Genomic DNA, 144,179 nt, shown 5'->3' on the forward strand with positions numbered 1-144,179 from the left:
CCAAAAACGTGTGGACATATCTTTGTTAAATGTGACCGGCTACCATGGCCAATACTTCCTGTACTCCTGCGGTATTACTGGTATGCAGGGCAGAAATGTATAATACTCCATGCAGTGATTTTCATTTATTAGGTCTACTGATGGTCAACCACAGACCTACCAGCTATTAAAGGGAGTCCTGTTTAATGGCCAGAGTGGTGGGCAACTGGTTCTGTTACTGACATTTATTTTATCTTCCTGTAATAAAATAAATTATCATTGGCAAAAAGTGACTCTGTGAAAGCATGGCACCCTGCCAGCATGCTTTATGGCCATTATGTCAATTTAGCTCAGTTTAACAGTATTTAATCGACCTTTGAGTTGAAAGCTGTGAATTTGCCTCATGTTCGGTTGTGTTCAGTGGATGGTATGACAGAGCATATCATATAGCATGTTTTTAGGTATCAGTCCCATCTTTATAACATGGTCGAGATGCACTATTATTTACCATGGTGACGAAAGTGAAGCAGCATCTATAATATGAAAAAAGAAAACAAAGAAACTTTGTAGACACCTTATTTATTACAATTGTGGTTAAATAAATGTAAACCAGGAGTTCTCGACTGATAGTTATGATACACACTGCAAGAGGGGCTGTGCTGGGCTAAAAACAAGCAAAAGCGAAAGGAAAAATCAACAGGTTGCACACCTGCTCTTTAAAAAGGGATGGTGGGTTTGCAAAGCTGGAATACCACAGTGTGCAAGTAATTTTTTGTATTTTCTTTTGTCTTAATTGTGAGGCTAGTCTTACTCTCATACTAGTGCACATGGATACATTTTAGCACACCAGGTACTAGGGCCCGGGCATTTTTGCCCAGGCGGCCCATCATGATTAAAAACAACAAAGAAAGAAATTATGTACAGATTTGATTTTTGTTTGATTATAGATATTGAAGTAGGTTTTAAACAGGTTGGTACAGTTGTTGTGGGTTATTCTTAGTTGCACTGCAACATGTGACAACAATTAAAAGCGACACTTTAACTATTAGCAATGGCTTTCATTTTACCTGAATGTCCTTGAATCACTCTCTCTTCCGAATTACGTCCCTGCAGCTATTTTCTTACGTTAATTTCATCTTCCTCCCTTCTCTACAGCTGGTGCTAGCAGCAGGAGCCTCCTGCGACTATGAGGCCTGGTTACTAGTTGTTGCTGGTACTACTGCTCACGGTGCCGCGGCTAACAGCAGCTAACATGTTGGTTGACTTGACACATTTTGTTGGATCTATTTTTAGCTTCTTAGGTTTTCATCTCCACCTTTTCACAACTTCCTCCGCACTAAACCTATCTACAAGTTAGGGGAGGGGCCAGTTGCATTAAGAGACTTGATTGGGCAGTCAAGTCTCAGTAATTAAAATAAGCCAATGGGCTGCTGTCAGTGTTATTATGGGCGGTCCATCGGCCCAGAAGTGCGTCAGCCAACCGGGAAAATGCCTGGTATTCCAGATTATCAGTCCAGCCCTGCTGGATTCCTTTGACTGTATTTTTCAGCATACAGGACTGATGTTGCGTATTCAATATATTTCAACCTAAACCATGATTTTTTTTAAAAAACCATAATCTGTGGTGCTTAAACGTACTCAAACAATAAACTACATCCTCTAAGTTCAGTGTCTTGTGATTTATGCCACTGATTTATGCCACTCAAATATTATTGTGGCTGCTATAAAAACTGAAAAATAGACAGGCCTGTCTATTTTTCAGTTTTTATAGCAGCCACAATAATATTTGTTGACACAAAACACCATATTTATGGATCGTTTAAAAAGTTTGAATAACATCCTTGGAAACTTTAAAACACCCATCTAGATAATGTTCATATATTGGCTTACAAGCAATTAGTAAACATGTGATTCATGCTTTCAGTTTGAAAGGATGTCTCATTTTGACTAGTGGGGAACACCATGGTAACCTAAGCTTTGTGGCTATCAGACTGGGGAATAATTAACCAGCTGAAGTCTGAGTCTTTTCATTCAAAAGGGAAGATAATTAATCTCACTGGAGATACTGTGTGGAGTACAGGCCATTAAATAAAGTTCAGACAGTGTAAATCTGGATTTTTACAAATTAATTCTCTGTACAGAATCTGCAGCTTTCATCTGAAATATAATGGCATCTTTGTCCCGAGAGAAGTACACAAAGATTGGCATGTACATTGTTTTTTATACTTACTTTTACACCTCGAAGTACTTTTTAAATATTCCGTTAGCCACGCAGATGACGTCCACATCAAAGAAGATGCCCTATACATGCAAAGTACTACAAGTAAAATCTGGGTTGCAAGAGTGGCACAGGCAAAGAGGAAGGACCCTAACATAAAAAAAGAAAGGAGAACAAAAGGGGTGTCATGTAATTATCTCCATCACTGCATTTATTTCAGTTTGTCACTCATATTTACATATTTGCTTTCTACAGCTTTTACTTTTATCTGTTATTATAAATTCATACAGATCAGTGAGGAAGTATTTTACGCTGTGCTCATTTTTGTGTGTCATATTTACATATTTACAAATAAGGTGCCATTAGAAGAAAAATAGAGATTGCAAACCTGCAAAATGTAATTATTATTTTAGTCTCCATTTTTGGCATCTTAAAATTCTAACCAGAGATAATGTCTGCAAAACCTGTTTAGATACGAATCTTACACATAATGCTTCAATTTTATTTCACTTAATGTAATTTGGTGCAGTTTTTGATAAGTAATAAAAATAGTAGAAAAAAATATATAAAGCAATACAAATCAAAACTAGAACATTTTAACTGTATAAAAGTAGTGAGAAATAGACCTAAAGAGAGGAACTTTGAAACAGGGCTATGAAGTATGGTCCAGTAAATAGAGGACTGAATGTTTGCCATAGATGCCTCTGGTTGTGCGTACTCTTTCACATAAGGAAAGAAATAATAAGAAAAAAATATACTGTACAAATTACATACAAAAAAAATTATTAATTTACATGTTGAAAGGGAGTGGGAAGAAGTAAACACTTATTTAATCCCACCCCTTTGCCATAAATTATCAGTTAATATTTAGTCAGCTTCCTTACTGATATAATTTGTAATAAAAACAGTGAACAGATTTCTGATATACTATATACTATAATATCAAATCATGAGTTGTTTGTTTTTTTGTTTTTTTTTTCTAAATAGAGACATTCACTTAATTTAAATATTTTCCTTTTCTTTATAGTTCGAGAAGATCATATTTTTATAACTCTTTTTGAACAGTTTTATGTTTGGACATTGCTTTAATTCCATATTCAGACTGTTCCATTGTTTCACTCCATGAACAGAAACACAAAAGCCTTTTCTTGTAGTACGTACCTTCATTGTTTTGAAGTTACAAAAACCCCTTAAATTATAACTTCCTTCTTTCAAAAAAAACATACTCTGAATATTACCTGGCAGTTCTTTATTTTTTGCTTTGAATGGAATTTGTGCTGTTTGGAATTTCACTAGATCGTCAATTTTCAATATTTCAGACTGTAAAAATAGTGAGTTTGTATGTTCCCTATAACCTGCATTGTGGATGATTCGAATTGCTTTTTTTTGAAGAGTAAAAAGTGAATGTAATGTGGTTTTATAGTTATTGCCCCAGACCTCTGCACAATAGCTTAAGTATGGTGAAACCAGTGAACAGTATAGAATATGAAGTGATGTTCTGTCGAATACCTGTTTTGCCTTGTTTAGTACTGCAATGTACGTGATACTTTGGAATGAATATATCTTAAGTGAACTCTCCAGTTAAGTTTTTCATCTATTATTACCCCCAGAAATTTATTTTCACTGACTCTTTCAATATCAACACCATTTATTTGAATCTTTGCATTCGTATTTAAACTACTATTTCCAAATAACATAAGTTTAGATTTATTCAAATTTAATGATAATTTATTTTTATCAAGCCAGAACTTCACTTTACTTATTTCATTAGTCATATCCTCCAATAAATTCTGCAGATCATCACCAGAGCAAAAAATGTTTGTATCGTCAGCAAAGAGAACCATTTTTAATACTTTGGACACTTTACAGATGTCGTTAATGTACAAGTTGAAGAATTTTGGACCCAAAACTGACCCTTGGGGTACACCACAAGCAATGTCCATACATAAGGAACAACCACCATTTATTTTCACAAACTGCTTTCTGTCACTTAAATAACTCCAGACCCAATCTAAAACTACCCCTCTGACACCATAACGTTCCAGTTTTCTTATTAATATATCATGATCAATAGTGTCAAATGCCTTTGTCAAGTCTATGAATAACCCAGCCACATATTGCTTTTTGTCTATGGAATTTGTGATGTATTCTATTGAGTCTAATAGTGCCAATGATGTTGATCTGCTTGATCTGAATCCGTACTGACTCTCAGTGAGTAGTTTATGTTTATCTGTAAATTTTTCCAGTCGGTTTTTAAACAGTTTTTCAAGAACTTTTGAGAATTGAGGTGGTCAAGAGACAGGCCTGTAGTTTGTGAAATGGTGTTTGTTTCCAGATTTGTATAGAGGTATAACTTTTGCTATTTTCATACATAGATGTATAAAGTATGTATAAAAGCAAATGCAGGCAGTGAAACACAAATGCAGCATAATATTCAGAGACTTTGTTGGTGGAAATGGTAGCTCCCCCGCAACTTTTCATTTAACCAGTAAGTGGTCCTTTCTAGTCCTCCTCTTATCTCTGGATAAAGTGAATCAGTAGGGCTGGCTGAGCGGTCAAAGCAGAGAGGCAGGAAAGCACCTGGCCTTACTCGGCTATCTGATTAGAAGAGGTTGCAGGCCAAGCTGAACCAGACCAGGCCAGTCACTGGCAGCAGCAGGGCAGATATGGAGTAAAATAAACTAAAGCAGGCTCATTCTATTGCACCATGGCCTCCCTTAGAGGGAGCAGGCTCAAATCAAAGCAATGCCACAGCACAGACCAACCTTATCAAGCCAAGAGACAAGAATGAAGGCTGCAGTAGAGAAACTACAGCTTCACTGGGTCAGAGCACTTGATTGGTGTTCTCTGAAGCATGCGTTTAATGATTAAGAAGTTATTATCTACGGTGTCCCCAAGCTCCCAAATTGGCTTACGAATAAGAGTCCTCTGACAGAAGTATTTTAACTTAAAGTGGCGTGAATGCTGAGAGTGAGAGCAGAGGCATAGGAGAGAGACTTTTGTATGCACACAAACACAACAAGACTTTAGACTGTGTAATGCTTTTATTTACATTGATAAAAAATGAAAGAAGATTAAAAACGAAGATTACAGATTTTACATCACTGCAGCCCATGTCATGCGCCTGAAATTTCATAATAAAGCATAATACAAAAGCATAATACAAATCTAATTCTTGTGTTCAGTTGAAGCAATGCATAACTGTTACCGCCCCAGGCTTTTTGTGGGGTTTGGTGTGTGTGTGCTTTGTTTTTCAGGAGTGGCCTGTATGATGCAAGAGACTTTTGGAAATGAAGGACACCAGGCAAGTGTTCTGCATTTCTATTTCAACCACACCTTCTGAGGCCTTTTTCCTGTGACCATTTCTGCACCACCTCAATGCCACAGCACCCCCATTTGGTCTGTTTCATTTGAGGTTATTATTAGAGACAGACTGATCAAAATATCGTATAGTACCGATACAAATGCATGATCAATAATAGCGCAATAGGATACTTTGTTTGTAGCCTTGAACTTTAGGATGCAGCCCACCGAACTGTGTTAAATGAAAAAAATATACCTCCAATATGCACTATGAAAAACGTGAACGTTTTTGTAATGACTGTAACATCTATTTTCTTTACAGCCTTCAGCACATTTAAATATCAGAACGTGACCCACTGTGCTTTAGAGACAGTTTAGATTCCAAGTCTATGAAAACACAACAAAATCCAGTTTAAAATACATGAAAAGCCTAAAGATTTATTTTTCCACTATTGGTATGCCACTAACTTCCACTAACTATCATATCCCACATATTTGCCAACTCATCCATGCACCGCTTTACACCACTGACACGGTCTTACACACATCACGATCATCATAATAAACCCTTAGTAATCCTTATTCAATTAGTGGCGTGACTCTGTCCTTTGTTGTGGCCTACAAGTTAACAATGACACATATGCTACATGCAGACATTGTGCACATTTGGAGGCAGCATCTTAACATTACTGCGGATTAATTATTATTTAAATGATCAACAGTGTAATCACTACAAATGGAAAAACACGAAGAGACACATCCTGCAAGCCATCACTTCTAAAGAAAGCACCAGGCTAATTCATGATCTGGTGTTGGATCCATGATGCTCATTAGTTATTTATAGTAAGGAACACTGCTCTTCACTGGCAATCAAATCAGTACAGAAAGGCCTCAAAACAGAGGCATGTTGTACAGACAGAAAGTGTTTGTTTTTACAGTCTTAATGCAGTCCTGAATGCAAGCATGTTCATGACACCCATGAGTCCCATTAACCCATTTCTGTTCCTATTTGGGAATAAAAATGCCCCGTTAACCTGGCTGTTTGAAAATATGTGCTATAACAAAAACAAAAGTAAAGTAAATCCATAGGTCCTGTTGTGAGGAGCTCAACAGAGTCCAAAGAGTAAAAGGTTATTTGGGCCATACAGCTGTCAGATATGACCTCTGAATTGGGACACAAAAAAGGAAAGAGGGAATAAATCTTACTTTTGTTGGTTGTATTTATTATCAAAACACTTTTTAAAATTTAAAAAGCCAGACTAATAATTACTAAATACAGTAGATTATAGAATTCTACAAAGGATCTTGGCGTGATTAAAAAAAGATAACAAATGGGACACAACAGTTTTGCTCTTAAAGAGTTAAAGCTGACAGATGTGTTTTGTGTATTTACACTGGCAAGGACTTTGCACAGCCATCTCTAAGTGAAACATAAATTGAACATGTTACTTAACTCTTTCATCACCTGTTGACACGTTTATCTGCCTTGTCTTATTTGCCACCTGTATGGCACGCTCACGAGGCCACACCCTGTTACACAACCTCTGACTGGCAGTGTGGTGCATAAATAATTTGGTGGGACTTGTGAATGAACTAGTGCTTTGGAGTAAACAAACGTTGTTTTGTTTTTTTTTACCTTCACATCACGTGTCAATGAAAGAATTGTACAACTGTACTGTAAATACAGAGGTGAAAACCTCAGGAATTCATATATTCCTTTGGGGTCATGTTTAAAATGCTGCTTCTGAACAATACCAGCTGCATCTTATGAGCTCCTGAAGTTACATGCTGCTGTTTTTTTAAAAAATTTGACTAGCCACTTCTTAGACACGCCTGTCTTTTGATGATTCATAATTTCCGGAGGTCCTTGTTGTGGCTGATTTAATAACAACTGCTTTGAATGTGGCTAAAGCTAGGCTATTCCAAGTGTGATGCGTGAAGTGCAACAGATTATGAAATACAAAGGTCAGCTGTAAAAAGAAAAAAAAAGCATAGAAAAACGACAAGGTATAAAGCCCCCTTTCAAATCATTCACCTCACTGTATCTCTCTCTCTGCTAAACGTGCACAGACAGATGTTAAAAGGTGTTGATGGATGTCCTCAGAGCAGCAGTCATTCATCTTCATAGATCCCTTTCTTTTGAAGGACTGGTGTCAGAACGCTAGCTCCTAATGGATGACTTGTTCAGACATGTCCATGCTGGTGTCTCTCACCCTGTTTTCTATCTATAACTGTTTGCAGTCGCTTGTAAATCTGGCCGACTCCACCTTCGAAAAATGTGCCTATAGTTTGAGCATATAACATGTCTGGAAATGCATAAATCTTAGCTTAAGTGGTGGTTTGTAGCAAACACACTGGATTTGTATATTGATAACAGCTGTTGTCTGAAAATAAGTCTAATGTTTTTCGGTTGTATTATATTGTGAATGGTGTTAATAACCTCTGAATAGCTCCTCTTAAACAGTACAGATAACATAAAGGTGTAACAATGTCCAATAATCCAAGAGACAGGCTATTAAGGGAGGGGGAAATACACAAAATAATGCATTTCAAAGAATTAGCAATGGCTGATTTGGAGGAGGGCATTTAACCGCATTAATACTATAAATGTTTCTCTAGATCCAGTCTGCATCAACCACACACTATCTGCAGCACAGTAGTGACAAAGATATGCTGTTTAAAGCAATAACGTCTAAGTGTTGTATCAAGGATCAAGGATATACTGTATGTGAGCTGGAACAACATAAAACAGTGGTGTCTGTGTAGCAACCATAAATGTCCCTTGTTAGAAAAGCATTTAGGTAAAGGTAAATGCCCACTATTTGTCACACAACGGTGGCTCTGTTGTAGTTATTTTCTAATATTGCAGAAATGGTGCTTGAGAGAATCATGGAAATCTAAGGGAGATGCAGCAGTCAGCCACATAAAAGTACTACGTGCAAGTGCATATAAGAATTTTAAATTTTATTATATGAAATTGCAGTTTATTTAACATGTTTCCTTATATTGCATTTTTATTCATTTACTTATTTTTCCACCATGATCCAAAAGCACCAGGATTTTCATTCTGGGTAATAATATATGCCTCCCGCCCCATGTTTCTATATTGCTGTTGAACAGACACACCACATGGTTGATGCTGAACTGTCAATCATTGCATGTCAGAAAGTGTCAGTGGTAATTTCCACGTGTGTTATTAGGCATTTTGCACTGACTGTTTATATTTGAAATAAATTTGTTGATATCATTCATCACATTTCCAACACAGGTGCTTGATAAATTAATAAAAAAATCTACATGAAGAGTCAAATTAAGGTGTGGGAGCGATTGTATAAATTTCAAGCTTAAATTATACAGTGACCAGGGATGGATCTACAGGTGGGCAAGGGGGGCAGTTGCCCTCTTGCCTCAGACCCCCCCACATGTAAAATTTTCTAGATCCGCAGCTGTCAGTGACCCATTGTGGGGCCTAGATGGAAAAGAGATGACACCCCATCAGGATAGATTTTCTTTATTAAAGGATAAATGTGTCCACACAGAACAGCTTTCTAATTGTTTGCAGTGTCTGTGTCAGTGGCAGCTGAATGTCCCCTGCATTATAACTAAACCACTGAATCCTTTCACTGTCTACTGTTTCACTGAAAGGCACTGTAATGTACACAGACTGCGGCAATATACATAATTCTTGTATAGCTAATGTTTTTCTTTCTTTTATTTATATATCTATTTATTTATTTTCTTTTCGTGGCTCAAGAGTTGGGAGTTCGCCTTGTAATCGGAAGGTTGCCGGTTCGAGCCCCGGCTCGGACAGTCTCGGTCGTTGTGTCCTTGGGCAAGACACTTCACCTACCGCCTACTGGTGTTGGCCAGAAGGGCCGATGGCGCGATATGGCAGCCTCGCTTCTGTCAGTCTGCCCCAGGGCAGCTGTGGCTACAACTGTAGCTTGCCTCCACCAGTGTGTGAATGTGAGAGTGAATGGGTGGATGACTGGACGTGTAAAGCGCTTTGGGGTCCCTAGGCGGGACTAATAAAAGCGCTATACAAATACAGGCCATTTACCATTTATTGTTAATGCTTGTATTTGTTTGCACACTATGGGCCGGGTGAACAATGTTTTTCTGTATATGTCCTGTACATATGGCAGAAATAACAATAAAGCTGACTTTAACTTTTTGTATTGGTTCTGTGTATGATATGTCACAATATCACAGAAACAGATTAGATAGTGAAATCCCTCGTTTCTTTATGTGTTGCTAGCCTTATACTGCCTTTTATTAACATATGTATGGAAACACACATGGAAATATGTAGGTCAAGAAAAGAGTTTGTACTGTTTACTTGAAAGTAAATATTTGGTATGACCACTTTTATCTTCAACACAGCGTGAACCCTCTTAGGCAAGCGTTCTTGTAATTTCTTCAAGTAGTCGTCAGTCATAGTTCTCCAATCTCCTTGAAGGACATTCTCCTCCGCTGTGTGTTACAGATGGCTGTAGCCACTCACTTGTATACCTCTCTTCTGACTTCCTCAGATTTGAACCAAACATTTCAAATGTGGATTCATCACTCCATGAGGCCTGTGGCCCCTGACTTTCGGGCCAGTTCTTGTGTAATTTGGCATACCTCAGCCTTTTCTCGTCATTTCTCTTCCTCAGAAATTGGCTTCTTGAAAGCCACACTTTGATTGAGACCTTCTTGATGAGGCTTTGGAAAACTAAAGAGCCTTGTGTCAGGTCTTTGCTGGATTTATTTTTCTATTTCTAAGTTGTCTGTTATATGTAGACACAACCCTGAATCTCCCTTGAATTAGTCGCCTTTTTCATGCTCGAATAATTTACAGCGGAGTATTGGGTGGCTTACAAATAAACATTCCTCTGAAATGGCCAGGTACAACTACTAGACTGAAACTGGAAATCCCAAAAAAAGACTGCACAAAACCTCCAGAAAGCCTGAAGAGCTATTGCGCAATACCACATTAAAAATTACAAGAAAGTCTGGCTCCTTGGGAGAAATGAAGAAATGACAGGTGGCTCAAGACTTTTGCACAGCACTGTAAAGACTATACAGCCGCAAACCATTTTTGCCTTTTAAGATTACCTGTTGAATATCATTTAGGCTTAAGCATGACATGCCTGAGGTCTGAAACTGTGTGACAAGTGGGTTGCGAAACTGTGAAATCGGATTTTCCTCGCGTCCCTGAAGGCGTCAGCTCCCCTCTGCTGGGATGTTTAGTGCCCTCCCTGTCCCCGCTGCTGCTGCCTGCTGCCCAGGCTGGCTGCTGGGCTCGGGATGACGCCACCTCTCGCTCCGCCCCGGCGCAAACTCGCTCCCTGCGTTCATTTCATTCCTCTTCTCATTCCGAGCATTCTTCGCATCTCTGTCAGTGCGCGAAGCGATTCACCTACACCTTCCTGGCTGGCCCAGAAACATCAGAATAACTTGACATAGTATTCAAAATACCCAGTAACATTACATTACCAAAAGAAAGGGGCATTTTTATATGAGATATCAATTACGAGGTAAGTTTCAATGGTAGTTACAGGCATTCAAAGTGGGTTGTAGACTTCAGTTCATTTGGGGAGGAGGGGGGTGGGTTAGTTTACGTATTTCTTTCTCTTTTTTGGAAATGCTGCACAGTGTATTAAAAATGTTGGCTTTATTTAGTTGTTTAATATTTATCCCACAGCGTGAAGTAACGTTAGGTCGCTTGTTTCCTTCGCGGAGATAGATGGCCGCTGTTGCAACAGGGTGCTCACTTTGAACACTCACTGTTGTAGCCTATGGCTTTGACACAGCAGCGAAAATCTTTGACATTTTTCACATTTTTTGAAAAGAAGCCTGGTCATACGCCCCTATAAAAGCCTCGGAAGCCGTTTGCCCCCGTGTCAGATTGTCAGAAACTCGCAGTGGGATTCGGGATGAACTAAAAACACATTGCACGAATAACAGTTTTTGGACAAGATGACGGTTGAAAACGTTGCTGTTTTCCTCTCCGTAGTTGGCTCAGCCGGGAGTTGTTGGAGATTTCACCGGAGCATTTTCGGACCACCTCGAAGAAGAAAACACTGTGGCGAGACTTGTTGCTTCAACGCGTTTGACGGTGCTTTTTCGAATCGTCATCTAAGTTTTGTGTAAGTATTTTTATGTTATTTTTTATTTTTATTTTTAAAGGTTTGTTGGTGTGGTGCTCTCCATGTTGTCACTTTATCCGAGGAAACCGATTGCTGAACCGGAGGGGAAAGATTAACCCAAACTCCTTTTATTGTTTCATTTTGAGGGCTTCATTAAAGCTCCTCTGGAGAGCCCCAGGGCTAACTTATGCCTCCAAAACTACCAAGCTGAAAATAATCTGTAATAATATGTAGTTTTTTTGGTCACTTGAGCGCTTTTCTGTGGTTTAAAATAGCCTTAAAAGGTCGCTTTTAATAATGAAAATTGTCTTTAAAAAGGATCTTGAATTAGCAGCTGGAGTTTGTGTACATTTATGGGGTTTCCTTTATTGTTGTCCCTTCCCTTCCTTTAATTTGGGAAATGCCTGCTCAGCTAAAACTGCAGGCCAGCTGGAGGAGTTTTACTCCTTACAATGATTTCATCCACTTAACTTTTTCTGGACTTCCCTTGATGGAAACATGGCCCTTATACAGAGAGAGCGATGAGAATTAGATCAAAGCTTTCATTATCTTAGGTTCAAGTTGCACTAAAATACTTTGATTTGTTTCCACTTTGTTGTCTACTCAGTATTTGCTGCTTCAGATGGTTGGCTTTGCTTTGCACAAACGGGTCGTCAGACCACAGTTGACACAACTCTGATAGTGTTGACACGAGTCAGTGAAGGTGCTTCTACTGTAATAATTTTGCAGAAATTTCTAATTTATTCTCTCGTGAGATCTCCAGCCCTTTTTGTGTCTCACTTCTCTTGACATCACTTGGCTTCAGTAGTATTTTATAACCAGCTTTAGGAAAATAACAAAGCAATTGCCTCCTGAAAAAGCTAATTTCGTCAAAGTAGCTGATTTGTATTATTGTAAGCTTTGCAGGAGAGGTGACAACTGAGAAAATGGGTGAAAAAAACTTGCCAAAGCTTTAAAAATAGCTTGTTGAACAAAATCCACTTTCCATCACTACTGCTACTACTACTACTACTACAAGTTTCTGGCTGAAGCACTTACAGCCTCCCACCTCTTTCCACCTTTTCCACTATTTAATGTGAAAGCAGCTGGTTATAGCACATGCACTCTGCTTTTCGCAATGTAAAACAAGCATTTTCTCACAGCAAACTCGGTGTAACTTTTTGCAAATAAAGCGCCGAAAACATACGGAAAAAAGAGACGGTTATTTATTAAATTCATCTGAAAGGGCTGCTATAATTTAATGGAAACAGTTTAAATGCAGTGAGGTGTAACACACACACACACACACACACACGTCACAGTATAAATCTGCTTGCTTAGAAGAAAGAAAAAAAAATCTGGGATTGAAAAAGATGCTTTGTTTTCAGCTTATGCAACCAGTGGACCTGTTGGACGGAAGCCTGCATAACATTTGTGCAAGAATAGGATGTTGTCTTTGTTTGACCCAACGAAGCTTTACATCTGAAACTGGCAGGTTTTAAACTCCCTTTTTGCTTTGAACCACCACAGTGCTGAGAAAGCAGTACCTGTTGATCGCTAGACTGCAGCACACAGCCAGGTTTTTCAGTGCATCAGCATCAGTCTATACTTTTAAACATTTGGAGTTAGCCCAGGAAGCATGTAAGGATTGTGTGGCTCATATTAAGGTGAAATTTAAGCAGATGCGGATAATTATCCTAATGAGAGTAGTGTTGTTTGGCTATACTGTCTTTGTTCCTCTCCGCTGCCTTATTGAGGTCAGAGGGTAGGACTGGAGAGAGTGTGGTCTATTTGCTGTGAAGTGAGGACAGAATAATGTGCTTTTGTCAAGCACAGTGGACAGGGTTACTTCTGGAGCAAAGTGAGTCTCTTCTTTTCTTCTGTTGACCTTCAGAGAGCTGAATTTTGGCTGAGCACTTGTCACATCATCAGTCTACAAGAAACTATGACGTATATATGAATTCAAAAATTTAATTTTTCCTGTTGCTGATGAATGGTCTAGCTGAGCCTGGTGTCATGCATATACACAGTCTCCCATGAAGCCTTGATAGTGACAGAATATGACCGTAATTACTCATGACACTTGTACTTCAGCTATAACTGCAGTTACCTGTGGTGATCCAGCCTGCAAGGTTACGAGAGTGATGCCTAACAGAAAGGCCCTCATCGCTAAAGAAGAAGCACCGGGTCTGCCTTTACTCACTGATACTACAATAATCAGTTCAGTTTGAGAATAATCTCAAATGCTTCCTGACTGTTTGGATTAATAGCACATTAAACGATACAGTCACTGCTAATTGACTGCTGGAGAGAAGTTCCTGTGTACTCTGAGCCACAGAGCATCATTGTTTTTAGCTTCCTTGGATGCCATCTGATTTATAAATAGCTTTTATTAGAGTCCTAATGCAAACAGAGCTATAATCATACATTAGGTTACAAATGATCACGGATAGAGGTGGAAGATTGTATCGATGCAGTTTAGAAAAAGATTTACAAAAAGAGAGAGAGAGAGAGCTTGCATGTGAGTCATGTGTGGGAAAAAGCGCCATGTCCGCAAGTTTGATGTCGGCATTTTGCAATGGCTTATTTTGATAAAGAAAAGGCTTTGGAATTGATAAGCTCGAAGGCTGGGGGATTCTGAAGGATGGACAGTTTGGAACCAGTTCACTGTTTCGGCACTCCCACATGTAGTCACGTAGTCCCAACCTGAATTCATAGTGATAGTTATTTGGTACCTCAGTGGCATTGACACAGTGTAATAACAATAAGCATTTTTTTTTTGTTATTTTTTGCAAAAAAATGGACTACGGCTTCCAGCAGTTGTTGTTTACTAGTGTGTGCGTTTGTGTGTGTGTGTGTGTGTTGTTGAGATAAAGGGTCATGTTTTGGAAATCCAAAGGAAAAAAAAAAAAGATTATCCATAGACATAAATTTTGTCTTTTACATGATCTCGTTCATGCTTGGGTGTGTTGTGTTTTTTTTTTTGTTTTGTATGTTTGTTTTTCCATTCGTATAAAGTGCAGATGAAAAAGAGATACATGTAGAAACAACAGTGCAACGAGGCACGTTTTCTATTTGTGGCTGTGCAGATGCTCATGGGAATGCGATCACATTATGTGTCCCGTATTTTTAATTGAAATGCTAATACACACTATTATTATTATTTTTTTTGTTATGAAAATTCTAGGCTTGAAAAAGATCTCTGATCTGTAATTGAATCTAGACACGGAGATATTAATTGTGTAATTAGATGTGATGTGTGGCAGGAGTTGAATTGCATCAAAACATCAGCGTTTTCCATGGTCAAAACACCCTTTAAAAAGAGGATACTCCTGCAGGCTTCCAGACTGTGTGTGCCCTGAGGTAAACCCTGGTCTAGAAAGGGAATTTTAGAGTATGCGCTGCTGCTCAGCAGTTTGAGCAGGGCCCACTGAGGCCAGCGGAGAGTGCCACCAAAAAGGAAAAGCTGGCTCAAAGCCACTGACGTCATCTAAGTAAATCTGCTTCAGTACTGCAGCCATAAAATGACTGCCAGCTACCGAACGCACTTTGGCCCTGTCAGCCACCTTAGTGCAACACAGTCCCCCCCCGTTCCTTACTTATGGAAGGCTGTGTTTAAGTTTACTTACATTTTGCCAGAGTAGTAGCAGATGTCTGTTCATTCAAAAAGAACAAGGCAAGTCTGAGGCTTTGTAGTTTTAAATAAAGCACCGAATGATTGAGCTTCTCTCACCCTTTGAAGTCGTACCACTTTAATATTGCAGTCTTGTAATGCTTACCATATGGCAATCTCAATTATTAGTTCTGGAAAAAAGCATTTAGAATTCACGGTGTCATAACCGCTCGTTATTGATGTGTTTCTTAGACACTTGGACTTTGTCTGCAGTTCTTATATGAAAGCAGGAAAAAAAAAAGACATATGAGCTCTGCTTCATGGTAAAACACAGACAAAAAGCAATATGTACTCTGAATCATTTCATGAGTCAGTTTCTGAAACCACTATAAACATTTTTTGCTCTTAACCGCAATGAAAGCAGGAAATCTCGGCTTCAACAACTTCCTTTCTCAGTGCTGACCATAGTAGTGGCAGTGGCGTTCGGCTTCTCCGCTAGTTGAAGGAAATCCATGGAACAAAGGCGCACTGTCACTTCATTTACTGAAATTGTGTATAATTTGTGGCATGTATTCAAATGTGGGTTATTTTGTTCGTACTGCCCAGGCACGTCTTGTAATAAATTCTCACAAGACCTTTTGTCGATGGTCGCTGTAGTAGTGTCGTGACTGACACAGATCAGCCAGGCTTTTTCTGCCCTCGAGGTGCCCTGGATTCAGAGAAGGCACACGTAGATTGGAAGGCAAGCTCCCAACATTAATATGCGGGCTGTACCCGGTAAATTAGTTTGGAATCTAAGCCAGGATGCTGCAGTGGAGAGCAGTGCGGTCCAAACTTTTTGTGTGTGTGTGTCTGTTTAGTCTTTTGAATTGGCCCAAATAGTGGACATTTTCAACTAGGAGGTGTTTAATTGTAATTACATCATTAACACATGGAAGCGGGTTTGTTAGCGAACAATACAGCTTTCAGTAATCCACGAGAATGTATGTAGTGACAGTATTTTTAAACATAAATAAAGACGAGGGTAAACCCACACTGTGTTAGTTCATGCCCTCACACCAAACCAAAGTAAATTTTTGTCTTGCATTACTCACATAAATGCAGCTGCATTAGAAACTCCCACCCCTGAGTAGTACAACAAATAGCTGGAATCAAATTACAGATATATATATTCATATCTTACCGTAAAGTCCTCTGTTTTGACTCACTTTTCTCCAAGCTCTCTCCTTTTTTTTCCTACTACTGTTTGAAAGTGAAGCTAAACCAAACAGCTCCATTTGCCCTCAAACACCATCAGTAAAATTGTCCTCCACTGCTAATTGTTGGCGGCGTCAGTTCAATCCCAGTTGTTGGAAATTTTTTCCTTGCCTTACAAAAACGCATCACAAAAACGCTGATTTGCCTGTATTCACATTGCATGGCAACAACTGCAAGATTTTTCTGACTTCGCACACTAGCCTGTTCTTGTTTTCTGGTGTACAAATATGGAAGACTGCATCTTACTGTAGTGTTTTCCTTGTAATAAGCAATGAAAGAAGTATATATTTCTAAATGGTTTAGTCCAAGTGCATTAATCCTAAACATTTGTAGAGAACAAGAAAAATGTAACTTTTTAAAAAGAACATTTTAGGATGTAGATAAATAAGAAAGTTAAGAAAACCTGACAAATTCCCACTGATGCAAAAACATAGCATCAAATAAAAAAAACCTTTTACCTGTTGAATACAACCTCTGTATGGATAGGGTTAATCTATCCATCCATTCAGTATCGTCGAGGAGATCGCCCATCCCGGCCGTCACAGGACAAAAGACTGTTGTAAAATTGAAAGACAGAACATTTGAGTTACATTTTGCTTGGCTTGTCAACACTTTCTGTACCTTTTTGGACACCTTCATTGATGGGGAGAGTCCAGTGTGGTATGCAAGAGTTGTCAAGGAGAAAAAAAAAGGGGAGGAGGAAAAGATGACAACAGAGAAAAAGGAGAAACGTATATAAGGGGACAAATGAATCCTGGAGATGCAGAAGAAAAGAGATGAAAGTCGGTGTGAATTGGCAGCGCCAAATGCAAATGGTGGCCTTCATGCTCATCACTGTGATTTGTTTTTTCATGCCCGTCCGCACGCGTCCTGGATGAGCCAGCAGCCAGCCCTCTGCCTGCTCTGCTCTCATAACTGTCAGGAGATCCTTTATCTGACGAACCTTTATTTACAGCTTTAATTTCCTGAGCTTTATGTGTTCCTCTCGCACTCCACACCACTCTGACATGGGTGTATGCCGTCTGGTATGCACTGCAAATTTTTGATAGGCAAATGTCCCCTGAGCTTTCATTACGTTTCGTGTCTGAATGGTAAATTGTGTTTTCTTTTTCCTTTTTGTTTATATGTAATGTTTTTGATATTACTGGCAGAGCAGGGATGTGTCCTCAGAAGGAGAGATTTTTGTCTCTGAGATTTACAGTCAATTTTCCCTCTGCTGTGCAAGTGGAAGACCTTTAGCGTTGCCTCTTTTCTCGGCTGACGACGCATCTGATGTTGTCCAGATCATGTTGTTGTTTTTACCTGTTTCACAGTCTGAGGCAGGTAGAGAGGGCTGCTCTGACAGAACCTGTAAATCAATCTCAAACAAAGATTGATCCCACAGTGGCCTGATGGTTGCTGGGTAGTGGGATGAAGACCTCAGATTTGAGAGAGATGATAGCAGACAGATTTACAGCACTTAAGCTTGGAAGTTCAAAGAGGCATGAAATAAACACTGGGTCTTTGCCAATAACAGAGGGAGCATAAGAAAGCTTTGGAAATTGATATTGGAAGCCTTAATTATTCTTTTTAAAAATGTTTTTGGAGACTTATCAATTAAACTTGAATGAAAACCCCACTCGGATTCTTTAATTATTTCGTAAGGTTGCCTTTAAATATTTTGATTCCTCCCTTTTTTCCACTTAGAGTTTGGACTTGGGTTGTAACCCTTTAGTTGATTTGAAAGAACTTTGAACAGTCAGTGCATGCATCCACTTCACTTCGAGCTGGTTAGTTTTTATTTTAGTGTGTTTTGTATCTCAAGGTTCTCAAAGGCCTGCTGTGAAAGACTTCATTCCACAAACATGCCTTCTTCGAGGTAATTAATTTGTTTTTAATGACTGAATGTGGAATTTCAATAATGTCTGTCTTTGTAAATGTTCATAGTTAGTTGCGTGTTGCCTGGAATATTTTTAACATTGCTGTAATAATTACGCAGGGGCCAGAATATGTCTTCACAGCATGCTAAAAATGTTTTGAAATCACATGGTAATTATAGTTTTACACACTGTGGCCTTAGCTACTGTGGGCCATTATGGGGTGCACAAAAGTCATTCAGAGAATTATTATTGCACCCTCTGAGATAACGGCACAAAAGAACTCCACATGGAAAATTACATTTGAGACCTCTCATCTGCTATTTCATTACCTTGCTCTGTCTGATGGGTGAAATGGGTTCTCTTAATTTAAGGAGCTGAATTCCAGCTTGGTGAGTGGTTTATGTAATCTTGCAGTAAGTGTAATTTCCCATAATTCCATGTCACACCTACTACTCTGCTTAGCTACCACATTCACTTATTGCATTGCAGGCCATCTTTACCCTGCATCTCACAAATAAGACCATTTCTATGGTGTACACCCTGCAAAGACAGAAGTATGCAATTATCTGTAAGCCAAAAGTGTTTCTACGGGTGACATTCATACCCTCTTTTGTCAGGCGTAATTAGTCTTCAAATTCTAAGGCACTAAGAGACCGTCTTCATTGACAACTGCCAGGTTATTCACATTTTTCACACAGCAAAACTATCTAGTCCTTTGCATGCAGTTTAGCCAGGTAATTTGAGCTGCAGCACATCGGTGTATTTGTTCAGAATTGACTGTTTTCAAACAATTTTGCTAACATGTCAGACTGCACATCAGCAGTTTATGGTACATTTAATCATAATAAAAGCATTCATTTACACTGAAAGATCTTGGCCGCACACTGCTGATAAGGGCATTAGCTTTATTTGTGTTTTGTCACATTCGAGCGTCATGTAGCTTCACATAACCTGTTTGAAACCTCATGGGTCCAAACATGTCGATTTGGCCTAAAGACCACGGACAACCTATCCTATAAGCGTATCTTTTCTTCATTTATGGACTACAGTTCTGCCTGCAGGTTTAGTTTGAATGTATGTGATCATACGATTAATCATCTGTGTGGTAGCTTGAAGAAAAAAAAATGCGGTCATTTCATCTCAGGGCTAGAGAGCCAGCTCAAAAATCTCTTAATGCATCCTGTTTTCACTCTGATTTCATTTTTGATTCCATCTTCAGAGCTTTGATGTTTCTTTCATGCTGGTCACCATGCTGTCGTTCATTCAGTTTTTGTCAAAAGACTTGTTATGCTTTTCCTGACCACCTCTCTCCTTGTGTCACAACCAATAACACTTTTGCTTAGTTGATTTTAAAAGCATCCTGTTTACCTCCACACTGTGATATAAAACAGTCAGATAACCCACCCTTCATATAAACTTCCATGTGACCGTTCGGGGCCATATATGACCTCAGCCATATATTTATGGGTCATTCTGATATTTTTAATTCTAAAAAGTGTTTCCTACCCTGAAGTTTTCAGTCTGCTTCTATGATCTTTTATTGTTTTTACAAAAACTGACCCATCGATGTGGCAAGATAAATGGGAAAATTGAGTGGGGTCATTTATCACCTTGGAAATGCATGTATGCTTTTTAACATTACATCATTACATGGTCAAGTGTTTCTGTGGCCCGTGGCTAAGAGGCCGATGCTTTAACAGCCAAAGTGATCATGAAAACAATCAGGCTGATTCATTCATTGTTGGATAAAAATGATGGAAAATGTTGACTGCTTATTGTTTAGAAAGTTTTAGAAGAGCTGCTACATTAAAGGACATGCTGTTATGATGACAACGTTTTATGTGAAATGGATAGCGTATAAAATATTATGGGGTCATGAATTACCCCACTCAATCAGTATAGTTACTATAGCTTGTTTGCTGGAGGGTTAACAAGTAATGTTTAACTTATCAAATTATATGTTAGTTTAGGTGAAATTCAATTTTATTGTCATTAAAAAGTACATTACTCAAACAATGAAATGACGAAATGCAAACAACGTGCACATGCATATAGAATACATTTACAATATGTACAAGAATTCACAGCATTTCTATGCAGTGTGTGTATGTGGTGTTCATGTAAATGTGCATATGGATATTTTTAGCATTGGCGAACCTGAATGATCTCTTTATCTAGTCGCCATACATCTGTCATTTTCAGCCGCCAAGTTCAAGTTAAGGGAAGTTTCTAAGAAGAGTGATGGCATTAATAATGCTTTGCAGTTTACTAGGCATGTTTAAGAAAGCATTGGAATAAAAATTTGTACAGATTTGCAAGAAAAGCAAGAGCAAGAAATGACTCAGATTATTCTGTTCGAAACAGGTGAACAAAGATAAAATTGCTCGTGCCGCCGGAAAAAGTGACAAGAAGGTAAAAGCCAGTTTGGGATTGTTTTTTTTTTTTTTTTTTCTCTCTTTCAGATCCTTTTAAAGTTGTTGTAAATCCATCTAGATAGTGTTGTGTGCCAGCAGCCTGTGCCAGTAGTTTTGGATGGATGACCTGAAGGAAGATGCAGATTATCAACACTCAGCTACATAGTTTCTGGCCAAAAGTGATGGTTTTAGAGCCTCTGTGTGCCCTTTAGACACTCTTCCCTCTCTTTTGAGAGTGGGCTTGAAGTTTAAACTCATTTTATTCTTTGTTGCCAGGTTCAGCGTGTTGTTTGTGCTGCTTGACTTGCTTTGTTTTCCCTCAGCTAATCATCAGCATCCAGAAGACACATTTGCTCTCATATTATGAAAAAGCCCTGTGGAGAAACATTGTTAGTGGAGTAATTTCTGCAGAAAAGAAGCATTAATGCTTGTCTGCAGAGTGAGACATGCTCAGCAATTTCAGCAGCTTCAAGATATTTAAAAAAAAAAAAAAAGTTTTCCTCTCTAAATGCATTTAAATATGTCTCAAAGTATGGGCGGGGCAAATGAATCCAGCTGTTATTTTGTTTCTCTGTTAATAAGAGCTAAGTCTGGAATTTTTAATAATCAAAAGGTTAATGGAGATATACATTTTACTTATGGTTTTATTCCAAGGTGAGATGTAGAATAGGCTCTTCTTCCACAGGTTTGAACTCTGACACATTGATGCTTTTAATAAGGCAGTTCATGTTCAGGTTTAATGAGTTTGTTTTCTTCTCCCTCAGTTCGCTGATATTGTGAACATCACAGGAAAAGTGCTGATAAATGATTGTGAGCTGGTCTGATTTTCTACCCATTTGTTGTCAGATGTATTCAGATGGTGCTTTTATTTAAAAAAAGTTAAAGAGAAAGTTATTTTAATTAAATTATTCATGCGTTAGTGTCTAAGATGAGTGTATTGCTGTATTAGAAAGCACCAAGAAGTGAGATTAAGTAGTAAGAATAGAGAGTAGCAGTTATTTGAAATATCATAAACAAATTTTATAATATTGGAAATATTGTTCACTACAAAACTGTGGTAACAGAAGCCTTAATAGACACTTGCTTTGGTTGACTCAGAAGTTGGTTTGAGAATAAATCACCCATGTTGTCAGCACTCACTGTCCTAGCAGTTAAATACCACACTAACTTTAATTATCCCCATTCCAGATGTGTCCTCGGTTGTTAGTAATTTGGTGAATTTCAATAGATTCTCATCCAGATGCATATTTCTTTTTTTAATTCTCATGTTGACGATGACAGATGTTACAAGATATTACAAAGCCCTTATGTGCTCATTGTAAACGCATTATAGGCTTTCATGAAGCTCATATTTATACATTTTAAGCCCAACATTTTCCATCAGGCATCGCTAATATGATGTTATTATAGCTCTTCAAACGTTTTTGGTCTTTGCAATGTTTCGAGGAAGGCGCATGCACAGGATGGGAAGCATGATGGAGAAAACCACACTGTCTCTAAAGACTGATTAAAGTATCACTTTACCAACCATAGCATACCACAACAGAGAACCAATGTTCCTACAAAACATAACAGAAGACACAAAACATGCATGTCAGCTTATTGATGAAAGAGGATTAGATTTTAAAGTTGAGGTATATTTATTTTTACTTGGATTCGATTTGTTGCAGTTGTGCTTTTACAAATCTGGAAAGAATGTTTCATTAGACTAGATACGAGGAGACTGGGCGCTTGCTGCTCGAGCTTCACGAGGACACGGGCGAGCGTTTTTCTTCAGAAAGATATTTTGCAATAAAAATGTAAGCTGGATTCGATTATGAGCACAGATAATCACTTGGTTGGGTTAAGAGGAGCACATCCAGAAAGAGGTTCAGCCCTTTAGTGGTTGAAATGGGAACGTTTCCCCTCCCTCATCAGTTTGTGAGTTGGTTCTGCAGCGTCAGCAGTCAGCACACAAAAACGGAATTCAGTAAAAGCTCTCTCTCCCTCTGCTCTCTGGGAGTTTTTTTCCCCAACAGCTTGCTCCCATCCCCCCTTTCCCCCTCATGAACTGACATGCTGGAAGAAACATATGCTACTATTCCCACTTCCTGACAGCTTGTGCTGCTTGAATAGGATCTTGCTCAGGGAGGAAGCAGTTGTCTGGAAAGTGTGGAGGGATTAGGGCCATAGAGAAACCTCAGTCAGTTGTTAGCATATAATGTCAAATGTGAAATTACTTTTGATTGTGAATTAAGCATACACTCTGATTTTTCAAAGCGTTTTTTAAGAGAGGCATGAAGAAGAAAGAAAATTGCTCACTGCCGAATTTGCTTACTTTTACAACAGATGTGTGGGGATGACACACTTTTTACTCAATGAGTATAAACACTGGATTTGTGATTCACAGTACTGTATTGCTTTATTGAGCCCATAGCCCAATATCCAGTTATCGAATTAGTATGTTTTAGTGAAGTCTAAACAAAGCACTTTACACAGGCTGACTGAAGCAGAAGCACAGTGTAGACGACCGCATTGATCTGGATCCAAAAGGCTGAAGTAAGTCTGGTTTATGCAGCCTATCAGGGTCATTCCTCGTCACCTATCCGTCATACGAGACCTATACAAACTCATCAGTGGTTTAACTATTTGTTATCTGCAAAGTATACCTTTCAAGGAATTGGCTATATACAGTGGGGCAAAAAAGTATTTAGTCAGCCACCGATTGTGCAAGTTCCCCCACTTAAAAAGATGACAGGGGTCAGTAATTTGCACCAGAGGTACACTTCAACTGTGAGAGACAGAATGTGAAAAAAAAAATCCATGAATTCACATGGTAGGATTTGTAAAGAATTTATTTGTAAATCAGGGTGGAAAATAAGTATTTGGTCAATAACAAAAATACAACTCAATACTTTGTAACATAACCTTTGTTGGCAATAACAGAGGTCAAACGTTTACTATAGGTCTTTACCAGGTTTGCACACACAGTAGCTGGTATTTTGGCCCATTCCTCCATGCAGATCTTCTCAAGAGCAGTGATGTTTTGGGGCTGTCGCCGAGCAACACGGACTTTCAACTCCCGCCACAGATTTTCTATGGGGTTGAGGTCTGGAGACTGGCTAGGCCACTCCAGGACTTTCAAATGCTTCTTACAGAGCCACTCCTTTGTTGCCCGGGCGGTGTGTTTTGGATCATTGTCATGTTGGAAGACCCAGCCTCGTTTCATCTTCAAAGTTCTCACTGATGGAAGGAGGTGTTGGCTCAAAATCTCACGATACTTGGCCCCATTCATTCTGTCCTTAACACGGATCAGTCGTCCTGTCCCCTTGGCAGAAAAACAGCCCCATAGCATGATGTTTCCACCCCCATGCTTCACAGTAGGTATGGTGTTCTTGGGATGCAACTCAGTATTCTTCTTCCTCCAAACACGACGAGTTGAGTTTATACCAAAAAGTTCTACTTTGGTTTCATCTGACCACATGACATTCTCCCAATCCTCTGCTGTATCATCCATGTGCTCTCTGGCAAACTTCAGACGGGCCTGGACATGCACTGGCTTCAGCAGCGGAACACGTCTGGCACTGCGGGATTTGATTCCCTGCCGTTGTAGTGTGTTACTGATGGTGACCTTTGTTACTTTGGTCCCAGCTCTCTGCAGGTCATTCACCAGGTCCCCCCGTGTGGTTCTGGGATCTTTGCTCACCGTTCTCATGATCATTTTGACCCCACGGGATGAGATCTTGCGTGGAGCCCCAGATCGAGGGAGATTATCAGTGGTCTTGTATGTCTTCCATTTTCTGATGATTGCTCCCACAGTTGATTTTTTCACACCAAGCTGCTTGCCTATTGTAGATTCACTCTTCCCAGTCTGGTGCAGGTCTACAATTCTTTTCCTGGTGTCCTTCGAAAGCTCTTTGGTCTTGGCCATGGCGGAGTTTGGAGTCTGACTGGTTGAGGCTGTGGACAGGTGTCTTTTATACAGATGATGAGGTCAAACAGGTGCCATTCATACAGGTAACGAGTGGGGGACAGAAAAGCTTCTTACAGAAGACGTTACAGGTCTGTGAGAGCCAGGGATTTTCCTTGTTTGAGGTGACCAAATACTTATTTTCCACCCTGATTTACGAATAAATTCTTTACAAATCCTACCATGTGAATTCATGGATTTTTTTTTCACATTCTGTCTCTCACAGTTGAAGTGTACCTCTGGTGCAAATTACTGACCTCTGTCATCATTTTAAGTGGGGGAACTTGCACAATCGGTGGCTGACTAAATACTTTTTTGCCCCACTGTAGCTTGCCTTTCAGGATGTCTTATTCTTCCATGCATGCTGTCTAACCTGTTTGCCTGAGCTGTGTTTGACTTCCTAGCTGTGATGCTGTCAATGATTTAGCACATCTGGAAAATACTAAATTCTAAGAGGACATTAGCAATCTTCTAATGTTTTAAGATGATAAACATACCCTAACTCTATATTTTGGAGAAAGGCCAAATGGACTAGTTTTTAAAATGTGTTTCAGGATTATTATTTATCTCCATTCTGATTGTTAAAACTTGGGAAAAACGTTTAATAAAAACCCCCAAAAAAGACTTTTAAATTGCCTAAGGTTAGCATTAAGGTTAAGGTCTGTCTTTGTTCCCTCTTAAAGTCTACATTTACAGTTTTGTGTTCTTGCTCTTTATTAGCTTGTTAAACATCATACTTTCTTATACATACCAAGTATAAATTCATCCTTTACATATTGAATGATCTGCGAGGAACCTGTAGACTCACTGCCCACGCTCAATACAGAACAAATGGGTATTTGAATTCTGATATTTCTTTAGGTTATTTAACCACCTCATCAAACGTCCCTTGGAGTCCTTGATCAGACCCTGGCTCTTGATGTCACTTTGTGCTGAGTGTTTTCAGAAGAAGACAAAACGTTTCATACTGACCACAGTGCTGGATCTTATTACGCTTTAAAATACCAGGCAGAACATTCATAAATGTTGTAATGTGTATATACTATATAGAATAGTTTGTGTTACAGGTTTCACGTTACTTGATATTACTGTCTTGGCACAATGACAGGCGCCTCTTTATTAGCTGCATGTTCACCAGGAGCTTGTTGGTCTTGTCAGTAGCCACTGGTGAGATGAGACTTTCTCCAGCTGTGTGAGCAGCTTGGCTCCAGCTCCTATGTGTTGCTCAAATGTCTGATTCCCTTATGCCACTATAGTTGCTGCGGCTGACTGGAGATGTTAGCGCTACGGATTAGTAGTCACAATGTTTTGTTTTTTTTCTTTGTCTTTCATTTATTTTTGTTTTCATATAAATGTTTCTCTTCACAGTCACTGGTATACAAATTTACACCTTCAAGCTGCCAGCTACAACCACAGTCTTCCTGTTGTCCACTAAAGACTTTGAGACTGGGCGCTTTAGCTCAGCGCCGGTGGTAATGAGGCATGTCGATGCTTTTTCCCTAGAGGTATCAAACTAGCAACTTTGCTGACAACATTGACTTTGTACTTGTTACAGCTCATAGGAATATATAGAGCTAAGAGCAGTTGCACAGGTGCTGAATAAAGGGGAAAAAATAAATTTCCCAGACCTTTACACTGTGCATTGCCATTTAATTAGCAGGAAGTCCATGAGAGAAAATGTTCAGCTGTTTAAACCCATAACATCCATTGTAAATCAATTCAACAACTTTCTTGGTGATGTCCAAGCTTCTTTAGCTGCTTCCACTCCATATTGTGCTCTTTGCTAACTGTATGCATTCTGTTTTTGAAGATGGTTCCCTGCTTTTCTTTTGCAGTAGTCATGATTTGTGGTTGGTTTTTTTTTTGTGATTTTTTTTGGGAATTCCAGGTCTCTCCCTAGTCTGCTCCAAGCTTCAGCTTGGAGAGCTCAACCGCCACAATTGATCCCAGTAGCTGGAGCGGCAGCGAGAGCCCTGCCGAGGACATGGAGAGGATGAGCGACTCGGCAGACAAGCCTGTGGACAATGATGCAGAGGGGGTGTGGAGCCCTGACATTGAACAGAGCTTCCAGGAGGCCCTGGCCATCTATCCTCCTTGTGGGCGCAGGAAAATCATCCTCTCTGATGAGGGAAAGATGTATGGTGAGTAAAAGTTGTTGCATGTGTAAGTGTGAGTTTTCACATTCATTATCTCTGCTGCTTTTATTTTAAGAACTAAGAAGCTTTTGGAGGTTTTGAGGACTATTTAAATATATATATATAGATAGATAGATAGAGATATAGATAGATATATATCTATATATATATATATCTCTTATATCTAAATACAAAGCTAGTATCAGCAGCTAATCACCATAGGGAAACATCTACCTGAAATTAAATGTAATTAAGGCGACAAGTTGTGTTTTTACAGGCATTTTGTGGGAAGTGATTCAGACTTGCTCGTAAACCTTATCAAGACCAGCCTGTTGAGTGTTTGTATGGATCAGTTGTGAGTAAGGGTATTTTCCAAAGTGCTGCTCCTTTAAAAAGGCAAGACATGCTTCAGTTATGGCTGTGCCGAACGACATAAGACTGATGGTGACTATGACCATGGAGCCGTCACTCTGGTTCACAGAAGTGCAAGTTTATAAGTAAAGCAGCATGAACTATTAGTCAGTAGCAGATGGTACTACGGCTGCCACCAGCTGTGCCCCCTCTCCTCCCCCCACCCCCCTGTTCCTGGCTGGCCTGGGTGATGTCATGGAAAGAGGGAATATTTTCTCTCTGCGGTGTTGGACCGTCTCACAGCCTGTCAGTGTCAAGTGAAAGCAGAAAGCTCCTCTGAGCATTGGGTTGCAGCTGTCATGTGACCCCTCCGGCCAAACAAAATGTAAATTCTAGGAGTTGCAGCGAATCCCCTCAGTTGCCACTACAAAGATGTGGGCTCAAACAACAGGATCCTCCCCACTGTCTCTCCCTCCAAATCCCTGGTCCCCACACAGAGCGAGGCTGCCAGAGAAGCTGCCCCTCTGCTGTGGATTAAAGCATGAAAAATTATTTTTCTAGAGTTATAAATGAGCAATGCTAAGTGTAAGCCTCTTTTCGATTCAGTTGACATTCTCAGTATTATAAAAATATTTTTCTGAAATGTCTTCAGATTGTGGTATTTTTGATTTCTTCTTTATGACAAGTTTTAATTTTTAATTTTCATTTCCTGTGGCAAATGCTTAATTACAAAATCTTATATGTAAGTTGTGCCAATTAACAAAATTATTCTCACTGGTATGGATTTACCACAAACCGTCGCAAAACGCCGCTGCCCATAGCATGTTTTCTTTTTACATTTCCCAACAAGGCTATTGTCTAAGATAGATTACGAAACCCCAGCAACAAACCCAAACAAATGTTTTGCTATTGTGGTGTTGAACCCACCTTAAAATCTGCTGAAGAGGCGACTGCAGGGTTGAATAGCGGTTGGGCCTGCCAGATGTGCTCCATATCTGGTTACAGATGGCTCGTCAGTAGCTGAGTGTTTGGGCTGTGCCCTGGTCTAACTGAATGAGAACTGTTTGTCACAGAAGTAAAATGATTTTCATGTGTAGATGCTGAAAAGGTTTGGCAGGGACGGCTACTACTGCATAATAATGTTGCAGAATTGTAGCAAAAAAGGAGCTAAATGCTTCTGTTCAGTTTTGGGGGGAAAATGTTTTAATTTTTTTAATAATTGAAGATGCAGTACCTGAAAAATATGATGTTGGTGATATCTTTCAGCCGATTTCACTGGGGAGCACACTGCTGCTGGTCTTTTGTACTGGTGCTTTCTCAAGTAGCAATGCTTGTTCTTCAGCCCTTCAATGTGTTGCTGCTTTTTAATGCCAATGTGACACTTTCCTAAAACCACTGTGGGTTTCACTTAAAGACAAAAAAGAAAATAGTTTTAATTTGAATAGGTTGCAGGAGTTCATCACTTTCATAGCAATCTTTAGTGTTTCCCACAGACTTCGATTTGCAGCGTGGGCGCGCGTGCACGAGCAAGTGCGGGTGAACCAGCTGGTGGTTAAAGCATGAAACATGAGGCTAGCAGGTTAGCGAGGCTTGAAGTTTTAAAATGACAGTAACAGATTGTCCACTATTATGTCGATCATGGGTGGAGATATTTTGACAGATGAACATGAAATGTTAAAAAAAAGTTAACAGTTATTCTTGTTTGTCTGTTAATATGGATTCCTTGTGGGCCACCCAAGAAAGAATCTATGTATAGGAAAGGCTATTGTTGACTTTTTCAAATCAATCAAGGAACAATAACGGTTATATAGTAATGCCTGTCACAATAATTGTCTTTATTTACCAGTCATTCATTTTCTTGCCCGCTTATCCAATTCACGGCTGTCCTAGCTGTCATGGGGTGTGACAGGTAGGGTACACCCTGATCAAGTCTACTGCAGGGGAAACACAGACAACAGTTCATCCTCAAATGTACACAGTGCCATGAAAAGCGTTTGCCATTCTGATTTTTTGCATATTAGCCATACATTTCTGATCATCAAACAAAATGTAATATTGGACAAAATGAAGTTTTCAATGATTAATTATTATTTTTTAGACAAAAAAGAGAGAAAAAAAAGAGAGAAATCTACCTGGTCCTATGTTGGGGGGGGGGGGGGGGGGGGGGGGGGGGCGAAGAGTAATTGCCCCCCATGTTAAATCATAAATTATCTTTGATAAATGCTAGGCCAGATGAATCAAGAAATCACTTAAATAGAACCTTTCAGACAAAGTGAAGTAGGCTGAAAGATCAATTATGTAAAACCTAAGACAACAAATACTTTTAACAGCACTGTACTTACCCACTTGTGAAAGGAAGCCGGAGTACCTGTAAGAAATAAAAACACGATGACACAGGCAGAACATGTGGACTCTACACAAAAAAGCCCAGACTGGCCAGTAGTTTCGAACGGAGGATTGTTTTCTTCTTAAGCTAATCGCTAACCTCTGTACAGACTTATTACAGACCTATTTATTGTACCCTGTATGGACATGGCTGTAATGTTTTCCTTTGTGTTTACAAGCATGTTTATTTAGATAAGAATGTCATGAGTAATTCAGGCAACAAATATTTTACCCACCGTAGCAGGTTTTGGGTGTAGTGAGCCTAAGCCAAATGAACTCTCTCATACATGCATAGAAGAGAAAGAACACACACAGTGACAGTAGTCCAGGTGAAGTGATTGGTAATATATTATTCGAGGTTAATGGGCATTTTTCACAATGACTGTATAATTACGGTCGGGAAGTTTTGAAGACTAGGCCTGAGTACACTTGGTCCCACTATAGAGCTCTCTGAGAAGCATTCTGGGTGAAAGCTTAATGAAAAAGAAGAGCTCATTAAGGGCTATGAGGTAATGTTTCTGTTTGCTGTGTGGCTTTTTTTTTTTTTTTTTTTTTTAGCACGATTGTGCAAAAACTGCCAGAATGATTTTCATGGATCTTGTTGGTGAGGTGGCAAATGGGGAAAGGAAGAACCAAAAATTTGATATGGATCGAGGCATGGATTCGTGCAACACATGTCCAGTTTTATAAATGAACTGATGTTAGCAATGCTCAAAACCTTTTGGATGTAGGTAACTAAACAGTCATTTCTACCACTAGCTGTACAGCTAACCAACAATGGATAGTGCAGCTTGTTGCCAAATCAACAGGTCAGGTGTCACCCATGCCCTGTTTGTTTTGCAATTCATCGTTTAATGATAGAACTGTGAAACTATTATTAACTCTGAAGGAACCCAACCATGGTAGCTCTGTGTGGACTGCTACCACTTCTGGTTTCAATTATGTCATTATTCCCCAGGACCTTATCAAGTCCTGCGATCCACACTTTTACCCGTGGCAGAATCAGTACACACTGTACACCTGTCCTGCTCACTGTGGCGTAGAGGTGTATGGCATGTGCTGTTGTTTGGGGAAAAAAATGTTTTTTGTATCTAGAGAAGTCAACTGAGAGGAAGCAATCAAAATCCAAACTGCTGAGTTTGGATGTTATACCTTTGAATGTAATTTTTGTGCAGAATTCGTCAGATTTTCCATTTATAGTCTTTGCTAACAGTACGCCCTTTTGGAATACCATCAAAGACAAGTGACCAATGAAGTGGTCCTCTGTGCTGCTGCTAGGGATTGATTCGTGTTAAACATCCAGTGATTTGTCTTTTAAGAGGGGAGAGGCTAATATGATGCTGTCGAAGATGAAGAGAAAAACAGACAGGCTCTACACAAATGCTCTCATGGCATCTTGGATGAAAGCTGGCTACAAGGAGACAGGTATTTTGTAGTTGAGAATCCCTGGGGATGGCATAGTGTTCCATGCACAGAGCTCATCACAAGAGGAGCTGCCCCGAGTGCCCTTAAGCCCTTTGTTATCTTGGGGTAGAGTGCAGTTAATTAGCAACAGTCTCTATAGCAACTGTGTTGCGGTACAAAACAATTTCTAATTTCTGCTTCCTAGCTTATTGTGATGTTTACCTGAAGTGTTTCGAATGTGCTGAGACTAGTGTTGGCTGGCCCTGTGCCTGTTCTCAGCGGCTAATTGTGGCAGCAACAGGAGATGCTACATCTGCATAGGCTGCATCGCCGGCATTTGCCATGTCTTCAGACTTTGGCAAATATTTTTAACAACAAAGGGAAATGGAGGGCATTGGCCCCTACCCAAAGGCTTACGACTCTATACTTGTGTAATTCACCTGCTGTGCTAGGCTGCATTCATTTACCCCAGAAATAGAGTTGATAAATGAAACAACACGCTTCACTCAAATTGTATGTTTATTCATTGAGTTATGCATTTGCACTACCCAGCAAGCTAAATGACAATGGTGAATTTTTCTCAGTCACTGTTTGGGGGGGGAAAAAAATGAAGACCTGAATTTTATTCTACCTCCTGACAAATAAATATGCAAAAAAAAATATATATATATATATCTATATCTATATATATCTATATCTATATCTATATATATATCTATATATCTATATATATAGATATATATATATATATATATCTATATATATGTATATGTATGTATATCTGTGTATATGTATGTATATCTGTGTATATGTATGTATATCTGTGTACATGTATGTATGTATATCTGTGTATATGTGTATATGTATGTGTATATATGTATGTGTATATGTATATGTATGTATATGTGTATATATGCATATATATATATATATATATATATATATATATATATATATATATATATATATATATATATATATATATATATATATATATATATATATATATATATATGTATATATGTATATATGTATATATATATATATGTATATATGTATATATGTATATATGTATATATGTATATATATATATATATATATATATATGTATATATGTATGTGTGTATGTATGTGTGTGTGTGTATGTGTGTATGTATGTGTGTGTGTGTGTGTGTATATGTATATGTATGTGTGTGTGTGTGTATATGTATATGTATGTGTGTGTGTGTGTATATGTATATGTATGTGCGTGTGTGTGTATATGTATATGTGTGTGCGTGTGTGTATATATGTATATGTGTGTGCGTGTGTGTGTATATATGTGTGTGTATATGTGTATATATATGTATATATATATATATATATATATGTGTGTGTGTGTGTATATATAAATAATTAATTACGGCTTTTTGATGGAGACTTAATCACTTACCTTGGAGATTTGGACTACTCCCTATGCTTGTATTATTGCGTCTTGCTGGTTTTGATAAACAGTAGCAGCAATAATACCATTATTTATTTTTCTAAAAATAGTAAACACAGTCTGTAAATGACCAAAAACCATACGTTGTAATGTTCTCACTGTAGGTGGGCTGCAGGACACGGTGCCTCCATCTGCATGTGTTACTTGATGTAAAGCTTTTCCTATTACCATTCTGCTGTTTGCACTGACATCTCGTCAGTGATCCAGCCCAGACCCCTCCTGTGGGAACTAAGTGGCACTTGGTTTGCAGGGATGCCAAGGATGAGTTAGATATAATGAGCAGACCTGGCTTGCCCTCGATGGCCCAGCGCTGTGCTCCTCTGGGGCTCGTCTCATCGGGCCGAGCATGCTCTGAGACAGAGCGAGCGGACCTGATCCTCCCTGCTGGGCGGATAATGAGGAATTCTGGGATCAGCTCAGGCTCCCTGAGTCACCTGCATTCACTCAGAATGGAGTGTGAGGAACTTCATCGCAGGAGAGGCATCACACACCTCCAGAATAATCCCTCATTTGTTCCCTTGCCATTGTCAGTGTAAGACTACTGTGTTTTCACACACATGACAGTGAAAAAGTCCAATTTTTTATGTCTCTCTCAAAAGGAGGAACTATTGAAAGTGTAAATAGTATTGATGCAGGTATGATGATGGAAGGAAGAAGTCATTTTGAGTTTCAAGAAGATTTAAGGGTTTTTTTTAACGTCAGATTTTTATAAACTGGTTATTTATTCATCATGGTTCACTAAGTAGTCATATATTTTAGACTGACCCAGTAAAAGGAGGAAAACCTAACATGAAGCAGCTCGATTTGTCAAAGAAGGAGAACACTCTTCCACTCAGCAGTTTTTTCTGAGCTTACAGTCAGAAACAATCGTTTCTATTGATAATTCAGCTAATCTAAAAGAAGAAACGAGTGGCTAGGAGTCACTTGTCAGGAGTCACTAGGAGCAGGTGTATGTGAGAATCCAAATGTGTGACAAAGTCAGGTCAGGCATTAAATGGCCTTATCCTACCAGCTCCATAGCAAAAAGCGCAGATGATATCTGATTGTGCTGATTCGTGCCTAAACCGGACAGAGTATAAATCTGGAACTGATGTGAACTGTCTCATGCTGAGTGCTTCATGTGATAGGGAACAACTTGTGATATTGCCCTGTGCTGATTCTCCTGCCTTTTTCTCAAGGTCATGTGTGACAACAGCTGAAGAATAAAGAAACAAAGAGAACATGTGAGAGAAACTCATGAGTAGTGTGAATCTCCAAAATGTTGCCGTTTAGTTGTGGTGTGTAACAAGCTGTCATTAAGAGACTAGCCTGTGAAAGCAGTTTTATATGATTGATCTGTATGGGTTGTTGGCTTTTCTGGTACCAAAAGGATCATATTTGGGGTATGAAAGGTCTGCCTCTTTAGTTTGGACACATGCATTATTTATTTCTTAATGACACACACAGCAGTTGTCTTTTGTAATTCAAGCCATTTTTCTGTTGTCTCTTTCAGTAAGCCTTTTGGTGATTGCACATGTTGTTTTGCACTCTGAACAGGATGGGTCTATTGTGAACAGCCGACTAAGTCAAACAAGTGTATGGACGAGAGCCAGCATGAACATCCAGATAACTGACGATTCTGATTATTTCACTGAAAATTTTAGATTTTCCTACACGTCTTTATCGCATGTATGCATGTTTCGGTGACTCCGAGAATGCAGTTAATGAGAATCGGGCTACAATTGGGCCCACATCTAGAGCTACTCTGTTGCTGAGCAGCAAAATTGATTTTGAAGTGGAATTTTTTTTTTTGTAAGTTTTTTTTCCGGAGGGTAGATATCAGCTCACAGTCGTGTCCATGTTGCGGTGACCGAGCATAACGTGTTGTGACTTGCGTGAGATTACCGTCTCCTGCTCACAGCCTCCTGTGGTTGGGGGGTTCGTGCCTCACAGGGGTGCTTAGCCCACGCTGAGGTAAATAAGAAAATGTAGGTATAAGCAGCGCTGATGCCGAGGAGACTGTGAGGAGATGTTACTGAGAAGGTTTTTGTGTAGAAGAGCGGGCTTTCAAAGCCAGAGAGTGCATTTTTTTAAAGTTAGTTTTTGGCCTATTTGATATATTCATGTATGCAATGAACAATTGCAAGGCATGCAAGCACGGAAAAAGAAACACTTTGGAAGGCATTTTTGTGCACCTCACTCCAATGCTTTAATGATCAAAGTGTATTTTATCACCTTAAACAAAAACCCCAAACATTTCAGATTTGTGCACATTCATGTTGGCCCATATCTGCATCAGAAAGAGACTTAACCAGATTCAGATTCATGAGGCTGTTTTTAATTTTCCCTATGTTTGGAAGTGTTTGCACTGAATGGTTAGATTAGGCTGTGGCTCAGTGCCTGCCTGAATCAGGAGTACATGGGGTGTGTCCCTGCTCTGAGGTCTGTGTGAGGCCCTCTGAGCCAGGCTTCTGGTTTCAGGTTGCATGTTCCCAATTGGCTGCCTTTGTTTGACTAAAACACAGCGAGACTCTGGGCTTCTTAAAGATGCAGTGTCACTTTTTTGGTGTGCTCCTAAAGAAGAAAAAAAAGTTTCGTGCTGACTACATCTCATCCCATTGATGAAACACTTTTATTCTGATGAGATCATCTCATACTGATAGGACCATTTTGTGTAATCAACATATGAATGGAATCTGAATGCCACTGTTATGCTCTCATCCAGCGCGCAGGGACTACACTCCAGTGCTAACACAGACTGTCATCTCTTTCTTTGCTGTTAGTGAAATGGAGAAAGGTCTCTCAACACTGAGCAGCATCCCTGGAAACAAAAGAAGACAGCAGCTATATCCATGAAATTATCACACTTAATGATGTTATGTTGCGACCTGACTCTAATATCATATATGGATAAACCTTGTAATGTGACATAAGAGCATACTTATCAGCCGGTGCCTCTCTGTGTTATTTTCAGTACCTATTTTGTATTTAAACCATCTCACTTTAAACCTCGGATAAATTATAACTTTGAGTCAAAATTCTCTCAGCTTGTCTTCATGATTACAAAGAAGGTGAGATATAAGAGCCCATCATGACCACAAAGTTTGACTTTTCATTTATACATATTGGCCACAGCCAACATGTCTTCCTTTGTGCTCAGATGCTGAATTGATCCTGAGAGATTGAAAATATTGATTTGACTCAGCGTCTTACTTTGTTGTGGAGAAGGGGGGCAGTATACCTTCCTGACTGTTAGCACCGTGTTCACACATTGGACTTGCCACACAGCCAGTTCCTCGGGAGACTCATAATTACAGCCGTCCTCTCAGATTAGTCCAGCAGCCTATCCAACTGTGGCTTTACTCCCTGGTCATTTATTTCATCCCTTTCCCTCTCCCGAGAGGCAGACCTCAACACAATGACCAGGCCAGCCTCTACAATAATGTATGTGATGATAAACACAGTGGATCCTAATTGATAGAGTGATTCAGACAAGGGCTAGCTGTGCAAATTGGTCCCCTGTGAGTATATTGCACAGAGTTGGGACTAGCAGGTTTCAGCTCTGGCCTTGTTTGAAAGGCGCAGAGCAAGGAGAGAGGAAATAGAATGGGCTGGACCTGCTGAGTGATAAAGAGGCTGTCTTTTCCTCTGAATGCAGGCACAGTTCAGCAGAGGTTGGCTGCTGTAATCCCCTCAGTGTCTCCAGGAAGGCTCAGGTTAGTGACCTGCTGCTTTGTGATGTCTTGTAAGATTTTGAGAGAACACCTCACCTTTAATCCCCCACTGCTCAGCTAACACATTAGCTCAACTACTCCTGACCCAGCCCCTGCAATAAAGCCTTTTATCTAGCTCAATAAGGTCATTTGAAGTTAAGTATTGATTTCTTTTGGTGTCCAGAGAAAAATGGATTTTTAAAGAGCTGTTAATTACAGTTGAACACTGCATTATAGTGAGAACTTAATTTTCGTGACTGGATTTTTAAACCTCGGTCGGGTCAGTTTGAAATTCAGGAAATAACCTGAATCCAAATTACTTGAAATTTCACATAAAGATTTTACGCTTGGCTAGTGTGAGAAAAGTACCAATGAGAATAAGGTGCAGTGGAAACAGACTCAAATTAATTTTGATGTACAGAAAGGTGACAGATCAAAGGGGGGAAAAAAAGAAAACGGTGAGGTCACCCCCAGAGCATCGATTCTACAAGTCTCTGGTGATCTGCTGAAGCAACTGAGCGCCGTTCTTCAAATAGATATTCAGTCAGTTGTTGGCTGAGACAGCTAACATGTTAGCCCCAAACCTCCTGTAGATCTTCAGTTGCTCTCAATTCTGAAAACTAGAACACCGTAGCGTGGGGATACTGATTCATATCATTTTTGTACCCTTCAAACCAACACTCCTAACTTGTGTGTGTCGGGGGTGGCACTGGTGCTTCGACAGACATATACCCCTACAATACCAACAGAAGAGGTAGTTAACAGGAAGCACATCTTTCAAACACAATGGTGCCCTTTTCTACAGAGTTGAAGTCTCATCCATACCAGTCTCTAGGAATCTTATGTTCCCTCACTGATGCAGTGTAAATGTGTCAAAAGAGACAAAACTGCCACAGGTTTGTACTTTCAGTCATTCTAGTTTTCATGTGTTACACAGTAGGTTACAGAAATTGGGATGTGCGTGAGAAGCAGTAGTAACTCTTTTTGCATGACAACAACAGTGAGCATAACCTAACATAACTAAGCCTTTGGTAGGGATCAAGGGCTCTGTTTTTTCCCCTTTGTCATCACTGGTGCTCAGCCAGTCGATCATACCGATTCCCAATTGATTGCATGAAGTGTAGTCAAGATGCAATAAAAGAAAAAAGGTTTGTCAGCTGCACTTTAAATAAAACTTTAAGTTGCTTAAGAAACAACATACGGCCGATCAGCTTTGACTTTGTGGGCAAAGGTGAGCTGCTGGCTGGTTATTACCCAGGACATCTTATTAACATGAGACTTGCTGTCAATAATCACCCCAGTGTCAAACTAGAAGCGTGAACAGCTGCCTGTGATTGACAAGAGCGCTTACTAAGTGACTAAACACAAATATGGCAAAAGTTGAATATGAATATTGTATTTTAGTTCAGGCTGGGAGGAGGATTTTTGTTGTTGTTTATTGGCAATTGAAATCACTCTATTCCATCTACAGTTTGAGTGTGGTTCTGCTGAAGAAGGGCAGTATGCAACTTTTAAAACCAAGATGCTGTTTTTCAAGCTAAGAAACTCTTTACAGACTTCTTTAGTTATCAATGTAAAATTCCACAGTCATGATGGATGGTGCAAAGATAAGATCATCTAATCCTTCAGATCAGGAATCTGCAGGAAAGGTCTGTGTGATGGCAAAGCAGAGGGGAATTTTTACATTTATTGAATTTGTGGTTTTTCTAAAAGCCAAACAAACATACAGAGTACATAGAGCTACAGGACTTCCAGATACACCTCACTCACCAGCTCAGTAGGAAAAAAACACAAATGCAGTGAAGGTCCACTAATATAATAGTATGACCTGCTCGACTTTCCTCACACACGGGCAGAACTTGATCAGCTTCAGACCAATAGTTTAGTCTATACTCCTAATATTCTCACACAGCAACAATGTTGAAAAGAAATTACACATTAGCTCCATTTTATTTTTCCAACTTTATGAAAAATTTGCACTGCAAGATTTGGTGAAAGAATTTACAGTTATGTGAATATATATATATATATATTACATTACTTTCTTAACCAGTCAAGACGTCATTCACCTTTTCTGTAAATTAGCACACACATTTAAGAACTAAGACTCTCAGCAGTTCCTCAGTGTGTAACAAATGGTCATGTCAAACTAAATAAAGTCACAAAAAATAGAAAACCCACTCAGTGTTTTGCCTCTCTGTCAGTTTAGAAATTGTCAGGCTTTGAAGTAAATGAATTGCTCTTAATTGTAGGCTTTCTTATTTTACATCCCTGCTTTTCTTGTCTAAATGCAGACTGAATTGAGTTGTTTCCTGTGAATATGGGTGGAACACCCGTGTTCATGTGAGGCCAGCACTGAAAAAGCCTGTGAGAGTTTTATGAGAGAATTTAGAGACTGCTATGTGTAAATTATAGTATGTTAAGAGACTGCCATAATAATCGCCTTCCACTGGATCAAGAAAGTGTTAATTTCAAACAAGTTCAAATCCAGAGCATAACAAAAATACATTGCGTATACTACAACAATAAAACCTTTTATTTGTGTGCAGTGTACTTCCTGTTACATAATTAGTGGGTAAATAAAACGCATACATGGAGTGTCAGTTTATGAGAAGATGAAGCTTAAAGCTTTCCATTTTCGCCCACAGGCACTGGGATGGTTTGTGAGACAGTGCGAGTGTGTAGGAGGAGGAGAGATTTCTATTGTGTCACAGAGAATGGCAGTAGTGTTTGCGATCATTGTGGCGTCACGCATGCAGTGTCTGGCCTTGAAGTCTTTCTTATGGACTCGCACTGCCAGTCTGAGAGCCTAACAATGCAGGGAGGGAAAGCACTTGTACAAGCAGCTGGTGGACTGGAGTCAGATGTTATGATGAGCTGATATTATCTTCTGTCTTCTACAAGAGATTTCATAGCTGAAAAGGCTCGACTGCAGCAGAGCTGTGACCTGGATTGTTATCAAATGGACAGGAATAAACTTGTAAATGTTGGTGCAACACTTTCCTCAGGAAACACCTGCCAGGTCTGGCCAGCTGCAGGCATTTTATATTTAGTTGTAATTGTTTAAGCTTACATAACTGACGTATTGTGTTCTCGCCATATCAGTTGCGTGTGATTTTTGTTCCTTTGAGATTATTCATCGCAGAGGTTGTGTGCCTAGTCTTTGACCTCTTGCTAAGGGCTAACATAATGCTAAACTGATAGCATGCTGTTTCCCCTGCAAAAAGGCCACTGTCAATTATTCTTTGAAGTCTCAGGTTCTCCTTCAGTTGGCAAGCTGTGGTTTCCCATTGATATTTCAAGTAAAAGGCTTCCTGCCCCTGCCTACTATTCCCAAAACCTGGGACGAATGCCTTCATATTGTTGGTTTAGTCTATTATGATGCTAATGTCTGCCTGAGACCCTTGAGTCATCTATCACGGATGACAGGAAAGCTGGGGCCTTTGTGTTGGCTCACGACACAGGCACACACACGTGCACATAAGGAAACAAACACAACTGCGTAGAAGTCTAAATAACTAACTAATCCAAAAAGCTAATGGAAAGACTTATAGCTTGTCAGTAATAAGAGGTGCATTGAATGATGCAATTAGTGCAGCTAATTATTTTCATTCATTAATCATTTGGTCAAATATGCCCAAGCCTTTTTCACAAAAGGTACAAGATGATGTCACCAGATGTCTTATTTCACCAACCGCAATGTAAACAGTAATTATGAGACAATTAAAAGCTGTCAACAGATGCTATTGATTAGTAATTCTGTGTTCGGTTTATTGCTAATCAACTAGTTGTTCTTGCGCTAAGTCTACTTTTCAAAAGCTGTGAAGCATCTTAAATAATTGTCCAACAAGAAAAAGTGTGTACAGATCCACTGAGAGATGATTTCAGTGTTATTAATATGGCCACTGATAATTTACAGCCTTAATCTATGGTTATTAATGTAGCTTCGTAATGTGCTGGTCAGTACTGTGTGTTGCCTTCTGTTCTGTGGGGCTGCCCGGTCAAGGCCTAGCTAAACACAGACAGTCGAGTGGTAGAAGTCACACACATGCGGGCAGTCTGCCGACTCCTTCTCTGCCAAGCCCGCCGCTGTTTCATGGCAAAGTGCTGGGCCAGATGTGACTGTGGTTGTGCCTGCATGAGAGAGGGGGGGAAAAGTGCTGTTACAGGAAATGAAAGCTTTTAAAAAGAGGAAGGGGAAAAAACTCACAAAGAGCTGTAAACTATTGTTCTTGCTCCTCGGGAGGTTGCAATTGAGCCAGGTAAAAATGTTTAATATGCCATTACTAAAATTAGCTTGGTATTTTTGTTACACAGGTTAATAAAGGTTATGGTAATATATTCAATGACAAACCTTCATGTTTATTTGCCAGTGAAGATTCAGCACTGCTGTACTTATGATTGCCACTGAACATTTATCACGTGGATTTCTACTATGTTTTAGACATAAGGATTTTTTTTTTTGGTTTGATAGGATAGGTTAAAGACAAATGTTAGTCAAAAAATGAATTTTAGCTGACGATCTGTCTTACTCCTTAAATTAGGTCTGCATTAAGCTGATCTCATTCTGCATTGCATTTATATCATTAATCCTAATTCCTTTAACCTTACGATTTGGAGAAATATTTGAAATATTCTTCAAACAATTGGTCAGTTCACCACTCCAGTCACTTGACAGGAAATTAACTTGCCACTGTTTTGGTAAATTAATTATGCATTTATAGTCAGAAGGAAAGCTCAGCTTGAGCAGTTTGGAGGCAAAGTAAGAGATAAGGTTGAGATACTTTGGACATGTGCAGATGTCACTTAAGTGTTGGTGATCCACCAGTATCCAGCTCTCTGAAGCAGCAAGACCGGTTTTTATTGTCTGTTCCTTTAGAACTCAAGCTTTTCTATAGACTTTCATTTTTAAATATGATGTTTGGATTTCAAGTGTTGTGAATGACATTCTAGAAGTGTCTGTAAATACTGCTTTGTTCAGTGGGATAAAAGAATGCAAAGCCTGAAATGTGCATATACAAATTCATTCATGTTCTTCTATGAGGCACTTTGTATCAAAGGCTGAAGGAGGGAATCGATTTTTTTTTTTTTTAATGAAATAATGTAACAAAAAGCCACATAGTGCCTCTTCCAGCTCTTACATTTGATCTGACTAATGCTCGAAATCTGTTATTCTCAATTTTACACATACACATTATTTATTAATATATATATATATATATATATATATATATATATATATATATATATATATACACACACACACACACACACACACACACACACACACACACACACACACACACACACACACACACAGAAGCACAACTTTATTAGTACAGGACATAACTGCTTTTGGCTAGAGTTAGTAGTGAAGATAACAAGACGTTATTGGCCAGAATCTTAATGTTTGTGTCTTTGATGGTCGTGCTCGTTGTGGACCTTTTTTTAAATGTCAAGACACTGGTTTCATTAACCCCACAGATATCAACCTCAGATAATGCCATATCAATATGTTTGCCCGTGTCAAAGCTCACTCTTTCTAAAGCTAATCAGAGCTAATCGAGTGAGACACAGAGGACAGTGCTTTATGAAGTGTGTTCAGTTTCTTAAACTGCTATATTCGTCATGTGATTGGTTTTAACATTCCACCATACAACAGTTTAAATAATTATTTAAAATATTAAATGTAAGGGAATTTGATTATATGATTTCTTCTACTGAAAAATAGTAAATTTCATATCTTTTTGGCCAGAACTGTAACTGGTATGCAACTGAGTTAAACATTTTCACAAATAAAAAAAATAAAAACTTTACAGAAAACTGAAAAATTAATACATTAAATGAAAGACAAACAACAATATATCAGGGCAGAATTTAAGTTCTAGTTTCACAAATATTTCTGGGCTCATTCATTTTAACCACAATTACTGTTTTACGGTTGTAAAGTTTAAGTCTTTAAATGTTGATTTAAAAAGTGACAGTTTCATTGCTTTTTCTGAGGTTGGTTCGTAGTGGACTGTGATAATGCACCCCATTGTTATTCACAAAAGAGGGAGTCTATCTGAAGGTTCTTGGAGAAAGGTTGCTGAGCGCCAAATTGGATTTCTGACGGAACGAGGAATCAGCTACTTGGGGACGATCCAGAGAAAGTTGAGCCGCCATCTCTTTGTGGGGCTTCTGCTGGAGTGCCATTCAGATGTGTCAGATCCTCCAGAGTCATTCAGATTCAGAGGGAAGGTTCACTCTGACCAGTTTTAGGGCTCCAGCTGCTGAACAGAACAAATCTGCTCAGGGGTAACACTATAAATATTTAATCCTTTTGCCATTTTGCTTTTTTACTTTAATTGACAGGAACACCCCATAAAGAGTTAATTTCCTTAGCCCTCTCGCAGCTTTGCTACAAGGCCTTTACTTAAGCTTTAGAGGCTCACTCTCAAAACTCATAATACTAAGAACAAAAAGACAGGAATCCATACAGACAAAAAGATCTCCACCTCTGGGTATTTCCAGAGTCCTATCAATAATATTTGTAAACTCATTAGGCTGATTTAAAAACTAAAAAAAAGAAAACCCTACACAATAACTACAAGGTTCATATCTTAAATAAAATTAATTGTTTATCTTCAAATCTGGCATAAAAGAAATGTAAGCAGATGTTTTAAGTATTACATTTTCTAACCTGTGTATGTAAATTGCCAGTGCCCATTGGAGATGGGCGCTTGAAAGCAGAAGAATCAAGAGGGAGTCTTTATTGCCTTTACTTCCCTTAATGCATGTGAACTCAGTGCAAATTAAATTAACATAACAGGACTTCAGTTAAACAGTTTATTAGCTTTGTAAAGTGGATTTACCAAATCAATGTTAGTGCTGTAAATTATTGGATCAGCATATCCTCAACCTAAAAACCCCACAAATTTTAATTTGCTTCAAACATTAGTCTTTTTTTTTTCCTGTGGAAAGCATTTTTTCTTTATTTTGTGGAAAATATTGCACCTGGTGAAATTCAGGCATGAAAGCAGAGCTGCATCCAAAATGTTTTTAGTCATAAATGTGGACGGGTCACTTTTTTTTTTAACAATTGTTTTGCAGCACAAACACAAGCAAGAAAAAAAAGAACGCAGGCTAGCCAGGGCCCACTGAGCTTTTTTTCCAGCCTGGTGAAAAGAATGAATAATTCAACAGTAAGCAAGCTTTCAGCTGGTCATTTGTGTGCTTTGATCTGGGAATCAGGAGTTTGCATGAATGCCTGTATTGTCATGTTGTGCTGCCACAGTGCGTGAATTATTGAAAATAGTGCAGGTCCCTGCTTTATCTGGTAAAGTTTACACGGCAGGCACACTGGATAGACACGATGGATGTGTAAATCCCTAGATGTTGTTAATGTGTCGAGTGAGGTCACACAGCAAGGGCTATTTGGGCCTCTGCTGCAAAAGTGTTCAGTGTGAAAAGAACTTCAGGGTCAAGCAACAAACTACAGGTTGACATCACAAGCTTCTCTTTGCACCAAAATGTGAAGGTGTGGCACAGAGATGGGTATTTTAAAGTGTTAAAGAGCTCTGGTTGCTGAATAGTATGTTTTTCTTTCTATTTAAACTTACAAAGCTGGGTCTTTTACTGTAATATTCAAGAGGCTATACAATGCTATATGATAAGCCAGTTTTAGTCATTCATTTCAACTTCCGATTAATTCATTTATAAACTTTTTGTTTAAAAAGGTATGATTGATAATAATTGATAACTAAATGGTGGAGCTAAAACATTAGTGATTCGTTTATTATTTCATATTAAACTATAGCAAAAGCAGTTGTTAAATTATTAAATTTGTTTTCTTTTTAGCCAAAATGGTTTTTAAAAAAATCACAAAATATTTTATCTAAAAAGTTTTTAATCAAGTAGAATCAGACTACTTAATTATTCTCATAGAAAATCACATCGTCACAGTTGCTCCGTGACATCAAGAATGATAGCAAACAAGTTAAAGCACCATATTAAATATTAAGACATGACATGGAAATGAAATGGCAAATACAAGACAACAGAACAAAACTTTTAAATTAGTTGTGTGAAGTTGTGATTTTAAAAAAAAGATCTTATGTATCAAGCCTAAATTAATTAATTTGTAAAACCAGTTAGTCATTCTTAGTCTTGTAATTCAAACTATCCAAATGAATTAATTGTTATTATTGTTACTTAATTGTTGATGCCTTTCAAAATAAGACTTTCGCTTTGTCATTACAGACAGGTAGAAAAATATCTTTCACTAACCTTCACGATGTGGCTTTGTCTCAAGTTTAAACCTCTAAGATTGACACTTGTGCGCCTTCACATTTTGAAGCCTCCTGTGCGTTGCTCTTAACAAATTGGCTTCCCTCCCTAACTCGCAAAGATACGGCTGATTAGCACATCTGCAGAATGCTGCGGTCTATTGTGTCATAACAAAAGTAAGACCTTTAATTGATAATGGAAGAAAGGTAGAAAAATGTTTCATTATATTGAGGGTTTGTTGAATTTCATAGAGAACTACAGCAAATCCATGGCGTTGGTTAGTTACAGCTGGACACATAATTAGAGTGCCTCCTTACCTATAATTTGTGTAATAGTTTTGGTTGGCGGCATGTTATTACCATATGAAAGGGCTAAGCAGGGGTCATGTGCATTGCGACAGCAATTAGAGCAGAGCTGAGGGCAGAAGAATGTTTGGGGCTGTTGTTAATTGGAAATCTCTACAAAGCTATGCTTCAATTATAATTTAGTCAGAGCAGCACTGTTTTAAGCCCAATGTATTCAGTTGCCATTATTTTCTGTAATAGTATGAACAGCCAGGCCTGTTTCCTTTCAAAGCATGAGGCTTTGAAGAGAATGAGATTGAATTAGATTAATTTTAAAGGCCTCGGTGCTGCCGCTGTGAGTTTTCTTTATTCATGCTAATGTCATACGATGTTGCCATAGAAAAACTGATTCGGGTTTGTTTAGGAGGTACACATACTCTTATATTTAGAGTTACAACCATAAGTTATTTTATTCTTATCTATGAATTTAGGTATACATCCATCAGATTGACATTTTCATAAATCTTTCTATTTTCAGAAGTACAATACCGTGGTTTTTAAGAGCATTAGCTGCATTTATTAAACAGTGGCACGTATTCTTCAGTAATTATGCAGATACAGAGGATAGATTTGAACAACTGTGTGAAGTACAGAAATCTCCAATCCACCCCACTATAAAAAAATAAATTAATTAAAGAAAGCCCCGGGGAAGTGTGTGTTTCCTAAAGAGGTAGTTTTAATTATAAACTGCTACTTTTTTTTATGCTTGTGATTGATCTGAGTGTTTGGTTTTTGTCAAAACCTAAATTCAAATCTATTTTTTAATAAGCATGCTTGTGTTTGATTGTTAAAAAACTAAAATCAGAAGCAACCAAAGTCTACAGATAAGTGTTCAGACTGCAGAAATTTATACTTCTTGTTGGTTTTTATCTACATTGCTCTTCATTTTCTGGTTTCTCCAGGTCGAAATGAGCTGATAGCGAGATACATCAAGCTCCGGACCGGCAAGACGAGGACGAGAAAGCAGGTTAGACGAGACGTCTCTGTTACATAAGTGTGTTTGAGGGCTGTCAAATCTGAATGTGTGCACACTGCTGCCTTTGTTTTAGAGGAACAAAGTAAGACAGAGAATAAGACTATGCTAACTGTCAATAAGATTTCTAGGACTGACAAAGATCCTCTGTCTCCCTGTCACTGCTGTGTTGCAAGAAGAGATTATCACGTTTTCACACTATGCATTTAAACGTAGGCAAATATATAAATAATATATAGGTTTTCTACACTGCTTATGGGTTGTGGAAGCAGGTATTATCTGAGCTGTCACAGGAGGAGAGGCAGGGGTACACCCTGGAGGAGTTGCCAGTTTATCATAGAGACAGACAACCACACACTTTCAGATCCATAAAGTCAATTCAAGATCACCAATTAACTCACCATGCATGGCTCTGGGCTGTGGGAGCAAGCTGGAATAATCATCAGAAACCAACCACAATCCAAACTGAACCATTTTTATGCGATTGTCTACTAACTATTTCACCACTGTGCTTCTTATTTTTTGGTTATTGGGTTAACACATTTGCTTGGCAATTGAAAATGTAGTAGTTCTGTCAAATTGCCTTTGAGGTTTCATCAGAGCGTCTGTTGTAAAAACTCTGCCCAGTCAAATAAGCAGACTTAACCACTGTGGTGAGCACTTGTGCTAAAAGTAACTTAGTAGTAGTACTAGTGGTCTTATTTCTACCAATCTCTACACGATATTGAATAGTTTTAATGGTGCTTTAGTGACTCTACGAAGCCCCTGATCTTTCCTCTAAACAGGAACTTCCCTGCATGACTACTGACTTGAATGACAGTGATAAACAAGTCAGTGTTTACAGTGACATTCGATCACTGTGTGTGAATTGATCAGTCTGGACCAGAAAGGTGTGGTTTGTCTCCTGTGTCTCATCTTCTTGGCACAGAATTGGACAAAAAGAGGGTTGTTTGCGCTGAGCAATACCAATAAACACGTATGATGTTACTTTAAATATCACGTACAGCATGAAAGTAATTGATTTAGTTATTAACATGGCACCAACAGCAACATTGATCATTTTTCTCACCAGCTCCAGTTTGTTTTATTGCAACTAAATTGAATATCTATGGACTAATTGATGTGAATGTAATTCTTCCATCGAAGGAACTAAAACCCCTGAAGGTTTAGCTCTTTTGCTTCAGAAATTATAAAAAATGAGTGATGACTGTGATCAACTGATTGACTAACAGTTACAGCTCCAGTTTAAGCACCAACTCATGTAAAAGATTGTGAATAATGTAAAGACTTATCAGCTAACCAAACACTTTCCTGTTAAATCACTCCCTTGTTGGGGTACTCACCTTGGGTTTCATTTGCATGAAAAGTGCCAGAGGAGAATGCAAATCTAGCTCTCAAACCTGTCATCAGCTCACATTAGGTCTCTTTCAGACGGCTACAGATGAATGTTTCATTTGAGAGTATAAAATCATTTTGAACTGTATAGACATCGTAGATAAACTTGGCTGGTGAAATGCCTTTTGCAGCTCCCACAAGGATACTAGACTAGCCGATTTTCATTCAGCACACAGCAGATCACATCTGTGTGCTCTTAATGTGTGCTAAAGGGGCCTGCATCCTCCTTAATCAGTTCACTTAAGTGACGACGACACAGCATAACGCTTTATTGGCTGTTAGCTTGGTGTGTGGTTTGAAGATGCTTCTGTTATACACCTTATCTCCTTGAAGTGTTTTTAAACAAAGACATGTGTGATCCACTTTGTACTTTTTTGGGTTTTCCTGTTTTTTTATTTTCCTTTTTCTCTTTTTTTTAAATGGAGGTGTCTAGTCACATACAGGTCTTAGCAAGAAAGAAAGTTCGAGAAATCCAAGCTGCCATTAAGGTACGTCTGGCTTTGCCCAGTTGCAGGGGGCTTTTCATTGCCATGGTTACAGGCTCTTCCTTTGTTTTCCTCCCCTCCCCTACTCCGCAGGTGTCTAGTCACATTCAGGTTCTTGCCAGAAGGAAATCTCGTGAGTTTCAGTCCAAGCTAAAGGTATGCGCTTTTCTGCTTTTGGGCTTGTTTGGTTGCTGTGCATCTTAACTTTCTGTTTCCTGTAGAGACAGAGTGAATGCTTGATCCTCTGATTCCCCCCATAACCCAAATCCTCTGCTTTTCTGTTCAGCCCTTCTAATCTCACTTGCTCACTTTCTTGACCATCTCTCACTCGTTCTAACCCAAACATGCTGTCACTGTCCCGTCTGCTTGGTTTCAATGACATTAATTCTTTCATCACCGGCCTTTGCTTTGAGAGCAGCTGCACAAAATAACCGTGATCTTGTATAAATATATAAAGACGTGCTTTTGCGATTTAAATTAACAAAAAATAGTCCGATATGTGGATCCTACATGTTTAATCTTTTATTAGTCATGAGCCTGACCAGAACTGGATTTTTCTAGGTAATTTTGCTGAAATTGAAAAAGTTTTTAAAAATAAATAAATAAAATTAATTAAAACTACATTTCTTAGCCAGTACATACAAAGCATAAAATACACAAAGAAATACAGACTTGTCTCCAAACACTCGTAAGTACTTTACAGTTTCACTGTTGTGAAACACTAGAGATGGACATCAACCGGATAACGAAGATTTGCCTTTAAAGTAAAGAGTGGCACCATTCTGCTGCAACTAATACATTTAAACAATCACAACTTTTAAAATTAAGGCGAACTTTCTTCATGTCTAGTCTGCATCGCACTTGTTACAGTTTCACTATGACTTGGGGAGTGGGTGGCAAGCATTTATAGAAAAGTTGACCATACAGCCTACAGGTGACTGCAGCAATGCCTTCTAGCAATCAAAGCAATCACAAGGAGATTTTTGGTGCAACACTATATAGCTATTTGCAGCCAATTTGTACTAGCTGCCAGCAACTTCCATCAACCACTTGCTAGCAGTTGAGGAATATACATGTTTTCTTAGTGACTAGTGTCTAGGCCTGTGTGACTAGAGCCTAGCTTTGAGCTAAAAGCTAACAAACAAACAGTGGAAATGTTCACAGTCTGGAATTTCAAACCGTAAATTTCAAACTCGTCGCCGCATTTTTGAAGTCGGGGTAATCATTAACATATGTACCAAATTTGATTACATTTGAGTGATTTTGGATGTAAATGAAAATGTAGAAGTGGTGAAATGAAAAGGATTCGAAATCTGCAGCGCAGTCTATAGAAAACTACATAAAATCTGTGGAAATCCATCCTGGATCAACGTTTGTAGATTGATTAATATTTTGTTCAAAGAGCCGATGTGTTACTGTGTCTTTATGTAATGACAAATTCTCTAGTAGTGCAACAACACATACTCAGTACTAGGTCATAATAACAATGGTCTGCCCATTTTTGTTTTGTTTTTTTTGATTGGGGGCTGGTCAGGCTCAAATTTTCCTCTATTAAAGTCTAAATCAAAGTGTGTGCATGTTGGGAAGCATGCTGGCATTGGCTGTTTTGGTGAGTGGCTGGAAGCTGAAGGTGCGGGGAAATGGGTCTGCTTACATCTCTTACTAAGCAGACTTTATTTTTAAAAAAAAAGGCAGCATGGCAAAGGGGGCGGGAGTCCCGTGTTTAAAAAATGAAGAGGAGATTACACCTCTGCTTCCTTTGACAATGTAACCCAACTTTTCCTCACCGTCAAAGACTCAGTGGTGCACATTCAGAGCAGAGAATGGCAGTGAAGCTGGCTGTTTCTGAAATCCCCCCCCTGCTTTCTTGTTCTCCCTTCAATCTGTTGATAACTCCAGGCTCTCACAATGCCATGGCTGTCAGTCGCTTTCCTTCCTCCCAGTTCAGATGTCGTCATTTCAGAACGTTCTCGTCAGTTATTTCAGAAATAGTGAAATCTGTTAAAATCGCTGAAGAAAGCTTTTCAGAATGGCACATTAAAATGGGAGAAGAGCATTGTGAAAGAAGTAATCTTGAATAATACTGACCTGTAATTTAAGGTATTTTATGAAGTAATGCTTGTATATCAAAGGACACTCCACCCATGTGCCATTTTCTTCTTTTCTTAGGGAGCCGACTATACGTTTTGACTTTCACACTTTGCTCCACTCCCAGTATTCAACACGAATTAATGACCCCTCATTAATCTGTGTGTGTGTGTGTGTGTGTGTGTGTGTGTGCGCGCGCGTGCGTGCGTGCGTGCGCGTGTGTGCGTTTACACTGAGAGACAGAGTCAGACAGGCAGCTAGCCACATGAATGCCTGTTCTTTCAGGGGCACAGGCGGCTGTCTGAAGAAAAACAGACAGCTTTTGTATGAATCCCTGTCTTTTCTCATTTAAAGCAAATTAGAGTTCATTGGTGAAGAGAAATACAAGTGTGCCCTTCATTCTGGGGGGCATCAAAACCTGCTGCTTCTCGTCCTGTCTGTGGCATTTTAGTATAATTACAGTCATTACGTTAGTGTTCCCTTGTTTTGTCTTGAGTGATGACTACTGATCAGATTGTGAAAATTATAGAGCGTAAGACTTTCTCCACATGATTTGTAAATACAAATTTCATAATTCTTTGTGATTAAGTGTTAGTTACACATCTGTGCATGTATTGTGTAAAGAAGAGCAGACATTTACTTTGTTGTGTTTTACCGATGTTTAAAGGTGTATTGCTGATATATTTTTTTCACACATAGCTCTTGAATTAACTGCAGTGTTTGAATTGCAATTTTCCAATAAAACCTTGTTTGTTTGCATTTAGGTTACAAATATGGTGAGTATTTTGTTTTCTGCTTGTGACACCGTGTCTGCTTCAGTTAGGACCTGCCTTGCCCTTCAGCTTCTAGTTTTGCATTTCCGCTCCTGCCACAGTAACACAACACCGGCTGGCAGTGTTCATTGGTGTCCGTGTGTCATCATGCCACGAGCATACTGTAGCTCGACTCTGCTCCGTCAGCATGTACTGCCAGCATGCTTACCTGTAGCTTCTGCCACCAGTGAGTCTGCATGGGTTTGCCAGTTTGTATGGGTGCAGTCTCCTGCAGTATGAGACGTTTAGCATTATTTGATAAAAACACTTCGGCCAAAGTAGCGGAAAGTATGTAGTATGTAATACAGGTTTTCACTGTATTTCACAATAAAATCCCTATAATTTCAAAAACCTCTTTTCCAAAGATTAAACAAAAGGAACTGACTAGAGTTGTGAAAAAAACAACAAACAACAACAACAAAAAAAACTATTAACCAAGTGGGATTTGTGTCCTTCAGTTTTAGTTGAGAAATTCTTTGTGTTTAGACGTGATGTGTTTTGACATGCACACAAATGCAGCCTTGATGAAAAGCACTTCTGAATGAGTTTTTAAAAAACTAGATTAGTCAACAGGCAAACTTTCATTTAAGTGCATACCACTGCTAGCTACGGTATATTGGAATTCAGTCAGCACATAACTTTAAAAAAAAATAATAAAATAAAGCCTGCATGTAGCATAGAAATGCCAGTGCTGCTTCTTTTAACCTGCTTGCTTTTCGCTGTTGTGAGAGAGGTCAGCCGTGCTTTCAGTGTGTTGTTTAGAGTCTCGTTTGTGCTACCTCTGCAACACACCCCTCCTCTCCCTTCTGTGCGAGTGCTAAGCCTTTTGTGACTGCTGTTAAAGGACCAAGCCGTGAAGGACAAAGCCCTCCAGAGCATGGCCTCCATGTCCTCGGCTCAGATCGTCTCTGCCACGGCTATTCACAACAAGCTCGGCCTGCCAGGCATCCCTCGCCCAGCCTTCCCTGGAGCAGGGGTAAGAGCCTTGCCGGCACCCCGCTATTGATCCATCCTGTCCAGCTTCACCCAGGGCAGCGATAGGGCCAACCACACCAAAAACCCAAGCCAAATCACATTACACACCACAGCTTTGCACAACTGCCCCTATCAGATAAGCACATGATCAAAAGGAGTGGTAGTCAAGATAACTACATACACTGAACATGGAGCTCAGAGCCATTCTGATCTTGTCACTAACAGCTGCTCACAATTGGATGTTCTTTGTTGCTTGTTCTTTCTTGTCTATTTATACATCTAATTCTGTAGTTATGGCAGGGTATGATTTCGGCTGGTCAGCCAGGATCATCACAAGAGTAAGTTTTAAACCTTGAACCAACTTTTTCAGGAAATAAATAAATTCTCTTTAAACAAAAATGAAACCGTTTTTTGCCTAATGACTGTTGGTTTTTTGTTCCAGTATTAAGCCTTTCACCCAGCAACCCTATCCCATCCAACCAGCAGTCACGACAGCAATTTCAAGTGAGACTTTACCTAATTATAAAACATGCAACATTCAAAGATGAACTTTGTAACTTGTTTTTCAAATGTCTTTTCAGATATCTCGACCCTAATTTCTTAATCCAATAAAAATGTAATATCTGTGGTGCACTGTCATTATTTCTGTTTTGAAATATTTTGCAATATCTTTTGAATTCACCACAGAATTTTTTTTTTTGTCTATAAAAACAATCAAATTGGGAGATGTCTCCTTAGAGATGAATGAAATATTATAGAGCATGCATTTCCTTCCAAATCAAGCATGTCAGATTTCTGTGAATCTGCACTAAGATATTAAATTAATTTTCTTGTGTCATCACAAACCTGATGAAACGAGGTTAATGTGAACTAGTGTTTCAGAAAGAACATGCACATGCTCTGCTGGGAAAACAACCAGCAGAACAGATGAATATTTTGTTGTTCTGGTGTTTCTGCAGGTTTCGAGCCCACAGCAGCTCCAGCACCCACGGCGCCAGCATGGCAGGGCCGCTCCATTGGTACATCTAAACTCAGACTGGTGGAGTTCTCTGCCTTCCTAGAGCAGCAGAGAGACCCAGACTCTGTGAGTGAAAGCATTATACCAAAGCATGAAATTTCACTATCTCTTGGTGTTCATTCCCACCTCTTATCACCCAGTCCTTTCCTCTATGAATACACTGGGACATTTTCCCAGGCAGAGAGTCAGCTGAGAAGAGGCCAAAACAAGCTGAGAGGGGCAAAAGGCTGGCTGATGCAAGGCACGGAGACCTGCAGAAATAATGAATGAATGCATATTAATCAGTTCCTTGTATGTTTTGATTTCTTTAACAATATGTTTGTTTTTCATTTTAGTGAATAGTCTTTTGCATTGATAACATAGGAACAGCCTTTAATCTTAAATGCAACTTGAGGCTTAAAATATTGCATTTGCACTCGGGGCTGTGTGCCGGAGACGCCGTTCTGTGAGCTTTTACACTGAAGTGCAGCAGAGTTTCAGACGGTCACAAAGAGGGCAACAAACCTTTGAAAACAAAATGTTTTTTCTGTGATTCGCTGCTCCTCTTTCATCTACTTTTGGCTCTCCATCACGGGTTTGAGGTTTAACTGGCCCTAATTTTTATTCACATTGTCAAACCAAATTCAGATATTTTCATTTAAAAGTTTAAAAAATTGACCAAATCAAATAGGAAAGAAATGACCAAAGCACTTTTGTTTTATATTATCATTTTAACTTGGCTGAGGTAGAAACATTTTTACATTTTCATGTGACGAAAGGTGGTAAGATTGTCTACGTTTTGCACAGTTGCTCAATCATAATTTGTGGCTGAAGCAGCTTTATTTAATACAAATGAGGGGATCAGTTTATTTTGAGGGTTAGTGAAACATAAATGTTATTACCTAATTTGTATATCATAAAGCAGGAAAGTTGCTCAAAACTATTCCGAGTGACTAATAAAAAAGCGATGTTGCAGAGAGTTGTTTCTCATCCCAGTGCATTATCAGTCTAATCCTGGCTAACACTTGCTTATTGCAGTGATTACTTCAGGACTGGCACATCAGATCTGGCTTATTTTGCTTCAGTAAACTCTTCTGTGCTGATGACTTTGTGAATATTGATACGTGCTCCTTTTGCATGTGTTTTTATGTACGCTATTATTGAGTTCACGCTGCAAAACAAAAGAATCCGACTTTAAATAGTTTCATCTTTTTTATTTTTTAATACAAGTTTCCATCTGTATTCATTTTTCATTTTACTCTTGCAGTACAACAAACACCTGTTTGTGCACATCGGGCAGACGAATCATTCCTACAGTGACGCCCTGCTGGAGTCGGTGGACATTCGTCAGATCTACGATAAATTTCCAGAAAAGAAAGGCGGACTGAAGGAGCTGTATGCAAAAGGCCCCCAGAATTCCTTCTTCCTTATAAAATTCTGGGTGAGTGTAATTTATAAGCAATGCTGATGAGAAGATGAGTATCTGATAAAAAAAAAAAAATGCTTTGTTGCAGCTTGATTAGGCTCTCCATACATAAGTATTAATTTCATTGTAACCTTTTGCGCATTGTGAAAAATTTGATCAAACAATCCTGTTTAGTAACAGTGTGTTCTGCTTCATGCTTAGTGATTGGGTGTAATCAGTCTACACAGAGAAGATTGCTCTCAATGTTTGCAGAATGCACTCTGCTATATTTGGACTTGCATAGCAGGAGAGCTTTTGATCAAAGCACCCACTAATTCAGTGTAATATCTCCAAACAATGGAGTGACCTGGTTGCACTCCTAATGGCTGTTTAAACATTGCATGCATTTCCTCCCTGATGCAAAATGCTAACTAGCGGCAGCAAACAAAGTAGGGCCGTATGCACTTGGACCAAGTCCCTCAAATTCCTTTTGAAGTGACCGACAAATTTAAATTTCAAATGAAAGGCAGAATCTGCACAATAATGAATGTATAACTGCTTTGCTTAATGAAGGAGGAGAATGTTGTAGGAGGACGTCTCCCCTTATTGTGTCCGTAATGAACAGGATGTTCAGGGCACAGAGAGGCTGCCCTCCAGGAGCAGACCCGCTCAACCTTGTAAATCAGTCTTTTAACGTAACTTCATTTAATCCTCTTTAGAATCTTTCTTCCAATATGGGCACATTAACATGCTTATTCAGATGTGGCCAGGATCTTCTCATTTTTTATGCGATATGCACGGCTGGGCTCAGCAGCCCTGATCAGACAGATGTTTGCCGTTTCAGAAAGCTACATGACCGACTGTGCACATCTTACAGTATAAAATGATGTCAAAATGTTTGAATTAATATCTGAACACCATCATAATATTTCTAGTAATGGTTAAAGAGATGTTTTTATTCAAGTGTCAAATACAGAGTGGCGCGGTGGTGCCGTTGGGGTAGCACTGTTGCCTCACAGCACGAAGGTCCTGAGTTTGAATTCATTGGCCAGCTGTGTAGAGTGTGCATGTTCTCTTTGGGTAATCTGGCTTCTCCCCACAGTCCAAAGACATGCGTGTTGCGTTAATTAGTTAATCTAAATTGGCTCCATGTGCGAATGGTTGCCCCAGCCCCCCCCAAAGACCCTGAATTGGAAAATCATAAGGAAATGGATGGATGTAAAGATAAACCATCCATCCATTCGCGGTCGCGGGGGGCGCTGGAGCCTATCCCAGCTGTCATAGGGCGAAAGGCGGGGTACACCCAGGACAGGTCGTCAGTCTGTCGCAGGGCTAACACACAGAGACAGACAACCATTCGCACTCACATTCACTCGCACATTCACACCTAGTGGCAATTTGGATTATCCAATTAACCTATCCCCACAAGCTGCATGTCTTTGGACGGTGGGAGGAAGCCGGAGTACCCTGAGGGAACCCACGCAAACACGGGGAGAACATGCAAACTCCACACAGAAAGACCCCGGCCTGATGGTGGAATTGAACTCAGGACCTTCTTGCTGTGCGGCAACAGTGCTAACCACCGTGCTAAAGATAAACCTATGGATAAAAATCATCCGTATCTCGTATGAGATATTAATCAGCAGCTGGTAAACGTATTCAATCGTCTTGTAACAAAAAAGGTAAATACTTCTCTCAGCAGTTGGTAGAGACCAAAAATGGAGCTAAAAGCACAAATGTTGGACCCCTCTTCTCATTTTCTCGTGTGTGCAGTCAAGGTAAGAGGGAAGAAGAAAAGGCGAGGCACTTAACAAAATGAGACATTCTGGTTTCTGGGCAGTCGATTGAATGTGCATGTTGAGAATGCACAATGGAGAAAAACACGAAGAGCTTTCTGCTTCTCTCTAACTCCTGGAAGTGGTGTATGTAAAAGGAAAAAAAAGTAATTATTGAATTGTAATCCACTTTTTTACTGCTTAAGAAGAGCAGTTATAGTTTAAATCCAGATAACTTAACATATTTTAAATGTATTATTATATTTTTTATTGTTGTTATTATTTTAATTTAATTTTCCCAGTGATACAAGTAGTTTTTATTTCATTCACCTCTGAATAGTTCTTCCATTTCCTATGTCCATGTCGTCCTGGAGTACAGCGCTCTTTATTTTGTCACTGAAGCGCTCCAAACACGTACTTTATTATCTTAAGTTCTAAATGGTAACCTATTTAGAATTGGTATGCGTTTAGTATGCTCACATGAGTCCTTGAACCACATCTCTAATACAGTTAAGAATTTCACAGAAATGCCAAATCTGGCTTTAAGATTACTTGGAAACACGGTCATCTTTAAAGTGGCATTTTTCAATTTAATATGCACCATCTTGGCTTTTAATCCTTTAAAAATGAAAAAGGTATTGGTAAAAAAATGTTTTTAAATATCTTATATAGGTGTGTTTTATTTTAATTTTAATAGTATTTAGAGATCCAGTATTTTTAAACTACTAAACTTTCCATATTGGTATTAAAATGTTATTAAATGGCACAATACTTTAAGGGTTTGGATGCATTAAATATTTTAATGTTTGTTCCTTTTCCCTATTGATTTTGATCGGGGCACAAACACGGTTGCCTTCGATCAAACTTGCGATGGAAAACACCCAAATAAATGTTGCTTCTCAGCCTTATTTTTCTATGAGGATTTTTTTAATCTTATAAAAAAGCAGCAACCCTTTGGACTTTCTGTCAGTACAAGTATTCTTCCAAGCCTTTCATTTCAGTAGAAAACACATTTAAAACTCTTCATCTCCTTCCTTTTAAATGACTTGTACAAAAGGACATTGTAACAAAATGAAAATGTTTTCGTTGTTTTTCTTTGCCTCAGGCTGACTTAAACTGCAACATTCAAGATGATACCGGATCTTTCTATGGCGTCACCAGTCAGTATGAGAGTCCAGAGAACATGACCATCACATGTTCGACAAAAGTTTGCTCCTTTGGCAAGCAGGTTGTGGAGAAAGTCGAGGTATGAACTAAAATGAGAAGCAGGATTTTTTTTACTGTACCTCCTGGGGGTTGTTTGTGTGTTTTACATTTCTTATGTGCGCTGCTTGTTCTTCTTTCCCCTCAGACTGAATATGCACGCTTTGAAAATGGACGTTTTGTCTACCGGATAAGTCGATCCCCCATGTGTGAATACATGATCAACTTCATCCATAAGCTAAAACATCTGCCGGAGAAGTATATGATGAACAGTGTGCTGGAGAACTTCACTATCTTATTGGTAATCACCTCACTGACCTGAGTGGGCGACATCCCTCTCTGGGAGTGTTTTTCTCGCTGCTGTCAGGATGTGCTGGTGGCTCCAGCTGGCTTTAAAAAAATCTGAGTGGGGGCAGTGGGGGGACTTCAGGCCTTGAGATGTGTTCCTCTGCCTGGATTCACATTCCTCTCATTCCACAGGGGATGAAACACAGTGCGAGGACCCTCATTATCTGCAGGGGAAAGGGAGGATAAGAGAGGGCAGGAAACCCTGTTATTGGCATCACATGGGGTCTTAAAGTGTCATTCACCACCGCAGAGAAAGCACCCAGGCCAAGGGGTGTGCAAGCAGCCCCCCTCCCCCAAAAACCCATCTTAGTGTGTTAATCATTAAATAAACTCTTGAGTCATGTCAGACTTAATACATGATTATTTTTAAAAGTGCAGCAGTTCTTTTAAGACATATAAGTAGCACAAGACTGGAAGAAGGATCCAAAAATATGTTTCATAGATTGATATTATAATTTTCTAAGCACATTTTCCTCTTCTGCTTCTTGCTGAATCCTAATGTTGTGTTTTCATTTTTCAGATTTTTCCATTGTGCCCAGTATGAATACAAAGTAACCCTAATAGAGGGAAAATGGTAGCTGCAGCAAATTTTGTGTATTTCTCCCTAAAACATAGGGTTAGTTGGTTTCTTGTTCCATTTTGGCCTGTGCAGAACAAGAGATGGCTCAACACTATGCTCAGGTTTTACTGAAACATGATGTTTCAATTTATGCTACTAGATATTATTAAATTCTACTCTGCACATTTCCCCCCTTAAATAACATGTTTATATTCAAAGATTAGTTGATATCAGGAATCAAGGTCCAAGAGTTTAATGTATAAAGTATGCCTGTACACAAAAGATGTGCATAGATGAATTCCCTTTCATAAGCTGGTATTTAAAGAATGTAACGTATGTGCTGAGGCATCCAAAGTTCCCTACATTTCAACACCAGTTGTACACAGTTTTCTGTACAGTAAGATGGAAATGGAAAAACGTGAGAGAGACATCATGAAACATTACTTGTTAGTCAATTTCTGTCATAATTTTTCAACTCTGCTTTAATGTTTTTTGTTTGTTTTTTTTGGATTATAAAGACGAGGATGCTCTGAAATCACTCTCTCTATATTTGATTGGACCACCTGTAGGTTTGGTGATTCAACACATTTACCTCCTTATGCAAAGCCTATGTAGTGTCACGCCATTTATTTCCATGCAGAGTTGCATTAATTCTTCCAGGTCTTGTACTGAGGACGGGAGAATTGGTTCTCTGTGAAAAGTCTCCTCCCAGTATGTGCACAAAGATTCTCAACGGGGTCGAGGTCTGGGCTCTGTGGCGGTCCGATCCATGTTTGAAAATCATGTCTAATGTTCCCTGAACCACTTTGTTCACAATTTGAGCCCGATGTTATTGTTATCTTGGAATGTGACCTTTCCAACTGAGAAGTGGTTTTAAACATAGCTGTGAATTCTACTGTTGATTTATATATTTTTTTAATCATTTCATGTCACCAAACATGTAAATGATCTCTGATCACGATCATTCAAGATATTTTTTTCCAGCCACATTTCCTCCTCAGAGATGATTGTTCCCCACTGTTGCCCTTCCAGGTTTTAATCGTGCTTATACTAAATTTAAGAAGTAACAGCAATTTCCTCAGTGGTTTTGCTTGATTCAGCTCAATCATTCGACCCTTCTGAAAGGCAGTAACATCTTTTTGCTGATCACTTAATATCTTTTCCAGTATGATTGTTTAAGAAGTGAGAAGCTGTTCACTGCATCAGACTTAAATAATCTGCTCCCAGCTGAAACATATTAATCACTGCAGTAATTATCCAATGGATACTTTAGAGGCTTTTTTTTTTTTTTGCATTCGTTGGCTTGACAAAACCTAAAACTATAATCGGAGATGAAGTTGGTTCCATGCATCATATGACTTTTCAACCCAAAATGATTCCTATGAGTTACAGTGAGACATTAACAGATGATGATCCTGATAAAATGGCGATAAAAATCTATAAATAACAGTAAAATCCAGCACAACTGCCAATGAGACAAAAAAAATGAATGCTGCTAAAATCATTCATCTTGGGATTTAGCATAGAGAGCGGTAGAATAAACATTTTAATTCGAGTTGATTATTTTTGTTGCTGAGTGTGCGCTCTCAGTGATGCTATTTATTTATAAGGTGACAGCTTCACATTAGAGCTCTGAAACTTCGAACTGGATAAAATTAAAGACGAAAGGTTACTTTGGAAAAAAACAAAACAAAAACACAACTCACTTTCCCACAGCTGTCTGTCAGTCTGTCTGTCAGTTTCCCGTCCACGTCTTCAAACTCGGTAACCATCCTTTGCTGCATCCATTTCTCTGTTTATTTCCCGCTGTGCAGCGCTTCTCCTCTAAAGTAAGTGCTCTCTCTTGCAGGTGGTGACAAACAGGGACACCCAGGAGACGTTGCTATGTATGGCGTGCGTGTTTGAAGTTTCGAACAGTGAGCACGGCGCGCAGCATCACATCTACAGACTGGTGAAGGAATGAATCCGCTTGGAGCTCCTCCTTCTCATAGACTTACCAACCTCAAAACAAAAGTGGCAGTGCCTCTACACGAAAGTCATACCTACAACGCTCTTTGGTCAAGGTATCGGGTGGAGTCGTTGTTATAAATCCGTTTTAATATAAGTGTTTGTTATTTGACTGCAGCTGTGAATTGCGGTACAGTTGTTTTAATGTTTGAATATGGGAATTTTAAATATGTTGGTCTCTGTCGGGTATAAATGTGGCCATCCTTAAAGAGTTTCCTGGATGTGTTTGGTAAATGAAAATGTGTGTGTCGTTTTTTTCTGCTTTGTTAATGTAGACTAAGGAAAAAAAAAAAAGACAAAAGGACATGGGCCTTTTTTTGTTTTTCTATCAGCGGCATGGTTGCAGTCTGTGTAATATGTTTGAGGCTGTTTTGTACGTCTGTACTTCATGATTTGTGAGCATACATACTGTAGATACGCAGACATGAAAACACACACAGCTGTTAAACTTTCCAAAGAAACAGAACAACACTATACGTGCAGTGGCCGAAAGCAGGTGGTTGCCAATGTTGCGAAATTACTACATAAGAACGTCAACAACTGAGCTTTCGGCAATATTTATCCCTGTTGAAGCACTCCCAAGTTTTAGACACCAGAATGAATGCACTGTGAAAACACTACAGTTTGCCTGCATCCGCTCCATAAATGTAGGATGTAGTCTCACCGCCTGCTAAGCATTTCAGCGCTGCAAACAAATCTTTTCTCTGACAATGGGCAGGAGAATTTTTTTTTATTATTTTTTTTAAATAGGTGAGAGTCCTGCTAAAATGACTCTAATCGGACTTGTATCTGGTCAGAAAGCACTTTGTTTCCCTTCCTGTGCTTGCCTTAGTGATGCTTGCGTTTATTCTGTTAATTCTGCGCTTTAAAAAACTGTTTAACCTATCGAGACACTACAAAATCATAGACAGCAATGCGTCGTTCAGCATGCTGTGGCTTTGCCCCCCACCCAACACTCTGGGATCGCCGCGTGATAACTCCAAGCCAGAGTGTTGCTGCCTTCATGGTCACACTATGTTCACGTTTCTGTGGCCTACGCTGATTGCCGAGCCTTAAACACGTACAAACTGTATGTAAACTCCAAAAGATGCCACTAAAACTGTGATCTCTACATTGTGTTTGTGTTGTGTAAAATAAATGAATGACGACAACAACAACAACAACAACAAAAAAAATCACAATTCAAATCTGCCAAAGCCTAAGTGTACAGTGCCTTAGAGTATACTCATTATCCCGCATTTACCCTGTTTTCTAAGTCTAAAATTAGTTTTGTGTGAGACGGGCAGAAATAACTTACAGATGTATTATTTGGTACATCTTCACATCTCAGAAATCACGGTTCTCGAAATTGGTACACTCCTAGAAATACAGTTTTCGTTGTTGCTGGGTTTTTTTGTTTTTTAAAGAGGCAGTACACTTATATTCAATTATGTTTGCAAATTTAAGCTCAGAAAAAGGTTATTTTTCCTGTAACGCTGTAATATGTTCCTAAAATATCAGCCTTTCTTTTTTTCCTTCCTTCTCTAAGAGTGTACTATAAAAAGACTGACTGCCTTTCCTGTCGCAGAAGACCAAAAATACAGAGATGCAGTCAATTATTGTTGTGTCCTGCATGGTAGCAAGGAAGTGCCTTTGGTTCAGATTTTCCAGCTTAAAAAAAAAGATCAAACAGAAATTATAAATTTAATGTTGCCAGACCAAAAAAAAGAAGAAGAAGAAAAAAAACCAAGACATAAGTGAAACAAATCACCACATTGCCTTTCAAAGGACTGTAATGACAGCAGGGGAACATGGTTACTAAGGAGAAGAAATAAATGATATTCATTTTTATTACATTGTAAATTGATTTCTCAAACCCAACTATTTCTTCGCTTGAGGTTAAAGATATTGTCTAATATTGAACGGCCACTGACTGCATGCAGGATGTCAACAGAAAAACACTGAAGCTGTCTGCTTCGTGCACACTTGCAGGCTCAAGTGCTTTTTTTTGTTTGTTTGTTTTTTAAACGAGGCTTTTTTGGAAGCATTATGGTTTCACAATGTCACAGCTGTGATGGCGAAAAGGCAGGGACTGACACGAGCTTTTATCCATTAGAACAAAAAAAAAAAAGAAAAAGAAAAAATAATGTTTATTTAATATTAATTCTACAGTACAGACTCTAAAAATGAAACTTAAGATTGTTTTACGTGTTTAAATCTGTATACTTTCATTGTAAGGATCATAATTACTCAAAACATTTACTATTTCTTACAGAAATTATAATCATCTTAAAGTAGTTTAATCAACAAAGCTCTAAATAATTGCAGACAATGTCTTGGGGTGGGGGGGTGCAGATAAAGTTAAATGATTCAGTATTTTTGCCGCAGTTCTGTGAATACTGTGGACTTTATTTTTCTTTTATGTTTACCTTGTGTATCTGTTCACATTTATCGATTACAGTTAGATGTTCCTGTTTTCTTATTGTACTTGTATACAGTCGTACCCGGTTTTGTGATGACATTATCTGTAATATTGCGAGCCCAGTGAGATGGTAAGGATGTTACTGCTGCACTGCTGGTACATTTTTACATTTTAACACTAAAACAGCAGGACTGACGCCTTTGATGGCACGAATGTCTGGTGGACTCTTTGCCCCGGAAAGTGGACGCGCCAAGTCAAGGAATCGCGGCTACAAGCATATCAGCTTTTGCTAAGAGTAGGTACTGGTACCTGGCTTTAAAGTGATTCTTGACATATAGCTCATGAAATGTAAACTGTCATTTACATATTTGGGTTTTTTGTGCAGATTTTTTTCAGCCCCCCCTTTGTAAAAAGGTGCTTTCTATAAAATTATATCTTGGCTTTTCTTGGTACAGATGTGTGATCTCTTTTCATATCCATCACTGTAAAGTGTTGGAGCAAAGGAGAGAAAAGAAGCTCTGCTCTGTTTGTGTTCTGCATATGGTCTTGTCTTTGCTCCGTAACATTATGATGCCTTCTTGACAATAGTAGATATTTTGTAGCTTTCTAGATACTTTGTATGTACGCAATATTGAAGTTAAATAAATCTGAAAAAGATTGCTTCCTTTTATTTTTCTCACTTGAATCTTTGCTGTGTGGATGAGTCTGTTAACTCCTTGACTGCAAAAGCCTCACATCAACAGTAGATGGAGCATGTGAGAGAACACAATTTAATGTGCATCGCTGTAATGGCAGGACTCGCCACAAGAGGGAGACACCATTTAATAAAAGTGCTACAGATTTCTGTTTTCTTGCTCAACCTTTTTAAATCAGAGGTTCTCAAGCTATTTCCAGCACACCAGCTTCAGAAACCAATTACAGTTCAGCCCCACTCCCCACAAACTGTCAACACACAACAATGTAAATAAAACGGATTCAGATTTCTGCATTAGTAAAGTGCGTTTTGTTTATTTTCCCTCCAAAAATCATATTTATTCGTCCATCCATATTTTCCCCTGGTTTCCTGGCTGTCCTTTAGTGGTTCTATACCCAGCAGTGATGACCCCTCAGTCAGAAAACCACTATTTCAGTAACCAGCCTTTATATTATTACTAACACAAACCAAAACGTTTTGAGTGTTGCACCTGAGATGGAGGGGCTCAAATAAGGTGCTGCTATAAATCATACACGTGGAAACCAACCAACTACTGCTGAACAGCTGAATAAAGATTAGTGCTCCTTAAGAGAGGCTCAATAAAACTAGTAGTTTAAGTGTGTAAAGTAATGCACCTCTACATGGGAGCTTTACACTTTTGTACTACTTAAAAATGTCACCTGAGTGATGCACATGTTTTTGTTTCCATTTGATTGGTACAATAATAACATGATGAATCAGTTCTCATGGGTTTAACTCAAGTGAAATTTATCTTTATGTGAAGCTAATCTTTCCTGATATGTGGACTGGAACTAATTTGGGGGACTGCATGCTGGTAAGTATGTATATGACTTTGCATTGTAATGTGGAAAGTAAAATTTCCACCCACTAACACACAAACATCCTAATCCATCAAGACCAGGCATACGCTGTCACATGAGCACTAGCAAACCAGCAAAGCTAGAGGTAAGTACATCTGTCAAGAGATCTCCTGACAGAATAGCTGAATACTCATTTATTCTCTTTCTTTGTAAAGTCCCTGAGTTCAAAACTGAGCAAGGCTAATACTTGAAAGCAGTGAATCAGAAGAATAAGCATAACGAAGGAAAAGCTAACAGGGTCAACATTATGAATTCAAGTAAAGCACCTGAAGTGTTCCATATCTATGCTCCCTCACTCATATCAACACAGGCAAACTGACTCTGAACATTCAGATCACTGAATGCAAAGTGTGATCCATCAGCAGCAGGCAACAGTCCGCTCATTGCTCTGAACTACAGGAAGGAGCATTTGTGTGTCTGCCTTCCTTTTTCCTCTTGTTTCACTTATTTGTTTGACATGTGAGTGTTTACAGTTCACAGAATTGTGATATGTGGCTCTATCAGATGAAAGATGACTATAATTAGAAGTAAGATATTGAAAGTACTGACACTTAAGAAGCAGGAAATAAACTGAATTTAATCCTTGAAGAAGAAAAAAAAACTCAGAAAACCTGCAGGTAAAACTTATTCTTTCAGGTGTTGCACAAAATACATGAATTATGCACAAGGTCATTGTAGAAAAGCACTATATAAGAATCAGTCCATTACCATGATTAGATGCCTTAGAATCCTCAAAGCCTGTTGAAGCCAGTTAGTGAAATTTTCTTTCAGCTCCAATATTTATTTATTCATATTTTTTTGTCTTTTAGCGCTGTTTTAACTGGATCTACAGAAAAAGTTAACAACATAACCTTAATATTGAACCAGATCTGAAATACAAAGTAATTAAAAAAATAAGATAAAAACATAATCAATCCTAAGATATTTTCCTGTATCTTCTATAAACCAGGTAATAATGAGGCCATATAAAGCACTCATTCCTATATACTCATGTCCTATTTGATGCTTTATGGATACAGAAACCAGAAGAACACAGCGAGCCTCCAAGCTGCTCCAGGAAATCAAAGAATTCACGGCTGGTCGTTGTTCTTAAAAGCATTGAGGCAGGTGGAGCTCATCCCACCAAAAGAAGCGTGTGTGTGTGTGTGTGTGTGTGTGTGTGTGGGGGGGGGGGGGGGGGGGGGGGGGGGGGGGCGTCATGTGATCACAGCAGTGGCAGTCAGGACTGGGAATACCGGCCCGCAAAGTGTTTTCCTTAACTTATGCGCTCCGTGGACACAGACAGAGACACCTCCAGTCCCGACTGCAACTTTGCATATGCGTCTAGGACGCAGCGCGCATGCACTGGACTCGGGTATGGACACTGAGGAGCTTTTCTTTCGACGAGCGGATTTAAAATTTTAAATCTACTGTTGTTAAGAAGAGATAGAGTTTAGCAGAAATGCGAGATGGAGTCTGAGGAGAATAAGATATCAGTGTGGGTCTGCCGAGAGGAAAAGCTCGTCCTCGGCTTGTCAAAGCGCACAACTTGCGCTGATGTTATCAAAGTGCTTCTTGAAGACCAAAACTCCCAACAAGGGCTTTGCGCAGCACAGTCCTACTGCATCGTGGAAAAATGGAGGGGATGCGAGAGGATTTTGCCAAACAAAACTAGGATTTTGCGGCTTTGGGTCGCCTGGGGAGACGAGCAGAGAAACGTCAAGTTCGTGCTGGTGAAGAGCGAAGTGTCTTTGGACACCCACGGAGCCCGAAGCGCAGAGGCGCGCGTGGTGCTCAGCAAACAGAGCCCCTGTATTATGAAAGGGACCGCGCGGTGTACCGTGAGTTCCATCTCACCTGAGAAACAGCGTCGGATAGTCAGGAAAGCTTTTAGAAAGTTGGAGAAGATCAATAAAAAGAGATCAAAGGCGGCGCGCAGAGACGCGTCCGGCGCGGAGAAGATGGAAACTTTGGTTCATTCTGTGGTTTCTCAGGATCATACAATCCGACAGCAGATTCAGAGGATTACAGAGCTGGACGCAGAGATCGAAAGGTGCGAGGCGAAGGTGCACATGGACAGAATTAAAAGGCACGGGGCCAATTACGTTCAAAATACGTATTTGGTTGATGTCGCTGCGGCTTCCAGCCACGAAGTGGAAAACCTGCGTTCCTCTGACACTTTGGCCAAGCTTGAAAAGTATTTCCGACACCGTGAGGAGGTGGTTAGACTACAGGAGGGGTTGTGGGAGCAGGAAACCCTTATAGACGTGATCACAGGGGAGATCCAGGAAGAGCTGAACCACCGCTGGATGCAGCGGAGGAAGGAGGAGCTGCAACGTAAAAACCTGGAGTCTGGGGATGACTCGCTATTCCTTCCCTGCACCGAAGTGGAAACATCACCAGAAAACGAGCAGCTTTTGGAAGAAGAGAGGATCAAAACGCAGTTAAATGCCAGTTTATACATCGGCCTGCGCCTCAACGCGGATTTAGAAGCTATTAGGAGCGATTTAGAGCTGACCGAGCAGATTTGCGGGGAGAGGGAGAGGGAGATAAGGGATTTGTTGGAGAAAGTGAACACTTTGGGCATGGAGGAGGGGACAGACACTAAGAAGAGATATAGCCACGGGGCAGACGTTAAGACGGGGATGATGAGCACTTTGCAGAGAAAAAACGTGTGGGTGGAGCAAGCAAGGGGGTTGTCAAAAACTGTGAACGACGACGATTCAGACACTGGCTTAAGTTCTCTGCACAGTCAGGACTCCGACAGCCTCCCTGTGTGGGAATCATTAGTTTAATATTTTCCTTGGAAAACTGACTTATCTATGTTTCTAATTCTCAGGTGTCATAAGTACTCTGACATAAACAAATAAATGTTTTTCCCCACTGTCAGCATACACGTATTGCTTTTTAAAATGCATTTTCTTAATCTTTTTTTTCTGTTAACAAGAAACCCGCAAAAATCAATAAAAAAACTTTAAAAAAAAACCCCAATACAAACATGGTTCTATTTGATTTTCTTCTTTCTGTTTAAAATAGTTTAAGGTTTTTGGAGCCTTGAGTAGCAGTTAGGATAGCAGCAGATTTCTCCAACCCCTGCCATAATGTTCGCCTCAGAGTCAGCAGGGCACCAGACCGAAAAAACAAAGTCAAAGGTTTTTGGATGATTCTGAAGATGTTTAAAAACAGCAGTATCAGCAGTAGCTTTCTCAGACTCCAAGTGAAAGAAAAAAAAAGCCTTTTTGGGAAATCAGTCAGACGTAAAAATATCTGAAGTCAAAACAGAGGCGCAGAGCTCAAACGGGAGGTCTGATCTTCATCATGACAACTCACTGAGCACAGCTGACCTTTTCATCTCAGATCGACGATGACATTTTGCACACAGACATGAACGACACAAGTCTTACATCTACACTGGCTGCTTTTCGGCAGCACACAACCCCCTCCCACAGTTACGGAAGCGTAGAGCTGCCACCCAGGCAAAAGAAAAATACAAGTGTATCACGTTATAACGTGAAACGTTTATTGTTCTAACAAGATACTTTTCACGTTTGTACAATATACTATCACGTTTGTACAATATACTATCACGTTTGTACAATATACCTTTCACGTTTGTACAATATACCTTTCACGTTTGAACAACATAATATCACGTTATTACAATATACATAATTATCACGTTCGTACAATATAAATATCACGTTCGTACAATATAATTATCACGTTCGTACAATATAATATTTATATTGTACGAACGTGATAATTATATTGTACGAACGTGATAATTATATTGTACGAACGTGATAATTATATTGTACGAACGTGATATTTATATTGTACGAACGTGATAATTATATTGTACGAACGTGATAATTATATTGTACGAACGTGATAATTATGTATATTGTAATAACGTGATATTATGTTGTTCAAACGTGAAAGGTATATTGTACAAACGTGAAAAGTATCTTGTTAGAACAATAAACGTTTCACGTTATAACGTGATACACTTGTATTTTTCTTTTGCCTGGGTGGCAGCTCTACGCTTCCGTACACAGTTGATCTCCCAGCTGCTAAAAAAAAAGAAAAAAAGGAGGCTTTTTATTTCCCTAAAATAAAATAGCATCTTTTTTAATCTTTTATGAATCCCCGACAAGCATGCTTGTCTTTTTTGTGTGAAAATGAAACCCTTAAGAACCCTGATTTAAAGATTTAGAGGTTATGTGGCAATTTTATCAGATCACTTGACAACCTTTTTACTGTGAGAATAATCAAAATGATACAATATACAGACTGTAAGATATGTTTGCACTGATTGCCGATCACGCTTCAACTGAGTCGTCCTCGGTCAGAAGGAATGGTACTCCACAGTGATGTAGTTCCAATAACTTTAATAAGGAGATGGCAGATGACATCAACAGGATGTATAGCGTTGGTAGGGAAGCGATTGCATTACAGGATTCACATGCAGGTAAAGGGGGTGTGAGTGTGTATATGGGTGTGTGGGTGTGGTCATATGGTAAGCACGCACACAGTATTAGCCCACACAGGAACGCAAGTAAATACGTTACTCCTCCGACACACCTCTCATCTGTGCAGAACTGCGCTGAACACGTTCCCAACCGGAAGTACAGATATCGAGGTGCATCATGGGTAACGTAGTCTAAACAGTTACAGTGAACAAGCGGACTTTTAACAGCCGCCCCTGTATTTGTATGCAAATACACTCCTGCTAAAGTCCTTCTAATTTGAAACAGCGTCATTTGAGTCCTCAGGAACTTTGGGAAGTTCCACCAGCTTAGTTACCGGGCGAACATAGGTACTGTCTTTAACTTTGACCTCGGCAGCTCGAACAACGCCATCAATCCCTGGGAAAACTTTGGCAATGGTACCCACAGGCCAAAGGCCTCTAGGCAAATTACAGTCCACAATCATAACAGCTCGTCCCACAGCCATGTTGTCAGTGGACTTCCTCCATTTCTGTCGGAGTTGCAGTCCTGGGAGGTAGTTCTGTATGAACCGCTTCCAGAAGTGGTCACTGATGACCTGACTGTGCCTCCATCTTCTATTCGAAAGAGTGCCTGAGGGGCCGTAAACTGCCTGGGGTAGTGCCGAATCATGCCGCCCCATCAAGAGAAGATTTGGTGTGATGGGATCTGGGTCAGCTATGTCAGCCGATGCATAGCCGAGCGGTTTTGAGTTCAAAATACCCTCAACCTCTATGAGAGCTGTGAGCAGGACTTCCTCCGCCACAACTTGGTCCTTCAGGACTACTTGCAGAGCTGACTTCACTGCTCTGATTTCCCTCTCCCAGGCTCCTCCGAAATGAGGAGAGTGTGGGGGATTGAAGCAGAAGTTGATAGTCTGCTTGGCCAGTTGCTGCTTCAGGTCTGGCTCCATGTTTTCAAACGCCGTTTGGAGTTCTCTGTGCCCACCTCTGAAATTGGTCCCTCGATCAGACCACATCTCGTATGGCTTTCCTCGCCGTGCAATAAATCTGCGTAATGACATAAGGAAGGAATCGGTGTCAAGACTAGGGAGGAGATCAAGGTGCACGCATCTGGTTGTAAGACACTTGTAGATAATTCCCCAGCGTTTCTCTCTTCTACGACCTATCTTTATTGTGTATGGCCCAAAACAGTCTACGCCCGTTGACCAGAATGGCGGCTTATAGAGTCTCAGCCGTGATGAAGGTAAGTCAGCCATTTTGGGTGTAGCAGGTGAGGCACGCCATCTCCTACAGTCCACACACTGGTGCTGATGTTTCTTAATGGCTTGACGTCCTCTGAGAATCCAATAGGTGCGCCGTATTTCCGCAAACAGCCTCTCTGCACCTGGATGAAGGAGCTGGTCATCATAAGTTTTTATGATAAGCTTGGTCAGGGGATGTTCAGCCGCTAATACGATGGGATGAATACTGTCTGGATCTAAGTCGGCGGCTCGACGGAGGCGGCCTCCGACTCTGATGAGACCGGTAAGACTGTCATATTCAGGGGACAGCACGCTAAGACGGCTGTCTGAGCGAACTGGCTGACCAATCTGGAGGGCTCGGGCCTCCTCTGGGAAGCTGTCAGTCTGAGCCGAGCGAAGCAGCATGGTCTTGGTTTCTAGTTGCTCTGCTGCTGTAATAGGAGTGTCGGCCGCCCCGTGTTGGGTCTGGTATGTAGCAGCAATCAGCTCATCTAGCGTGGCATACTGTGTTGGATCCGGTAAGGTCGGGGATGCAGAAGCGTGCCCACAGAATGCCGTCTTCCTGAGCTCTGCCTCACTGCATGCCGGGAACTCTGTTGGCAACTTAGGCCAAGTGTCAGCAGTTTGTGACAGGAAGGGTGGACCATGTGACCAACGATTGGGGACAGTTAGGTCGGCGAGATGTTTCCCTCTGGTGATGTCATCAGCGGGATTGAGGTCAGAGGTCACATACCGCCACTGTTCAGGAGATGTCAGCTCCTGTATTTCACAGATTCTAGTCCCCACAAATACCTTATAGCGACAGGAACTAGACTGGATCCACTGCAGCACCGTTGTAGAGTCTGTCCACAGGTAGATCGACTGCAGGAGAATGGTGAGCTCCGTCTGGAGTAATTTGGCCAATTGGGCTCCTGTGAGTGCTGCGCAAAGCTCCAGCCGAGGCATTGACACCTGTTTGCGTGGGGCCACCCTGGAGCGAGCCATCAGGAATGATGTGGCGATGGGCAGTTGTTGCTCGATTACTCGGAGATAAGCCACAGCCCCATACGCTTTTTCTGATGCGTCACAGAATATGTGAGCCTCGTATGTCACATTGCTGGAGTTGTGAGGAGGAGCGTAGCAGCGGGGAATGGTGACATGCTGAAGGTGTGACAGTTCACCTTCCCACTCCAGCCAGGACTGAAGTAGATTCCCTTCGACGGGCTCATCCCATCCTCTCTCTGTGCTCCACAGGGCTTGTACAATCAGCTTGGCCCTTGTAGTATAGGGACAAATATAACCTAGGGGGTCATACTGGGTAGCTAGTACCTTGTACACGTTGCGCAGCGTGACCGTGGAGTAGGTTATAGGGCGGTGCTTATATCCCAGGACATCTGTCGGGCAGTGCCAGCTGAGTCCTAATGTTGACTCTTGTGGGTCGAGACTTTTGAAGTTCAGCCAAAGCTCGCAGCTCTCTGATCTAGCTGAAGCGGGCAGGTGAGCAACTACTTCTGGCACGTTGCTCGCCCATTGACGTATCTCTAATCCTCCTTGAATGAGTAAATCTCTCATTCGGTCGATGAGCTGCTTTGCCTCTTCTGGGTTGGACAGGGACTGTAAACAGTTATCCACATAGAAGGCTGTGTGGACAGAGTCACAGATGTCCTTGTGGGTGTCTTCATACTCCCTTGCATGTCTCTGTAGGGCGAAAATAGCACAACAGGGGCTACATGTCGTTCCGAAGGGCAAAACTCTCCACTCATATACATCTGGGGGCCGGTCAGTTTCACAATCCCTCCACAGAAACCGTAGCAGAGGACAATCCTCTGGGAGCAGCCGAATCTGGTGAAACATGGCTTTGATATCTCCACTCACGGCTACAGGGTGTTGGCGGAAGCGGAGTAATACCCCCAGCAGAGTGGGCCCCAAGGGAGGTCCTGGTAAGAGGTAGTGGTTCAGGACAGCCCCCTGAAACTCAAATGAACAGTTGAAGACCACCCTAGCCTTATTATTGTGATGTACCATGTGGTGGGGTACATACCATGACTCAGAAGAGCTATGTGTCTCGTCTGGGCTCAGCTTAACAACATAACCAGAATCTACTAACCTGTGGATCTCCTGGCTGTATGTGAGGGTTAGATCAGGATTCTTGGCCAGCTTACGTTCGGTAGATCTGAGAAGACCTTTTACTGCTTCAGGAGAGACACACATCCGTGGAAAGTCCCTTCTTCTCAGCAGCGGAGTGGCGTATCTCTCGACCCCATCTACTGGGACTCTGATGGTCTTTGTTTCCAACATAGCTACCGCCTCTCTGTCCTCCTTTGACCGTGTGACCTCCTTCTCCGTCCTGTAGGGGGGAGCATCTAGTTGCCACAAACGCTTCACATCTTGATGCAGGGTCTCTGCAGGAGAAAGGCACATGTTCAGGCACTGCAGGTCCCCCTCAGATGCAGGCATACTACTGGCCGGCCCCTGAATGGCCCATCCGAGCTTGGTGCGGATGGCTACTGGCCCTTTGGACGACCCCCGAAGGACGGGACGGACAGGGGTGATGAGATGAGCGTTATCTGAGCCAATCAGCACCAAAGGTTGGACCTGGTTAAATCCCTCAATCTGGACCTTTTGTAAGTGAAGATACTTCTTCTTTAGCTGTTCAGCTGGACATGACTGAGTAGCTAGGCTCAGTTGTTGGGCTGTGAAGGCATGTGTTACTTTGTATCTCACTTTGGGCTTAGCCCTTGGTGACACCTGAAATGAGACAAAGCCTCCCTTCATCTGGATTACATCTCGACGGATAGTTCTCAGTGAGAGTGTTGCTTCCTCCTGTTTCAAACCTAGAGATTTAACTGCCGCAGGAAGCACAACAGTCTTCTCTGAGCCGTCATCGAGCACAGCAAATGTATCCAGTGATTTTCCCCCATGATGTAGTTGGATTGGTACTACCTTAAGCATAACACGACCTGAGTGACTTAAATAGTCTAGGTAGACCATACTAGTACTCACAGTTAGTATGTTAGGGTCCCGCTTCTTGGCCTCAACCAGGTCATGGAGCACTGACAAATGCTGGTCACCACAGGTGCTGCACGGCTTCTTCAGAGTACACTGCTCTGGAGAATGTTTACGGCCACAGCGCCAGCATTTGGCCTTCTCGGTAATCCAGGTAGCCATAGCTTTGAGGTCTAGCCTTTTGAATCCCTCACAGCCATTCAGATAATGCTCTGTCCCTTCGCAGTATGGACAATAAGGTTTGAACTTCTGTCTCTTCTTAGGTTGGACTGTCGGATCTGGAGCTGTCGATTCTCCCTCCTGTTTTAGCTTGGCTTGAGCTGGATTTGGACCATAGTAGATGGAAGCAGATTTGTTGTGTGGCTTAAGCCCTGCTGAGGCTTTGAGTAGGTTCTTCTCTGGACGTGGCTTGTCCGGGGGCATTTGAGAGGCTTGTCTGGATAGCTGAAGGACTTGGGATTTCCGTTCGAGCCATTCTGAGAAGTCATACATATTGTATGTTCGGCTGCTGCCACTGCGGATGATCCCCCGGGTGATACAGTACTCGATGAAGTTGTCCCTGTAGTTCAGAGGGAGCTTGGTAAGCAGTCTGTCCACATGTGAACCACAATGAAGCTCACTGGCTGCTACTTCATCCATGGTACTGAGAAGCCCGACCAGGCTGGACACCGACAGGGAGAGGTCTTCAATAGCTTGAGAGTCTCCGGCTCTAATAGGGGGGCAGTTTAAGATAGTGCTAAGCTCACTTTGGACTAACTGCCTTGGCTGTCCATACCTCTGCTCTAGCGCCCTCATTGCACTAGTGTAGGGAGTGCGGTCGTGAATGTAGCGCTTGGCTACCTGTAGGGCGCTGGGGTGCTCTAGATGATCTAGAAGGACCTGATACTTGTAATCTTCTCCCAGATGTGAATGTGGCCCTAAGGTGCTGTCCAGCCCTTTCTTTAATAAGGCAAAGTCACTCTCTCTCCCTGACCGGAAGATCACCAGCTTAGGCTTTGGAATGCCATATGAAGACGCCACCATCATCTCCATCAGGTTTGGTAGAGGCGTTCCTGCTGGGTAAGTTGTGGCAACCTGTGGCTTTTGGTGTTCAGCAGAGGAAGATGATGAATAGTTACCTCCTGAGGGATAAGGAACATAGTATTTGCCAGCTGGATCAGGCAAATCTTCAGGATGCAGTATGGTGGGCACAGGGCGATGAGCTGCTGCCCACTGTGATGGCTGAGTCACAGGCGCTGGTGGACGTGAAGGTTGCTGCAAGTACACAGGATTAGCTGGATGTCTGACTTGGAAGACAGGAGCAGCGGGATGTGACATCTGCTGCAGACTCACTGGGTCCACAGTCTGTGATAGCTGGTGCACTGAAAGATGAGCATGTTGTAGTGGCTGATCAGCTGGGGCTGCAGGATGTAATAGCTGCACCTGGCCTGGCCTGTTTATCAGGAGCTGATGTTCCGATCGCTGATATGAGAAGGGTTCAGCAGTGCATCGTCCAGGTCTCCTGAGTGGTGTTGATGCAGCTACATAAGTGGCAGGGTGCAGAACTGGCTGAGTGTGAAGGCTCACTTTACGAGGAGGTGATGGAGCAGATGTTTCCACTGGCGTCGGCATGTTCGCAGGTGTTGTGGTGCCCTGCTCTGAGGGTATTACTGGCATGGTTAGTGGCTCTGTGGTATCATGTAACACCTCACTGCTAGGTTGTAGTGGTGCAACTTCTGTTATGGAGGAAATATGTTGGGGTTGTTCTAACGCTCCTGTTTCTGGGGGAAGAGGACCGCCAGGTTAAGAAGCTTGCTCCAAACGCTCCACCCGCTTTAGTAATGTCCCACGAGTTTCCTCCATAGACACTTGCAGTTGAGTCATGTGTTGGAGGACGCTGCTCCAAACTGATTCCATCTTCTGCCATCTCTCATCCTCTTCATAGTCGGAGCTGCTTGAACTACTTGGAGCTCTAGATGGCTTGGGTGGCTCAGTTAGGTTGTGCTCATAGTCCACCAGATGTCCTGGAAGCTTCTTCTCCCGCATTGGACGGGGGCTACTCGATGCACTTCTATCCTGAGGGTTTGCCATCTCATTAACTCAGCCAAGGCAAATCCGGCTCGAAGGACCACTTGTAAGATATGTTTGCACTGATTGCCGATCACGCTTCAACTGAGTCGTCCTCGGTCAGAAGGAATGGTACTCCACAGTGATGTAGTTCCAATAACTTTAATAAGGAGATGGCAGATGACATCAACAGGATGTATAGCGTTGGTAGGGAAGCGATTGCATTACAGGATTCACATGCAGGTAAAGGGGGTGTGAGTGTGTATATGGGTGTGTGGGTGTGGTCATATGGTAAGCACGCACACAGTATTAGCCCACACAGGAACGCAAGTAAATACGTTACTCCTCCGACACACCTCTCATCTGTGCAGAACTGCGCTGAACACGTTCCCAACCGGAAGTACAGATATCGAGGTGCATCATGGGTAACGTAGTCTAAACAGTTACAGTGAACAAGCGGACTTTTAACACAGACTGTAATTTCATGAGGTCAAGCGCAGCTCTTGTCACATTTTCAATAACTGCTTACTTTTTCTTTTTTCCCTGACATCCGGGGAGCCGTCAAACTAGATTTGCTTTTAATCTGATAGTCTGACAATCTTCCTCAGTCCATTGCATCCCAGCATGTAATAAGCTGTTAATCTCCTTTCTCAATGATTAATTATTTATTTAACAGCCTCAAGTTAGCTGGATAAGTTTTTTTAAAATGTATTTAGGAAATTCGATTTTTAAGATTCCTTTACCAATAGAGACTCCATCTTTACGGTCTATATCTTTGTGTATCATTGTGTGTGATCTTCTGCATACCTTGGTCATAATGAGTGGTTATTTTAGCTTCCGTTGTCTTCCTATCAGCATAAAAGCAATCTGGAAATTTTCCTCTAACATTTGGTGCGAACAAGTCACTCTCAACTAGAGAACTGCTGCTCACAGGGTGATTCTTGGTTTGAACTTCAGTGGCTCATCTTGACCATGTCTGCATGCCTTAATGCACTGAACTGTCGCCATGTGATTGACAAATTATATATTTGCATTAACAATCAGTTGAACAGGTGTCCAACGAATTCAAGTGAGATGATCTTTGAGCTGAAGTTAAACTTTTTGCTAAATTTGAAGGAAGTCCCTCTAAGAGTTCGAGTGATATTCATGAAGACGGAACAGATAAAAAATCTGAAAATATAACGATTCTCTGCCATGACTCTTACAAGTGCTGAAGCATGATCATTTTAAAAGAAGACCTGGATTAATGACAACAAGATGATGTCATCAGCAAAACTGGACATTTCAGTGCTGAGCTATTAAACCAAACACAATATACTCATGCAAAAATGTATTTTAAATGTGTTTTAGTTTACTGAGAATTCACTAATATGCCTTAGTTACGATAAGATTGAGGCACTCAAAATGATTAAAAGAACAGCATCAATTTTACAGTCTGATATATTTATTCTGTCACAGTGGGTCTAAGAAAAATAAAGCCTATTATGAAACAAATTATAATGTAAGCCTGCTTCAGCTCAGTCACGAAGCCAGACAGATTGTAATGGACGACCAGGTCTTGAGAGAGGATCGTCAGTGCCGTTCTTCCCTCCATGCAGGACTTGTACAGGTCCAGGGTTAGGAAACGGGCAGACAACATCTCTGCAGACCCCTCACACCCCAGACATAATCTGTTCAAACTGCTGCCCTCAGGCTGGCGTGACAGAGCACTACCCACTAAAAACAACCGCCTTTAAGGCAGTTTCTTCCTCCAGGCTGTCACCCTGATGAACACTGTGAAATAACACACTTACATATCATTCAGGTGATATGCACATTGCACTACCTTTACCTTCGAATATAAAGCCCCTTCAGGCAAATGTTGTTGTGATTTGGTGCTATACATATAAAATTGAATAAATTAAAATTACTTACCTAAAATTACTTAAGTATTTGCCAGTAAATGTATTTACAGTGTTACTTCAGGTCAAATACGTTGGAAATTCAACTTAGACCTTTAGTCTCGAGCTGTATTATAAAGTGATACTAATATCATCACTGGGTCCTATTTTTCACTTGTAATAAACACATATTTAATGTGGGTATCATGTGTTTAACCGTTTAACATCATTCAAACTCTCTATATAAAATTAAATCTTCATGCTTCAAACAAACCTTTAAATGCGTGACAACCTGACACATTATCATATCAGTTAATATCCTGAAACACACACACACACACACACACACACACACACACACACACACACACACACACACACACACGTCTTTGTTCTTTGAATTTAGGCCAACATCATTGTTAAACAAGGGGAAGTACTGTATTACATGCTATCTGAGTGGCAGCCTTCCTGCCTCTTAACACGCACCCCCCCCCCCCCCCCCCCCCCCCCCCCTCCCTTGTGCTCAACACTCTCCCATGGTTCTGTTTCTGCTTCCACTTTGTTACACTAAACTAAACATATATTGGTCTGATCTATCAGGGGAAAGGAAAAAAACAAAACAAAAACACCTTATTTTCACAGGCGAGGGTGTAACAGTGCATGTCAGCATTGTCAGAGGAAAACAGAAGCTCATTCCTAGGCTTTTGTGTCAGGGGCAAAGTCTGTGTGGACTGTTTCCCACATGACTCAATGGAGCTGCATAAATGTCAAGTTTTGATTATGCTGAGTGTCTCCTAATCCCTGGAGTCTTTTGAAAAGAAATGCAGGAATCTTAAGTGTCCTCCTCTTCTCTTTTTGCAGAGGTAGTCTAATTAAACAGCCAGAAGGTTTGTGAGAAATGCTGCGGACACTATTTTTCTCTCTTGTATGTAGACAGTGCCTTTCTTTTTGTCTTGTATGTCCAAAATGTGGCGTTTTCAGTGTGTTTCTTGACATGTACATAAACACGTGCAACTTACAAACCTGTGACTTCTAACAAAACCTGCTAAGCTTTATGAAAAGAAAAATGTTGTAGTCTTTGTTCTGGGTCATCACAGGGATCACAGGTCGCATTATCAGAGGTTAAAGTCACTGAAGCATGGTGGCAGTCTGGCTCTTTCTGCTTAAACACCAGAAATCAGAGGCTCTTTATGCCTAAAGAGAAATGTTTCCTGGGGTAGGCAGCAGGGGACAGAGGTCTCTGCAAAGCCACTAAATCATTATGTCACTTTAATTAAGTCTACAAAAAAGTACGGGACACTCTTCATGCATCAGAGAACATGACATCCTGAAGAATTTCCTCTTCAGATGTCAGCAGGTGGTGTATTGACCTAAGTACTGATATGTCAAGACTTAGCCTGGGCAGCTCTGATTATTAGAAATGTCTTTTTATTACCTGAGATAAGTTATATTAGAAGACTGTAGAAAAGACAGAGGTTACTGGTCAACTTTCATTGATCTTAAACTATAGAAATCTGACCACATCAGATCACTGGTATGGTGTACAATGGACCCTTAAACTTTACAAACATTAGAAGCTTATAATCAGTTTTCTGTGTTACTCCACAAATGTTGCAAATGTAACACAGGAGAAAATAAAGTTCCCTTGAAACCTTAGAGAGGGTCTGAGAACATAATTTTTTATGTCTATAGTATTTTTGACAGGTCAACAAACTACATCAAACTGTGAAGGATAAAGCACCTTGTTAAATTAATTATATAGAAATATAGTAATTCCTCCTTCCTAAACTAAATTCCTTGCATTCAAGGAAAAAGTGAACTCCTTTTAATGACACAAACCTGCCAATGTCCCATAATCCCTGGAATGTGTCCCTTTGTGTTCCTGGCAGCCTTTGTACAGTCTCAGAGAGTGAACTGCTATGAAGTCACTAATGAAGGTATTGACTTGACAGCCAGGACTTCAATATGAGCGCTGAGGTGTGAGCCATTCAGGGCACTGGGCCTGCTGCTTACAGACTGGGGCCGTCAGTGTGCGCTCATTAGACCTCATTGTGCTGCTGGCAGGTGTGTTAGTCCTGCAAGGCTGGTCGGTGACCCTGGGACCTTGCCTGTGGGATACTGTACAGTCCCTTTCCAAGGCCTGTCACCTCCTGTAGAAGAAGACGTAGCCCGGATCTGTCACCAACAGGTTCATTAACCTCCACTTACCTAAATCAGGGCCAATGCAGGGGCAAATATTGTAGGGAAATCTCCTGATATTATTTGCTTACCAACCTAAAATACATTAACTGGTATCATGAAGATCTCATGGCCATCTGAAGAATGCACATTCTTTGAAAAAGAATTAGCCTTTTTCGGTATAATTCTAATTTTGTGATTAATCCATAAGCGATTAATCACAGAGGCACACAGATATTCTCTCATCTCTTAGCAAACTATTGCTTTGCCTGGACAGCAGATTTCTTTTAGCAGTTTAAATAAAGATTGACTCAAATATTTGTTTAGTTCTAGCTGGGACCCTGTCCTGGAAAACTTTTCCAGCAGAAGATGTATTATTTGCATCATCATTCTCGACAGTATCAGCGTTTTTGTGGTACAAATTTAAAGGCTGGTCTATATGACATTTATAATAATTAATTTTAATAGTGTTCAATTCAATTCACTTCAGTTAAATTGATATAGCGCCAAATCACACAACATGCTGTGGTAGAGAGCCAGAGATTATGAATTAACTCCTAATTAAATGCAGGTTGGTGTATAAACATATGGTGAGTGAAAAGAGGTGAGAGAAGGAGAAACACTCCGTGCATCATGGGAAGCCACCAGCAGCCTACGTCTATTAAAGCATAGCTATAGTGGATTCAGGGTCACCTGATCCAACCCTAGTTTTGTCAAAAATGAAAGTTTTAAGCCTAATCTTAAAAGTAGCGAGGGTGTCTGTCTCTCAAATCCAAGCTGGTTCCACAGAAGAGGGGTCTGAAAACTGAAGGCTCTGGCTCTCATACTACATTTAAATATCCTAAGGACCACAAGTAAGCCAGCTACCTGAAAGTGAAGTGCTCTAGTGGGGTGATATGGTACTATGAGGTCTTTAAGATAAGATGGGGCCTGATTATTCAAGACCATGTATGTGAGAAGAACATATTTGTTTAAAATGCACAATGAAGTACATAAGTTTTCCAAGAGCTGATGTGTACCGGAAACCTACGCATACGGATCAGCATTTAAGGTTGACTCTCATCATCCAATGGAGCACAAACTGGGTGTCATTAGGACGCTACAACACAGAGCCAACACCATCCCCACAGACACAGTGGCCAGGGAAGCAGAAGAACATCACATAGAGAAGGCCCTGAGTAAATGTGGTTATCCCAGCTGGACTTTTGTCAAAGTTGGGAAGGTGCCAAAAGAAAGCTCCAGCCGATCCAGGAGAGAAGGACAACCGCTGCCTAAGCAAAAACCTGTAGTGATCCCGTTCGTGTCAGGAGTATTGGAGCAGTTGAGATGCATTTTTTCTAAACACCGTGTCTCTGTGGCTTTCAAACCCCAAAACACGCTGCGCCAAAAATTGGACCACCCCAAGGATTGGGTTCCCCGACCAACAGAGTGATGTAGTGTACGCTGTTAAGTGCCAGGATTTATACATCGGGGAAACCAAACAACCTCTGGCGAAGCGGATGGCACAACACAGAAGAGCCACCTCGTCAGGCCAGGACTCTGCAGTCTGTTCACACCTACAGGCCAGTGGACACTCTTTCAATGATGAGGATGTACACATCCTGGACAGGGAGGAACGTTGGTTTGAGCGCGGAGTCAAGGAGGCCATTTACGTGAAAAGGGAAAGACCATCTCTGAATCGAGGAGGGGGCCTAAGGGTACATCTTTCGCCATCTTACAATGCTGTGATTGCAGCCATTCCCCAACTCTCTGTGAATGGTACTCATGGCCATTGATCAGTGGTTTTTGATCAATGGTCATGAGAATTTGCATAATTATGATGAAGGAACTGACCTCCCAGCCCATTGTTCATTCAGTGGTGCTAGTTTCAGTCATTATGCAAATGTACTGTTTATAAGATTTGGGGAAACCTGCAGTCAGCTGAGACTGAAGAAGTCACTTGGATGAGTGAGGAAACGTTTCTCCCACTGAAAACACTACGTCCAGATGAACAGAATCAACTTTTGGAGAAGTTTTCCAAGAGTTTTTAATTAAATGGGCTGCACAGACAATCTACACAAAACACCACTGCATTGTAACAGGAAGTGAATTATTGTACCAAGACCAAGTAAGTGAGTGTATGATTTCTCATAAATTTAACTCAAACCTCTGATATCTGTTTTTCCAGATTGTTCCAGAAGTCCATTGTCTCCCAAATCCACAACAGATAAATTTGCAAAAAGTGTACATAATAATATAAAAAGAGTCAGCTATTTATTTATATAATTTTGGTGGCACTTTCTATTACAGCTCGGTAATAAAAGGGTAATAGCAGGGTAACAAGGGGGAAACAGAATAATAATGTGGTAAAGTTATTACTATGCAATTACCAAAGGAGTACCCATGTAATATCCAAGTAATATCATGGTAGAAACAGTGTTTACAGCTGAGTAATATTACCCTGAAACTTATGTAATAGGAAAATAAGGGATCTTACCAGGCTAAAAGACAGTTTTGCAAATTTTAAAAATGTGCTCCACATTTTTTTTCCTACCTGAAATATAATATATATAATACATTTATTTATTATGTGTTGTCATCCATGTATAAACTATGCTGCGAGGGAGTGTCCTCTACACTCCAATGCATTCTAATGCATTCATTTGTGTTACTTGTTTAAACTTTATTATTAGCATTTTGCACAAGTGTTTCCAGTTCATTATAGATTTCCTGATGCTTGTTTTATTCAGCTATCATGACTATGGTATTAAATTGCTGCTTATTACACAGAAATTGCCACAGGTGTTTCCTGGTAGTCATTACTATTCTTTAAGTTTGTTTTAAACGGTTATTACCTGGTTATTATTATGCTATTAAATAGAAACAAGCAGTTTTGGATTTGCATATTTCCTGCTTATTACACAGAAATGATAAGAGATATTTCAAGGTAATAACCACACTTCTTTAAGTTAGCTTTAACAGGTTATTTATATGTTGTTAAAGAGAAATAGGCATTTTTGCATTTTGCAGCTCTGTTTCCATCTTATTACGCAGAAACTACAACAGGTAAGTGAGTGGTAATAAATTACCACATTATTACGTTTTTGTTTCCTCCTTGTTACCCTACTTTTACCCCTTTATTACTGAGCTGTATTAGAAAGTGCTACAATAATCTTGAACTTTGAAACTCATTACGAACAATAATTCTCATTAGTAATCATTAAGTACTAAATAGCAACACAATAGCAACAATAGCCTTGTTTACCTGAAATCATTCAGGTAAGTGGAAATAATAAGAAACTCAATACTATGCACTGCAACCTTATCATTGTTACTACATTCTGGCCTACCAAGCTAACTGGCTATTACATCCAAGATTTTTACAACATGCCATTCGGGCTATTGGAAGGATGATTGTTATCCAGGATGAACAGTTTTAAAAAATGACAAATAAATATCTCTGCAATTGTGAACTGCGATTTTGGAGCTGCTTTTCTACTGGTTTGACATGTCTTGATGTCATCTGTTGTGATCTTTCTTCCTATCAGTTTAGCTAACAGATTAAGTGTAATCACGTAATGCAATGTAATGATCATTACTGTTGTGCTTTTGTCTGTAAAAACTGTCTTTACTTCTGTTAAATCTGACTTCTTGTTATTATTTTTTTTTCTAAATGCTGCAGGGCTCTAAGCTTCGGTCTTTGTCCTAAGTTGCCCACCCATAATTTTTAGCTGGCTGCTCAAACACAGTAAGCAAGATCTGTCCCCTTTTAAATCTCTGCTGCACATGCTAACTCCTGGCATCTCTGTCTGACTTACCTTGGTGGGGACTGTTCAGTTTTAATCAAAGTAAACACAATGGCAAATCTTACAGCTCAAGAGCTTCAAGTTGTTGGCAGCAAACAGTGCCACACCTATAGAGAAGAAAAGAGCTTGTTTTATGTACTTCTCTTCTGAAGGCATAGTTACCTCTTCTTTTATCAAGCTTAACACAGCTTTTCATGGGTGTGATTGGTGTATCGGTTACAGGAAAACTTGAAGACATCTAGATGAGTCCTTGTCCTCTCTATATAAGAGAATGGATTCTGCTCTAGGCAAATATTATAAGATCTTCTCAGCAGAACAATTGTGAAATATCCCTCCACCTTATCACCTAATGGGAAAGTTTGGTTTCACAAACAAAAAGATGGGATTGTGTTGCAGTATAACACGCATATCATGCACTATACAGTGAGAGACTGAAATAGGATCAAAACAGCAAGAAGAAGAAACGGCAAGTTCCTCATTGTTTTGAACCCTTTAACACAAAAAAACCCCCACTGAAATAAAATGTTGTCTGTAAAAAAGAAATTGAAGTTTTTGAAATATATAAAGGTAAAATCCTATACCTTTATATATCGTGGCTCCAGAGTTGGCAGTTCGTCTTGTAATCGGAAGGTTGCTGGTTCGAGCCCCGGCTCGGACAGTCTCGGTCGTTGTGTCCTTGGGCAAGACACTTCACCTACCACCTACTGGTGATGGCCAGAGGGGCCGATGGCGCGATATGGCAGCCTCGCTTCTGTTAGGGCTGGGTTTTTATAATCGATTTATCGATTAAAATCGATTCTGGCTTGGATAACGTAAAATCGATTCATTAAAATCCTGAATCGATTTTTTAATATAAATTTATTTTGCCCGAAATGCCAGAATCTCAGGTGAAATCTCACAAAATTTCAACAACCACCAAACAGCTAAGACAGTAAATGAGAGCAGGAACACGGATTCTGCACAAAGAGTAAACACACAGCGCAACCCGCAGATCAGAATCAGTTAGATGTGGCCTTTGTGTTCACGCCCTTTATGCGCTGATTCTAAAGCTGTTAGTTTGATGTCTCTCCAAACAATATTGACCGAACCAGCAGCAAAAGAAGATCCAAACTATGCCTCACATAAACATCGTCATGTATTCAGTCTTACTTTTAATGTTTTGCTTCGACCACGATGCACAGCTCTCTCTTGCGTGCTCTCTCGCTCTCTCTCTCGCGCTCTCTCTCTCCCTCTCTCGCGCTCTCTCTCTCCCTCTCTCGCGCTCTCTCTCTCCCTCTCTCGCGCTCTCTCTCTCTGTACTGTTTTCTGCATTATTTGCTTGCTTGTTACGCACAAGTCTACCGTTGTTTACAGCGCTGTCGGCCGACGTTTTTTTTTCGTTTCATATACTTCTGAAAAGAAAACCTAATTTCTGCCGTTCAATACTGAACAAATTTAAACTTTTTAAAATTATGCAAAACGCTTAGCCTGTCTCTAATAAAACCGCTGTAACTTCAGAGGTAATGTTCATGTGTTGATTAATGGTTTTCTTTCGTTTTTGATGTACTGCAGAATATTTTTATAAAATCCCAGGCCAGAAAAATTGCCTTCATGTTTTTCTGTGTTTTATCCTCAGCTACTTTGACACAAAGGCATCTGCTGTGATGCTCACACCTTTGATAAAGTCTTGCTTGTGTCAGCTTCCTTTTTATAGATACAAAAATATGTAAATGTACTGATCTGAATTATAATATTTCTGACTGTCAAAATTTCCCAGATTCAAATCGAATTAAATCGAATCGTGGATCGAATCGATTCGGGACCTTGTGAATCGGAATTGAATCGATTCTAGAAATCAGTGACGATACCCAGCCCTAGCTTCTGTCAGTCTGCCCCAGGGCAGCTCTGGCTACAACTGTAGCTTGCCTCCACCAGTGTGTGAAAGTGAATGAATAGTGGAATTGTAAAGTGCTTTGAGGGTCTCAAAAAGCGCTATATAAATGCAATCCATTATTATTATTATTATTATTATTACTACTATATGTGCATTAATAATTACATTACACAAGATTAAGTGCAGGGAATGCAGTGAACAATGTCCATTTTCATGAAATATAAGACAATGACAAGTGTTCCAATTAATTGAAGGACTTGTGAGGGACCAAACAGTTGAACGATTTAAAGTTTCAGGTGCAACTTTCAGAATGTGGATTTTATTAAACCCCCAAAAAGAAAAAAAATTATATCGAAAATACGTAACCAGTCGACTAGATGATGATATGTACACTTGTGCTTATGAGTCACCATATAAGAGGTGGAAGGTGCTGACTCTCACTGGTTGAAATAGCTTACAAAGAGTGAGCTGTACCAAAACGCCACTAGTGATTGCTTTGCTTGGTAGCAGGTTGCCAAATACTTGCCAACTATTAGCTGAGGGGTAGTAAAATTTTAAACAATGTGACTTTGCTTTTAAAGTAAAACTTTTTGCTTCAGTTCTGCAGCCAAAAATGTTTCTTGAAGGTTTTTTTTAATTTAATTTAATTTAATTTTTGGCACACTACCTTAGTAAAATGTAAAATAGCAGGCAGAAGAGGAAGCATTCATGCTGTGATTATTTGTGCTCAGATGGCCACAGATGGTTTGACCCATGGTTTGATTAGCATTTAGAAGCAACTTTCAACAGAACCCACTCTTTCATTAGAAGGGAGGGTTAACCCAACCTCTCAGACATGTTGCATATCTTAGAGGGTGGGAGCCTCTTGTCTATTATTGCTGGGTATAACAACACATGCTAAGCCTTTCCTCACAATCGTGGAACCCAGCTGTGCTTAGATAAAAAAGTGGAAACTATGCAGCTTGAAGTAGTTCATTAATAGGACAACAAGGTGTAGATTAAAACTAATTCAATGTGCTGGCACATAATGTATCTGACCAATTTGGTCTCTTCTAGTTTTGGTGTAAGTAGTTTAAACATACATGCATGTCCTAATATAAACATTTATACACACCTCTGACCAACCACTCTCCAACTAGTTTTTTTTTCTTTTTCTTGTTTAGGGGTACCTCAGGGTAGCCGTTCAGTGGATTTGAACAACCAACCTTCCGATCATGGGGCAACCACTATACCTACTTAGCTATCCCTACCCCAAACTCACTGGGGGAATAACTCAGACCAGACACCGCTTGGTGATATCAGCCTCAGATCATTTTTACTCAAGCACACTGACTGTTCTAAATCTCTGAAGGTTCAAGTCTGAATATGCTTGATGTTGTTTTCCTGAGTCATCATTACTGTCTGTCCAAGTCACAATGGAGAAAAGGATTGAGTAGCCTTTAAAAATTACAAATTTTCTTAAAAGTAAAACAACTTGTTTTTGGGCTGTCTGGAAAGACATTTTCATAGTGTCTACTAATCATGATACCATGTGAAGGGAACCTCCATTAACTCTCCTTCTCATGCTCACACAGGCTACCTCTCTAATGCCATCACTCTTTCATGTAACTTCCCAACATACCTTTATTTTCTTTGTTTTTGGTCTCACATTTTCTCCCTTTTCCTCTTTAGCTGGCCTTAACGTCAAGCTCCTAGGTCCATAATGGCAAATGGTTTTAGCGCCTGTATTTAAAATATCTTTGTTCTCATCACTCAAAGAAGCCAAGTTGGTTTTATCATGCAAAATTTAATTAAGAGAAAAATCTTTTTCAGGCATGCCCAAAATTGGGCAACACCTCCAGGGAGCAATTTAGGCACTTATGTAGCACCTTCTATTTAATGAATAGTGCAAGAGCCATAACTTTGATGTCAATGGTCACTGTAACATAAAATGTATAAAATGTATGTACATGTATACAATCACTTGTTAAATCTGAGAACAACTGCTTATAAAGTTTGTTTGTGAAAATTTCAAAGTGTCTTCTCCATCTCTGTTCCTAACACAACTCTTTCCCAGGTAAGTTTTATGTTGGACACTCTCCAAATATAGAGAAGTCAGACTTGCAGACCTAATTACAGCCTAGGAGCAACAGAGCTACATTTTGGCTTTCCCCATTTTTGGTCACTCAGCAAAAAAACTGCAGAGATGGTGCTGATCAAAGACGCATCATCAAAGATCTCATGTCCAGACTCTGAAGTAAGGATTCTGCTAGCACTCTGCTCTCACTCAGCAGTTTAAACACAGATGTGGAAACAGCAATTTTCTTAATTTTTTTTTCAATGGATTTTGTATTTTATTTTTTGTTTGACAATAGAAATAAAAGGAATTAGAAATGTACTCATCAGAGGAAGAAAATAATATGACTTAGAAATAAAGTTTCATCCATGAAAGCCAAAGAAATGCATAGAGACCACTAGTCATTCAGAAAAAATAAAACATCCACTCAAATGAGGAATTTCTGCTGGATCAATATGTGAAGGCAGGAGAGCCCTCTTAACACTCAAGTGCAAACCTCCATAATACGATAAAAGGTGGGGCCTATTTTGAGGTGAAAAAGGGGTGTTGCCATGGAAATCAGTCATCCAGGACCAGTCATGGGAAAGCCAGTCTATAAAGGCAAAAAAGAAACTTCAGTAACAAAAACTTTTACATTCACTTTGCCTTCATGGTTTTCTTTATGATAGTGGGGTTTTTTTTTTGTCTCACACCAGAATGTTACATTTGTATAAGTCCAAAGGATTTTAGCTTTCATCAAGAGTATTTTGGAAGTAAAACCATATGGAGGGTGACTAATGTCTGTGGGTTCACTGACATTTTACTCACATTACTGACACATTTACTGACATTATACTGTTACTAAAAATCTAGTGATATTCATATTAGTGCTGGAAGGAAGTGCATCAACTTTAGTGGGGACAATAAAGGCTGTAATATCACAGCAGAGCAACGCAAAAAGTTAAATGCTAACATTCACAGACAGTATAAAGGAAATCATAGCAGGGTTTTTTTTTTTGTTTTTTTTAATTGCTTGTGTCTTTTTTTTTTGTTTTCTTTGTTTTTTAATTGTTAAACTTTGGGTTGGATAAACCAAGAAATAAAACATGTGACTTAATTTTTTGATTAACTGTTGAAAAATTGCGGCCCTGATTTGTTATGGGACAGACAAAATAATGAAATGGTAAGTGGACAGAATGATCAGTTAGCACAGATACAAAGTAACTGCCAGTATGCAGTAAGACACATTTTAGGTTGGCTTTTGAGATGTCAGTGAAAATCTTTCACTCACCTGTATCATACTCACGACCCATTGAACCCCAAAGACCGTCAACATCAACACAACATTAACCCCTTAAACTTATTACTGTTGTTGTGTCCTGAAATCCACACTTCTAGGTATAAGTTAACATGTAGCGCTTGTGCCGATTTGTGCAGTTGTCTTATGGGCCATTATGCTCACTGTGTCGTAGGTGTCGCTTGGCAATTTTGACGTCACATCATGTGTTGCGCATGTCTTTGGTACACTTCAGCCGGTCATGCGCCTCTTCATTTTTGTAACCTTGCACTGTGGACGCTGTAAGTCGGTTGAACATACGAGTGTATGATAGTGTCAGTTTTTATCGCCATTTTAATTATATTCCAGTACAGAAGCTCAGAGACATACAGACATATAAAGGGAGATGTTGGAACAGTTTGAAAACTTGAACGTTTGAGGAGAACAACACTGCAAAAAAAACTTTAACGAAGAAAAGTAAAAAAGTCTTGGCCCCCAGGTTTGACTTTTTCTTCTCCTATGTAAGAGCTTATGTCGCAATATTTTCTAAGTGGTGACACTTGTTGTTCAGGAGAATACTACAGTAGCTTCCTGTGCCTTAACAGCGGGTATAAATGCAAGCGACTGTAAGGCGAGGTTGTGGAGGCAAGCGAAGTGACCATTGTGGCAGGCATACTGGGGCCTTTCCCCTGGGAGCTGTGTGGTCATCTGCAACCTTTTATGACCTTTTCAGGTTTAGGCAACACAGGAACAGAAGATGACTGAGGCTTTCCTGGGAGCTGCATTGCCAGTCTCCCTCTGGAATTCCTCTTTTCCCTGGGGAGTTTGGAGGGGGGAAAGCCAGGGTATGTCTAATCTGGTGAAGTGACCCGAACAGCCACTTCCAGTCCTGGCAACAAAGACTTTCAGACACCAAGCCCTGTCAGCTTTTCTAACCTTAACCACTTGTCTCTATTACCTAACTCCAACCTAACTCCATATTTTTTTTGAAAACAATGGACTGACCTGTGTGGCTCCCAGGAGAGCCACACAATTGCCTAAATCTAACCAGGGAGTTTTTAAAGGGTTACGAATAGGCATGCTGGACTCTAACTAAAAGTACTTTTGAGCTTGCTCCAACACATCAACAGTCAGACATTTCGTTAGATACTTTCTATACCGATGAGTGACACGCAGTTGGGGGTTTCTAACAGTGAAATGTACTGCCCTGTGCGTTAGCGCATCAGTGACCCTCTGCAACAAATAGTGATCAATGGATCCGATTGCAGAGGGTCACTGAAGAACTGTTCCTAATACTAGCCTCAAACCTAATCTTAATAGCCTTTTTTTGTAATTTATGTTAGGGTGAGGTTAACTGCCATTATGCAGAACACATTTTAGTCTGGCTTTTGAGCTGTTAATGAACAGCCTACACTTATCTGCATCATACTTACAACCCATTGCAGCCAAAAGACCTTCAACATCAACACAACAGATAAAGTGATCGTCCATTTCAAAGAATGGAATAAGATCCTTCTCACGATTATCTTATGCTTATAAAAAGGAAATTTGGTTCCTGGATCCAGGAGGTTAATCTCACTGTGCCTAGACTCAAGTAGCTCAGCTGATTCCCTTGGCAGATACAAATCTCATACTAAGTTATTCAGCTCTGGGTGTGTGAATAACAGGGGAACAAATTAGCTACTAGAAGATTGATCTTCAAAGTTCTTATCACTAGAATGTTGTGCATCTGGAGACCAAACAGCATTACACTCTTCTCTGTCATTAAACAAGCCAGTACAAATGGAAGGTTTCATATGTTCATCTGTTTAGTTTTGGTACTATATCCAGAAAGATTGACTAGATAGAAGTAGCAGTCATCAAAGTGATTCTGTGGCTCCATCCATACTACTGAAAAATCAAAACCCAAGCTTTTTTTCTTCATGTTAGTCGACGCTCTGAGGTTTTGGACACACACCCGCCAGAATGAATGAGGTGTCCATGGCTTGTCTCAGTCACCCAATTTCATACCAAAATAAGCAAAGGATGCCATTTTTAAACCTTTATGCTTTGTTGCTGTTTGGATATAGTGAAGCACCCACATATATTCACTATAATAATAGATTGGATTTATATAGCATTTTTCAAGGCATCCAAAGCACTTTACAATGCCACTATTCATTCACTCTCACATTCAAGGAGGCAAGCTACGGTTGTAGCCACAGCTGCCCTGGGGCAGAAGTGAGGCTGGGGCAGAAGTGAGGCTCACTCCATCACTCCATCACAGCCTCCATCGGCCCCTCTGGCCAACACCAGTAGGCGGTAGGTGAAGTGTCTTGGCCAAGGACGCAATGACCAGGACAGAGAGCCCGGGGATCGAACCGACCTTCCGGTTACAGATACACTTCCCAACCCCCTGAGCCACGGTCGCCCCGTAATATATGCGTACTATATGTGCGTACTATAGCATGGCAGCTGACAATGATGGTTTCACCCAGTAGCAAAGCAAATTCTTTGTCTAATCAAGCAAGCTTGCATTTGGAAATAATCTTCCTGATCGTCTCACAGATACTGATACCTGTCACCTGACACTGTTACCTGGTAAAGATGATAAAAACTTGTGGAAATAATACATATCCAAATGCCGTTTACTGTAAAAAGAAATACTGCAAAAGAACTTATGTGGGTAAAACCACTTAGTCATGAGACTGTTTTGACTGGTTTTTGAACAGATAACTATGTGATTCACTGGCTGTTACTGAACATTGAAAGTATTTTAACCATAACAAAGTGTAGTCATCTCAAATCCCTCTGAGCTGAATCTCACCGTGAAATCCAAACATCACAACCCCCATGCCAGCCACCAAATAACACTGAAATGGTCCATGGTTGAGTCTTTTTAAGGACTTACAGAGAAACAATGTGCACTATTGCTTCTGAATGTTTTGAATGTTATGCAACCCATCCCACTGAATTAGATTTTCACCCTGACTTATAAACCTATAAAGAAACAAGGCTTTATTTTGAAGGGTGTTGTGCCGTGTTGCAGTCAACAGCCAACTTTGACACACTGTGTTGTTGCCTCGTCTCTTGTTTCACCTTGTAGGGCAACACTGTTTCTTCTTCTTCCTCTTCTTCTTCAGTGAGAAAATCTAAAAATAGATGAGATGCTCCTTGTCAAACATAAATTTTAAAAAGAATATAATACAGCTGTGCAAATGTTCTTAAGGGACTCGGCTCTTCATTTGATTTAGGATCGCTGCTTTTAAAATGAGCCGCTCTTTTCTCATTTTATTCCACATATGTCACTGTATACGGTGCCCTGACACTCTACCCTGAAAAAGAGCAGATGGTTGGAGTTAAATAAAGTATAATGTTCCATGTTCACATCACTCTGTCTCAATTATATTAAATTAGAAGCCACCAGAGCTTATCCTCACCGAGCTGTTAAAAAACAAAGAGCTACCCATAATCCAGTTACATGTGCAATACACTTGTGAATCTGTCACTTGTGTTGAAAATAGAGTTATTTTGATTTGGCTCTTCTTGAGATTTTTCAAGTAGCAGTTGTCATTTCATTTTGTACAGCTGTGCTGCTTGAGCTTTGTCTTGTCTAAAATCTGCTGCCTCTTTTAGACTGAGTAACATTAAAATGTTGCCTGGAAGTGGTTGACATAACGCAAAATGTTTTTCCCCAGCTAAACAAGAGCATCTGCCAAATCAATTCAATCCAGTGAAAAGTAACACTTCAAGAATATCACATTTGCTTAATTCGACCATACAAATCTGGTGGCATCTAAGGGCCGGCCACTAATAAAAGGGACGGGGTGTGAACTCAGTGACTGAAGTGACGCTGTTGCTGGAGACAATAACCATTTGAGGATTTATAGCATGTGATCCTATTACAACGGCACTGGTATTGTTGTTAAGATGTTAGTGAACATCTTTGAGAATGCACAAACCTTCCTAGATTGAGTAACTGCGAGGTATTCTTGTATCTAGGAGCTACTGTAACACTCATGCTGTTGGTATTAATTTCAGACTTGGGTTGAGCTTTTGATGAAAGTTATATTCATAAAGTTTGGCTTGGCCACAAAGAACAAAATCCACAGGTTCTTGTAACAGACAAAGTAAATGATAGTGAGGAAGAGATTAACAACCTTTGTCCTTGTTTATCTGTGAAATTCAAGTACAACATTCAAAAGAAAATCGCTTATATCAATAGAACTATTGAAAGTTGGCTGCAGCTCAGGAGGTTGGTCGTTCCATCCCTGCCTGCCCCAGTCTGTCTTTTGGGCAAGGTCCCAATGTGTTAACTGAAGTGTAAATGAGACATGTTGCATAAAGTGATGTATAAGAACCAGTCCATTTTACCATATATTATTTCATTTGAAATCATGAGTATCTCTGGATCCTAATACAAATCAAACATCTAACAGTCTATTCAGTAAAGATTAGCCAGGAAGCTAATAACTTTGAGTACTTAATTAATTTATCACAACTTATAATGGTGTATGGGAAATTAACATTACAGGTCAATCAGTTTTCCCACTTGTTAAACTGTGAAGATTTTTTAATCTTTTTGCTATGCACTACTGCCAGCATGTGGTGAGAAGAGGCGATAGACTCTCTGCTAAAGAAATACACTAAATGGACAAAAGTACTGGGCCACTAATACTTTATACCTACAGGAGTGCAACTCTGAATCCACAGGTAGCAATATGGTCCTGGGCCTACTTTTACGGCTTCCGCTCTTCTGGGAAAGCTTTCAGCAAGATTTTGGTCTGTGTCTGTGATTTTGTCTATTCACCCTGGAGAGCATTTTGAGGTGCCTTGTAATCTCTGCTCCAATTCATCCCAACGGTGTTTGATGAGGTTGAGGTCAGGGCTCTGCACAGACCAGTCGGTTTCTTTCACACTAAACTCACCCACCCATGCCTTTATGGACTTTCCTTTGTATACTGCGGCACAGTCGTGCTGGTCTTTTAGTAAACATACGCATTAGCTAATTCAGATCCTTGTATTTTGTTTTATGAGTTAGAATAGCTATTGACAAGTTGTATCCACAGTGTTTCCCAGATAATACAGAATCCCATCAAGATCAAGCCTACAGATTTTGTTTCACATCATCTTATCGCTGGGAAGTTTGTCTTCAATGAACAAAGATGACTCAGTATATCTGGTAGCTCTAATGTCACACTACAAACTCACACCTACATATAAAACTCTCCAGAACCCTACAAGAAACAATTTTGTGTAGATACATACATCATTTTTATCTGTTTAGCCTCCTTCTGTTTTGACTTATCTTCCTAAAAAACTGCTGGGGTTTATTTTATGAACTCTTTTATGAACAGAATGCCACAGGCAAGGTATGCATCTTACCGAAATCCTGATTATTGCACATATCTACAACATAATAGACTGTCCCAACTACATGATCGGCTCTTCCTGTGCATACATTCTGTAGACAAATCTGCTTTGTTGAATTTCTGAAAATAGAATGGAGCAGTGGCTGAAAACGGTGCTGTAGTTCATCTTTATTGCTGATAGTTCATTGGTTATCTGTCCTTGTCCCCCTCTGCTCTAAGTGCTCCAAATGAAAGAAAAGATCAATACAAAGTGCTACAAGTTAAAAATAAAACATGAGCCATTCATCACACCGAGAAGCTACTGGTTGTGTTTTATGAATCACTGGAGCAAAGAGGTGGAGAACATTGTATCTTTCATTGTCTCTACTCTCAATAGTCAGGTGAGTAAAAACGGCTCTTTTCAGCTGACAATTACCAGGCTGTTATAGGAAATTCTCTCTCTGCTTGCAGTTCCTGTGGTTATACTTTTGTATTGCGTTATTTTATTAGACACAGAAAGACTTGTTATGTTATTTATTATATATTTCTATATACATATGAGCCACTTTATTAGGGTCACCGCATCAGAATAAGAGTTATCTAAGTGACTACTTCAGAAACGGCTCATCTTCTGGGATTTTCCGACACAACCATTTCTAGGATTTACAAATACTTGCCCAAAAAAAGAGAAAAAAAAATCCAGTGAGCAGCAGTTCTCTGATGGTAAACGTCACTGATACCAGACATAGAATGGCCAACCTGCTTCAAGCTAACAGGAAAGCAACAGTAAATAATAGTCGAGCGTCTATTAATGAGCCACATGATCATTCATAGACGCTCTGAGGCTTTATCAGATGAAGAAAACCAACATCTGTTAGCAGGTGATTTTGACAGCTGCTCATCTGCTGAAGCTGATATCTAAGAATTTGGTCTACACTGACAACATTTGAAAGTGATATTTTCTTTTCTGCTACTCATGACTTTATTTCAACAAATCACATCAATATCAGGAGACATGCCTCTGTCTTAAAAGGAACCTCGGCTATTAAGACATGTTTGCGCTAAAATATGTACTGTGCTTTCAGTAATATATATATGTGGTATTAAAATACGCCAAATGTTTTCATTTTAAGCACATTTTATATAAAACCATTTACCAGTAGGCCGCCATTGTTATTTACTTTTAAATGCACTCTGGGTAGTGACGTCATACGGTTGCGCCGCATGGAGTTCACAGTTAGCAGCGCACTGGAAATGGCTTCTGTTCAACCTTTCCAGGTTGGATATCAGCTCGTCTCACAGCTGCTTAGACGCCTTCTTTTGGTAACATCCGATACATGAGCTCGCTCACGTTGCTTCCAGGTGGGGAAAGAATAAAAAGAGAGCCCATTTTCCAGCTTATTCCCTTCCCGGTCGTGCTATCTAACATTACAACCGTTTGTTTGGCCTGCTAAAATGGCGCCTCGGCGGCCACGCCCCCTCCCGTGACATCACGCTCCAAAGCCCTATTTGGCTTGCAGGATGATGACGTCACATATATTTAAAATCTTACAACAAATTTAGTCCTTTGATGCTTTAATCCGTTATTCCGTAAAAATTCATAAGTAGAGGTGAAAAGTGACGCCTTTTACTTCGTTAATCGCAGCATTTATGTTAGCAGAATTGAAACGTTCACCAAAGAAATATTTTGAAACACCTGGATCCTTTTTGGAGTAACTGTTTACAGATTCCAACATGTCTCAGAGGAAACAACCCTACAGATTTCTAAGGTAAGTTTTCTTTCTTTTTTTCTGTTTTTCTGTTGTTCACTAACAGAAAAAAAGACTCACACAGGCTCACCTCTAGACGGCTGCCGTCTCCTGTAACCCTGCATGTTTCTAAGGTATGTTTTCTTGTTTCTATTGTTCTTGTAGTTATCGTTCTCAGGTGAGGTTTGAAATCGGGACATTTTAAAAAAAAAAATGTTTCGTTACTGCAAAATATGGCTATATGAAGCTAAACTATTAGCTTGACGAATAGCGCAATGCTAAGATTTAAAAGAAAGCGATCATCGGATACCATAGCAACCTGGACAACTTAATTGGCTTAGGGGTGTTGACGTCACATATATTTAGAATCTTACAACAAATTTGGTGCTTTGATGCTTTAATCCGTTGATCCGCAAAAGTCCATAAATAGGGGTGAAAAGCGATGACTTTTAGTTCATTAATTGCAGCATTTATGTTAGAAGAATTGAAACATTCACCAAAGAAGTATTTTGAAACACCTGGATCCTTTTTGGAGTAACTGTTTACAGATTCCAACATGTCTCAGAGGAAACAACCCTACAGATTTCTAAGGTAAGTTTTCTTTCTTTTTTTCTGTTTTTCTGTTGTTCACTAACAGAAAAAAAGACTCACACAGGCTCACCTCTAGACGGCTGCCGTCTCCTGTAACCCTGCATGTTTCTAAGGTATGTTTTCTTGTTTCTATTGTTCTTGTAGTTATCGTTCTCAGGTGAGGTTTGAAATCGGGACATTTTAAAAAAAAAATGTTTCGTTACTGCAAAATATGGCTATATGAAGCTAAACTATTAGCTTGACGAATAGCGCAATGCTAAGATTTAAAAGAAAGCGATCATCGGATACCATAGCAACCTGGACAACTTAATTGGCTTAGGGGTGTTGACGTCACATATATTTAGAATCTTACAACAAATTTGGTGCTTTGATGCTTTAATCCGTTGATCCGCAAAAGTCCATAAATAGGGGTGAAAAGCGATGACTTTTAGTTCATTAATTGCAGCATTTATGTTAGAAGAATTGAAACATTCACCAAAGAAGTATTTTGAAACACCTGGATCCTTTTTGGAGTAACTGTTTACAGATTCCAACATGTCTCAGAGGAAACAACCCTACAGATTTCTAAGGTAAGTTTTCTTTCTTGTTTTCTGTTTTTAGGTTGTTCACTGACAGAAAAAGAATCACACAAGCTCACCTCTACACGGCTGCCGTCTCCTGTAACCCTGCATGGTTTGAAGCAACGTTTTCTTTCTTATTTCTCTTGTTCTTGTATATTTATAATTATTTATATATTTATATGTAGGTAATGTCCTCAAGTTCTGTATAACCACTCTTTCCTCTCTCTGTGTTTGTTTCTTGTCTGTTGTTGTGTGTGTTTTTGTGTGTATTTGTCTCTTTCAAACAGGTGCCGGTCCTCACCTCTGCAGTGCTGCCGTCTCTTCTAGCGCTGCATGGTTCTAAACTACGTTTTCTTTCCTTTTTCTGTTCTTGTAGTTTTTGTCCTCAAGTTTGAAGTGTCTGTGTTGTGCAGCTGGTCTGGTCTGTCTCTAGACAGTTCAGGCTGCACCCACCAGTAAATGGTGGAGGCTCACAAAGACATACTCAACACACAAGTTTCTGAACTCTGCATGAGGGTTTCTCCGACGAAGTGAGGGCCATGAGGCACAGCTCCCCGTCCCCCGGTGACCCTGCTAGGTCCACCTTCTTAGGGAAACCCTCTGCAGAGGTGCTAAGAGAGCCGGGAACTTGTGAATTGTGTTTGTCCACTCAGGCATCATTCATACTTGTTCCAAAGCCAGTTCCTGTCAGAAGGAGGAGGCACAGCAGGAGCGTCGGGGGGCGGAAGACGGTGCCTCAGTGCCTCTCTCCTTCTGACATTGTTAAACAAAACCCAACAAATTTATAATTATTTATATATTTATATGTAGGTAATGTCCTCAAGTTCTGTATAACCACTTTTTCCTCTCTTTCTTTGTTTGTTTCTTGTCTGTTGTTGTGTGTGTTTTTGTGTGTATTTGTCTCTTTCAAACAGGTGCCGGTCCTCACCTCTGCAGTGCTGCCGTCTCCTGTAGCGCTGCATGGTTCTAAACTACGTTTTCTTTCCTGTTTCTGTTCTTGTAGTTTTTGTCTTCAAGTTTGAAGTGTCTGTTTTGTGCAGCTGGTCTGGTCTGTCTCTAGACAGTTCAGGCTGCACCCACCAGTAAATGGTGGAGGCTCACAAAGACATACTCAACACACAAGTTTCTGAACTCTGCATGAGGGTTTTTCCGACGAAGTGAGGGCCATGAGGCACAGCTCCCCGTCCCCCGGTGACCCTGCTAGGTCCACCTTCTTAGGGAAACCCTCTGCAGAGGTGCTGAGAGAGCCAGGAACTTGTGAGTTGTGTTTGTCCACTCAGGCATCATTCATACCTGTTCTGTAGGCAGTTCCTGTCAGAAGGAGGAGGCACAGCAGGAGCGTCGGGGGGCGGAAGACGGTGCCTCAGTGCCTCTCTCCTTCTGACATTGTTAAAAAAAAACCAACAAATTTTTAATTATTTATATATTTATATGTAGGTAATGTCCTCAAGTTCTGTATAACCACTTTTTCCTCTCTTTCTTTGTTTGTTTCTTGTCTGTTGTTGTGTGTGTTTTTGTGTGTATTTGTCTCTTTCAAACAGGTGCCGGTCCTCACCTCTGCAGTGCTGCCGTCTCCTGTAGCGCTGCATGGTTCTAAACTACGTTTTCTTTCCTGTTTCTTTTGTTCTTGTAGTTTTTGTCCTCAAGTTTGAAGTGTCTGTGTTGTGCAGCTGGTCTGGTCTGTCTCTAGACAGTTCAGGCTGCACCCACCAGTAAATGGTGGAGGCTCACAAAGACATACTCAACACACAAGTTTATGAACTCTGCATGAGGGTTTCTCCGACGAAGTGAGGGCCATGAGGCACAGCTCCCCGTCCCCCGGTGACCCTGCTAGGTCCACCTTCTTAGGGAAACCCTCTGCAGAGGTGCTGAGAGAGCCAGGAACTTGTGAGTTGTGTTTGTCCACTCAGGCATCATTCATACTTGTTCTGTAGGCAGTTCCTGTCAGAAGGAGGAGGCACAGCAGGAGCGTCGGGGGGCGGAAGACAGTGCCTCAGTGCCTCTCTCCTTCAGACATTGTTAAACAAAACCCAACAAATTTATAATTATTTATATATTTATATGTAGGTAATGTCCTCAAGTTCTGTATAACCACTTTTTCCTCTCTTTCTTTGTTTGTTTCTCATCTGTTGTTGTGTGTGTTTTTGTGTGTATTTGTCTCTTTCAAACAGGTGCCGGTCCTCACCTCTGCAGTGCTGCCGTCTCCTGTAGCGCTGCATGGTTCTAAACTACATTTTCTTTCCTGTTTCTGTTCTTGTAGATTTTGTCCTCAAGTTTGAAGTGTCTGTGTTGTGCAGCTGGTCTGGTCTGTCTCTAGACAGTTCAGGCTGCACCCACCAGTAAATGGTGGAGGCTCACAAAGGCATACTCAACACACAAGTTTCTGAACTCTGCATGAGGGTTTCTCCGACGAAGTGAGGGCCATGAGGCACAGCTCCCCGTCCCCCGGTGACCCTGCTAGGTCCACCTTCTTAGGGAAACCCTCTGCAGAGGTGCTGAGAGAGCCGGGAACTTGTGAGTTGTCTTTGTCCACTCCGGCATCATTCATACTTGTTCTGTAGGCAGTTCCTGTCAGAAGGAGGAGGCACAGCAGGAGCGTCGGGGGGCGGAAGACGGTGCCTCAGTGCCTCTCTCCTTCTGACATTGTTAAAACAAAACCCAACAAATTTATAATTATTTATATATTTATATGTAGGTAATGTCTTCAAGTTCTTGATAACCACTCTTTCTCTCTCTTAGGGAAATCCTTTGCAGAGGAGTTGTGAGAGCTATGAACCTATTAGTATTTTGGCCTCAACATCAAATTTATATAAAACTGATATTTCAGTCAAGATTTGAACCCCACTCGGTTGCGACAGATGGCCACCCCTTTCTGAGCCTCGTTCTGTCGGAGGTTTCTTCCTGTTAAAAGGGAGTTTTTCCTCCCCACTGTCGCCAAGTGCTTGCTCATAGGGGATTTGGGGGCTTTGTTAAAACAACCACTGATAAGTTCAGTGCCATCAGTTTTAGGACTCAGCAAATATGTAAATGGATGATTCGTCATCAAGTCAGGAAATATCCATTTAAAACATATTCAAGAGTTATATTTAGTTTTGTATAAATATGATTTCTGGGGCACTAAGGCCAAACACAGACTAATTTGTACAATTGGGGGGAAAATAAATAACAAATCTATAAGAAAAAGATGCATCATTGTTTCATGTAGAGTTCAAATAGCACACCATTTGATGTCAACATATGTTTGTTACATTTTGCAGTGCTGGTGTTATATTCTTATGATTTTGTTCATTTGATGAGTATATCCCATATGGAAAAGATATATATAAATCTTATAAAGTTTGTATCTGTCTTGTATGACACTTGCATGAAAAGCATACAAGAGTGAAAACAGATATAAGATCCCTTGAAAAATTATATAAATGAGACTTGTATGTTTTGGACACTTACTAAAACAATATATGAAAGTAATGAGAAAGTGGCCACTTTCATGTAAGCCTTATATGATTTATATATGATTTACTCATGAAAGTGGCCACTTTCATGAGTAAATGATATATGTTTTTACTATTTCTTTTCCATATGGGATCTTTCTCCTTTGCTTCACATATTTACTGCTTCTTGTCTAGGTTTAGTCATGCTAGCATCAACACAGGTAGAAACAGATACACATCAGAGAATTACCTTGCATCGGCCTATCTAAATGCAAATGGAAAACGACAAAAATCAAAATATAAATAATTTTCAGATTACTAAAGCTATCAATGGATCCACAGCTCCCACAGTGAAAACACAATCATATCATGTTCAAGTATGTTGTTATCCAATTTTAAAACTATAAAATAGAATAAAGACTATTTTTAGTTTACTTTGTTAATAAAGAAATTTCTTAGAATTTTCAGAAGAACTAATGTTATACATAGCAAAATAAGTAAGTACAAAGTAAGTAAAATTTTATTTGTATAGCACTTTTCAAGATAAAATCACAGAGTGCTTCACAAAGAAACTAAAACACACACAAAAAAAATAACTACAAGCAAGTTTTAACAGATGAGTTTTTAGCTATTTTTTAAAAGAGATCAGTGAGTCCCTAGATCCCAAGCTCAAAGGGAGAGAGTTCCAGACTCTGGGGGCCACAGTTTCAAAAGCTCTGTCACCTTTTGTTTTCAGCCTCGTATGATGGACAACCAGCAAGCCCTGATCACATTATCCTAGGGACCTGTTGGAGATGTGTGGATATTAACGATCTCTGATATATGTCGGTGCCTGTTCATGCAGAGCTCCTAATGTCAAAGTCATATTCTTAAAGCGGACTCTGAATTTAATGGGGAGCCACTGCAGCTGGATCAGCAGGGGTGTGACATGAGAGTACTTGGAAGACAAGGTCAGAAGCCTTGCAGCAGCATTCTGAACACCCTGCAGACGTTCCAACGAGGCATTACATAAACAAGTGAACAAAGAATTACAATAGTCCAAATGAGATGAAAGAAATGCATGTATGACAATTTCGAGGTCTGAGCATGACACAGTGGACACAACTCTTTCTTAAATGATAATAACAGGAGCAAACCAGAGATTTAACATGAGCAGCCAAAGTCAGCTGAGTCAAAGTTTACTCCAAGATCCCTAGTAGAGGATTTTCCAAATGTTGCAAGAGGACCTAAATTTACCATAATCTTGGGCACAAATTTATCGGGAGCACAAACAAGGACTTTGATTTTCTCCTCATTAAGTTAAAGAAAGTTATCAGCCATCCAACCTCTAATGTAGTCTATGCGCCTATGCAAAATCTGTAGTTTGGAAACATCTTGGAGCTTAAAGGAGATGTACAACTGAATATCATCTCTACGACACAGCTAAGCGTTTTGCAATTTGGCATAATTTAAAACGTTTTAATTTTTTCTGTATTAAACGGCAGAAATTAAGCTTTCTTATGGGAGGTCATTTTTGAAAAACAACAGCCAACAGCACTGTACACAACAGTAGACTGGTGCATAATAACCAAGCGACTCATACACAAAACAGATTTGAATGGAAAACTGTTCATGAAGTACACACAGAGAGAGTTGTGCTGGAACTGCGATTTTTATTGTGGTGGAACCAATATTATTTTGGTTGAAGAGTGACAAAACCTGCAGCCTCAGAGTCTGTGAGATGTTGGCTTTCAGCCCTGGCAGCGTGTCGGGTGTGGAGCCGACAACTCACAGACTTTGAAGTGTCGGGCCGCACTTTGTGTTTACGTCTTTGTATGGAATCTGTTTACCTGCTTTCATTTGCTGTTTTAGCTGTTTGGTGGTTGTTGAAATAGCTTTAACCTGCGATTCTGGCGATTCTTACAAAATACACATTTATTCAAAAATCAATTCAGCATTTAATGAATCAATATCGCATTATTCAAGGTATAATCGATTTGAATCGGATATATAAGGAAAATATTCCCACCAGGCCATCTGATAACAACAGCAATACACATTCCTTCATCTGAGGCTTGGTTTGGTTTCAGCAGGCTTCCTTGAGGATGTTTACATGCCTATGTGCTTTGAGTTGCTGCTGATGTAAAAGGATGATAAGATTTGTGGATTACTGCAATGAATAGTGGAACGGATGTACCTAATAAAGTGGTTGCTAATTACATGTAGCATGACTTTGCTGCACTATACATCATGCTTTGTTCTCTGATTGCCTGATTGTATAGTTTTCCAAAAAAAAAAAAATCTACTCTACATTAGGCCTATGTAACCAAGGTAACATCTGACCCCACTTCCGGAAATCCCTTCATTGTGGCGGGAATGAACTCTGTATAAGTTCCGGGTCAATCTGCTGCATCTATATGTCATCATCCCAGAATGCATTGTGTGCGAAAAAACATGGCCGCTCCCACGGCTCCAAAATAGTTTTAAACAACAAAGATTTAATGAATAGCACATTTTTTTAGTTATTCTCAAATATGTTTTTATGTAGTGAAGCTAATTTGCAACATATTTAGAGTAACTTGTCATAATAGTTGATGTTCCTTTTAAAGAGCATATCAGGTTCTATTTGCTATCATTTCTACTCAGGGAGAAATGAAATAGGAAATGTATATGAACTGCAGTAAAAAAGTCAGTGTAAAGAAAGGTAAGAGTAAGAGTACAAAAATTATATTTAGCCCTTCAAGCTTTTTAAATATGGTTCAGTTTGCTGTTACCAGTCTGTGGTGTCACATTGAATCTAATTTGGAATTATCAGTGGTTTAATCAAAATAGCTGAAAAGAAATATTAATATTACTACTTACTTACTATTACTATTATTAATAATTACAAAAAAATATATTATTAATCTGAATTTATTTTTAGTATTTCAGACCCAATTGTATAGAGCAGAACTGTTTCTTCTTAATGGTAATTAGCATTTAACCATATCTGGTCAGTCTTACCTCTGGAGGGCAACATCTCCTGGGTCCTGTTAGGCTTTTACAATAAGGCATGCAATATACAAAATCTTATTATATATATATATATATTTTTTAAATGTTCATCTTTATTTCATGATTTTGTTTTATTTTTAAACAACAATTTCAAGCTTTGCACATAAAAGATTCTGACCACAACAGCCTGTGTTCTGCTTAATATCTTGGCTGCAGGAGGAGCAAAACATCACATATCAGATCCAGCCAATGACTACATATCCCATGACAAGAATCAAAGACATCTGAGAGGAGTTCAACTGGAGATCATGAGACTAAGTGGTGAGAACAGATTTTCTCCATGACCAGAAAGATGTAATCTCTCCTTAGCTAGTTGTGTATCCTTCCCCATCAAAGCCATTTAGCAGTTAGGCCACCCGAGAGAATCAAAATCTAAGATATCAGTGAAATAAAACCTGTGAAAAAACAGTGACACCACAAGAGTGCTCAGTCAAAACCATCAAATTAAGATACAATAATATTGTAAATAATAATGCTAATAATATTTTTTTACAGATTTTTTTCCCCCAAACAAAAATAGATTCCTTCCTTTGGTCAAGTAAAAAACAAAACAAAACAAAAACCCCAAAATGAAAACAATAGTGAAATGTTCTTTTCACCAGTCTTATGTTCCTCGTGTTTCTTTTCCTACAGTCATCCAGGTTCTTGAGGCTCTAAGGCTGCAAAGGAGGTGTCAAGGCAATATGGTTATGGTGCCCCTAGCGCTCCATGCTGCAGCATGCTGGGAGTAGGACTAGAAGAGTAGGAGAGGGGCAGAGGCATTGAAAGAGGACCAACGTGTCCTCAGACAGCAGGTGAAGGTGCATCAGGATCAGGCTCATTGCTGTAGTTGTTGCTGTAGTGGTTCCCACTAGGTGGGTGATTAGGCAGGATATCCAGTTCATCCACTTGGGGGCCAGGGTGCATCACCACCAGCTGATCTTGGGGGATGTCAGCTGCTGCTGCTGCTAGGTTGGTGATCGACTTGGACTTAACGCACTGGAAATCAACATGGCGGCTTTTACCCTCCTCCTTTTCCCAGGACATGCGGATGAAGGGCCTCTGGACGTAGTTGTAAATGACCTCTGGACGACCTCCTGGTCTTTTCTTGACTTTCTCTTTATATGTAGGGTAACCTGTCAGAGAGACAAAAACACTAGTGGCTCAGTTCATGCTAACTTTTGTTAACACAGAATACAAAAAAAGCAAACACCAGAAGCGAGGGGCTCACCCTGAACGTGATGTGACTGACCATTTGTTTAAAAGGAATCAATGCATTACCAAGTGTTTGGCTCTAAATGACCTTATTCTAGTTTGATCGACTTCCCACTTTAGGCGTGTCTTTTCAGTCACAGCATACAAAATGAACAGCATACAAAAACATTCAGGTAGCAGCATGTCTATTGTCTACATCTGGTATGTGAACATAATACTGCACTCCAACTGCATATTAACTTGGGCAGATGTTAAACTGAGTGAACAAAGCAGTTTGGGTACGAAACCATTATATCATTTTATTAAATAAAATATATTTTGTCTCACGCCGACCACAGTTGATTCGTTTGATTCTGACTCTAATAACATCCAGATTGCAAAGAGGCATCTGCTGATAGCTATTTTATGCATTAATTTGCTTGCTGCCAAACAAATCTGTAATTTTAAATCTGCAGTATGCAGTGAGTCGTTATATCCTGTACTGTTCATATAGGTCAGACATCAGACATCTCTCTCCCACTCATGAGAATGAAAAAAAAAAAAAAGAAAAAAAAAGGGGGAGGACATCAATATTTAATACTGAAAAATTAAGCTCACCTTCAATGCCCAACCTTATTTTCTTCAGTCCCCGCTCTTTTAAAACTGATTTGGCAACGTCTCGGTTTTCGATATACTTGAAGAATCTGTACAGTTTTGTGCTGTAAATAACTACAAGGAGAAAACAAACAAGGTGGTTTATTGTGCGCCTGTGCTCCGAGATGTGTGCCTACACACTGAATTAGTGGGTACTCACTCTGTGAATACTCTTCCCCCATTTGTGGTGGATATTCTTCATCCCAGTCAACCACATCATCATCGGTAAGGACTACAATGTGACATTCCCTCTCTCCGCTCTGGGCACTGGCCACCATCAGAGGCAGAACCATTTCCTCGAGGTAAAACTCAAATTGACGCCGAGCTCCATCATTGGACAGCTCATGCATCAGGGCACCTGTTAACAAAGAGTAATAATTTAAATTCAAAATTTCCATCATAAGCTTAAACTTTATAAAGTGCACAAAGGTAAGCAAGTAACCCCTGAAACACAACTAAAAACAGGCCCTCTGCTCTACTGTCATGCAAGTAGCCTTTATCTTTCACCACAGAGCTATTTCAGAGGTGCCTTCATAATCACAGATTAGGATACTACTTGTAGTTTTAAGTTCAAACAAATAATTTACAGGTAAGCAAACAACAGCTATTTCCTTGCCTCCATTCCAGCAAAGTATAGCTACAAAATTTTCAGTGCTGATGAAGAAAAGGTCTGTCCAGTCTCGCAACCATCAGAGTTTCAGGCACTATTGTGTTGCAGTGCACCGAAAAGCCTTAAAGAACCCACTCAAGATGACCGTGAATCAAATTTATAGACATATTTACCCCAAAAAGTTGAGGAGGAAAGGAGACGAAATGTCATTCATGATATGCAACAAGTTGTGGCCCTGAACTCACTTTCACATGAATGGATATATGGATTTGAGAAATTTTGTTTTTCATTCATTATAGGCTAAAACTCTAAAAGAAAAAACAAACAAACAAGAAATTAGCAGGTAATTCTGGTTAATTACTGACTTAAAAAAAAATCATACGTTTTGGGCACACGTACAGGGAAAATTGCTTGTTCTTAAAAGCTGTATTTTTTTAAAGCCAAAAATCTGAAATCCTCACAGGTTGGTGATTATGATCAATTAGCTGCAATCTTGTTAAGCCTTGCAAAGTGACGAGGCACTGAGCAGTCTCCCTGATCAATGATACTCAGCACTGCTACTGTTAATGCAACACTAACAGCTTCAGTGTCCCAGAAGAAATACTCACTGAGGTCTCTGCATTTGATGGTGCTGTAGTCGAAGGAGATGCATAGATAGTCACACGCCTCACGCAACTCGGGGATAGAGATTCCATCAGGACAACGGATTATCCCAGATTTGTAGTAATCCTGCCAATTAGAGAGAAATCACAAAGAGGAAATCATTAAAAACACCATTTATCCATCAACTTAAATCATACAATTACAAACAAAATCAAAACCCTTTTGATAAAAATGAACCCAGTAACAGGATCTCAGTTTGCTTTCTAACAGCAGTCTCAGAGTTTCACATGTTAAAGGAGTCTTCCATTACTGAGCCTGTTGAACTGTTACGAGGTGGGTTTTTAGTAGGCCGAAGGTAACATGCAGTTTGGCAGAAAATTAGATGCAGCAGATAACACCGTGCAAATGTCAAACTGTAAATTAAAGTTCAGATTCAGATGAGTCAGATTTGCTTTGTCATTCCAGCCTCATATACACTTCAGATACCTGAATGGGCTTTAGCAGGTACGCACTGTGTTATAGTTGCAGCAGTGTTTTCTGCAGGGTTGGTTTCTGGTGCATTTTAGATGAATCAGACAACAAAAATGCAGCCTAATCTAATCGTAGGTTTCTTAGAACTCACCAACTGCAGCTTTCTCAGTAAACTGCGTACTACTCACTCACCATATCGCAAAGTAAATTCAATTTTCCAACATATATCTACTTAAGAGTTTCAACATGAGCAATCAGTCGCTAATTAGATGTAATGTAGACAGTACAAAACAGCCCATGTTGAGTAAAGCTATATATTCTACCTGAATTATGGGTATTATATAATATTTATTTATTTATTTTTTTAAATTTAAAACTAGTTTTAATTCAGCACCATCTGTATTATGATCTACTGTTTATATTACTGCTTGATAGTAAACCATAGGAACCAGTATACTACTCTAAATTTCAGGCATTAAATGCATTTTTTATATAACACTGCTATACCAGTAAATTAAGTAATTTAAACATTCTATAGTAATAGTCATGCGGATGGGGTGGGGGCTGTATTAATTCAACACCCTGATCATACAGCTCAAATAATTAAAAAAATTAAAAATTCACAAGTCAATATCAATGTAGGAAAAACAAAACAATATTCAACACTAATAACTGCACATTTGTTTTGTGTCATCTCTGGCCGCATTGAACTTTCACAGCAGAGGCTCAGACAACTCCTCACACACACGGGGATCCAGGTAAGGAAAATACAGTGTGTCGCTCAAGGCTAACAGGTGTTATATGTCCCACAAAGATTGGAAGAACACATCCCAGTGGGAGTTTTATTCACAATTTCCTTCTACGTTCTGCTGTGGAAGCATTAATGAGCAAATGCTGATATATTTAAAAATTGTGACATCAGAGATTAGTGTTACATCTTATACAAAAGCAATAAAGGCAGCCTGTTAAGAACGGACTTTATAGCCCTGTGTAAAATATTTAAGTTTGGTTAAAAGAGCAAGGAAGTAGATTTTTGTTGACTTGATTGTGTTATTTATTTATGATACATTTTCAGAGCTTTTTAAGCCTCCGTTGTGATTCGACAGTAAAGAGAAGATGAGAAAGACCAGGGGAATTAGATGGCCTTAGGGCAGATTGTTTGGGTTGCCTACTCTACCCAGTGAGCTAAAATGATCCCACGATGGCTTATTTATCTTTTAATAATAATGCGACACAGATAAAATCATTCAGCATAAGTGTGTATCCAACATTTACCTCACAATTATTTATTCATACAAGGATTATGTAAAAGAGAAACTAACCAGAATTGCTCTGAAAACTGTTGAGCTAATCCCCTCAGCCACTTCGTACTCCCCTTTCTCGTTGGGCCGTGTGAAATTATGTTCTCTTCCAGATCCAAACATTCTGTGCAAAAGAAACTTTGAGTTATTCCCCCAACTCACAGATCTATACTTATATGCGTGAATATTGAATTTTTATTTAAGTTTCAGTTGTTACAGCTATGATGACTAAAGACAAGGATAACGAGGATTAAAATATACTTTACCTGCCCAACATGGTATTGGGCTGTGCAGTGAAGATAGAAGGATCCACTACAAAGCGTGTGTTGTCAACAATCAGAGTGACTCTCTCTGAGGTCCGAATGTTTCGGTTTCCAACTGTGCCACCGGCTCCCCCTTCCTTAGGATTCTCATAGACAAAAACCATTTCTCCAGCTGCCAAGCTTTTGAAAGTGCCCTCGGTGCTGGACAAGCTACTGTTGCGACTGCTCACCACCCCACTGCTGCTGGAACCGCTGGGTGAGACTCTCTGAGGCCGCGGACTACTGGGCCTCGATGACGAGCCGCCATCTCGATCACGATCTAGACGGGGTGGGCGGAATGAATCACCATGGAGAAATCATCTTTGATTTTAATGTCCAAATCAAAGATCAAAATCCAGATAGAAAAAAAAGTGCCTAGTTTGTAGTTAACACTTTAGTTTGCAGCTAATATTTGTAAAAAAAATAATTGTATTTCTTTGCAATATACACATTGTATATATTCACAAGGTCCCACTCATAACATTTGACATGTAGGCAGTCAAACTTCTCGGTCTTGGTCTAAACACAGGTGGATAAGCATTGCCTTGATCTGCTCACAGCCAAAAGCAGGAGACCTAAACCATGTCTGAGCTGCAAGTTGATAAATTTGGTCAGCTGTTTAACAGAGCTTGCCAAAAGCTGCAGAACTCCAACATGACACCCATATAAGCCGTCTATTCTTTCCACGCACACTCACCACTGTTGTGTTGGCGGGTGGGTGATGTGACATTGCGAATGCAAGGGGTAAGCTGGCCTTCTCTCTCATGCGAGGAGTCCCTGGAGCGATCGCTGGAGCGGCGGCGGTCACGTGAGCGGTCACAGCCCCCGCTGGCACCATGTAAGCTCATCTTCCTATGTTCTTCCTTCACTTGAGACGTACGGGCTTGGCTGCTGCTTTTGAAACACAAAAGCATGTGTAATGCACCTCCTCCCTTTCTCAAGGCCAGAGGATATTGGTATTTCATAGTTTTATGACGCACAACGTGGAACACATTTCACTCAACATGGCTGTCACAGCTTTTGGCTTAGGTCATTTGCCCTACAAACTATTGTAGAAGTGCCAACAAGCTTTATAAAGACATTTAAAACTAACAACCAGACCAACCAGATTCTGCTTTAATAAAACAGTAACAAGCCGCACATTGTGTATTTTAGAAATTTCATTTCTAAATAAACAGTATAAGCAGTTATAAATAAAAGTAGATTAAAATTTAAAGGGGAAAAAGACACAATAGAGCTAACCATTAATTTCTCAAAGACCAAATCTTCTTAGTGTTTAAAAAAAAAAAAAAAAAAAAAAACAACAATCAGAGAAAGAATAAAATTCACAATTAGAAGCAGAGCTACAGGGTAAAAAAAAAAAAGGAAAGGAAAAAAAGAAAAATTTTGTCTAACCTTTTAGCCATTCACAGATACATCCCAAGCCTGGGGCTGAGCATACACTTGCAGAGCTTTCCTGCATACCAAAAATGTTTGTCGGAAAAAGTTGTTGGTCTTCCAACAATGGAAAATCCCAAGGCCAGTGTTGAAAATGTTTTAAATTACTGTTTAAATATTTTGCTCACCAAATTTCCAGAAATAACCAAGAAATTCATAGGCATGTATTAAGCTAGTTAATACCAAGTCACTGTCATAACTACATACCTAAAGTGCTACAGGAAACATGACTTCAAAAGGTAGGAGACTAAATTATAAAGCAGATAAAGATAAGGCTGGCAGATTAGTTAACAAGAAAGTAAGGAAAGGCTACACAGAGCTCCATGTGGTCATCACGAACACGTTATACTTCAGTAAATATTCACTTAACATCCATCCATCAATCCATCCATCTTCATCCCGGGCCGGGTCGCGGGGGCAGCAGCCTAAGCAGAGAAGCCCAGACCTCCCTCTCCCCAGCCACCTGGGGAGAGGGAACTCATCCCCGACCCGGAGTGGGCACTCCACCCTTTTCCAGCTGAGAACCATGGCCTCAGATTTGGAGGTGCTGATCCTCATTTCCGCTGCTTCACACTCGGCTGCGAACCGTTCCAGTGCGAGCTGGAGGCCTTCACCCGATGAAGCCAACAGAACCACATCATCCGCGAAAAGCAGAGATGAGATTCTGAGGCCACCGTAGTAAAAGCCCTCCGCCACTTGGCTGCGCCTAGAAATCCTGTCCATAAAAATTATGAACAGAATCGGTGACAATCAGCCCATCACCCACCGGGAACGAGTCCGACTTATTGCCGGCAATGCAAACCAAGCTCTTGCAACGGTTGTATAGGGATCGAATGGCCTGTAGCAACGGGGTATGGGGTATGTCATGTGGGAGGTGCTGCGGGAGTATGGGGTGTCTGGCCCGTTCCTACGGGCCAGACACCCTGAGGGACACGGTCGAATGCCTTCTCCAAGTCCACAAAACACATGTAGACTGGTTGGGCAAACTCCCATGCACCCTCAAGTATCCTTGAGAGGATAAAGAGCTGGTCCAGTGTTCCGCGACCAAGACGAAAACCGCATTTTTCCTCCTGTATCAGAGGTTCGACTAGTGGACGAACTCTCCTTTCCAGCACCCTGGCATAGACTTCCCCAGGAAGGCTGAGGAGTGTGATCCCACTGTAGTTGGAACACACCCTTCTTAAAGATGGGGACCACCACCCCGGTCTGCCAGTCCAGGGGTACTGCCCCTGATCTCCACGCAACATTGTAGAGGCGTGTCAACCAGGACAGCCCTACAACGTCCAGAGCCTTCAGGAACTCGGGGCGGACCTCATCAACACCAGGGGCTCTGCCACCAAGGAGTTGTTTAACTGCCTCAGTGACCTCGCCTCCGGAAATTGGCGGGTCATTCCCCTCATCCCCAGACTCTGCTTCCTCCTCGGAAGACGTGTCAGTGGGATTAAGGAGGTCCTCTAAGTATTCCTTCCACCGCCTGACAATTTTCTCAGTCGACGTGAGCAGCGCTCTGCCAGCACTATACACAGTGCAGGTAGAGCACCGTTTTCCTCTCCTGAGACGCCTGACGGTTTGCTAGAATCTCTTCGGGGCAGTCCAAAAGTCTTTTTCCATGGCCTCTCCAAACTCCTCCCACACCCGAGTTTTTGCTTCAGCCACTGCCCGAGCTGCATTCCGCTTGGCCTGTCGATACCTGTCGGCTGCCTCCGGAGTCCCACAGGCTAACCAAGCCCGATAGGACTCCTTCTTCAGCCTGGTGGCTCCCCTCACCTCTGGTGTTATTCACTTAACATCACAGATAAATATGTGAAAGATAAGTGAAAAGTAAGTTTGAGCCTTTGGGCAATCTCAAACCCATGGGAAGTCAACTCCATCACATTTCCATATATTGAAAACCTTAAATACTGCCATATAGCGGCAATATTATTTGATTTTCAAAAATTTTCTCAGGGAAAGTGCTAGTGCTATATTCATAGGGGTTACGCCCATGAGTTAATACAAAGCAGGACGGATGCAAAAGATACACATAAGCCAACCGATACTTTCTCTTGTGATGTCCCTACAACAGGGCGTATGTGACTGTTGCTGTGAACTTTACAACTCCATATATTTTCACCTGGCTCACCTTGAATGCCTGCAGAGTTTGCGCGGTCGGCTCGCTGTTTTTCGTTCCCAGTTTTCTGTATCACTGGAGTTGCTGTCATATGACGGCAGACGAGCTGCCATCACCCGGACAGGGGGTAGCCCGGTCTGGATCTTTCACTGTTCATAATCTGTTCGACAAATGGCGAAATCAACAAGTCAGTTTAATTCCCTGGTCAGCCTCGTGTAAAATCCACAGGTAGCTGCTGTCGGTTAACAAAAAAGCTAGGTTGTGCAGCCAAGCTTGAGTTGAACAAAGATTGATTGTCACGTTTATCGCTGTTATCAAATTAAACGTTGTCGACGTTGCTGTGAGACGACTTTGCTATTTTAGCATAGCTAGCTAGTTAGCTAACTAGCATTAGCAGCAATACCAGCGCTACGTTACAACAATATCAGAACAAACTTCCGAGACGCAGAATAGCTAGTAAACATGCTCCAAGAGTGTCCACAGACATGATTTGATACCGTGAGATACAGGAAAGGTATACAGAAAAAACAGCTACCTAGCTGGCTACGGTTTCCGCTGCAGTATAATCCCACTTGCTCGCCAGCTAACCAGTCATCTCCTTTCAAAACACTCACCCAGCTGACGTACGACGTGACGACCGTTAACGGCTCGACGTGCTGACGCACTTAAAACTACATTTTAAAGTCATTGCTACGCTCGCCGATCAAACGTGTCTCAAAAGTTAAAGAGTTGAAAAATTAAATGTACTACAGGTGACTGACCTGTTTTCAGTAAGTAATAGAAGAAGTTTTTCTTTTTCTTCAAAAAAGTCAAAAGAAAGATGACCGAGTCCATCAAGTATCGCGATATGTTGCGTGTGCGATTGCTTTTTTTTTTTTAAAGCTTCCTTTATTCATGAAAAAAAAAAAATCCAAAACGCGAAGATACTAGTACCGATATTTGTAAGCCTAAAAAAGACAAAATGAACCATGGAGAAAAGGAAAGAAAAGGAAATATGAAATAAGGTACAAAATAAATAAATATATGTTTTCATATACATGTAACTCAGCTTATGTGGAGAACTGACAACAGATATTGAAAAATATAATTGCATTTATAATTAAAACACCCATTAACATGTGCATTAATTTATTATATAATAAATATAGCACTATTTTAGACTGTATAATCAGCAGTTCCCACTGATTAGCACCGAACTGATCTGTCTACTATGGCAGCTTATTTCTTCAACTAATGATTTTTTTCTATCCATAAGTCAAAATTTCAAGTTAGTATCTCGAAATTTTGAATTACATAATACAGAATTTTAACCACCCCAGACTTGAAATTTTGAGATAATTACTTACTTTCACTACTTACTACTACTACTTACTGGCAGATTTTGTTTTTAATCTGTTCTTGTTTTTTTTATCTTTTATTTATTCAACTTTAGTGGGTGAAAGAAGCTTCCATTTTCCATTGTGCTCAGTTTGAGGTAAAACTGCAGAATATAACAAAAAAGATGAAGATGAATTAAAACTAGGAGTAAACACAAAGTTTTGTTAACTCTAACCAGGTATCAGTTCAGCCTACAGTTATGCTATGATCACAAACAATGTTAAATAAATAACAAAATTAGGTTAAGTTGTAGGTAGTCTCATATCATAGTGGTGCTTTGTCCAATTAATTTAAAGGCCTCTAACTGGATGAGAAAAAAACACCTCACACTAACAAATCTTTGCAGAAGACATTTTTATTTTAAAATATTAATATATGGATAATAGTTATAGTAGTAGCAAAGTTGCTTATTCAAAGTAAATGCAGGGTCATAGCAAGGGTGCTTGTCAATTAGCCAGATCAACTCTTTAGGACATGACTGGAGGACAGAGCAACACAACAGCCGAACAGGATACATATCAGAGGTTATCTATGTCTTATCCATCAATCATAACATCTCTCTGCTTTGCCTTTATTTGTCACAAGTCAAACAGCCTGTTATGATTTGCAAACAATATACACACACACAGTATACAAGGCTGGAAAAGTCTGAATATGATGATATGATGCAATGTGTGCAGCCATAAAACTGGCAATATCACCATCGGTCAGTAAAATCACCTTCAAAAAAATTAAAGTGGGACTAGACATCAACTGAATTCTAATCTTTAGGACTGAAAATTGATGATCTTGTCTTATGACTTTTTATCAAGTATTTCTAGAATAATTTTCGTGTATGGCCACTCAAAACATCAATCAATTCTGTAATCTGACAGATATATTTAAAATTTTTTCAAATTTTAAAGAACATTACTTAGTGTAAGTTATTCCTGCGCCAAGAATATGTTAAACATTGTGTAATGTATTGTATGTAAAGCCATGTATGTAATCTATGTAAAGTCAAGCTAGCGAACGCAATCCAGAAATTGTTGACACAAAAGGCATGTAGGTTGAGTTGTCGTATAGGTTACATCTCACAAAGTTACACAGTAAAAGTGATCAATACCTGACAGTAAGAGTGAAGTACAGCAGTTCAAAGAGAGATCAGAGAGGTTCTGTAGGGCACTTTAGAGAAATTTGTTGTAGAAAGTTAAAGCAGGGGTAAAAATCACCAGCAGAAAATCTGACTCAGTCCTCAGGAGATCATGTTAGTGACTATAAGAGGACTGACTGAAAACATACAGTATAACTCCTGAAAGTCATTACATAAAGGCATACATATGATGCGCATGTAAGAAGCACACACAAGAAATGTAAGACTAGCCATCTTATTGGTCCTTTACAATATGCAGTAAACAACATTTGTAAATAGTGATGTGTATGGTGTGGAGAGCAAGAGGACATTTTAAAACCTTTTCTTCCCCAGACGGCCTGAGATATTGACTGTAGTACTTTTAATCCTACTGATATGACATTAAAACAGAATGTAAAAAAAGGGAAAAAAAAGAGGGAAAACATTTATCAGACAAGAAAAAAATAAAAAATAAAATAGAATTAAAAATAAAATAAAAAACACAATAAAAGCATAAATAAATCAATAAATAATCTGACGAAATTTTAAAATAAGTTAAGAACAATAAGAAAAAAACATCTAAAACAACTCTTGGAAAAATAGTCAGATTCTTCAGTAATGCATGGGGATTTTGTTTCATAAGATATACTGAACATTAAATCACTTGAATTTGCATATTTTGTATAACTTTTTTAGATTTTTGTTCCAAAAACATCATATTGAAAAAGATTTTTTATAGTTCTTGCTTTTCCATGTAGTGGTTTAGAGCTGGCCACAATAATTCCCTTCAACTTTTCCTGAAGCCAGTCTTGCCTTTCTCCTACTTGTTTGTGTTCTCGAACATTGTGCATAAGCTGCACCTCACTGATAGTCCTCTTTCTGCACAAACAGAAAACACACACAGTCAACTCAAGGAAGAATTACAGGATCTGTTAATTATTTAAGCTAATTGTGCATTATTAATTTTCATTCCAAAGATGATATTTCACTGTAGAAAGTTTAAGAGTTTACCTCAGTGGTTTAGCCTCTGTGTGGAAGCTCCAGAGGAGGATTACCAGAACCAACATTTCCAAGAACCTCAGTGAAAACATGTCGATTAACTGAAGCAAATTACACTATTAGTTAGACAAGGTATTTTCTACATATATTTTCAAAAATATATATGTATATTACAGCCATCTATTTAAAGACATATTCATTGGTTGTTCTTACCAGGTCTGGTGTCCTTCTATCCACGAAAAAGTGCGTCAGAGCTGGTAGTTAGAGGACTCTATCCGTCTGGGAAAGAAGTCAAACTTGTTGATCAGTCTTTCGTGTTAGGAAGGCGCTCTCCTTTATATACAGTGTAGCCCTCCCCTGGTCATCAATGAGCCATTTTCACTGTTGATGTTGATGTCACTTTTCCAGTGCATCAATGCGAACAGGCATCTGCATGACACCACCTCCACCACAATTCACTACTAACACATCTTTCAACACCTCTGTAAAGGGGCCTGCTTGTCACACTGGTTTTGAACATGCTCCATTTTCACCCTTCATCCCGAATCATTTTTGTTATGACATACAGGCTATGCGCATACACTTTAGCAAGCAAATCTCTTTATTGGTTAGTATATCTCTAACAGTATATGCCTCATGCAGCAGGACTGCAGTGAAAACATATACTCTCTAAAATGGCAATAACTGTCAAGCTTAATTTATTAGCAGTGCAACTTATTTTATGGTTTATCTCATGCAAGCTCTAAAGTTTGCAGAAAGGTGTAACTGCATCAGGCCGCAGACATAAAGCATTCACTGTTGTCGATTAATATAATGTTAATATACTCTCTGAGCTCTCTGACGTGACGGATTGACTGAATTCCTACAGATCTAGTTCTTCTGTTCTTTCAAGACTTGCTAGTAGCAATAGAACATGTTAAAAGTAGCTTGCATCAGCTAAGCAGATCATATATTTTCATCTTCATCAAGAGTATAGAACCACTGATTTAAATTTTTTTTTTTGTTTTGCATTTTATGTGAGAAAAAAACCAAAATAAAATTGATTTTTGAGAATTATGAGTTCTCAAAATGTTCTTTAATGAAAGAAATTTGTTGCAGATGCTTGTATAAAGCTGCTGTAGGAGCGTAGATTCTACAGTGGTTGCATATAAAGCTTTACTCATGATATCAAAGTGGACCGGACATTTGAAAAACATACAATTAACATCCTGTTAAATATGTAGCATCACACTTTGTGAGGTATGGGTTATGGATAACCTTGTCAGGGTGTCACAAGCTGCATTAGGTAACTGTGAAAGATGTTTTCTAAATGTGGCAAAGGAATGGCAATGTCATGACTGACAGAATAGGTGCTGCAAAAGGACCTATAGCTTTCTGTCATTTAACTTTCCAGCAAAATGTAATCTATACAGTGTGTATTAACCAATCTGAACACTTTTAAATGATATTATTTTCTGCAGTGACAGGCTGCATTTTTTACAATTTAAAGGAATTCCTTTCCTTCAAAAAGCATTAATGATCAATTGACTTGTATAATGTGGCAATAGTGCCAAAAGCCGAAGGTTAGTTTGACTGTATTACACTAGAATGATCAGAATTGCAATTATAGCACATATTACTACAGCCTAATTAATAAAGTGTCAGATGTACTGCAAAGTCTCAAAGACTGACTAGAGACAAAACTGACATATCACAGAAATTAAAAAGTGAATTTACAACAGGCCAGTATACTTGGCTCAAGTACATGTTTTGCCATATACATCTCTGTCAGCTCTCTGCAACATGCTGTAAAAACAGCACTAAGAACCACCTGTGCTTTCAACTGGGCTAGATTTTATGCACACGTGTAGTATACTCAGCCAAGCTTCCCCCATTACTTCATGTGGTCACAATGTGAGCCATCTAAGTTATGGTATGCTGCCAGGGTGCAAGAAGACATGACAGGGATTGATGGGAAGAATTGCATGCAAATCATTAACTTGGGTCACCCCCATGTGACAAAGAAAGCAACATACATAAAATGACTCATCTCTTTGAACTACAGTATATTTAGCCGTGTTGGCCGTAAATAGGCCTAACATTTTGGTTCTTAACAAACTTTCATTGAATTTTAAGAGGCTATATTCGTCATACCCTGAGTTCAGGTGGGAGTTGGTGATATTTAAGAAGGGAATACAATTAATTAAAATAACACAAGCCAGTGCACAGGATATATTGATTTTTGACAGACCTAGCAGAGGGCAGATTCATTTCACTGGCCTCTATATTGTGTGTTTAAAGGTATGGAAGGACACCCAGGCCATATAAGCGCTCCCTGACATCTATAAATGGACCTACTTTTTTCATGAAATGAGGTCACCTCACTCAACGATATCATGTAACGAAACAGGATATATTTAGATGCTTGACATCATCCAAGCTTTGCTTTTGAAGCCAAACAAATGCATAGAATGCATATTTTATTCATACCGATTGGATAACAATTTATAGCCTATGAAGTGGGCAGAGTCTAATGCTGCAATAAATCTTTCAGATGCGTGTCCATCCAAGTCTTTCTGGAGCAGCTCAGCAGTTTATTTGCCAAACCAAATGTTTTTTCCCTTCATGAAGCAGGTTTGCAGGGATACGCCAGTCGTGTCAGTGCCATTTTATGTGGATTCCCACACTCACATCAATCAATCACAGAGCTTTGCAATGTCCATTTGACTACTCAGCACAGGTGGTGGTGGTGTCAAATTAGTAGTCAGTATCTCCTAACCGACTGAACACACAGTATGGCCTACAAAGAAAGAGCCCACCTGGATCAGGCTGGCAGCAAACTAGTCAGTTTTTTTCCCTGTTATTATCATTATCATTGCTGTTTTTCTCACAGACAGCAAAGTTATGATCAGTAGAAAATTTCCCATTAGCTTATAACAATATATTTTGAAACAGTTTTAGTTGGCTGTACTATTCCATTTAATACAAATACTAAATCCGTGTGTATATGATTATGATAATCCAAACTCTAGCTGGAAATGTTTTGGAAAGTCTGTGCGTTCAGCTTGAATTTAAATAAAGTTTAGAAGTTTATGCTTTGTGCACTAAACATCATGACGATTCAGGGTAATACCATGTTAATACCAAATTAAAATAACTGATTAAAAAAGATATTAATCAAAATAAATTTAGATAGAAAAGGACAAAAGACAAGAGGCACAGAAAGCAGAGTCTGATACTGCTCAGTGACCATTTTTTGTAAGACCTTTATGTATCCAGAGGAAATCTGGCATTTATGCATGATTCTGTTTTGCTTATGCTCTGCTGGTTATTCACACAGTAATACTTTCAAACCTGGGAGGTTTCCAAACAGTAGAACTTTATATAAAGCAGCTTCAGAGGAGTCGACTTCTTAACAATCACAGTACTTTTTTTTTTTTTTTAAATTTCCGGGTATTATATGTGCAGTTTAACCTAAAGTAAAAAAAAATAAAAAATTAACCATTCAGTATTTTGTCTTGGATTCGTTGCTGTTTAATATCAAAGCAGTATGCGTTATTGTGACCTCAGTTGCTGCAATGTTATTTTGGTTGTGAAAGTTTCTATGAAAACAGTGGTTTCCTCACAGCTGCTCGTTATAAGTTTAGATTTCTTCCACAAGAGGTCACTGTGATCCAGCAGTTCAGCCAGGCAGACCAAAATCCACTGTAATCCTCTTTAATTACATTATTAGAAGAGCTTTCTGTAACAGCTTTGATAATCAGTATTATCACCAAGTTTATAGTTTGTAGTTAAGTATGAGACTGAAAAAACAGTTTTTGATGCAGAATATTTGAAAGCAGTGAAAGGGGTCATAAAAATGTGAAAACAGGAGGTTTCAGCCTGATATTAACAAAGAAAAAAACAACAACAGCACAAATACCACAAAATAAGAAATGACACTAATGTAGTCAGCTGCAATTACCTTGTGAAAACACGCCTTACACTGCATTGCTTGTTTACCAATTATCTCAAGTTTATATTAGTGTGAGTTTCTCAACTTTTGGTAAAATACCTGACCAACCTTCATTGGCATTTTGTGCAGAATTTACATGAAATTAATTTCTCTAAGTTTATTAATAAGCCTGTCTAATAACATGAAAAACTGACAGTTTTGTTTAATCTAACCAATAAAATGCTTTTATCGGCCTTTTCATCTTCAATACACAAACAGGTCCTTCTGGGACATGATGAGGGAAATGAGGCAGGTGAGAAAAACGAGATAAATTTCAGAAGAGACTGCCATGTGGGTTAAGCAGAGTGTGCTGCTGTGTGTACTGTGTATATCAGCAATGGTGTCTGTAGTAAAAAAAAGTGCAAAGAATTTAAAGCACAAAACATTGTTATTCCCACCCACTATGAGTCCAAAAGAAAGAAGCCTCCTGCTGGGATTACCTGGTTGTTTCCAACAATTTGTTGTCTGAACATTCGTCGGTATGAGACGATTGTGGAAGTGAGAATGTATTAGAAACTCTGTGTAAAGTGCATAAATATATGAGTGATTTCACAGCGCCACAGTGTGTATTTTATTATATGCGCCCTTGTTGGTCTCACTTTGTTTCCCCGTGCACACTCCTTTGGGCTTCTTACATTTTGTGCTACATAGTGCTTCCTGTAGCTTTGTTTTCACAGCATACATTGTGGAAACTGCTTGCATTAAAATTTATGTTTGCACCTTAAAATTTATTTTCTTTCCTTAGTAGTTCAGTGGAAAAAGGGACAAATTGCATCATAACAGCAAGATGCACCACTGTTCTTGTTAAGACTATGAAGGTTTCTAGTGTAAATTCAGTATGAATGTGCAATTACATAAAAACGCCTCTTCTGTGAGTTACAGGTGACCATTAACACTAATGCATCTTTTTGTCAGCGAGGCTGTGAATACATGAAGACAGCTCCACTTCCACATAAAAGGAAAAACAATATTTAAGTTACCGAATCATCTACTTTAAAAGATTATACAAATCAATAAAAAATAACCTTCCATACCAAATAGAAACTGTTGGCTACAGAGCAGGTAAATTCACTTTGGTTTAGATTAAAATATATATTTACTGGTCTGACAGCCCACCACTTCTCCACCAAGCTGATTCATATTTCAGCTTGGAGCCATGCCACCTACATGTGACCTTGATAATGATAATGTATACTGACTCAAACTGAGTCAGTGCTGTGCAAGCAAAATGTCAGAGTTGGCTCACTAACCCACTTTCCCTGCTGTGTGAGATAAGGAGGCGTTGGAGCTTCTAAACTCCACTTGGACACTGCTTGGAAAAACTGCCTTTGGAGCAGGTGGCCAGGGGGCCAAAGCAGAGCCACCATATGGGTCAGGAAGACTTTTAAAAGCGGAAATTGCAGAGAACTTCAGTATTATTAAATAAAATGCACTACTATACCTTCATTTCCACAGATGATGCCAGTGTTACTACACAGGGGGTCTCAGCTTCTCATCTCCACTGTGATGCATACGTTTTAATGGACCTGTAATGACAACGTATTGAATGTGTAAAAAATAGATATTGTTAAAATATGATTTATTCTTGTTGATCACCTGTTTTGTAACTGAGCGGCTCGTTGAATTTGAACATTGCCTTCATCGGTGTGGCTCGCTTGAGATCAAATTTGTCCGTTTGTGGCTCATGAGCTAAAATAAGTTTGACACCCCTGCTGTAGAGGCTGCAGCTATCCACGGGATGAGGTACTGCTTCATGCGTATTATTATTAACCACATACTGTATGCTGGTGTTTATGAATTTCCTTTTTATTTTGATCAACTGAGCAGAAGTATGCTGTCAAAGCCACTGAGCTGATCATTAGCTGGAACGGTTCAGAATGATTCAGCATTTACTGAATCACCTAGAAGAGTCACTCCTTTCTAGTTTTAAACTGTTTCTAATAAAAAGAAGCTTAATTTTGCTCTATACGACTCTACTGTCCTATCAAACTATTAATAGGCTATTACCTAAGACATAAACTGTGAGAATATGCCATCCCAGGAAAGAAAAAGGCAAAGAGAATGTAGTAATTTTATTTCAATTAGCCTACTCACTCACCCATAGTTATAATCACTGCTGCTGTTATAGTAAGATCATTTATCTGGGGTTAACGCTGACCCCTAATTGAGTTGGAATCTGGGAAACGTCGCCATAGTGTTGCTGATACTCGCTAATATTATTCACCTCTTATTGCAGTCAGTGCTATGCTGCTCTCCACCTGATCTGCAAGCTCTGCCGATGAGCTCTCATTACTTTGAGTGAAGAAACTCTGTGCATCAGTACACACAGGCTAGCCAGGAGGAAGGTTATTATGTAAAAGAGACACACTAGGAGAATTATATGACAACCACAGGGACTGTATATAAAAGATGGGTGTTCATTCCAGTTTGAGAAATGTATAGAAGTAAATGTGAAACTGGGACCCCACTAAACAGCTGATGAATTTATAGACTCAACTGTTGGTTTCAAGTTATACCAAATTCAACATGATATTCATTTTGTAAATTATGTAAAATATTAATAATTACCCCAATATCTAATAAATTATACATTTTAATTTAACCTCCTAAGACCCAAACTCTCGCATGGCATGCATTTTTAATTTCTCTTTGCTATTTGGGCTGATTGGGACCTGATGAATGTAAAAACAAAGAATTACCTGGTTTTTTTTTTTGTTTTATTTCCTGATTTTCATTTCTGAGAAAAATGAGATCCACATAAGAGGACATTCTTTTTAAATTTCGATAGAACAGTGGCTATATAATGTCCTCGTAAGTGGATCTCAAGCCCTTGTAGAGCAAAACTTTGCATCTTGGTCTAGACAACCCAAATTGTGATGTCCACATACGTGGACGCCAGGTCCAATCACTTATTTCATATTAATTTCTTTCTAATTATCCTTTTTGCCTCCTTTTGTTCATTTGCCTCATCCACACTGCTGTCTCCTATCTCACCTCCACCTCATCTGAAGCCTCATCTTCTGAATTGAAGTCAGGATTTTAACATATAAAAACATCCATAAACATGGTTAATTATTACTGATAGTGTCGCACTTGTCCTCTGATAAACAGCTTGATTACATATTTGCTACTTGCTGAAGCCTGTCAATGTTAGATTCACTGCAGTAAAAGTTTCATTAACATCTGGCTAACAGTAGCAAAAAAAGCAGCTCTTGTCAACACAAAAGTTCACGGTATCCTTAATTATTTACTCAGTGTCATTGTCATTGGAAAATTAAACTATTGTGATTTATTTAATGACACATTTTTTAAAATTACTTTAGACTTTATTATTTCTCCATCCATTTTCTTCTGCTTGTCCAATTCAGGCTTGCAGGCTGGACTTATCCCAGCCACTATTGGGAGAGAGGCTGGGTGCACAATGGACAGGTTGCCAGTCTGTCGTAGGACTAACAGAGAAAGACAGACAGCCATGCACATTCACATTAACACACTCACATGTTGTTATTATTCAGGCAGTTTAAAATAGTGTGTACAGCCGCTGTCATGGGGAACTACATAACAGCAGGGGTAAAGTTGCAAACAGCAGGTGTTGATTAGAGTCAAAAAAGAGGATAAAGCAGGGTGGGCTTTAGGGTGTCAGCTCCATCCCTCAAGCATTAGTTTCTTTATTATTACCCAGAGGGAGGAAAAAGCAGCATATATGACTACCTACCAGAGTCTACCTATGCATGCAGTGCTTTGTCAGTCAGATCCTTTTCTCACTTTTCGCATCCAGTTAAAAACAAACAAACAAACAAAAAATCAAGCAGGTAAAACTTATAAACTTAGGTCTTTCTAAAGCCAAGGAGGAAAAATGAAGAGGTTGGGTTGCTGATAGGATTGCTAATAGCGGTTGAGAAATGGCTCAGGTAATGTGCCTAATGTAAAAATATACTAATTTCACAATGCCGTGAACTGAAATGAGATCAGAATATATGTTTTCCTTTTTGCACCTGTGTGGTAATTTTTACCACCTCCCATATTTTCATTTTTTTACAAGTATGAAACAAACAGTGGATTTGGACATTTCTGACACTCTTTCTCTGTTAAAACAAATAAAAGGTCTCTCATAAAAAATCCAAAATGCTCGTTTTTGTCTCCGCTGGCTGCAAAGAAGTTTCGGTGTCTGACTGACAGCAGCTGGCAGGTTGCCAGAGTATTACACACTGAAAAATAAGAGACCAAAATAAACAACAAAGCAAACAAGTAAAAACAAACTTGCAAACTCAACTGTTGTTTGTGGCATTGAACAGAAAGGGGCCACAGCAGCATCTAACATGTGAGTGACATTCACACGCTGTTTAATGCGCTGCAGCTGAGCAGCAAATTAGCTGTCTGGCCTTGAAATGTTGAAGTCTAAAAATATTTTGTTGTTGTTTATTGCCATAAATGTGCGCTATGTAAAATAACAGCTTACCTCCTTCACATTTACAAATAGCGGTAAAAACACACACACACACACACGCACACACACACATCCTCATCTTCATTTTTTAATCTCCTCCTTGTCATGGTAGAGGCGGTCTGGGGGCCTTTTCTAGGGTTGAGCGGATCGATCCAAATGCGGATAGTATTGATACCAGCGCTGGTATTGGATACTAGTAGACTGGATCTAGAGTGATTGAACTGATACTTTGTTTATCTCATCCTCTAAGCTTACCCACTCTAAGTTCAGTGCGTAGTTCACTTTCTTCAGAAAGTAGACATGTCTGTGCAAACAAAACTCCTCTCATGCAGGACCACTTTGCTCTGCTCCCTCCTCGGTGCTGTGTTGTGTCTAGTTGACCTGTGATCGAGTGACTCAGCAGCACTGAGTAGTGACATGCTGCAATGAGTCAGAAAGTGTAGCATTGTGTAAAAGTACTCAATAGGTTTAAATGAAGTAACTGCAAACAGTGATGAGTGCTGGAAGGAAATTCTTTGCTGTGGCAAAATCATTGACTTGTTTAAAGACACGAAAGACCATGAAAAAGAGAGCTTTGTCCCGGAACAAACAGGAAATGAAATGAAGAGAGGAGGAAGTGAATCCCTCAGACAGACCCAGACCCTCAACACAGAGACGAAGGTCACAGTCCTTTCAGAGAGGCAATGAATATCCATGAAGCTGACATAGTAGTGAAAGTAATGTTTAATAACTGATGTTGGTTCTTCAGCTTTAGTTAATTTCACTGTGTTATTGGTCATCATAGTTGTGGTTGTTAAATACGTTCAGATTTGGAAAACTGATGATGATTCATCTCATAAATCATGTCACACACTATCCCCTACATAACATTGGCAATATTGGCTCTATATTTTGTTGCTATTGGATTGATACCAAAAACGGCAGTATCACACACTACTAGCCTTTTCCTTTCTCTCTCTCCTCTCAGGTGGAGTTGTGGGCTGGCTCTTCTCTCTGGGCACACCTGATGGGGGAGGCTCTGTTTTTTCCAGGCTTCAGTCGTCACACTTGTTTCTCATCTCTTCACCAATGAGCAGTACTTAAAGACTGGCTTGTGCCTCCACTTGCTGCCAGATTGGCGTTGCCTCAGTGGTGTGACGCCTCCTGTGAAAGGACAGCTAGAATTTCCTCTTTGCCATTTTTGTGTTGCTGTGGACTTTCCTGAACTCAACTCTTGCCACTCAGACCTTTTCCCACAAACCTGCCACAAAAGGAATTCTCACATGCCGCTTACCTGCAAACTCTCCCCCGACTCCTCTGCCATTCAGTGATCCCTCCACAGTGTGTTGATAAAGGTAATCAAGTAAACTTTCAGCTCCACTTTTCTTCAGAAATAAGGAATCATTCTGGTGCACTCACCTTTGGCTGAATCTTACTATTGTTTCAGTGTTTTTAGTGCATCCCGACTGTTTTCCTGTAACCAAGACACTTACCTGCACAATTACCTGCAGCCTTTCCTAATGTTTTTAACTTCCAAGTTCCTGTAAATAAACCTCTTAAAGCTGGTACAGTCAACTTATTAAATGCACAAAAATAACAACAAAGGAAAAGAAAACTAAGGAAAAATTACTGAGGCTTTACTTAAAAGGAAAAACAATGTTCTAGCATTCATTTATTTAAGAGAAAATGCAGATTTTAGTAAGTTGTTATATTTAATGTTTGAAAATAATTTGGGGTGTGATTTTGTATTTTCACATTGAATATGAATTTTCCCTGTAAAAATTCTGTTCAAATTTGCACTCAGACACAATGAGTCAGACACTTAGGTGTAATACAGCTGATTCCATTTTTATCGTTGGATAATTCACACACCAACTATCATGTTGAATTATTTGATTTGTGAGTTCCAATTTTAGCAGCGTTGTCTGACAATGTTTGGTGGGCACGCTCTTCTGTTTACTCTTCTAAATCGAACAAAGCTGAAAACAGATGCACGCTCGTGTGTGATTCATCACTTGAAGCAGTGCTTGATCAATTGAACGTTTATGAATTTTAAAGTGCACACATTTGATACTCTGAGCGCATTTCCTCTTTAAATAAACAGTTTTCCCACAAACGGCGTGTGGAGCACACCTCACTTGTAAATATTTGAGGCAGTGCTTCAGAAGAAAAATTACCCAAATTTGGTCTGAACAAAATTTCCCCGTTTGATGTCTTAGGAGGGGGGTGAAGTTGCAGAATGAATGAATATGAATATTGAATATTTAATGCAGAGAAAGGTTTCTTTAATAAAATACTGTGCAGGCCAGTCAAAGACATGTTGGGCCAAGAGTGTCTTGGGGGAGCTTCTGTTGCTGTGAAAGGAAAATATCAGCCTGTGAATACTAAAAGGGACAATAACAAAGCAGGGAAAGACAGGGGGAAAAAGAGTGAGGGGAGACTCTTGTGCATTTTTATGTGTAAAGCCTGAAGTCTAATCAGTTCTGAAAGAGGATAAATTTGCTTATTTTAAGTAAATATTAATTTCTGATGACTCATAATGTATAGCTCAAAAGGTTCTCATTCAGCTGTTGTGTAATACAATAGGTGATGAAAAACAAGTATGGCTAGCAGCTTGGGCTGAGCTACAGTTTCAAAGATATGTGAACGGACACTGAAACACACTAAGGGCACTTTACTGGGGTTAAGCTCTTAGAGTTCAGCAAAGGTTTGGGAGGCCGAAGTCACACGGTCGCTGTGGATATGTCACAATGCCACACTACAGATTGGAAAAACAAAACCAACCAACAAACAAAACCAAAATAAAACCCTGGCACTACCCACTGTGACTCAAGATGTAAAAATCATAGTGGTTGTAAAAACCTGAAGACAATCAATCTGACTTGTTTTGATTCTGTGTATAAATGAATAATACCCAGTCTGAAAAACCAAGCACAGTCTTACTGCTTCTATAGGAATTAAGACGGTAAATAGTAGCCCGGTGCTGATAATCAAATGCATTTGATTAATTACTTATCAGAAACAGAAGTTCAGGCAGTCTGCTGGTCTGGAGCTTTCAGATATGTGTAAACAGAATGCCGCAATCTTCCCAGGAGTGGACGTATCGGCACACCCAATTCACCCAATGTCAGACCACGAATTGCTTGAGAAACTGTAAAAAAACCCCCCAAAAACCAAAAAACAACCCAAGAGCTACATTCCAGACTATACAGGGCTCAGCATGTTACGTGCATAAGTTCATGACAGTACAATTAGAAAAGGACAGATTATTGTTTGGAAGAATTTCCTGGAGAGATCTTTTCTCTAAAAAAGAAAATTGCTGCACATCTTAGGTTTGCAAAGCTGTATTCGAACAAACCGCAGGAATTCAGGAGCAATGTCTTTTTGACAGAGGGGATGAATGCCTCGTTCGCTGGTGAAAATGAAACACAGCATATGAACACACCTCACAATAACAGTTAACCATGGAGGTTGAGGGGTGATGATTTGGGCTTGTTTTGCAGCCACATCACTTGAGCAGTTTGCAGTTATTGAGTCAACCAACTCCTCTGTACACCAAAATATTCTAGAGTCAAATGTGAGACATCTATCCAATAACTAAAGCTTTGCCCAAATTGAGTCTTGCAACAGAACATTGATCCCAAGCACAGCAACTATAGAACCTAGGTGGTGCAATAGCCCAGTCAAAGTCCAGATCTCAACCTCAGGAAAATGATTTAATGGGAACTTTAAGAGAGCTGTACATAAAGGTGTGCCTGCAAACTTCAATGAGTTGATACAGAAACGGAATACTCCCAAGCTGTGGCTCCTAAAGGTGGCTCCACAAGCTACTCTATCATGGGATGTACTTTGCTTTTCACAGGACTGCATAGAATCCTGTAATAACTTATTTTATTTACTCCAACTCAACTATGTGATTAAAAAAACTAAATGAAGGAAAATCTGATTATCACAGTCACTGGCTTTTCAGCTTTAATGCGTGCCTGGTACAGAGCAGCTATGCATGAAAAGCAGATTGCTTAGGAAGCTGAGTGCTTTGTTGTGCAGTGGGTGCCCTAAGTGCTCAGTGGAAGCTGACTGAATAATTTTTATGCTCAATGTTAAACCTGCCTTCAAGCTGTCACAGACAGACAGCAGGTCAAATCAGGGGTAAAAAGGTCATAGACTGCCTGATGTCTGCTGTGCTTTGGCATTATTTATGATAATTTATTTATATTTATAATGTAGCAATGCATGCCTGCGGACTTGTTTTCATACCGTGACTTTCCAGAGTGTGTTGAGGGGTAAATAAACAGGTTCCAATAGACCTGATGATTAGCCTTAAAATGAGATATGTTGAGCGTTAATTAAAGGAGATGCATTTTCCTAATTGAACATACAGAGATGTATTTTCACATGTGACATATAATCAGAGACACGTTAATTTATTTCAGAGCGCTAATGGCATTTGAAGTTCAAGGTTAATGGTGAAACGTGAATGGCTATTCTATCATGTAAGCTTCATTTAATGGCGTGACACTAATGGCTTTCACCTCTCAACAACTTACCAAAGACAAATAAAGAAAGCATTCTTTCCGTGTGCTTTTTTAAAAAGCTTTATCAAAGTTGCCAAGTACAAAGCAAAGTTAAACCGTTTCACAAAGTAACAAGAGGGCAAAATAGGAGAGAAAGCATAAAAACACAATAAAACAATTAATTTGCTGAGTTTGAATAAAGAATTTGAGACAACAATAGGAGGGGAGGGAGAGTGCAATCAAGAATCAAGGATAAAAAAAAATTAAAACCCCTTTAAATGACAAGATTAAAACTGATGGTCAAATCCACCTTTAAACTTGTGTAGAAGAAAGGCTGTAATCATTGTCTCTTCTTTGGGTTTGTTTAGTTCTGCTTTAGTCAGAGCAAAGCAAGCTAGCACACACAAGATGAGCTGCATGGATATATAACCTTTTAAAGGTCTGTGAAGGGCAGACGAAAGCATGTTTAACCAAGGATTTCTGTAAAGCAGAGCATTTTTATCTTTTGCTTTGGCATTTGAAGAAAAATCTGAATCATTTTTGAAGCTTTAAACTATGCACTACATTTAGTGCATACATCTGTTTTTCATCTCCAAACAACTTGTTTCATCCTTGTTTAGTTGTCAAATAACAAAATGAAGCATAGTTTATGGGCTTTCCTTTGAAAAAACAATACATTATGACTGCCAAGTTCACTCAGCAACCTCATAAAAACACCACCATGCAAAAGTCTTTTTTTTTTTTTTTTTTTTTACCTTATTATGTAAATGTAGGAGATATTTGCTCAGGCATTGTTTATACTACAACAAACCATAGTAGATGAGTGATGAGAAATGATATTATTACAGATCCTGTCTCGAGTGAATTTGTTTTAAAAAATGTAGGTGTGCATATTTTTTTGTATTAGAAAATACTGAGCTCTTTGAAAAACAAATGTCAGAGAGAAAATTGCACAATTGATTTATAATGTTTTCTAAGTAACTATATGAAAGGTAGCTGGCATTTTCTGAAAACATTTATAATTTTGTGCTGTATTCAAAGGCCCTTGCAATGCTGAATCTTCAGCTCTGCACTTATAAAAAGGTCAAAAATGTATATTCCCTATTTAGTTTTTCTTAGATATTCTTTTTTTTCCTCGATTCTTCTATTCATGCCAGATTGGACTCTCCATTTGGACAAATAAATGAGAAAAATAATCGCTAACTATAAAGTGTCACAAAAAGAAAGCAAAACTATAATATTACAACATATAATTATTTCACATATAATATGTCACAGTTATCAGTACGGATGTTCACTAATTTCTTAATCAACTAACCGTGAAAAAAAAAAATTAGACTAACAGCTTACTCTAGAACTAAGAAGCACTCAGATATTAAGTCAAATTTGAGAACCATTTAAAGAAAAAATGTGAAAAACTGATGACAAAGAGTTTTAAACCAGTAATTACGTTCATTAATGATATGTTCATGCCGCTTAACTGTGCAGCACCTGGCATTGTGCATTATCAACATTACACGTCATACTCCAGACAGTGAAGAAGAGAAAACCGATGTTAAATATTGAATTAAATTAAATTAAAAAAAAATTTTATACAGCACCAAATCACAACAACCGTCACATCAAGCCATTTTACATTGTAAGGTAGACCCTACAATAATACATACAGAGAAAAACCCAACAACCATATGACCCCCTATGAGCAAGCACTTTGGCGACAGTGGGAAGGAAAAATTCCCTTTTAACAGGAAGAAACCTCCGGCAGAACCAGGCTCGGGGGGGCACCTAAGTGACGACAGCCTAAGCCATCTTCTTTTGATGTGAAGAAGTAGCGACTCTACTCTGAAACCCTCCTAAATGATTACACTCCTCAACCTATCGCTAAGGTAGAGCTCATCCACCTTTCGGATAAAGCTATTTTCCACTGCTTGTATCAACAATCTCAATCTAATAGAGTTAACAAAAAGATGAAGCCAAAATGAACAGATTTTCTCAACAACAACCAGTTTTGGGCATAAATTAAAATTTTAACAATTACATAAACGACTGGTAAGTCTGGTACCGACCAGTGACAACAACAACTATTAGTCAGCTAGTCACACACATCCCTAGTTATCAGTACTGCCATATCATGACACCACAGTTTTATGTTTGTGTTTATATTTACACATACTATAAGTTGTAAATTTATATTGGAATGCTTTTTGAAATCCTTGCAGTGGATCTGCCCAGAATTCTGATTAGATGCTTGAGTCACCTCAGTTGGTTCCCTTCGGCATGAAAGAGCAGTGGCTCTACTCCGAGCTCCCTCCAGATGTCCACAGCTGAGCCCAACCACCACACGAAGGACAGCTTGTATCCTCAATCTCATTTGTTTGTTTTTCACCCAGAGTTTGTGACCATAGGTAAGGGTTGGAACGTAGACCAACTGGTAAATTGAAAGCTTCTTCTTCCAGTTCTGTGCTCTCGTCATGACATGCCGCACCAATCTGCAGGTCAGTGCTTATCCATGAGAGACTGAAGTGTTTCTCTAAACTGGCAAAATGTAACTTAGCCAAAGTTACTGGCATGTTTAAAACATTTCTTTATCATCTGAGTGACAGATCTCCCTCATATCGCTACACAAATTTAAATACGCAGAAAAACCATGATGAAAAACATTAAAGCTTATAATATAGCAGCTGTATTTTTCTCTAATGTAGGGATGGCTTTTACTAACCTTCACCTGTAGAGGTCCAGCTGCAGTGTTTCTGCTGGGCCTGTTTTTTTAAGTGAAGCTGAAATAAGTGTGATCAGGGGTTATTTGATGCTGTTTTTTGAGAGCCTTGCAGAAGAAGAGGCTGGATTTGCTGTACTGCTCTAAAAGGTAGTGATTCCCAACCAGCAGACGTGAGCAGTTGACAGAGATGAGTGCTGCGGCTGAAAGAAATTGCAGACCTGTCAACTAGAATAAACCACAGAACTTGCTGGCAAACTGTCCCCAACAGTACAAGTAAAGTAGCTGCTCTGTGCATGACAATTACATCATTGGATGGAAATGCAAAATGTCCCTTCTCTTCTGTATGATGCAAAACAATAATTCAGTAATGTGTTTTCTCTGTCTCTTTTCTCCAAAAAATCAAGACTCACACTGTAAGAAATTTTCCTATTTGTTCACATGATTGGTGGTGATAGATTTGCCAGGTTTAAACTTCTTTTACAGTTTCAGATTTTCATAACAACACTGTCTATAAAAATATTACACTGTTTTTGCTATTCCTAATATACTCCTTTCCCTACTGCTCGGTAAGCTCTTATTCTGTTATCTTAGTGCACTTTGCTCTTTATTCCTGTAAGTTGTACTAGAATACTTTTGATCTACACTGTTTTGCCATTCACTCACCCACCCAAATCAATGAATTCAGGTGTTCCAATGACTTCCATGGCCACAGGTGTATGAAATCAGTCACATAGTCATGCAGACTGCCTCTACAGACATTTGAGGAAGAATGGGTTGCTCTCAGGAGCTCACTGAATGTCAGCATGATATCATGATAGGATGCCACTAAAGCCACTAACTAAGCCCATTAGTAAAATTTCCTTGCTGCTAAATATTCCACACTCAGTTGTTAGTGGTTTTATAACAAAGTGGAACCAATTGGGAACAACAGCAACTCAACCATGAAGTGGTAGGTCACAAAAAATCAGAGTCAAGGGATGCTGAGTAACATAGCGTGCAGAGGTCACCAACTTTCTGCTGAGTCAATTGCTACAGATCTCTAAACTTCATGTGGCCTTCAGATTAACTCAGGAACAATGCATACAGAGCTCCATGGAGTGAGTTTTCATTGCTGAGCAGCTACATCCAAGCTCTACATCACGAAGCACAATACAAAGTGTCAGATACAGTGGTGTAAAGCATCTGCTACTTTACTCTAGAGTAGTGGAGACATAATGGTGGTTGCCTGGAGAACAATACTTGTCTGACTGCATATTGACAGTTGTAAAGTTTGGTGGAGGGGATTATGGTGTAGGGTTGTTTTTCAAGAGTTGGGCTCAGCCTCGTAGTTCCAGTAAAATAAATTCTTAATGTTCAGCCCCAACTTTGTGGGAACAATTTGGGTATGGCCATTTCCTGTTCCAACATGACTACACATCACTACACAAAGCAAGGTCAATAAGAACATGGATGAATGAGTTTGGTGTTTGGTGAAAAAACTTGACTGACCTGCACAGTGTCCTGACCTCAACCTAACAGAACACCTTTGGGATGAGTTAGAGCTAAGATTGTGTGCCAGGCCTTCTCATCCAACCTTAGTATCTGACCTCACAAATACACTTCTGGATGAATGGTCAAAAATTCTCTGTAAACATACGCCTAAACCTTGTGGAAAGAAGAGCTGAAGTTGTTATAGCTACAAAGGGTGGATCGAAATCCTATGGATTAAGAATGGGACCACTCAAGTCAATGACATCAAGAAACACAGTTTATTAATGTCCACTCATGTCTCATATGTAACGCCAACCTTAAAAATCAATACTGTGGACATTTTGCATGCAGAATGTGCTGCACAAAGGGGTGGAAAGCATTCACAAAAGAAATCAAGGTTGGGCATACAGAGGTTGGAATTTACCATCCTGATGATGCTTCCAGGATTGGACTTGGCAAAGTAGCAAGAATAGTCATAAGGATGTTTCATAATCCTACATGCTCTGGTTCTGCTCCTGCTGGCACATAAGTCCTGCAGAATGGGGAGCATAGAGCCAATGGTACGTGCAGCTGAGCTGTCTGAGCTGGTTAAGCCATTGCATCTTCTTTTCCCGCTAGGATGTGCGTGTGTGTGTGTGTGTGTGTGTGTGTGTGTGTGTGTGTGTGTGTGTGTGTGTGTGTGTGTGTGTACGTACTAAGTCAGCCTCTTTGATGTGGTCTCTCAGGTATACCTGAAGTTCGTTACCTTCTCCACCAATGTCCTGTTCCTTCTCTGGGGTGTGTACCTTCCCTGCTGCTTCTTGTAAAGTCACAACTATATCTTTGTTTGTTGATCAGTGAGAAGTTAAGATCTGCCACACTTTCTGTCTTTTGAAAACATGCACTATCACAGCAGCTTGAGATGAAATGTGGGGTTTAGTAGGGATTCTGGGGAAGAAGGTGGCATGTCTTGTATATTGTGCATATAGTGCATATGTATAGGTTATTTTCTTCATATTGAATTTGTCTGTTTGAGGAAAAATATTATACATGTGACATTAACATGTTGTTGGTATGTAAAGGAAAAATAGTTTATCACTTTATCTAAACTGAGAGGAAAATACTGTGTTAATAATGTGTTAATGTGTTTAATACTTTTTAAGGCCTTTAGGACCTAAACCAATATTTCAAATAATGCTGAAAGGATGGTTTATATTTTGGCTTTCTATTTATTTTCTATTACTCTAACTCCAACAAGGTTTGGACAGTGAAATATAAAAGAGAACAAAGTGTAATGATTTGCAAACTTCATAAATCCAGATTTTATTCACAATGGAACAAAAAGGTTTAATTTTAAGAAAGACAATTAGGTATTTGAATGTGATGGGAGCAAAACATTTTTTAAAAATTGAGATGTGTTGCGGTCCATAAACATCTGGGAACTGAGGAGCCCAGATGTTGCTGAATGCTGTCCCATTCTTGTCTGATAAAGGATTTTTGCTGTCCTGGATCTTCTTTGTTTCATGCTAAATGATGTAAATTGGTTAAAGGTCTGGATTGCAGTCAGGTGAGCCTCTGCCCAGCTTTAATTCTAAGAAACTCTGCTTCTCTGAGATGATCTTTTTATACTCAGTCATGTTACTGATCTGTTACAAATTAACCTAATAAGTTGACAAATGTTCCTCCAGCTAAACTTTTTTAATATTTGCTGCTACTATCAATTCCAAAATAACTTATTTTCTGTGCATTTTCTCTTTTTAAAAACTGATATGCTTTCTATGTTGTATTGTGAATAAAATATGGGTCATTAAACACAGAGGGATTTGTGAACAAGGAAAACACTGAACCTCTTACTGTATGAAAATACCATCACATTTTATTTAAATTACAGCCACAGCAGTGACTAAGTGTTCATTTGTCTTCTGTTACAGTGATGTTTGTTCATGAAGGGGTGCTGTTGGTTGAAACATAATCATTATTCAATACTTTGGGGGTTAATGAGTCTCTAAATCCTGTCTTTCAGCTACAACAATTACCAACTGACACCAACTCTCTTAAGAGAAATACTTTACTAAAGGGAGAAAATCATGTCATAAGTATGTTTAAGTATTGTCTTGTTAAACCTTTGAGCTGAAGAAACTAATGAACTGGTTTATTCATTTTGACGTAGGGCTGAAATGTGAAGTGTACTTCTATAGTTAAGAATAGAATCTAATAGTTGGACGAAGGTTAAGCTTGCTGTAGCCATAACAGACATTCATAATGCCTGTTCCTCAGCAGAGAAATGTCAGACTATTGTGTATAAAACTCAAACACATACCTGTGCAGATTGAAAGTATATAATTTCTTTCTTTTCTCTCTCTCTAAAAGCGGTACAGTAGAATAATGGAGGTTAAACCACCATTATGAGACTGTGACATTTGTTTTCCCTTTTTATATAAAAAATAATATCATTTACAGTTGTTGCTCACTGGTATTCACAAAAAATACAGGACTTCACTGTACCTGCAGAGACCTAGTTGAATCACTTACATTAGATTATTATTCTCAATAAAAGCGATATCAGCATTGGTTTGGGGTAAAGTTTGTGTCTCTGGGTTGATTTCTTTTTTAAAAGAATGGTAACATTCGCTCCACATCAATTAGAATTTGTGACTCTGTTCCTTGCTGTTTTATTATTAATATTATTTATCTTTAGATATACCAAGCCATCAGTTAGTCTGGATGCAAGCAGTTTATCCTTTTTGGCTTTATCTGATTTCAGTTGGCCTATGGCTGTATCAAATACACCATTAGTGGATGGGAGTTACTGATCACTTTCTTCGTGTTTAATAAGTGTAGTACCTGAGCTCAGCATATTGCGTTACTTCCTTTCGATATCTACATTGCATTCAAGTGGTCCCTGCTCTCTTGAAAGGAAACTTGAAATACTGGATGCATTCAGAGGCCTAGACCCAGCATATGCCAAGTGAAAATAACATTTCAACCTTCTGGCACTAATGTAGTCATGCCTTGACCCACTGAGTTCCTTGCTGAGACTCAATTTGTCATAGCCTATGGTTTGACATCTACGCTTTGACTATAAAATGCAATTTAACATGCACACCTTTACAGTTTATTAATCTTTAAAGAGTGTAAGTGAATCATTTTCTTTGAAAAACCTTGGAAAACCTTGGCTTTTGAGATTAGGTTCCCTGCCGCTCTAAACGAATTTTAAGTTTTAGAAACCTGCCTCCACTAAGTGACTGTAGCCTCTCACTTCTACACACTTCTGTCTGCGAATACCTTTGTTCTCACAGGTACTGAGCTTAGGCCACAACGTTTCAAAGGCCTGAAGTCAACAAAGACAGGATTAGGGGTTTTCTTCAAAGGTGATGTTTGCAGAGGTGATTTTCTTGAGAAACAGAAAATAACACTAACAGTATGCACAGTCCTTGCATATCATGCTGTGCAGACATATTTACTTCAGCACATATTCAGTGACGCATATACATGCACGTAATCTACAATGGCATATCTTACGTCCAGACCAGTGCTTACAGCTCTCAAAATGGACAGCAAGCATGATAGGTGTTGCTGACACCATTTTCAGAATCTTACCTTGTGAAAATCATTATTTCTACCTCAGAGCAGAGAAATAATGCATAGCAATGACAGATATTGATCTCAAGGTAAGGGATGCAGTTGCACTACAAAAGACTAAAAGGCGCAGGAGAGCACTGCAGTTCTTTAAACTGACTCCAGTGTCCAACATAATGGAAATCTTATTTAACTTCTTGTGCATGATGATCTCTCTCACAATCAATACAGCCTCGAGTAGCACAGTTTTAATCACTACAGAGTTTAATTGGCCAGTAATTATTAATTATTTTAATAAATATATTTAGACATCACAATCACTGAAGTTTGAGTTTGGTATAGCTTCAATATGACAGGACTTAGTGTGGCCTATCCCACTTGACACAGGGAACCTGCCAGGCAGGCCTCAGTCCATCACAGGGTCAAGGAAACACTTATAGAGCATAATTCTTTCAGTGTACCAGTTCAGTCTGTATGTGCTGAGGTAATCAGGAAGTAACTTAAGAAAGCATAAAATCTATTTGAGCTATATAATTAAGATTTATTGTATTTTTTTTCGTTTTACCTTTTCTGATGCAACAGTGTGCTTCAGCTTGATAATCACTGGGCGCTGCACATCCTGCTGAAAAATGTGATAGAGATGACTTGATTATGACATCACGACAGCACATAAATTCCTTCCACTGCTTAGATGCTTATTTCAGCAGAATTACTGTAGAAACCCTTGTTATTGTTGTTATACTTTCTGTACTTCAAAACAGCAAAGAGTAGCTCCCTGTGTCATAACAGTGTCATTGCACATAAACATGTACAACTTAGGCCAGGGGTGGGCAACTCCAGGCCTTGAGGGCCGGTGTCCCTGCAGGTTTTAGACGTGTCCTTGAACCAACACAGCTGATTTAAATCGCTAAATTAGCTCCTCAACATGTCCTGAAGTTCTCCAGAGGCCTGGTAACAAACTAATCATGTGATTCAGGTGTTTTGACCCAAGGTGAGATCTAAAACCTGCAGGACACCGGCCCTTGAGGCCTGGAATTGGCCACCCCTGCCTTAGACCTTTGAAATCCCCAAAGAAGTATAATAAAGCAGTACAGATATACTGCTGTAGCATAAAATCAGTATGTTATTACTAGTGGTTATGCCGTCGAGCTATAGCAGGTTGCTGCCTCTGCATTAAGCTTTGCTGTTGTTGCAGTGGAGAGACATGGATGCAGCTGTCACAGTAGATGTACCCCCAATGGGATTTGGGTGGCGATGAGGGTTTTTACCATTTTCAGTTCTTGTACTGCACACCTGAAGAGACAAAGTGGAAATACTAGTTTTGCTGGTTGTCACAAAGAAGTATACAAACAATGGTTATAACAGTATTTGCCACAGTAATAATGTGTAGCATAGAACCGTTAAGCTGCAACTAAACACTGATGTTTTTTTGCTATGCTATATTTGCATTCTATTTTTTATATCAAGTGCAAAAGTACCTGAAAAAGAGAAGACAGCTTTGACAGTTATGTGCAGCAACTTTTTTGTTTGGCATTCCATTCCAGTCATTTCAAAAAAGAAAACATAAAAACAGAGATCGGAAGAAATATTGTGATTCACAGCTACTGTAACCACAGTCAGTAGGCAGAACAGTATTGGATAAACATGCTTGACACTATCTAACCCAGAGTTATGAATATTTCTTTAGATTCATTCATGCAAATCTAGTGACATTCTTTTATCATTCATTTGTATATCTGCCACAAACTTGATAGAAAGGGAATGTTTACCAGTATGACATTAATTGTGCAATATGTCATGATTATATTTATGATCCAGGATTCCCAGAGGGTTATTTAGATGTTCAGTGTACTAAGACTAGGATGGACTGACATTTATGAATCCTGTTTTCAATCCTGTTTTAAAATCAAAGACTAACGGTCCAGTTGCTCTATTTTCACCTGTAAAGCAGGAGTAGGGTAGGCAGAGGTTTGCCCTGGTGCAGGTGTGCCGCAGCGGTCAGTTGAAGAATGCACGAGTTTCTCTGTGAATTTCCCATTTAGTCGTAGTGCACTCGGTGCATGCTTGGAAGTTTAGGGGTTTTTTTTGCTGTAAAAAGATGTTTTCTTCCCACGGACAATGGACACTAATGTTTTTGTCACTTTTTATAAAATCAAACTCAAAGTAAGGTCAGTACTTCCACACTTTAAACGCTGCACGCTCATACTCTCCCCCCACTCGATATATGATCCATTGTTGATCTGCACACAGCTGTTGTCATGAAGGTCACACTTGCTTACGTCACTGTCATGAGACATTCTCGCAAAAAAAATCACGATTTTAGTAACGCAGTAATGCAGTGTTCCTACGGGAAAGTAACGGTAATCGAATTACCATTTTTGCAATAGTAATCCCTTACTTTACTCGTTACTTGAAAAAAGTAATCGGATTATGCGTTACTGTAATCTGAAAGTTACTTGTAACGCATTACTGCCCATCTCTGATGCTTACACCTATGCTGACACATCAGCCACTCCTTTCATATTGTGTGTGTTTTTGTTTACAATTAAGAGACAAATGCCATGATTGGGCACATCTCTTTTTAGTTTTGAGGTTTTTCTTCATGCATGAGACAAATATTAAAACTGTGGTTAGCCTGTAGAACTTGTGAACTACACAGACTTTACAGCTGGATTAGTCCTTGCTCTGTTTGTTCATTGTTATGTAACTTATAAAACGCTATGATAAACACAAGGTATAATAACAGCTGGCCAAATGTGGAGTCTTGTGCAAAAACCTTTACCCCCCTATATTGTTTATATATAAAAAAAATGTGAGGAATAGGCAGAGCTAACATACATGGAAATAAAATACATAAGGCAAAAACTGAGTCTGTACAACAGGCATGAAGGTCATTATCTGCTGACAGGCAAGAATTTCAATATTTGATGTGATCATTTTTATGTTTCAGTACAGTCTGAACTTTCAAGCTTTGTATTGTGTTTTTTTTTTTTTTTTTAGTCATCTGGTATAATTCTCCAGGCTTCTTGAAGGACGTTCAAAGCTCTTCTTTTGATGTTTGCTGCCTTTTCTTCTGTTCTCTGTCAAAATGATCCCACACTCCTGCAATAGTGTTGAGGGTCAGACTATCGCATCATGGATTAAAATCTGACACTGCTTTTCTGCGTCCACAATTCCATCATTTTTGACAAGCCCCAAACCATGACAGAGCCTCCACTGTGTACAGACACTCACTGTTGTACCTCTCTCCTGACCTCGTCTGTACTTACAACAATTTGAATCAAAGTTTTCAGATCTGGATTTATCACTCATAAGACCTGTTTCCAGTCAGGTTCTTCTGGCATACCTTCAGCCTTTTATCATTGTTTCTATTCTTTAAGAACACCTTCATAGCCATCCTTTCTCTGAGACCATCTCTGATATCTGAGAAAGCTTGAGCGAACAGTAGGTCAATCAACTGAATTCCTAGATGCACCTCTCAGGTTCTCTGTCCTCAGGTCGTTGCTAGAATTTTTTTTCCTATTTCTTTAGGACCTGAATCCAGAAACTGTTCATCTGCTGAAAATATTTTTTTTAGGCCTGCCACTCTTCTTTTCTAGTTCACTTGTCCAGTTTCTTCAAATTATTTAAAGGCACATCGCACGGCATGACAAGATATGCCAAGTTTTCAGCTAATATTTCTTTGGGAATCACCTTATTAGTGCAAAAATGCTAAACTGTGTAATCTTTGGCATTTTCCATACATTCAACTGAAGAATGTGAGCAAACTACATGTGTCTAAAGACACAGTTTGGTTCTTTGCTACATTTTCTTTTATGTGTAAACACAACACTGTTACATCCCCTGAGCTAGGTGCTGTTTATATCCTTAAATGATTCATAGGTCAGTGTTGTGTACTTCAACACACACACGCACACTCACACACTTGTGAAAATGGTCAGGTACAAGAACTGGACTGGAAATGAAAAGCAGTCAGTGTCCAAGGAAAAACATGAAAATAATTTCAGAAAACCTCAAGAACTGTCACTCAAGAGCACATAAGTCTGATTCCTTGGAAACAAAATGTACAGAAATAAGGGGTGGCTCAAGACTTTTGCACAACACTACAATGATTGGTAATAATTATACTTGGGAATGTTTACAATCCACCATCAATAACTAACAAGCAGTAACTGTCATGTTATCTCATTTCTCAAAAGAAAGGTTTGTGTAGTTATATACACCCAAACTAAGGAAAGAACATGATACATTTTCCGCACATTTATCGCATCTATTCCAGGAAAACATGATGTCTCATTGTTTAAAAAAATATAAAAATTTATATAGCTGGTTCTGATTTAGTTTCTTTTACCCCTCTCATTTCTGCTGAGTGGTTTAAATGGAAAAGGTTCACCTGCTAAGTAGGTGCTTGTAAGCTCTTTAACGCCGTGAACATTTTCAGGATCTAGTTGTGTCCCCCTTTTTTTCATGATAGTGGTGGTGATAGCAAAAAAACCAAAAAAAACCCCAACAACAACAAAAAAACGGAGGGCGCTTTTAGAAGCCCCTTTAAACATGCTTGTTCAATTCACTGAAATTACACAGACATTCAGCTTTTACTGCAAAATGTGAACGAGTTAGGGACCCCTGAAAACTAAAGAGAAGTGTCTTTTATTACAGTTTATTCACTGGTGCCATTATGCAGTGATTGTATTCTTCACAAATAACATAGTTACAGTAATCATAGCTTCCTCCTCTCTAATTTTTTACAAATGAATATGCTCTTAATGTTGGGGAGTATGGCCTAGTCTAATAGTCACAGGGTTGTACACCACTGACCACCACTGACAAGTGGAAAACAGAAGAGAAGAAGAGACACACTGTTACCAGCGTGATGAAAAATAATTAAAATATTACCTGCCTCTGTCTTTCTTTTAGGTACTCTTAGCTGTAACTGAACCACTTCAGGGTGGACAGCAGTTAAAAAGAAAATCCAGGGTTTCTGTGTGGAGTCTGTGGTTGTGAGCATCTCTTTCTGTTAGCCCTGTGATAGACCAGGGACCTCTCACACCACCCTTCCACTTTGTTATACAACCATTTAACAAAGTAGAAAGGTGGATTAAAGTGAACCTGGATTTCCAGACAAAGTTACACTGTCATTCAGCTTCACTTTAAAAGGTTAACATAACTAAAAACTAGAGTTGTGTGTGAAGATGTAAATTACAAGCCATTCTGTTGCTTTAATCAGTTTGTAGTTATTGCAGCTTTGGCAAATGAAGTAATTGTAAGAGCTTGAAAAGATGGCAAAGAAGACATTTCACCTCTCAGCCAAGGGGCGGAGAGTCCTATGACCTGGTTGACTGAGAACCTACAAAGACAAGTGAAGTAACTGCATCACTGTTCATGTGTAATTAAGTAAAACAGACACTAAAGCAAGTGAACAAGTGTAAAAAGTCATCACACCTTTAATTACACATCACACTGAGATATTGGGAGTCTCTAACTTCATAAAAAAGACTACAGACATCTTGGCATATTGTCATAAACTACTCCCACTACTCCTACTTGAAATTACACCAAATACAAAGTTAGTATTAATTAATGTAATTACACACCTTGGCTTTAGAGATAATGAGGCCATTTTAGGCAGTAAGGCTGACGCACTCCTGTTTGCCATTCATTTTTTTCAGCAGATAATTAAAATGTTTGATCCATTCTTCAGTCTTTGGACGTCTGCTTATCTTTTCTTTTGATTTTGAAAGGCTAAAGAATGACACACGCTCTCCACTGCACACACATTGGAACAAGGAAGAGCACAAAGAGAGAAAGAGAGTAAAAATTCAGTGAATGAAGAGGAACTGCAAGAAAAGTCAAAGCAAGTAACAATCAACATAATTATGGAGCAACATAAAGGAAACATTTTGATTGCTGTCAGTCGGAGAGACGTGCATTCGAGTAAACACTGCATGAGTCCACATTATATGAATCCAAGAAGAAGACATCAGTGTAGTACAGAACAAAATTGCATACAAGTTCAAATCAGCTCAAACAAAAGTAGTGATTGGGCTCTTCATCGTGGCTGTTTCTGTAATTGCTGTTCATCTGTGTATTGTTTTAGTTGATGTTCACATCTATCGAGCAAGGACAGAACAAAACAAAACCACGTACAACACAATATAACTCTGGGATAAAGTGAACACTGCTTTGTGAAGCTTTTCTGTCGAGGCTGCTAGAGCTGTTGATTAATGCCTGGCGTTGTAGTTGTCTGCTTTTGTTGCTGAATTTGATTGCATTATGTTCTGCAGGTGTTGATGTCATTCTGTCCACCCCCTGATGTGATGCACCTGAGTGAAAACATGAGTTTAATGTATAAAAATCACATCTAATTGAGCTATTGAGCTTTTTCGTTGGATAATGACCATTGTGTTTGGTGCTTGGGCCTCAAGTTGCTCTGTGTGAAACACTGAGCCGCGGGCGCAAACACACAGGCTTTTATCTTTCCATGCGCCTTGCAGACAGGTTTTCATCTGTCCCTGGGCCTTCGGCTCTGGTTGAAAAAGAAGAGATAGGTGTTTCAAACAGACTCTGCAGGACTCTGCAGCCAGAAGATTTCTCTTGGAAATACAAACTTAATACAGAAACTCATACCATGCGTTTCTGTAAGATAGATTAAGGGTGACAACTTTATGAGCTTGTCCTCATCCTTCTTTGAAATGTCCAGTCCAACAAAAACGTCCACCTATCATAAAGTGTCTTTAACATTTGCCTTGAATCTTGAATATTATGCTCTGCTTTGCAGTTTTGAGTAATAGAGCAAATCAAGCATCACTAAAATGTAGTTTTCAGTCTGCAGTCACTGGGAATATTAAACATCAGAGCACCTAAAGTGCACAAATGGACTTTTATCTTTTAAACCAACGACTAACGACATATGTAAAACTTTTTATGGGTGCTCATAACTGTGGGGCGGGAATTGTGGTTGTGCTGAAGGATGATCTTTACTCCATGTACCAACTCCATTCGGATTCCTTGGGAAAAACAATTATCTTTGAGTGTATTTTCAGCAGAAATTACATTTTCTAAAGGTCAGTGTAAACTTGTATTTCCAACTGAATGCACTTATAGAGTTTGTTAGCATTTTGGACTCAGTAACACAGGTTTAAAGATGTTAACCATCTGGAAACCACTATGGAAAATGTGTATTCCCTGACTATTTGGTGTGAAATCGATCGCTAAAGCCACATTCTTTCTGGCCTAAAGGCCAGACAGTGGCTCCCCGGCTACTGCTGGTTGCTAGGAAAAGTGTGTATTCTGCAACCAATTGGTGAGTGTTTCCTGGAGTTTGTTGGCAGTCACGAATCTGAAACAGGCCACAAAGAGGTATATGGAGCTGAACCAAAACCTTGCAAATGCTTTGGTTGCTAGTAGGTTGCAGCAGTTACCAGTAGTTATCAAACACTTGCAACACATTCGCCAAATGGTAGTTAAATTGTGAAACTGTGATATATTGTCTTAAATAATTCTGCAAAAACATTTCTGTTCCTCATTTCATCTAAATATTATTTGCATTTTGCAAAACATATTCTGTTATATTTCTTTTGTGTCTTGTCTGGAACTGTAATGGTAGCTGTCTAAGATAACCCTGTTGAGGTTTAGTGGGTCATAATGTAAATCTATATCATATTCTAAATGTTGATTCAAAAATGACAATTAGAACCATTTTTATTGTCAACTGATAGTAACTAATCCATTAAAACTAATTTTTATTTTAAACAGATTTTTTACACAGTAAACACCTATTTGACAAACACTCCTGAGATACACACAGTAAATCAGATTGCTTAGTTGGTGCAGATTCAGGCACATTGTTTCTCTTTTAAATAATGTGCCTGAGGGCATAGATGTAACAACAAGGATGCAATACAAACCAAGAAAACACTGGGGTGAATGCAGGAAAAAGACAAGCATAGCTCCAGAGGAACATTGTTATTTTGTTTTGTAGACGACCCCACAGAAGAGATCTCACACGGGAAACAAGTAAGTGACGCCTCAGGGTGGAGGTGCTGCCTGCAAACAAGTGCTAGTCACTGGGGAGAGGAATGCCACAGAATATGCTAAAGAAACCATCTAGATGACCGAAAGAGGAAGTTAAGACAGTGGTTGATGTTCTTATTTACTGGAGGTAAAACCCCATGGGAATGCACCCATCATCAGAGCAGTGGCAGCAGAAAAGTAATTAGACCTTCCCCTGAGAGCATTTGCATTAATTGGAATTATTCGAGGGTGTCATAGGAGGTCAAAGGGAGACTGAAAGAGAGCCAATTAAAAATAAAGTGAAAGACAAACCTTTACAAAGAAAGTCTTTCTGATAAACAAACCCAGGCATCAAAGAGATCTTTTAAAGACCCCGTTTTGTCTTTTATCATGACATTGAATTAATTTTAATGCACTGCAGCTTATTTTGAATCCATTTTTACTTCCAGATTATCAAGATCAGTAATTTAGCCCCAGGCAAGATGGGAGAGCGCATCATTTGCCAAGGCCATTGCGCTTTTTGCAATTTTTAAAGAAAGTGATTTGGATTAGCACCAAAATTTAATGGTTTTTTTTCCTCTGCCCATGCCCCATTTCTTCATCAGGTTTCATTACATTCGGCTGACAGATAATTAGACATAAAAAATGTGCCATTTACATACCTCACAATGTATGCAAGTCTGAAATATGAAAAAAAGAGCATTACTTATTTTGTGTTTAAGAGTTATATAAAATCTTAGACCACGTTAGTATTTTAAAATGGACTGCATCACTGTTATTTCTATGTTAGAGGGATTTCTTGTACTAACAAAAGTAATTATGGTATCTTCCAAACCCTGCAGTTCCCCTCAGGTCATGTTTCTGCTCACTATTTTAATTGTCTGGTTTGCAATGCTGCTTTTTTTTTTGGCTCATTCTTTTATATCTCTGCCAAGAAAGTAATGTTCTTACTGGTGTTTGTTCATTCTTCTGTCTCACTGTCAGCAGGGTTATCCAAAAACTATTAGGCCAATTGCCATTAACCTCATATAGATAGCGCAAGGCTGGCTAGCAAGTGTTATTTTTATTTTTTATTTTTTTATCCTTTACATTATGAGACAATGGGTTGGACTTGGTGTGCTATCACTGTGCCTTTAGTAAATATATCGATATAGCACAAGACCTAAGAATCAAAA

General features: G+C 39.5%; 3 protein-coding genes across 10 annotated transcripts; 2 read left to right on the forward strand and 1 right to left on the reverse strand.

The window, feature by feature from the left end:
• Positions 1-10,837: 10,837 nt before the first annotated feature.
• tead1b (TEA domain family member 1b) lies at positions 10,838-62,846 on the forward strand. 7 transcript variants are annotated; one of them, XM_006780152.2, is made up of 15 exons: positions 10,838-11,019; positions 11,499-11,631; positions 26,591-26,843; positions 45,667-45,731; positions 47,558-47,620; positions 47,711-47,773; positions 50,470-50,481; positions 51,362-51,493; positions 51,784-51,830; positions 51,935-51,996; positions 52,452-52,576; positions 53,757-53,930; positions 56,775-56,915; positions 57,021-57,173; positions 59,629-62,846. In XM_006780152.2, the coding sequence occupies exons 3-15, from the start codon at positions 26,687-26,689 to the stop codon at positions 59,740-59,742; spliced, it is 1,308 nt and encodes a 435-aa protein (XP_006780215.1). In that variant the 5' UTR covers positions 10,838-11,019; positions 11,499-11,631; positions 26,591-26,686; the 3' UTR covers positions 59,743-62,846. The 7 variants fall into 7 exon arrangements, with proteins under 7 accessions (XP_006780215.1, XP_035765979.1, XP_006780216.1 ...); XM_035910086.2 differs by having other exon boundaries at positions 47,558-47,773; XM_006780153.2 differs by lacking the exon at positions 50,470-50,481.
• A 2,200-nt stretch (positions 62,847-65,046) lies between these two features.
• On the forward strand, positions 65,047-66,686 carry rassf10b (Ras association domain family member 10b). Its single transcript, XM_006780160.3, has one exon. The coding sequence runs from the start codon at positions 65,211-65,213 to the stop codon at positions 66,534-66,536; it is 1,326 nt and encodes a 441-aa protein (XP_006780223.2). The 5' UTR covers positions 65,047-65,210; the 3' UTR covers positions 66,537-66,686.
• A 35,516-nt stretch (positions 66,687-102,202) lies between these two features.
• btbd10b (BTB domain containing 10b) lies at positions 102,203-111,463 on the reverse strand. Of its 2 annotated transcripts, none has more exons than XM_006780162.3 (9): positions 111,380-111,463; positions 110,857-111,004; positions 107,995-108,188; positions 107,262-107,577; positions 107,017-107,119; positions 105,229-105,349; positions 104,171-104,368; positions 103,975-104,085; positions 102,203-103,298 (listed from the first exon to the last, which is right to left on the reverse strand). In XM_006780162.3, the coding sequence occupies exons 2-9, from the start codon at positions 110,955-110,957 to the stop codon at positions 102,967-102,969; spliced, it is 1,476 nt and encodes a 491-aa protein (XP_006780225.1). In that variant the 5' UTR covers positions 110,958-111,004; positions 111,380-111,463; the 3' UTR covers positions 102,203-102,966. The 2 variants fall into 2 exon arrangements, with proteins under 2 accessions (XP_006780225.1, XP_006780224.1); XM_006780161.3 differs by having other exon boundaries at positions 107,995-108,191.
• Positions 111,464-144,179: the final 32,716 nt, after the last annotated feature.

Source organism: Neolamprologus brichardi, chromosome 1 (genome assembly GCF_056152115.1).
Source record: "Neolamprologus brichardi isolate AB-2024 chromosome 1, ASM5615211v1, whole genome shotgun sequence".
NCBI lineage: Eukaryota > Metazoa > Chordata > Actinopteri > Cichliformes > Cichlidae > Neolamprologus > Neolamprologus brichardi.

Coding starts and splice junctions, on each gene's coding strand:
- tead1b (XM_035910086.2), top strand. CDS start 26,687: ATGGAGAGGATGAGCGACTCGGCAGACAAGCCTGTGGACAATGATGCA. Junction 26,844..45,666: donor TGATGAGGGAAAGATGTATG/GTGAGTAAAAGT, acceptor TGGTTTCTCCAG/GTCGAAATGAGCTGATAGCG. Junction 53,931..56,774: donor TCTTCCTTATAAAATTCTGG/GTGAGTGTAATT, acceptor TCTTTGCCTCAG/GCTGACTTAAACTGCAACAT.
- rassf10b (XM_006780160.3), top strand. CDS start 65,211: ATGGAGTCTGAGGAGAATAAGATATCAGTGTGGGTCTGCCGAGAGGAA.
- btbd10b (XM_006780161.3), bottom strand. CDS start 110,957: ATGGCAGCTCGTCTGCCGTCATATGACAGCAACTCCAGTGATACAGAA. Junction 105,350..107,016: donor CAGTTTTCAGAGCAATTCTG/GTTAGTTTCTCT, acceptor TCTAATTGGCAG/GATTACTACAAATCTGGGAT. Junction 104,369..105,228: donor CATCAAATGCAGAGACCTCA/GTGAGTATTTCT, acceptor CTTTGTTAACAG/GTGCCCTGATGCATGAGCTG.